The 144,179-nt window shown below is 49.2% G+C and overlaps 2 protein-coding genes across 2 annotated transcripts; both read left to right on the forward strand.

The window, feature by feature from the left end:
* The first annotated feature begins 7,888 nt into the window (after nucleotides 1-7,888).
* KCNN3 (potassium calcium-activated channel subfamily N member 3) lies at nucleotides 7,889-89,248 on the forward strand. The gene is made up of 7 exons (XM_040332202.1): nucleotides 7,889-8,012; nucleotides 40,931-41,349; nucleotides 51,328-51,469; nucleotides 79,781-79,891; nucleotides 84,385-84,512; nucleotides 85,550-85,619; nucleotides 88,263-89,248. Exons 1-7 carry the CDS (start codon nucleotides 7,923-7,925, stop codon nucleotides 88,557-88,559), a joined length of 1,257 nt encoding a protein of 418 aa, XP_040188136.1. The 5' UTR covers nucleotides 7,889-7,922; the 3' UTR covers nucleotides 88,560-89,248.
* Nucleotides 89,249-117,020: 27,772 nt separating this feature from the next.
* Nucleotides 117,021-135,101, forward strand: ADAR (adenosine deaminase RNA specific). Its single transcript, XM_040332879.1, has 14 exons — nucleotides 117,021-118,486; nucleotides 120,257-120,440; nucleotides 120,677-120,810; nucleotides 122,373-122,508; nucleotides 122,617-122,846; nucleotides 123,931-124,084; nucleotides 124,257-124,428; nucleotides 126,085-126,178; nucleotides 126,674-126,790; nucleotides 127,719-127,852; nucleotides 129,843-130,025; nucleotides 130,170-130,282; nucleotides 130,564-130,688; nucleotides 134,454-135,101. The coding sequence occupies exons 1-14, from the start codon at nucleotides 117,102-117,104 to the stop codon at nucleotides 134,692-134,694; spliced, it is 3,402 nt and encodes a 1,133-aa protein (XP_040188813.1). The 5' UTR covers nucleotides 117,021-117,101; the 3' UTR covers nucleotides 134,695-135,101.
* Nucleotides 135,102-144,179: the final 9,078 nt, after the last annotated feature.

Raw genomic sequence — 144,179 nt, forward strand, 5'->3', positions numbered from 1 at the left:
TCTCATACAAGCCGAGCATACAAGCGTTTCTGCGATGTGCGGCAATACATCTCACCAACTGAAGTGTGTCGCAGTGCCATCCATTGTGCATGTCACCCCCACACACTGTAAAGTAGAGGCCCTTCCTCCCACTGACACCAATGATGGGACACTATTCCCCCCACTGACACCAATGATGGGACACTATTCCTCCCATCATTGGTATCAGTGGGAGGAATAGTGTCCCATCATTGGTATCAGTGGGAGGAATAGTGTCCCATCATTGGTGTCAGTGGGAGGAATAGTGTCCCATCATTGGTGTCAGTGGGAGGAATAGTGTCCCATCATTGGTGTCAGTGGGAGGAATAGTGTCCCATCATTGGTGTCAGTGGGGGGAATAGTGTCCCATCATTGGTGTCAGTGGGAGGAATAGTGTCCCATCATTGTTGTCAGTGGGAGGAATAGTGTCTCATCATTGGTATCAGTGGGAGGAATAGTGTCCCATCATTGGTGTCAGTGGGAGGAATAGTGTCCCATTATTGGTATCAGTGGGAGGAATAGTGTCCCATCATTGGTGTCAGTGGGAGGAATCGTGTCCCATCATTGGTATCAGTGGGAGGAATAGTGTCCCATCATTGGTGTCAGTGGGAGGAATAGTGTGCCATCATTGGTATCAGTGGGAGGAATAGTGTCCCACCATTGGTGTCAGTGGGAGGAATAGTTTCCCATCATTGTTGTCAGTGGGAGGAATAGTGTCCCATCATTGGTACCAGTGGGAGGAATAGTGTCCCATCATTGGTGGCAGAATAGTGCCCCATCATCAGTATCAATGGGAGGAAGGGCCTCTACTTTACAGTGTGTGGGGGTGACATGCACGATGGATGGCACTGCGACACACTTCAGTTGGTGAGATGTATTGCCGCACATCGCAGCAGCGCACAAGCCTCGATGGGCCCTCAGGCTTCCTACGCACGGGCCTCGGCTTGTATGAGAAGATGAGGAGGTTCAAGCAGCCTATCGAAGCCTCTCAAGCACCCTTCAGTTCTTTAAGGCCATTAAACTCATAATAGTGCTGATTGTCACTGTACACTGCGACAGGATTCTTCGAGTGGCGCTGAAGCCGCTAGCAGCTCAAATAAAGTGACAGCCCCCCCCCCCTTCCTCACCCCCACTATAGAGATCCATGTGTAACCTCCTTATACAGGAGCTGGGGGGCTTTTACACCCAAATGTTCCCTGTTACCGTGCGTCTCCGCACACGTGCGTTTTACATGCGTTGTGGGAAGGAGGTTCACCATTCATTTTTAATGATCTGTCACAGGTTAGGCCAGGCTCCTCCCCCTTGCTTTGGTGGCGCGCTGGGGATGTGCGTTACGCCACAACTCAGTTCTTGCATTAATGTGTGTTGTGATACCGCAAATTCAAAAATGTAAATCTGGATGAAGGAACTGCTCAAAATTAGTTGTATGCAACTGCTTGTGATGGGCGGGGGGTCCATGTCTATGGGGAGGACAGGCCAGGAGATGAGAGGAGGTTACCTGAGGCTTTGTGAAGGGTCACTAAGGTGCACGGGGAGCACTGCAGTCACTGGATCACACGGGTCATACAGGATGGTTGGGGGGGTTACTGAGTGACATGAAATGTGCAGAAGTCAACAGGTTCACTGGGGACACATAAGCACACACCAGAGTCACCGGAGACACAGGAGTCACTAGAGGCACAGGAGCACACAGTGGTCACTGGAGACACAGGGGTTACTGGAGACACAGGGTTTACTGGAGGCACAGGAGTCACTGGAGACAACAGAGCACACAATAGTCACTGGAGACACAGGAGTACACAGGGGTTACTGGAGATACTGGAGACACAAGAGTCACTGGAGACACAGGAGTACACAGGGGTTACTGGAGACACAGGAGTACACAGGGGTTAATGGAGAACTGGAGAGGAGACACAAGAGTCACTAGAGACACAGTGGTCACTGGACACACAGGGGTTACTGGAGGCACAGGAGTCACTGGAGGCAACAGAGCACACAAGAGTCACTGGAGACACAGGAGTCACTAGAGGCAAATAAACCACTGGAGACACAGGAGTCACTAGCGGCAAAGAAATCACTGGAGACACAGGAGGGAACAGGCGTTACCTGGGTCACAGGAGTCACTGGAGACACACTAGTCACTGGAGACACAGGAGTGCACAGGGGTTACCGGGGTCACTGGAGACACAGCAGTCACTGAAGACACAGGAGTCACTGGAGGCACAGGAATGCAAAGGGGTTACTGGAGACACAGGAGTCACTGCAGGCACAGGAGTATACAGGAGTTATGGGGGCCACTGGAGACACAGGAGTGCACATTAGTCATTAGAGACACAGGAGTCATGGGGGTCACTGGAGGCACATGAGTGCACATTGGTGACTGGAGACACAGGAGGCACAGGAGCACACAGTGGTCACTGGAGACATTGGAGTCACTGGAGGCAACAGAGCACACAGGAGTCACTGGAGACACGTGAGTGCACAGGGGTTACCGGAGTCACTGGAAACACACCAGTCACTGAAGATACAGGAGTCACTGGAGGCACAGTAATGCAGAGGGGTTACTGGAGACACAAGAGTCACTGCAGGCACAGGAGTGCATATGACTCATAGGGGTCATTGGAGACACAGGAGTGACGGGAAGCACATGAGTCATGGGGATTACTGGAGGCACAAGAGTGCACGTTAGTCATTAGAGTCACAGGAGTCATGTTGGTCACTGGAGGCACAGGGGTCACTGGACACGCAGGAGTGCACAGGGGTCACTGGACACACAGGAGTGCACAGGGGTCACTGGACACACAGGAGTGCACAGGGGTCACTGGAGGCACAGGAGTACACAGGGGTCAATGGACACACAGGAGTGCACAGGGGTCACTGGAGGCACAGGAGTGCACATTAGTTATTAGAGTCACAGGAGTGCACAGGGGTAACTGGACACACAGGAGTGAACAGGGGTCAATGGACACACATGAGTGCACAGGGGTCACTGGAGGCACAGGGGTCACTGGACACACAGGGGTCACTGGACACACAGGAGTGCACAGGGGTCACTGGAGGCACAGGAGTGCACAGGGGTCACTGGAGGCACAGGAGTGCACATTAGTTATTAGAGTCACAAGAGTGCACAGGGGTCACTGGACACACAGGAGTGCACAGGGGTCACTGGACACACGAGTGCACAGGGGTCACTGGAGGCACAAGAGTGCACAGGGGTCACTGGAGACACAGGAGTGCACAGGGGTCACTGGAGACACAGGAGTGCACAGAGGTCACTGGAGACACAGGGGTCACTGGAGGCACAGGAGTACACAGGGGTCATTGGAGACACAGGGGTCACTGGAGGCACAGGAGTGCACAGGGGTCACTGGACACACAGAGGTCACTGGAGACACAGGAGTGCACAGGGGTCACTGGAGGCACTGGAGACAATCTTGTCATTTATTTCTGGCCATGTGTAGGGTTAATAAGCAAGATATTGTCAATCCAAAGGGTATGAGAAGCCCAGTGCTGCCATGAGGGACGTGTAGCAATTCCCGAATTCACAAATATATATCAATATCACCAAATAATTTTCTCTGTTTTGCATTTTTTCTTTCTATTACGTCCGAATCAGAAATTTGAATGATTTCCAACAAAAAAAACTATTTGAGGGATATTTTTGCTGTAAGACGAATAAACAATTATACGACAATTTACACAAAACTCGCTCATCTGATACAATATTTATTTTGTTCTCACGATTTGTTCTGAGGAATTTCGGATCATCTTCTATTTTGGATTATTTGAAAAGAGGGAAATGATGAGACGGATCCGAGGAGCTGCGGATGCGGATGTTGTAGGCGGAGCGCAGGAAATTATTTTTAATTCGTTATTTTCTTCAATAATTTTCAAGCATGTAAAAAAAAAAAATAGATCTACAAAACATTCTAATGAGTTCCAGTTTAATTGGCTTTCCACCCACATCGGTCCCTTGCGCGGGTGCGTGGGGACGTCAGATTGTAAACTCCTTCTGGAACGGGGAACCCTGTGAATGGGTCACATTGTTTTCTTTTCAATGCATTTTTTATAGAAAGTTTTGAAAATTATAAAATGATGAAGAAAGGTTCCAATGTAAGGGACATTCTTCCCACTGATCACCAATGTAAGGGACATTCTTCCCACTGATCACCAATGTAAGGGACATTCTTCTCACTGATCACCAATGTAAGGGACATTCTTCCCACTGATCACCAATGTAAGGGACATTCTTCTCACTGATCACCAATGTAAGGAACATTCTTCCCACTGATCACCAATGTAAGGGACATTCTTCCCACTGATCACCAATGTAAGGAACATTCTTCCCACTGATCACCAATGTAAGGGACATTCTTCTCACTGATCACCAATGTAAGGGACATTCTTCTCACTGATCACCAATGTAAGGAACATTCTTCTCACTGATCACCAATGTAAGGGACATTCTTCCCACTGATCACCAATGTAAGGGACATTCTTCCCACTAATCACCAATGTAAGGGACATTCTTCTCACTGATCACCAATGTAAGGGACATTCTTCTCACTGATCACCAATGTAAGGAACATTCTTCTCACTGATCACCAATGTAAGGGACATTCTTCCCACTGATCACCAATGTAAGGGACATTCTTCCCACTGATCACCAATGTAAGGGACATTCTTCTCACTGATCACCAATGTAAGGGACATTCTTCCCACTGATCACCAATGTAAGGAACATTCTTCTCACTGATCACCAATGTAAGGGACATTCTTCCCGCTGATCACCAATGTAAGGAACATTCTTCCCACTGATCACCAATGTAAGGGACATTCTTCTCACTGATCACCAATGTAAGGGACATTCTTCCCGCTGATCACCAATGTAAGGAACATTCTTCCCATGTGCCACCAATGTAAGGGACATTCTTCTCACTGATCACCAATGTAAGGGACATTCTTCCCACTGATCACCAATGTAAGGGACATTCTTCTCACTGATCACCAATGTAAGGGACATTCTTCTCACTGATCACCAATGTAAGGGACATTCTTCCCACTGATCACCAATGTAAGGGACATTCTTCTCACTGATCACCAATGTAAGGGACATTCTTCCCACTGATCACCAATGTAAGGGACATTCTTCTCACTGATCACCAATGTAAAGGACATTCTTCTCACTGATCACCAATGTAAAGATAATTCTTCTCACTGATCACCAATGTAAGGGACATTCTTCCCACTGATCACCAATGTAAGGGACATTCTTCTCACTGATCACCAATGTAAGGAACATTCTTCTCACTGATCACCAATGTAAGGAACATTCTTCTCACTGATCACCAATGTAAGGAACATTCTTCCCACTGATCACCAATGTAAGGGACATTCTTCTCACTGATCACCAATGTAAGGGACATTCTTCCCACTGATCACCAATGTAAGGGACATTCTTCCCACTGATCACCAATGTAAGGGACATTCTTCTCACTGATCACCAATGTAAGGGACATTCTTCTCACTGATCACCAATGTAAGGGACATTCTTCCTACTGATCACCAATGTAAGGGACATTCTTCCCACTGATCACCAATGTAAGGGACATTCTTCTCACTGATCACCAATGTAAGGAACATTCTTCCCACTGATCACCAATGTAAGGGACATTCTTCTCACTGATCACCAATGTAAGGGACATTCTTCTCACTGATCACCAATGTAAGGGACATTCTTCCCACTGATCACCAATGTAAGGAACATTCTTCCCACTGATCACCAATGTAAGGATCATTCTTCTCACTGATCACCAATGTAAGGGACATTCTTCTCACTGATCACCAATGTAAGGGACATTCTTCTCACTGATCACCAATGTAAGGGACATTCTTCCCACTGATCACCAATGTAAGGAACATTCTTCTCACTGATCACCAATGTAAGGGACATTCTTCCCACTGATCACCAATGTAAGGGACATTCTTCTCACTGATCACCAATGTAAGGGACATTCTTCCCACTGATCACCAATGTAAGGGACATTCTTCCCACTGATCACCAATGTAAGGAACATTCTTCTCACTGATCACCAATGTAAGGGACATTCTTCTCACTGATCACCAATGTAAGGAACATTCTTCCCACTGATCACCAATGTAAGGAACATTCTTCCCACTGATCACCAATGTAAGGGACATTCTTCCCACTGATCACCAATGTAAGGGACATTCTTCTCACTGATCACCAATGTAAGGGACATTCTTCTCACTGATCACCAATGTAAGGGACATTCTTCCCACTGATCACCAATGTAAGGAACATTCTTCCCACTGATCACCAATGTAAGGAACATTCTTCTCACTGATCACCAATGTAAGGAACATTCTTCCCACTGATCACCAATGTAAGGGACATTCTTCTCACTGATCACCAATGTAAGGAACATTCTTCCCACTGATCACCAATGTAAGGAACATTCTTCTCACTTATAACCAATGTAAGGGACATTCTTCCCACTGATCACCAATGTAAGGAACATTCTTCCCACTGATCACCAATGTAAGGGACATTCTTCTCACTGATCACCAATGTAAGGGGCATTCTTCCCACTGACCACCAATCTCACCCCCGGTGAGTCCCCAGTCAGTGTTCCGGGGATATTGACCTATGCCACCGCTAAATAGACTTTGGGACTTTTAAGCTATGACCAACTCATGGGCATTCTGGGGCACCAGGAAAGCAGATATGGGGCACTTGTTGTTTATTGTATTCATCTTGGTATGGTCTGAAGTTACTGGAGGACAATCTTCAATGGGGTCAATGCATGTATGGCGTATCCAGGGCCGCCATCAGGAATTATGGGGCCACCTTACACAGCTTCAGGCATGGGCCCCCTGGAGCAGAGAACCGGGGGGGGGGGGTGCTGCCGCCTCAAATAATTGAGAAGCTGGGGGGTTCCGTCGCTAGAAAATTGACCTCCGAGCCCCTTACGAAGAAATAAATAAAAAATATATATATAAAAAAAGGGGGGTTGCCATCCGGGGCCCTGGGGACCTCTGGGCCCTTTAATAAAGACACAAAAAAAAAAAAAAATATATATATATATATATATATATATATATATATATATATATATATATATATATATATATATATATATATATATATATATATATATATAAAAAAATAAAAAAAATGTTTTTATAAAAAAAAATACAAAAAAAAGGGAGGTTGCCATCCGGGGCCCTTGGGACCTCTGGGCCCTTTAATAAAAACGAAAAAAAGAGGGGTTGCCATCCGGGGCCCTGGGGACCTCCGGGCCCTTTAATAAAAACCAAAAAAAAAATATATAAAAAAATAAATAAAACATTTTTTTTATAAAAAAATAAATAAAAAAAAGAGGGGTTGCCACCCGGGCCCCTTACAGGTGTACTGCCTGTACCCCCCTGACGGCAGCCCTGGGCGTATCACAAAGAGCAGGGCTTGACAAAGGGGTCGAGACGAGATAGAGAAGATGCAGTACCAATGTCTAATGTGCGGTGGAGCTACATATCCTGGATTGAGGAGGCCACATAGTGTCGGGCGCATACGCAGCCAGCCAGGAAACGGTGACTTGGCATAGGTGATGGAGGTCCTGGTAGTGAAGGAACTCTTGTGCTTAGGCTCCAACCCTAGAGATTGGAACCTCGAACCCTGAGGTTCTGGTATGTAGGAACGTAAGGTTTTCACGGTCATTAATCCAGAACACTTTCAGACAGACTCGGGTCTAACCTGCCGCATGGGTGTAGGCCTAAAAAAAACACAATGAAAAATAAAAAGACGCAATAAAACAAATTGCCGATGAAAAGTGCAAATTCTCCTCCCTCCGGTCTAACGCTGAGCTTTTCTCTTGCAGGACTCCATGTTCTCGTTGGCCCTGAAATGCCTTATAAGTTTATCCTCCATTATTCTGCTGGGACTAATCATCGCGTATCATGCCAGGGAGGTGCAGGTAGGTGACCCCGAAACGCCGATCCCTTGTTACTGTGCCTGAGCCTAAGAGCTGACGGAATTGTGAAAGAAGCTGACCCATAATCCTCTGCTCCCCGCTATACCCATCCCATAATCCTCTGCTGCCCGCTATACCCATCCCATAATCCTCTGCTCCCCGCTATACCCATCCCATAATCCTCTGCTCCCTGCTATACCCATCCCATAATCCTCTGCTCCCCGCTATACCCATCCCATAATCCTCTGCTGCCCGCTATACCCATCCCATAATCCTCTGCTCCCTGCTATACCCATCCCATAATCCTCTGCTCCCCGCTATACCCATCCCATAATCCTCTGCTCCCCGCTATACCCATCCCATAATCCTCTGCTCCCCGCTATACCCATCCCATAATCCTCTGCTCCCCGCTATACCCATCCCATAATCATCTGCTCCCCACTATACCCATCCCATAATCCTCTGCTCCCCGCTATACCCATCCCATAATCCTCTGCTCCCCGCTATACCCATCCCATAATCATCTGCTCCCCACTATACCCATCCCATAATCCTGTGCTCCCCGCTATATCCATCCCATAATCCTCTGCTCCCCGCTATACCCATCCTATAATCCTCTGCTCCTCGCTATACCCATCCCATAATTCTGTGCTCCCTGCTATACCCATCCCATAATCCTCTGCTCCCCGCTATACCCATCCCATAATCCTGTGCTCCCCGCTATACCCATCTCATAATCCTCTGCTCCCCGCTATACCCATCCCATAATCCTCTACTCCCCGCTATACCTATCCCATAATCCTGTGCTCCCCGCTATACCCATCCCATAATCCTCTGCTCCCCGCTATACCCATCCCATAATCCTCTGCTCCCCGCTATACCCATCCCATAATCCTCTGCTCCCCGCTATACCCATCCCATAATCCTCTGCTCCCCGCTATACCCATCCCATAATCCTCTGCTCCCCACTATACCCATCCCATAATCCTCTGCTGCCCGCTATACCCATCCCATAATCCTCTGCTGCCCGCTATACCCATCCCATAATCCTCTGCTCCCCGCTATACCCATCCCATAATCCTCTGCTCCCCGCTATACCCATCCCATAATCCTCTGCTCCCCGCTATACCCATCCCATAATCCTCTGCTCCCCGCTATACCCATCCCATAATCCTCTGCTCCCCGCTATACCCATCCCATAATCCTCTGCTCCCCGCTATACCCATCCCATAATCCTCTGCTCCCCGCTATACCCATCCCATAATCCTCTGCTCCCCGCTATACCCATCCCATAATCATCTGCTCCCCACTATACCCATTCCATAATCCTGTGCTCCCCGCTATATCCATCCCATAATCCTCTGCTCCCCGCTATACCCATCCCATAATCCTCTGCTCCTCGCTATACCCATCCCATAATTCTGTGCTCCCCGCTATACCCATCTCATAATCCTCTGCTCCCTGCTATACCCATCCCATAATCCTCTGCTCCCCGCTATACCCATCCCATAATCCTCTGCTCCCCGCTATACCCATCCCATAATCCTCTGCTCCCCGCTATACCCATCCCATAATCCTCTGCTCCCCACTATACCCATCCCATAATCCTCTGCTGCCCGCTATACCCATCCCATAATCCTCTGCTGCCCGCTATACCCATCCCATAATCCTCTGCTCCCCGCTATACCCATCCCATAATCCTCTGCTCCCCGCTATACCCATCCCATAATCCTCTGCTGCCCGCTATACCCATCCCATAATCCTCTGCTCCCCGCTATACCCATCCCATAATCCTCTGCTCCCCGCTATACCCATCCCATAATCCTCTGCTCCCCGCTATACCCATCCCATAATCATCTGCTCCCCGCTATACCCATCCCATAATCCTCTGCTCCCCGCTATACCCATCCCATAATCCTCTGCTCCCCGCTATACCCATCCCATAATCCTCTGCTCCCCGCTATACCCATCCCATAATCATCTGCTCCCCACTATACCCATTCCATAATCCTGTGCTCCCCGCTATATCCATCCCATAATCCTCTGCTCCCCGCTATACCCATCCCATAATCCTCTGCTCCTCGCTATACCCATCCCATAATTCTGTGCTCCCCGCTATACCCATCTCATAATCCTCTGCTCCCTGCTATACCCATCCCATAATCCTCTGCTCCCCGCTATACCCATCCCATAATCCTGTGCTCCCCGCTATACCCATCTCATAATCCTCTGCTGCCCACTATACCCTTCCCATAATCCTCTGCTCCCTGCTATACCCATCCCATAATCCTCTGCTGCCCGCTATACCCAGCCCATAATCCTCTACTCCCCGCTATACCTATCCCATAATCCTGTGCTCCCCGCTATACCCATCCCATAATCCTCTGCTCCCCGCTATACCCATCCCATAATCCTCTGCTGCCCGCTATACCCAGCCCATAATCCTCTACTCCCCGCTATACCTATCCCATAATCCTCTGCTCCCCGCTATACCCATCCCATAATCCTCTGCTCCCCGCTATACCCATCCCATAATCCTCTGCTGCCCGCTATACCCATCCCATAATCCTGTGCTCCCCGCTATACCCATCCCATAATCCTCTGCTCCCCGCTATACCCATCCCATAATCCTCTGCTCCCCGCTATACCCATCCCATAATCCTCTGCTCCCCGCTACACCCATCCTATAATCCTCTGCTCCCCGCTATACCCATCCCATAATCCTCTGCTCCCCACTATACCCATCCCATAATCCTCTGCTGCCCGCTATACCCATTCCATAATCCTCTGCTCCCCGCTATACCCATTCCATAATCCTGTTCTCCCCGCTATACCCATCCCATAATCCTGTGCTCCCCGCTATACCCATCCCATAATCCTCTGCTCCCCGCTACACCCATCCTATAATCCTCTGCTCCCCGCTATACCCATCCCATAATCCTCTGCTCCCCACTATACCCATCCCATAATCCTCTGCTCCCCGCTAGACCCATCCCATAATCCTCTGCTCCCCGCTAGACCCATCCCATAATCCTCTGCTCTCCGCTATACCCATCCCATAATTCTGTGCTCCCCGCTATACCCATCTCATAATCCTCTGCTCCCTGCTATACCCATCCCATAATCCTGTGCTCCCCGCTATACCCATCCCATAATCCTGTGCTCCCCGCTATACCCATCTCATAATCCTCTGCTCTCCGCTATACCCATCCCATAATCCTCTGCTCCCCGCTATACCTATCCCATAATCCTCTGCTCTCCGCTATACCCATCCCATAATCCTCTGCTCTCCGCTATACCCATCCCATAATCCTCTGCTCCCCACTATACCCATCCCATAATCCTGTGCTCCCCGCTATACCCATCCCATAATCCTCTGCTCCCCGTTATACCCATCCCATAGACCCCTGCTCCCCGCTATACCCATCCCATAATCCTCTGCTCCCCGCTACATCCATCCTATAATCCTCTGCTCCCCGCTATACCCATCCCATAATCCTGTGCTCCCCGCTATACCCATCTCATAATCCTCTGCTCTCCGCTATACCCATCCCATAATCCTCTGCTCCCCGCTATACCCATCCCATAATCCTCTGCTCCCCGCTATACCCATCCCATAGACCTCTGCTCCCCACTATACCTATCCCATAATCCTCTGCTCTCCGCTATACCCATCCCATAATCCTCTGCTCTCCGCTATACCCATCCCATAATCCTCTGCTCCCCACTATACCCATCCCATAATCCTGTGCTCCCCGCTATACCCATCCCATAATCCTCTGCTCCCCGTTATACCCATCCCATAGACCCCTGCTCCCCGCTATACCCATCCCATAATCCTGTGCTCCCCGCTATACCCATCCCATAATCCTCTGCTCCCCGCTACATCCATCCTATAATCCTCTGCTCCCCGCTATACCCATCCCATAATCCTCTGCTCCCCACTATACCCATCCCATAATCCTCTGCTCCCCGCTATACCCATCCCATAATCCTCTGCTCCTTACTCTGGACACATTGCCTATAATCCGTGGCTCACTATTCGGTCCCTCTCATACATCGTCTCATCTTTCCCACCATCAGAATGTGTCCCAGCTGTCAGTGATCCTCACGGCCGCCATCGCTCCATCGACATGTGACGCCATTGTGTAGCGTGGCCCCCCCGGGGGGGGGGGGGTTCCATCCTCCTGTCCCCTTTGAAGTATTTTGGTTGGAATTCTTTACCCTGCCTCCTCCTCCTCCTCTGGTCAGAACCTTTGTGTCGTCGCGCTCTATTCTCTGCGTCGGGGCAGGTGTTGGTCACGTGACCGCGGAGCGTAACGGCTGCGCCGTGTGAATAATCGCGCACAGCTGTGTACCGTGTTATATATAGCCGTACATTGTTTGTCAATGTCTGACTGTCTGCCAAGCTGCCAATTCACTCCCACCCACCGCGTGTCTTCCTAAACTCACCCTTCCGCTCCCGTCATGGCGGCGCACCGAATAAAAGGGAGGACGCCGCGAGGGGGCAATGGAGACACCGTTGTCATCGCGTTGCCTTATTTCAGAAGTCAGCAAAACTAAGAACGATAACGGTCCTCCTCTATAAGGGGGGGGGGGGGGCCCTAAACCAGACGTCTGCAGAAAAGTGGACCTGTCACCAGATATATATTCCTCTTAAAGGGCGACTCCACTTTTGTTATAAAAAAAAAAGCAGTAAATCCTAAGGAAGGAGGAGAATTATGGGTGGGATCAGAGTGATTGTCTATGCCGGTGCTGACCAATGAGAATTACTCTGATCCTTCCCAGGAGCGCTGCAGAAAAAAAGGGAGAACAGTGGGGTTTTTGAATTCCCAAATTGCTACCCCGGCTGGACTGGGGGCGGGGGAGGGTTTGCCCCCCCCCCGTATCCAATCGCAGTAAAGAGCCTATGACGTAGGCTGATTACCATGTGATCCAATCGTAGCGCATCACAGTGTTAATAGGAAGTGCAGGTTACACCGACAGCGGGTGAGGAGAGGAGAGCCGATAAGCGGCTTTCCTGATGGGGCGGGTCTGCGCTGATAATCAGTGCATTGATTATCAGTGCAGTCCCATCAGTGATGCCTGCCAGTGCCCACCAGTGATGCCAATCACTGACAAACATTTATCTCCTCTATCTACTAGGGAGGATCAAGATATGGTGGATTCCCATGAAAATGTTTGTTCTTAACATGTTTCTACCGCTTCATCAGGAGAATATCTGTAATCAATCATTGGGATAGTAAGCACCAAATATCACAATATCGCAATATATGAAGAGATATTAAACATACAATAAAGTAAAAGTAGAGGAGGAGAAAGCGAGCGATGTCACTTACCCGTGACCCGTTAAGCCTAGCCGGAGTCAGAGCACCACCAAGTTTCTCCCACGGCGGCTAAGGGGGACGTGCAAAAAAATGGACGGATGTCTATATTGGATAATGACAGTGTATGAGTGGACAATATTCAATCATAGAGAGACAATTGGGAAGGGATAGTAAGAGAAGGGAGGGGAGGGTAGGGGAGGAAAGTTAAGGGAACAAGGGCAAGGTAGGACAAGGGGGGGAAAGGAGAAGGGGGGAGAAAAGAGGAGAGAAAACAGGGGTTGGGGAAGGGGGAAAGGGGTGGAAGGAAAAGGGGAAAAAAGGAAGTGGAAGGAGGGGGGGGGGGAGAGGGAAGGGGGCTGAAGAGAGGGATAGAAGGGAAGAAGGGAAGGGATGAAAAGGGGCAAAGACACAAACGACTGCAGGGAAATCCCACCATTGTGGGAGGGGCAGAGACACAAACTACTGCAGGAAATCTCCCCATTGTGGGAGGGGCAGAGACACAACTACTGCAGGAAATCTCCCCATTGTGGGAGGGGCAGAGACACAAACTAGTGCAGGGAAATCTCACCATTGTGGGAGGGGCAGAGACACAAACTACTGCAGGAAATCCCACCATTGTGGGAGGGGCAGAGACACAAGTTACTGGAGGAAATCCCACCATTGTGGGAGGGGCAGAGACACAAACTACTGGAGGAAATACCATCATTGTGGGAGGGTCAGAGACACAAACTGTTGGAGGAAATCTCCTCATTGTGGGAGGGGCAGAGACACAAACTACTGCAGGGAAATCTCACCATTGTGGGAGGGGCAGAGACACAAGCTACTGGAGGTAATCTCCTCATTGTGGGAGGGGCAGAGACACAAACTACTGGAGGAAATCCCATCATTGTGAGAGGGGCAGAGACACAAGCTACTGGAGGTAATCTCCTCATTGTGGGAGGGGCAGAGACACAAACTACCAGAGGAAATCCCATCATTGTGGGAGGGGCAGAGACACAAACTACTGCAGAAAAATCGCATCATTGTGGGAGGGGCAGAGACACAAACTACTGGAGGAAATCTCACCATTGTGGGAGGGGCACAGACACAAACTACTGAGGGCATATGTAACCATTGTGGGGGTGAGAAGACTGAGAAACCAAATAAGCCAGCATAAGCATACATTGGCCTGGCCTTGTGCTGCCTCGGTATCCTAGGAGTTTTCAGATCTGTTTTTTATTTTTTTATTTTTTCATTTTTTACAAAACAGAACAGGCATGTTCAGTGGCACGCCGCGCACGCCCACCCTCCCGCACAACACCGCTGTTCTGTATAAAAGGCTTTTCTATCAAACGCCTTCTGTCTAATTCTAGTATGAGATTGTTCTGAACGCTCTGCCAGGACAAAGACGGCCTGCAGAGATCGGCTTCCTCGTACTGTACGGCTAGGAATGGAGGTGGGGGGGGGGGGGGCAGGATTTCCCAATCTGCTGCTGCGTCCTGTATAATGCGGCGTAGGTGTAATCACGGAAAGGAAAATTACCTACTTTATCAATTGTTCCCGACATTCTCCTTTTCAATAGGACTCCGAGCCGCTTCAGTAGAGGACCTGTAAATTCTGGTGGCCTGCGACGATGCGCACAGCCGAGAAGGGGGTTGTGGGGCTGATTCACACGAGATCTGCGGTTTGCATTGCACACGGGTTATCGTTTAATGAACGGAAATAAATGTAATGTCCAGAAATGTTTCAGGGAAATGACTTTCTACTGTTTAAAAAATAAAGAAGATGGTCAGCAGGCCCTTCCTCTACCCCAATGGGTGGAAGATACTTGGCGGATGAAGCGTCGCCCCCCCCAGAAATGGTATTGCCGTCATTATCCCATATAGGGCAATGCTTCACAGATGCCACCTTAAAGATCCGAGTATTCATTTATAAATCATGACCAAATAGATCAATATTTCCCCCTTTTCTTTACTTTCGTTACTTTGAGGACAACTCTGGAGTTGAAAGTCATCTCAAAGAGCTCAGTCTTGAAACTCAACAAAGAAGGTCATTCTAGGGCAGTCTTTTCTTTCCTGCTAAGATTAGTACACTGGGGGGGGGGGGGTTTAGGAAAAGTTGCCCTTACATTGGTGACCAGTGGGAATAATGCCCCCTTACCCGTTGGTGTCATGCTACTGGCTTCGCCAAGTGGTGATGGACCTGGATACATGAAGACATCATTGGATGGAAAGTCAGTCAGCCACAGCTCAAGGAACCTCTAGCCACCTCTGGAGGAATCCTAAGGTCCCACAGAACCCTGGTTGGTAGCTCGATAGGGTTGGAAACCACGCTGGACTCACTGGATCAGTCACTGGTCGTGAGGGGGTGATAAAGTGGGCAAGTAGAAAGTATTATCTTCCAATGTTTTGCACTCAACTTAAAAAAAGGTGACGTGAGCCCTTTTGGGGAATGGGCTGCTGTCTCTGGGTACCTCTACCTACCTTTCACAGAACCCTGGTTGGTAATTTGTTAGGGTTGGAGACCACACTGGACTGGCTGAATCATTCACAGGTCGTGGATGGGTGATAAAGTGGGTGAGTTGTAAGACACCATCAGATTGCAGGTCAGTCAACCACAGCTCAAGGAACCCCTGGACACTTCTGAAGGAATCCTAGGGTTCCACAGAACTCTGTTGGTAGCTTGTTAGGTTTGGATATCACACTGGACTGGCTGAATCAGTCACTGGTTGTGGGTGGGTGATAAAGTGGGTGAGTTGGAAGATGCCATCAGATGACAGGTCAGTCAACCACAGCTCAAGGAACCCCTAGAATTGTCTGAAGGAATCCTAGGGTTCCACAGAACCCTTGCTGGTAGCTTTTTAGGGTTGGAGGCCATGCTGGACTGACTGGATCAGTCATTGGTCATGGGTGGGTGATAAAGTGGGCGAGTAGGAAGAATCCCCTTTCAATGAGTTATGCCCAACTTGAAATAAGGTGGCAGTGAGTCCTTTTGGGGCCTGGACTGCTGCCTCTGGGTACCTCTACGTACTTTCCACAGAACCCTGGTTGGTGGCTCTTTAGGGTTGGAGACCAAGCTGGACTGACTGGATCAGTCACTGGTCGCAGGTGGGTGATAAAGTGAGCGAGTAGGAAGAATTCCCTTACAATGATTTGTGCCAAACTTAAAAGAAGGAGATAGTGAGCCCTTTTGAAGCCTGGGCTGCTGCCTCTGGGTACCTCTACCTACCTTTCACAGAACCCTGGTTGGTGGCTCGTTAGGGTTGGAGACCAAGCTGGACTGACTGAATCAGTCACTGGTCGTGGGTGGGTGATAAAGTGGATGAGTAGGAAGAATTCCCTTCCAACGATTTCTACCCAACTTGAAAAAAGGTGTTAGTGAGCCCTTTTGAGGCCTGGGCTGCTGTCGCTGGGTACCTCTACCTACCATTCACAGAACCCTGGTTGAGAATGAGATTGGGGTTGGGATTTTTTTGATACGTTGGACAGGTAAAAGGGTCCTTTGGAACCCTTTAACAATCCATTTAAGTATAGAAAGTGTAAATTAATTCCACTGTCCCTCCTATAGGTCAGTCCATCACATAGGACTAGAGGTCAGTATGTGAATGAACTGCTAGGTGATTCTTTTATATAATGATGGTATGGCGCATGGGCCAATCACATGCTGACAGAGAGATCAGCTTAGGTAAGTGTGGGTGGACAAGAGAAGGATGGATCCTCCACATTGGAGCACGGAACACAGAACTTGGACTAGTAAGGGGTCCTTCAGCCAGTGCCCCACAGATAATAATTTGCCATGAAAATTGGATCACTTAGCAATTTGCTTATCGGTAATTTTTAATATGAAGTTTGTTTATTGTAATGATTAAGGAAGCTTTGAGTAGACTAGCTTTATAAGGAACGATTTGCCAAAGGGATTACTTTTTGGGTCCTTAATGGGGTCCGCCTGCGGTCCATTGGAGAAAACTATAAGACTTTTTATTTACAAGATCTAACTGATTCAATATATAAACTGAAACAGATCTTTTCACGTTGCCATGATCTAGTCATGTCAACTCTGACAGCTAGTAAAATGGGTACTATGGGATCTTTATGGTTTTGGTATAGGGGAGGAATAATAAAGTGCAGTGAAGAACTTTATTTATTTATTCAGATCTCTACATGAAATGGGGACAGCTGTGAAAAAAGGAAGACAGATGGGTTCAGGCAGAGCTGGGACAAGGTCCTTTAGCACTCAAGGCCAGAGTGAACCCCCTCTATGAGCCATGGACTACTTCAGGAGTCCTGCCCTTTTTGGGTGCCTTTTAGGTTCTGTTGAAGCATCTAAACCTCTTCTGCTTACCCCTAGACCTGGCTCTAGGTTCAGCTTGGTGCATTGTTTTGCATGAGAGGGGGAGCAGCGCTGTCAGTTTCGAAGAAAGAGGGAGACTTCTATACTCCTCGATATAATGCTGACAAGGCAGCAGTTGTTCTCTAGCCTAACACACAGTGATTATCATTTCCAGCTGGAGAGACCAGCTTTAGACATTTGTTCCTTCCAAGGAAATCTCTTTACATATTCTGGCAAGTTTAAAGGATAATATCAGACAGCCTCTGAACTTTGAATGCTGTTGAGGAAATGCTTTAACTGTCGATTAACCCGCTCAATGCGCCTCTAATATAAGTTTTATATAATCCTTTGAAGGCTCAGCAGGCTTTTGATGATGCTTTTGGGTTGGGTCTGTAGGTTCTCATCACATGCTTTTCCACCGATCAGCCTTCCCATCTGTGGATTACAAGGGCCTAGGCAGGATTTAGGAAGCGCTTGGCAAGCTATTACGGTGACTGTGACGGTATCGGTATGATATCCCCGTCAACGTTCCCTTCTTCCCATAACGAAAATCACCCCAATATTCCACGAGGAGGGATATCCCTGGAGTCGCCCAGAAAGCCACACATGAGACCAGCTTACTGCTTGAACAACACAGACTTTAATGTTATAACACACACAGCTTATATGTCATTTCCAAAACTGTTACAATGACAAATCTCCGCCCCCCCTCACACTGGGGCTTCCATACAGATGACTAGGTAGACACGACGGGGCCGATGCTGAAAACACATTTTCTTTAGACAATGACATCAATGACGCTGAGCACTAGCTGTACTGAATACATCAACCAGACCGCTCGACCCCGCATATAGAGAGATAATTACCACAATGAAGCAATCAGAATAATTAACACAAGCCACTTAAACCCAGCTCTCCTTCACACAACACAATAGATCAATTAACCTTTAGAAATAGTGAGGGGACATTAGCACGTCAATAACCTGTCAGAGGAATGAATCACATGAAATTCCTTTCTACCTCTACCCATGGCTAGCAGGGGGCAGTAAACTGAGACATATAGGCAAATGTATCACAATGGCCCCCCTTTTGCTCCCTCCTCCGGCAAACCCGGTTGGACCTTCCCTGGTCCAGTAGGGTTGACGGGTTCAGAGCTTTTAGTCCGAGGTTAACTCCGTTTGGCATGACTGACCTCCCTTGGCAACTGCTTCAGACTCAGGTATGTCACCGGGTCGTCAGATCACACGCCGGTCAGTCCCCAAGTCTTTGTGCGATCTGCAAAGTCACCAGAAGTCAGTGTGAAGACAGCGAATGGGTCTGTGCACCGCCGTCTAGGTGTCCCGCTATGGGAGGGGGCAGGTTATGGCTCTGAAGTGACAATCCCAGGAGATTCATAAAAAGAAAAAGTTATATTTGTTGAAATGCTGTAGCACTGGTGCTCAGAGTCGGGGGGGGAGGGGAATCAGAGCCCCATAAGGTCAGCCACCCCCTGCTCCCTCCGCAGCCGCCGGTTCTCCTCTTTGAGCTTTTCCAGCTCCATCTCCAGTTCATGGAGCCTGGGGGGGTCAGCCCGCTGTGACCTCAGGTGGTTGTTCTCCTCCTCCATGCGGCTTATGCACTCCTCCAGCTCTATGTACTCACGGATCAGATCCTGCTTGCTCATGTCCTGCAGGCTCTCCACGTGGTCCTTCATCATCAGGAACTGGGTGGTGGTGTAAGGGGCCACCGGTGGGCCCTTGGCGAACATCTCGGCCCGCATCTGGGGCGCCCGCTGCGATTCCATCTCCTCCAGTCGCTTCTTCTCCTCCCAGGTCCGCTGGTTATATGACTTCCAGGACCTCTTCTTCTTGGAGGGTAGCTGGCGGTGCCTCTTTCTGCCCAGCTCCCTCCAAGGCCCCTCCGGCTCATGGCTGTCGCCCATGACCAGCTGACAATGGTGTTCCCTGTTGTCCGTAATAACAGATTGTACCATGAGGGCTTCGTAAGGGGTGCCCAATGGTTCTTCCTGACCCAGCTCCTGGGGATCCCAAGCTGAGTCTACACAATGGGCTGCTGCTGGTGGGCGGTACCCAGGTTGAGACCAATTTGACCTGGTGTTGTCATTCATGGGGCAATTATGCTTGAAGTGACCCAACTGTTTGCACCGGAAGCAGCGTTGTTCGTTGTCCTCCTGGCGTGGGTAGCGAGGGCTATATGTCATCGGTCTGTTAGGCGGTTGGTATCTAGCGGCTGGTGGGTGTGAGGGCGCCGTTGGTTGTGGGGGTTGTACCCGTGGTGTGACCTGGTTTGTCTTGCGAGTATCCGCATATTCATCCGCCAACTTCGCGGCCTCTGGTAGAGTCATGGGCCTGCGATCTCTCACCCAATCCTTGACGTCCGTCTGGATGTGATTGTAAAATTGCTCCAGGAGCATTAGTTGCAAAATGTCCTCTGCGGTGGTGGCCTGGCTGCTGTTAACCCAGTTAGAGGCCGACAGGGACAGCTGGCATGCCCATTCTGCGTAAGAGTCTTCCGTGGTTTTGCGTGAGTCCCTGAACTTCTGTCGGTGGGACTCTGGGGTTACTGCATAACGAGCCAGGAGCGCTTCTTTAACCCTGGCGTAGCTATGGATATCCTGATCTGGCACGGTCCGGAAAGCATCAGAAGCTTTGCCTGATAGTTTGCCTGACAATATTGCGACCCAGTCTCCTCTAGCTATTCGGTGCAGGTTACATTGTCGCTCAAAGTCTGCCAGGTAGTTATCAATCTCACAGTCCTTTTCATCAAAAGCTTTAAAAGCGCTAAACGGAATCTTCCTTGCGTCTGCTGTGCTGTACTCACTGTTCGTAGAAGGTGCGGCTGCTTGTTGGACTGCTGCCAGTTTTAACTGTAGCTCTGCGTCCCTTATTTGTTTATCCTTCTGTAGTTCTGCGTCCCTTATTTCTTTAGCCTTCTGTAGTTCTGCGTCCCTTATTTCTTTAGCCTCCTGTGGCTCTGCGTCCCTTATTTGTTTATCCTTCTGTAGTTCTGCGTCCCTTATTTGTTTATCCTTCTGTAGCTCCGCGTCTCTTATTTCTTTAGCCTCCTGTAGCTCTGCGTCTCTTATTTCTTTAGCCTTCTGTAGCTCTGCGTTTACTAACATGTCCATCACTTTCAGCACCACATCCGGCGTTGGGTTCGGGCCGAACCATGCTAGCTTCTCTCTCATTAGCTTGTTGGTTGGTGACTCCTCCTGAATCACTGGTGTCTCCATCTCTTGTACTGCTGGCGTTGCTGCAATCACGTCCTCCTGGTCTATCTCCATTGATTCTGCTATGATGACCCGCTTGGTTTTGTTGCTAGCAATCCTTCCACGAACTTCCAGTAGTTCTTTCAGTGTATTTCTTTTAAGCAGGGTGTAGCAGCCTTCCATTCACTGTTCCCAGTGTCTGCTTGGAATCCGGGTGTAAAGGAGAGTAGAAGGGAAGATCCCGCTGCTGCCAACCAATTTGTGACGGTATCGGTATGATATCCCCGTCAACGTTCCCTTCTTCCCATAACGAAAATCACCCCAATATTCCACGAGGAGGGATATCCCTGGAGTCGCCCAGAAAGCCACACATGAGACCAGCTTACTGCTTGAACAACACAGACTTTAATGTTATAACACACACAGCTTATATGTCATTTCCAAAACTGTTACAATGACAAATCTCCGCCCCCCTCACACTGGGGCTTCCATACAGATGACTAGGTAGACACGACGGGGCCGATGCTGAAAACACATTTTCTTTAGACAATGACATCAATGACGCTGAGCACTAGCTGTACTGAATACATCAACCAGACCGCTCGACCCCGCATATAGAGAGATAATTACCACAATGAAGCAATCAGAATAATTAACACAAGCCACTTAAACCCAGCTCTCCTTCACACAACACAATAGATCAATTAACCTTTAGAAATAGTGAGGGGACATTAGCACGTCAATAACCTGTCAGAGGAATGAATCACATGAAATTCCTTTCTACCTCTACCCATGGCTAGCAGGGGGCAGTAAACTGAGACATATAGGCAAATGTATCACAGTGACCATAAAAAATGTGCCAAAGCTTTTATCCAAAGAACTGTACCGAAACCAAGAGACATCACCAGTGTACAGAACAAGGTAGTATTGTCGCAACTCAAATGTTATATTAAATAAAAAAATCTTACAACAAATAAAGTACAGCACCCAACCTGGGACCAAGGGCAATAGGGGCCCTTAGGTGCCTTCTGTCCAGACTTTGGGCCCCATCAACCAGTACCGGGTGTGGAACCATTGATATGTGAAAGGCTTGTAATGGCAATCGCTAACCAGACACATCTGTAGCACGTCCCCAGTCACCAGACACACCTGTGACATGTCCCCAGTCTCCAGACACATCTGTAGCATGTCCCCAATCTCCAGACACATCTGTAGCGTGTCCCCAGTCTCCAGACACACCTGTAGTATGTCCCCAGACACACCTGCAGCATGTCTCCTTTCTCAAGACACATCTGTTGCATGTCTCCAGTCTCAACTGTAGCATGTCCCCAGTCTCCAGACACATCTGTAGCATGTCCCCAGTCTTCTGACCCACCTGTAGCATGTCCCCAGACACATCTGTAGCGTGTCCCCAGTCTCCAGACACACCTGTAGCATGTCCCCAGACACACCTGCAGCATGTCTCCTTTCTCAAGACACATCTGTAGCATGTCTCCAGTCTCACCTGTATCATGTCCCCAGTATCCAGACACACCTATAGAATGTCACCAGTCTCCAGACATGCCTGTAGCATGTCTCCAGACTTCAGACCCACCTGTATCATGTCCCCAGTCTCCAGACACACCTGTAGCATGTCCCCAGTCTCCAGACACACCTGTAGCGTGTCCCCAGTCTCCAGACACACCTGTAGCATGTCCCCAGTCTCCAGACACACCTGTAGCATGTATTCAGTCTCCAGACACACCTGTAGCATGTCCCCAGTCTCCAGACATGCCTGCAACATGTATCCAGTCTCCAGACCCACCTGTAGCATGTCCCCAGTCTCCAGACATATCTGTAGCATGTCCCCAGTTTCCATACACACTTGTAGCATGTCCCCAGTCTCCAGACACACCTGTAGCATGTCCCCAATCTCCAGACAAACCGATAGCATGTCCTCAGTCTCTGTAGCATTACATATACAAAATATTATGCGTGGCCCCTTGGGGATGTCAAGGGCCACAGCTGAATCTTCCAAGTAAGTTGACATATAGGAATACAGTGATGCCTAGATTTCATGTGCCTCTCTGGGGTCCGGAAGGATTTATTTTTTTGTCGCCAATAATTTGCAAGAAAAGCCCCGACGGGTTTTGATTGGCCTCTGGGCCGCACTCGGCGGAGCCTTTGAGAACATAATATTTGCCGATTTTACTTTGTAACCTTTCTGATGTGTAATTTGTATCTTCTAAAGCAAATATCACTCAGAATAAAAAGTCATCCTCCAGCCAACATCCGTCCAGCTCGTCCATTCCTCTCACCTTCCCCCTCCTTCCAAAAATAGAAATTTGTACAGTTTTGAGCGCTCGGAGGCAGAGAGCGCTCGGGGGCAGAAAGGACGGCGTAGCCCTCCCGTCCGGGGGCTTTTATTCCTCCACGTTTCACTCCGGTCCCGTTTTTATTCGCTCCGATCTATTAGCGATAATAAATGAGATGGATCTTTTTATTTGCTTTTAGATAATTCTGATACGTTTTATTTGATGTGTTTTCGCCGATGTAAATGCTGACTTAGCGAGCAGAAAAGAGCCGTAAATCATTTTAGGGGGATGTGAGGCTGGAAGCGAGTCATTTCTTAAATGGATTGTTCGCTGCTCAGGAAAGCAATGTCGCCTGCGGTGCCTTCCAGCCGAACACAGAGACCAAATCTCATCTTTTTTGTTTGTTTTTTGAGCCAAACAATGTGCCAGGAGATGTGAGGACCCCTTCTACCCTTAAAGCTGAACTCCAGTCCAGCCCATGTACAGACCCAGGAACTTAGCACAGGGAAGGTGGGAACCCCTCATAATGGGCACAGCGGGTGTACAGACCCGGGAACTCAGCACAGGGATGGTGGGAACCCCTCATAATGGGCACAGAGGGTGTACAGACCCGGGAAATCAGCACAGGGATGGCGGGAACTCTTCATAATGGGCACAGCGGGTGTACAGACCCGGGAACTCAGCACAGGGATGGTGGGAACCCCTCATAATGGGCACAGCGGGTGTGCAGACCCAGGAAGTCAGCACAGGGATGGTGGGAACCCCTCATAATGGGGCACAACGGGTGTACAGACCCAGGAACTTAGCACAGGGAAGGTGGGAACCCCTCATAATGGGCACAGCGGGTGTACAGACCCGGGAACTCAGCACAGGGATGGTGGGAACCCCTCATAATGGGCACAGAGGGTGTACAGACCCGGGAAATCAGCACAGGGATGGCGGGAACTCTTCATAATGGGCACAGCGGGTGTACAGACCCGGGAACTCAGCACAGGGATGGTGGGAACCCCTCATAATGGGCACAGCGGGTGTGCAGACCCAGGAAGTCAGCACAGGGATGGTGGGAACCCCTCATAATGGGCACAGCGGGTGTACAGACCCGAGAACTCAGCACAGGAAGGGCGGGAACCCCTCATAATGGGCACAGCGGGTGTACAGACCCGAGAACACAGAACAGGGATGGTGGGAACCCCTCATAATGGGCACAGCGGGTGTACAGACCCGGGAACTCAGCACAGGGATGGTGGGAACCCCTCATAATGGGCACAGCGGGTGTGCAGACCCAGGAAGTCAGCACAGGGATGGTGGGAACCCCTCATAATGGGCACAGCGGATGTACAGACCCAGGAACTCAGCACAGGGATGGTGGGAACTCCTCATAATGGGCACGGTGGGTGTACAGACCCGGGAACTCAGCACAGGGATGGCGGGAAGCCCCTTAATGAACACAAGAGTGTTCTTACCAATAGAGTACCCTAGAGGAAGGAGACATTCTCAGGGGGTAACTCTTCAGCACTAAACCTTAAAATACTATTAGTTTTTGGGGAACAGACCCTTTAAAACGTTATCAGAATAACTGGCCACCCTAATTCGGGCTCCTGTGGTCTCACGGCTGGTCTATCATGGTGCACTCTGTTTGGTTCTCCCACAGAGTATTCGCACGCCGCCTACACTTAGTGCACAATGCAGCCTCCGGAATGTTAACTAACCAAACTTGGCACCTTCCCAAATCACCAGTTCTTCCCCGACCTCCTCAGATCAGCGTCCCACAGAATGGAGAGATTCCTATAATCAAGCAACCGAGATTATTATTATTATTATACAGGATTTATTTAGCACCGCACTCTCCAATATAAGAGTGACAGTACAGTTACAATGCAATTCAATACAAGAGGGCCAGGCAATGGTGCTTTTTGGATTTTTGCGCCCCCCCCCCCCTTATCTAAATTTGTCCCACCCCAGCTGGTGTATATCGTTCTTGTCTCAGGGTCTGATGAGGAAGCTGCAGCCGTTCACAGCGAGGGTTCCTCATCAGACCCTGAGGCCCCGTACACACGTCCGAGGAACTCGACGTGCCAAACACATCGAGTTCCTCGTCGAGTTCAGTGTGGAAGCCGCCGAGGATCTCGGCGGGCCGACTTTCCTCATTGAACAACGAGGAAATAGAGACATGTTCTCTTTTCGGCCCTACGAGTTCCTCGTCGGCTTCCTCGCTGAAAAGTGTACACACGACCGAGTTTCTGGCTGAATTCTGCCGAGAAACTCGGTCGTGTGTACGGGGCCTGGGACGCGATTCATCCAAGTGCCACTTACAGTATGGGGTCAGTGAGGCAGAGGATGGGGCCAGCAGGGCACAGGATGAGATGGCACTGGAGGGCAATGATGAGGAGGCACTGATGAAGCTACACTGATAGGCGGCACTGATGGGCGCTGATAGGCAGCACTGAAGGGCACTGATAAGCAGGCACTGATTGGCAGCGCTGATGGGCACTCAGAGGCGGCACTAATAGGTGACACTGATGGGCACTCATAGGCGGCACTGATGAGCAGGCACTGATTGTTCATCCTCCAGGTCGTTTATGAACAAATTAAGTAGGATTGGTCCCAGCACAGAACCCTGGGGGACCCCACTACCCAGAGGCGGCTATCTAATTAGGCAAATCAGGTGGTCGCCTAAGGCCTCGCACTCACATGGTCCTCGTGGCCGCCTAATTTGCCTGTGATCAATACTAATGTCGGATCGGATCTCTCTATCACCCCTGTCTCTTTCTCACCCCCCCCCCCCTCTTGCATTGGCTGAATGTGTCTTATGGGTGAGGAGGGTACCCTGGAAGTGGTGCTGATCACCTGTGTGCTAGATCCGTGCATTTTCTGCAGCCATTTTTTTCTGCCTGAATTTTTTTTCCCATAATGGGCGTGAGTGGGGGCCTCATGCCTAAGTTTTGCCTAAGGCCTCACAAAGCCTAGAGCCGCCTCTGCCACTACCAGCCCCGGACCATTCCGTGTACTCCCCATTTATCACCACCCTCTGAACTCGCCCCTTGTAGCCAGTTTTCAATCCATGTACTCACCCTATGGTCCATGCCAACGGACCCTACTTTGTACAGTAAACGTTTATTAGGGAACAAATGCTTTTGCAAAATCCAGATACACCACGTCTACGGGCCTTTCTTTATCTAGATACACCACGTCTACGGGCCTTTCTTTATCCAGATACACCACGTCTACAGGCCTTCCTTTATCTAGATACACCACGTCTACGGCCTTTCTTTATCTAGATACACCACGTCTACGGACCTTCCTTTATCTAGATACACCACGTCTACGGGCCTTTCTTTATCCAGATACACCACGTCTACAGGCCTTCCTTTATCTAGATACACCACGACTACAGCCTTTCTTTATCTAGATACACCACGTCTACGGACCTTCCTTTATCTAGATACACCACGTCTACGGGCCTTCCTTTATCTAGATACACCACGACTACGGGCCTTTCTTTATCTAGATACACCACGACTACAGGCCTTCCTTTATCTAGATACACCACGTCTACGGCCTTTCTTTATCTAGATACACCACGTCTACGGACCTTCCTTTATCTAGATACACCACGTCTACGGGCCTTCCTTTATCTAGATACACCACGACTACGGGCCTTTCTTTATCTAGATACACCACGTCTACGGACCTTCCTTTATCTAGATACACCACGTCTACGGGCCTTCATTTATCTAGATACACCACGTCTACGGGCCTTCCTTTATCTAGATACACCACGTCTACGGCCTTTCTTTATCTAGATACACCACGTCTACTGGCCTTTCTTTATTCAGATACACCACGTCTACGGGCCTTCCTTTATCTAGATACACCACGTTTACGGCCTTTCTTTATCCAGATACACCACGTCTACGGGCCTTCCTTTATCTAGATATACCACGTCTACAGGCCTTCCTTTATCCAAATACACCACATCTACAGGCCTTCCTTTATCTAGATACACCACATCTACGGGCCTTTCTTTATCTAGATACACCACGTCTATGGGCTTTTCTTTATCCAGATACACCACGTCTACAGGCCTTCCTTTATCCAGATATACCACGTCTACGGGTCTTTCTTTATCCAGATACACCACGTCTACGGGCCTTCCTTTATCTAGATATACCACGTCTACGGGCCTTCCTTTATCTAGATACACCACGTCTACGGACCTTCCTTTATCTAGATACACCACGTCTACGGGCCTTCCTTTATCCAGATACACCACGTCTATGGGCCTTCCTTTATCTAGATACACCACGTCTACGGGCCTTCCTTTATCTAGATACACTACGTCTACGGGCCTTCCTTTATTTAGATATACCACGTCTACGGGCCTTCCTTTATCTAGATACACCACGTTTACGGCCTTTCTTTATCCAGATACACCACGTCTACGGGCCTTCCTTTATCTAGATATACCACGTCTACAGGCCTTCCTTTATCCAAATACACCACGTCTACGGGCCTTCCTTTATCTAGATACACCACGTCTACGGACCTTCCTTTATCTAGATACACCACGTCTACGGGCCTTCCTTTATCCAGATACACCACGTCTATGGGCCTTCCTTTATCTAGATACACCACGTCTACGGGCCTTCCTTTATCTAGATACACTACGTCTACGGGCCTTCCTTTATTTAGATATACCACGTCTACGGGCCTTCCTTTATCTCGATGGCAACTCACCTCCTCATAGAAGGTTAATAGATTGGTTTGATAAGAACGATTCTTCATAAATCCATGCTGATTACTGCTAATGATACCATTCTCATTACTAAAATCTTGTATATAGTCTTTTATCATCCCCTCCAAGAGCTTACATACTATTGATGTTAGGCTGACTGGTCTGTAATTCCCAGGGATGTATTTTGGACCCTTTTTAAATATACCATTCCAGTTAGTAGACTGTCAGTAAAAATTAGGAACCATGAGCTGGCAATTACTTGGCTGAGTTCCCTAAGTACCCTTGGATGCAAGCCATCTGGTCCCGGTGATTTATGAATGTTAAGTTTTCCAAGTCTAATTTTAAATTCTGTCCTCTGTTAACCATGGAGGTGCTTCCTGTGATGTGTCATGAGGATAGACACTGCAGTTTTGGTTAATGAAGCCCCTCGATTCCCTTGTGAAGACTGAGGAGAAGAATAAATTCAATACCTTCGCCATCTCCCCATCCTTTGTAACCAGATGTCCTTCATCATTCTTTCTGGGGCCAATATGATCTATCCTCTCCTTTTTAACTGCAGTCAGAATGCAGGGATCAGGAGTGCGTTGGGTTCAGAATGTAGGGATCAGGAGTGTGTTGCACTCAGAATGCAGGGATCAGGAGTGCCTTGGGCTCAAAATGTAGGGATCAGGAATACGTTGCGCTCAGAATGTAGGGATCAGGAGTAATTTTCCTTAGAATGCAGGGATCAGGAGTGCATTGCACTCAGAATGCAGGGATCGGGAGGGCGTTTCACTCAGAATACAGGGATCAGGAGTGCGTTGCGTTCAGAATGCAGGGATCAGGAGTGTGTTGTGCTCAGAATGTTGGAATCAGGAGTGCATTGGCCTTAGAATGTAGGAATCCGGAGTGCATTGCGCTCAGAGTGCAGGGATCAGGAGTACGTTAAGCTTAGAATGTAGGGATCAGGAGTGTGTTGCGCTCAGAATGCAGGGATCAGGAGTGCGTTGCTCTCAGAATGCAGGGATCAGGAGTAGGTTGTGCTCAGAATGCAGGGATCAGGAGTGCATTGCATTTAGAATGCAGGGATCAGGGGTGTGTTGCACTCAGAATGCAGGGTTCAGGAGTGTGTTGCGCTCAGAATGCAGGCATCAGGAGTGCATGGTGCTCAGAATGTAGGGATCCGGAGTGCGTTGTGCTCAGAATGCAAGGATCAGGAGTGCGTTGCCCTCAGAATGCAGGGATCAGGAGTGCGTTGCGCTCAGAATGCAGGGATCAGGAGTGCGTTGCTCTCAGAATGCAGGGATCAGGAGTGTGTTGTGCTCAGATAGCAGGGATCAGGAGTGCGTTGCGCCCTGTAAAAAGTACATTCTGGAATTGGCAGAAGGAAGACTTCACTTCCTTTAACCTTTTCTCCTCAAGTGAGACTTCAGGTAGGAAGAGATGATGACATCATGTGATCAGCCGACCAGGAAGTGCGGTCTGTCTTATCAGTTCAGCATTGTTAATGCCAAGCTGAGTCTGACCACAGAATGTAGGGATCAGGAGTGCGTTGGCCTCAAAATGTAGGGATCAGGAGTGAGTTGCGCTCCGAATGCGGGGATCAGGAGTGCGTTGCCCTCAGAATGCAATTATCAGGAGTGCGTTGCGCTCAGAATGCAGGAATCAGGAGTGCGTTGCGCTCAGAATGCAGGAGTGCGTTGCGCTCAGAATGTAGGGATCAGGAGTGCATTGCGCTCAGAATGCAGGAATCAGGAGTGTGTTGCGCTCAGAATGCAGGGATCAGCAGTGCGTTGTGCTCAGAACGTAGGGATCAGGAGTGAGTTGCGTTTAGAATGTGGGGATCAGGAGTGCGTTGCCCTCAGAATGCAATTATCAGGAGTGCGTTGCGCTCAGAATGCAGGAATCAGGAGTGCGTTGCGCTCAGAATGTAGGGATCAGGAGCGCCTTGCCCTCAGAATGCAGGGATCAGGAGTGCGTTGTGCTCAGAATGCAGGGATCAGGAGTGCTTGCGCTCAGAATGCAGGGATCAGGAGTGCGTTGCCCTCAGAATGCAGGGATCAGGAGAGCGTTGCCCTCAGAATGCAGGGATCAGGAGAGCGTTGCCCTCAGAATGCAGGGATCAGGAGTGCGTTGCGCTCAGAATGCAAGGATCAGGAGTGTGTTGCCCTCAGAATGCAGGGATCAGGAGTGTGTTGCGTTCAGAATGCAGGAACCAGGAGTGTGTTGCGCTCAGAATGCAGGGATCAGCAGTGCGTTGCGCTCAGAATGCAGGGATCAGGAGTGCGATGCGCTCAGAATGTAGGGATCAGGAGTGCGTTGCGCTCAGAATGCAGGGATCAGGAGTGCGTTGCGCTCAGAATGCAGGGATCGGGAGTAAAAAGTACATTCCAGAATTGGAAGAAGGAAAACTTCACTTCCCTATTTTCACCATTTCCCCCTCAAGTGAAACTCCAGATAGGAAGAGATGATGACATCACGTGAAACTTCAGATAGGAAGAGATGGTGACATCACGTGAAACTTCAGATAGGAAGAGATGATGACATCACGTGATCAGCCGACCAGGAAGTGCGGCCCGTCCTAAAACGTTACTTTATAACAATACATGGAGAATAATGTTTATGGTTTTATTCTTTTCATACGATATCAGCTTTTGAAGGAGAATTGGTCGGTTGCTGTTTCCTCCGCCATCAGCTGCCCCGCGGTCCCTGCCGCCTGGCGGGGAAAAGGTTCACGAAGGAAGGCTGTGTCCTCATTCCTCTGGGGGATCTTAATTAGATGAGTGCTGGTCTTTGAGGCAGTTCCCATGGTAACTCCATCTGGTCAGAGGCGACTGTGTTAAATGAACTTTCTCTCTCCTTATTGGGAATGCCTTTCAAACTGATTTTTTCCTTTTTTTTTCGGAAGGGGGACCTGTCAGGACATCTGTTGCCTACCGCATTCCAAATCTCCCAGGCAGCGCTCACGCCTGCCGCCGCCCCAACTAATGGGAATGGTGGTATGTCATGCCACTGCGTCATGGCGCATGGTGGAGGGTCTGTCATGTTATTGACGCCACCTCTACATTGGCTGTTTCGGGGGCGGGGGGGGGGGGGCATATATCAAAGGGTACTGACCTGATTGAGACACCAGAGCATCCACTGCTTCTGCTTGAGCATTGTGGGCCGCATCAGCAGTATGGTTACCCTCAGAAGGCTGGTTGTATCTGGGGTGCGCTACGTACAGAGTGCAAGAGTTCAGGAATGTGCTATGTACAGAGTGCAGAGTTCAGGAGTGCGATACGTACAGAGTGCAGAGTTCAGGAGTGTGCTACATACAGAGTGCAGAGTTCAGGAGTGTGCTAGGTACAAAGTGCAGAGTTCAGGAGTGTGTTATGTACAAAGTGTGGAGTTCAGGGGTGTATTGTGTACAGAGTGCAGAGTTCAGGGGTGTGTTATGTACAGAGTACAGAGTTCAGGGGTGTGTTATGTACAGAGTGCAGAATTCAAGAGTGTGCCATGTACAGAGTGCAGTGTTCAGGGGTGTGTTATGTACCGAGTGCAGAGTTTAGGGGAGTGTTATGTACCAAGTGCAGAGTTCAGGGGTGTGTTATGTACAGAGTTCAGGGGTGTGTTATGTACAGAGTGCAGAGTTCAGGGGTGTGTTATGTACAGAATGAAGAGTTCAGGGGTGTGTTATGTACATAGTGCAGGGTCCAGGGGTACGCTTCATACAGAGTGCAGGGTTAGGGAGCAGGTAACTTACAGAGTTCAGAGGTGCGTTATGTAGAGTGCAGGTTTTAGGGGTGCGCTACGTACAGAGTGCAGGGTTAGGGAGTGTGTTACGCACAGGGTGCAGAGTTTAGGGGTGCACTACGTACAGAATGCAGGGTTCAGGAGTGTGTTATGTGTAGAGTTCAGGGATGTTCTATGTACAGAGTGCAGGGTAAAGGGGTGCACTACATACAGAAGAGTGTATTACGTACAGAGTGCAGGATTTAGGGGTGTGCTACGTACAGAGTGCAGAGTTCAAGAGTGTATTACGTACAGAGTGCAGAGTTCAGGGGCAGGCTGTGTACAGAGTGCAGAGTTCAGGGGCAGGCTGTGTACAGAGTGCAGAGTTCAGGGGCGGGCTGTGTACAGAGTGCAGGGTTTAAGGGTGCGCTATGCATTTCCGAAGGCTTCGAGAGATGAATGAAGCGACGATGAAGCATGATGCAGGTGAGTATTAGTGGGTGGCCATAAATCACGATGACCTGACTTACAAACTAGGGACCTGTTTGTATTGTCGCCGTATCAATTACAAAAGCACGGAGTATTTAAGAAAATCCCGTCTACAGAGTACAGTTGCCATGGCTGCAAGGAAGAGAAATCGGAATGTTTTTGTAGTTGAAGAAGAGTGTACCTTCATTTTATCCAAAGGGGACATGTCTTCAGATACGGCGTCCAAACTCTAAGGCCCCGTACACACGTCCGAAAAACTCGACGGGCAAAACACATAGTTTTGCTCGTCGAGTTCCTTGTGAAGCCGCCGAGGATCTCGGCGAGCCAAATTTTCCCATTGCCCAACGAGGAAATAGAGAACATGTTCTCTTTTTGGCCCGACGAGATCCTCGTCGGTTTCCTCGGCGAAAAGTGTACACATGACCGGTTTTCTCGGCAGAATACGTCTCCCATCGAGTTTCTTGCTGAATTCTGCCGAGAAAACCGGTCGTGTGTACGGGGCCTAATATTTCCATCTTTAATGTCGTTTTCACCCTTGCGTTTCGTACAAAACCTCCAGAAGAACATTTGTGTTTAGTTTTTCGATGACTGTTGGGGGTCAGATACGGGGAGGGAGAAGATGTCTGAGAGTTTCAGCACAAAGCTCAGGATGATCCAACATGAGATATGTGAAGAACGGAGAATTAGCCAAGTGCCGAGTTGGTGCCAGGACTGCGGTATAAGTGCTGCATTAGGCCGTGTGAGCTCCGTTCCAATCAGATAAAGGATTATGTCACATTTGAGCTATTACACCCCCTGGCTGGCTGCAGAGCTGACGCTTTGTGCAAGGCTTAATAGAGAAGTGCCAAGTAACGGCCATCAGCCAGGGCCTCTCATCGCTTCAGATCAGAAAAAGGACCGAACCTGTTAGAGTAAAATTTACACCAATTCACCACTCGGCAACCTCCTTCCTTCCAACTCTTCCGACTGGTCTCCACTGTTTCAGCTCCACTCCCCAGACTTTAACCCTTCAGCTTCCTGATTGGCCTTTACCTTTCTGGAGCCAACCAACAACCCCCATCCTTTCACCTCCCCTTACTAGTCTCCATTATTTCAGTATCTTTGGGTGGCCTTCATCATCCTTTCCACACCACTCATCATCTTTTATTCATCCAACTCCACTGACTGGCCTTTGTTCTTAAGTTCCACTCACCAGACTTTATCTCTTCAGCTTCCTGGCCTCTACCTTTCTAGAACCAACCAACAACCTCCATCCTTTCACCTCCCATTACTCGTCTCCATTCTTTTAGTATCTTTAGTTGGCCTTCATCCTTTGGCACCACTGATCATCTTCCATTCTTCCGACTCCACTGACTGGCCTTTGTTCTTCAGCTCCACTCACCAGACTTTATCTCTTCAGCTTCCTGATTGGCATCTACCTTTCTAGAACCAACCAACAACCTCCATCCTTTCACCCCCTTACTAGTCTCCATCCTTTCACCCCCCTTACTAGTCTCCATCCTTTCACCCCCCTTACTAGTCTCCATCCTTCCACCTCTCCTGGCTAGCCTCCATTTTTTTGGTATCTTTGGGTGGTCTTCATCCTTCGGGCACCACTGATCATCTTCCATTCTTCCAACTCCACTGACTGGCCTTTGTTCTTAAGCTCCACTCACCAGACTTTATCTCTTCAGCTTCCTGGCCTCTACCTTTCTAGAACCAACCAACAACCTCCATCCTTTAACCCCCCCCTTACTAGTCTCCATCCTTTCACTCCCCTTACTAGTCTCCATCCTTTCACCTCTCCTGGCTGGTCTCCATTTTTTTGGTATCTTTGGGTGGTCTTCATCCTTCGGGCACCACTGATCATCTTCCATTCTTCCAACTCCACTGACTGGCCTTTGTTCTTCAGCTCCACTCTCCAGACTTTATCTCTTCAGCTTCCTGATTGGCATCTACCCTTCTAGAACCAACCAACAACCTCCATCCTTTCACTCCCCCTTACTAGTCTCCATTCTTTCACTCCCCTTACTAGTCTCCATCCTTTCACCTCTCCTGGCTGGTCTCCATTGTTTTGGTATCTTTGGGTGGTCTCCATCCTTCGGGCACCACTGATCATCTTCCAACTCCACTGACTGGCCTTTCTTCTTCAGCTCCACTCACCAGACTTTATCTCTTCAGCTTCCTGATTGGCATCTACCTTTCTAGAACCAACCAACAACCTCCATCCTTTCACCCCCCTTACTGGTCTCCATCCTTTCACCCCCCCTTACTAGTCTCCATCCTTTCACCTCTCCTGGCTAGTCTCCATTTTTTCGTTTAGTATCTTTGGGTGGTCTTCAACCTTCGGGCACCACTGATCATCTTCCATTCTTCCAACTCCACTGACTGGCCTTTGTTCTTCAGCTCCACTCACCAGACTTTATCTCTTCGGCTTCCTGATTGGCCTCTACCTTTCTAGAACCAACCAACAACCTCCACCATTTCACCTCCCCTTAATAGTCTCCATTCTTTTAGTGTCTTTGGTTGGCCTTCGTCCTTTGGGCACCACTGATCATATTCCATTCTTCCAACTCCACTGACTGGCATTTGTTCTTCACCTCCACTTACCAGACGTTATCTCTTCAGCTTCATGATTGGCATCTACCTTTCTAGAACCAACCAACAACCTCCATCCTTTCACCTCCCCTGGCTAGTCTCCATTTTTTGGGTATCTTTGTGTGGTCTTTATCCTTCAGGCAACACTGATCATTTCTAATTCTTCCAACTCCACTGACTGCCCTTTATTATTTCAGCTTCACTCACCAGTCTTTGAATTTTTAGCTTCCTGGTCGGTCTCCATTTTTCTAAAACCAACCTTAATCCATCCATCCAACTCCCCTTACTAAGGTCCTTCCTTTCAGTACCTTTCGCTGGCCTCCATCACTCCAGTACCACTGAGCATCTTCCATCCTTCCATCAACTCCATTGATTGGCCTCCGACACTGACTCTACTGCCCACATTATATTTATCCAACTCCACAGATGGCTTCAATTTTTCTACATCCAGTCAACAACCTCCATCCTTCCAACTTCCCTGACTGGCCTCTATCCTTCATTCTTTTAGTTTTTCTGGCTTCATTCTTCCAGCACAACTGAACATCTTTATCATTCCAACTCCACTGACTGGCTTTCAGCTCTCCTCACCAGACTCTTAACTCTCTGATTGGCTTCCATTTTTCTACATTCACTCAGCAACGTCCATCCTTCCCTGACTGGTCTCCATCCTTCCAGTTCCTCTGGCTGGCCACCACCACTCCAGTACTATTAAGCATCTTCCATCCTTCCAACCCCACTTACTGGCCATCGACTCTGACATTGACTCTACCCTCCAGACTCGATTTCTTTCAGCTCCATGGTTGGCTGCTATTTTTCTACATCTACTAACTAAACTCCTTGCTTCCAATTCCTCTGAATGGCCTCTATCCTTCCAATTTACCCATACTAACCTCCATTCATTCAGCTTTTCTGGCTAGCCTCTATCCTTCCAGCACAACTGAAGATCTTCTGTCCTTCCAATTTCACTGACAGGGATTCACAGTTTTATCTCTACTCGGCCTATCAGCTCCCTGGTTGACTTCCATTTTTCTACATCCACTTACCAACATCCATTCTTCCACCTCCCTATCTATCCAGCATCTCTGAATGGCCTCCATATTTCGATCTCCTCCGATTGGGCTCCATCCTTCTGTTTCCTATAAATGCCTTCACTTTTCACACTTTTTGTCTCTAACTTAGCAGGCTCTATCAGCTCCCTGGTTGGCTTCTATTTTTCTATATCCACTCACCAACATCCATTCTTCCAACTCCCCTGGCTGGTCTCATCCTTCCAGTACCAGAGACTATGCTTCGTCATTCTGCCTCCTATGAATGACCCCTATTCTTCTAATTCTTCCGAGTGGTCTCCATCCTTCCAGGACAACTCACCAACCTCCATCCTTCCAGCTCCGCAAACTGGCCTTAATCCTTCCAGTACTCTTATTACTCCTTTATCTATCCAGCATCTCTAAATTGCCCTCCATATTTCGATCTCCTCCGATTGGGCTCCATCCTTCTGTTTCCTATAAATGCCCCCTATACTTCCAAATCTTCTAAATGGCCATCCTTCCAGTACAACTCACCAACCCCCATCCTTCCAGCTCCTCTGATTGGCCTTCACTTTTCACACTTTCATCTCTACTCAGCAGACTCTATCAGCTCCCTGGTTGGCTTCCATTTTTCTATATCCACTCACCAACCACCAACCTTCCAACTCCCCTGGCTGGTCTCATCCTTCCAGTACCCGAGACTGTCCTCCATCCTTCTGCTTCCTATAAATGCCCCCTATTCTTCGAATTCTTCCGAGTGGCCTCCATCCTTCCAGTACGACTCACCAACCCCCATTCCCATTCACGTCACCAAGCGCGTGCTCCTGTCAACCAACCAAAACCTTCTCCAAATTCCTAAATCCGCTACAAATCGAAGGGGGAAGGCAGATTTTCGGTCCAAGGACCTCGGCTCTGGAATGCTCTACTCTCTATCATCCGCTTGGAGGAAAACCATCGGGCCTTTAGGAAAAAACTAAAGACCCACCTCTTCTGAAGGACCGGTACGACTCTGGATGTCAAGCGCCTTGTGGCGATTAAGTTCGCATTTGTTGCGCTATACAAGTTACTCACTCACTCATTCTTCCAGATCCGCAAACTGGCCTTAATCCTTCCAGTACTCTTGTTCATCCTCAATCTATCCATAATCTCTGAATAGCTTCCATATTTCGATCTCCTCTGACTCACCTCTATCCTTTGAGCTGTCCCTACTGGCCTCCATCTTTGCATTACTGCCGACCATCCTCCTCCCTTCCAAGTAATACATGGCCGACTTTTTTCCCCCCAGCAATTAAGACCTTGTCCAAAGACTACCAGAGATATCTTTTGACCTAAAACACAGTATCTAACCCAAGTTCTAACAACAGTGACAGCACTGACTTTGCCATGTCGGCACAGGGTACAAAAGGGCTGCCACACCAGGACAAGGTCCTTTAGCACCCAAGGCACCCAAATTTGACCCCCCTCCTCCTTGAACTGTGAACTTCTTCAGCAGTGTAAGTTACAGGTCCTCCCCTTTTGAGCCCTCTGCTGCCGAAGCGCTCAAGGCAGCTGCCACCTCTGCCTACCCCTTGGCCCGGCCGTGCATCAAAAACCTTGACAAGAGTTTCTCAACCTCCCGCTGTCACTCCATCATCATCTTCATCGTCGCAGGTTCTGGTGACAAAGCGCTCACATTAATGCGCATAATTACCATCAGCTCCATAAACAGCCGCGTCTGATGAATCTGCCGCTTCATCTGCATTAAATAATGGGGGGGGGGGACGCTATTTACATAGAGAACAGGTGGGTTTAATGAAGCAGCTCTAAAAAGCTACAATTAAAAAGGAAAAGAAGTGCAAATTCGGAGATAAAAAAAAAATATTTTATATGGGAATCACTGAAGGGATGCAGACGCGTTCTCACAGATGGGAGGAAATAGTAAAAATAAAAAACTTGTTGTTTGTTTGCATTCTAATTATTAGGTTGTGGATCTCGCTGAACAGAAGCCGAGATGGCCTAAAAATAAATGCCAGGAAGTCGTGCTTTACCCTTCCGTCTGCAGCCCCATCGCCAGCCAGGCCTCTCGTGTAAAATGCTGTTACCTAGAAGGCTGCCCATTCTTCTTTGGAAAATATTACAAGCTCTGTCAGATTGGATGGAGAGCGTCTGTGATCAGCAATTTTCAAGTCTTGCCACAGATTCTCAATGGGATTTAGGTCTGGACTGTGACTGGACCATTCTAACACATGAATATACTTTGATCTAAACCATTCCATTGTAGCTCTGGCTGTACGTTAGGGTCGTTTTCCTGCTGGAAGGTGAACCTATCCGCCCCTGGTCTCAAGTCTTTTGCAGACTCTAACAGGTTTTCATCTAAGATTGTCCTGTATTTGTCTCCAACCATCTTCCCATCAACTCTGACCAGCTTCCCTGTCCCTCCTGAAGAAAAGCATCCCTACCACATGATGCTGCCACCACCATGTTTCACGGTGGGGATGGTGTGTTCAGGGTGATGTGCGGTGTTAGTTTTCCCCCCACACACAGCATTTTGCTTTTAGGCCAAAACGTTGAATTTTTGTGTCATGTGACCAGAGCACCGTCTTCCACATGTTTGCTGTGTCCCCTCCCCTACGTGTTTGCTGTGTCCCCTCCCCCACATGGCTTCTCACAAACTGCAAACAGGACTTCTTATGTCTTTCTTTCTCCAATGTCTTTCTTCTTGTCACTCTTCCATAAAGGGCAGATTTGTGGAGAGACCACTAATAGTTGTCCTGTGGACAGATTCTCCCCCCTGAGCTGTGCAGCTCCTCCAGAGTTACCATGGACCTCTTGGCTGCTTCTCTGATGAATGCTCTCCTCGCCCGGCCCGGTCAGTTTAGGTGGACGTCCATGTCTTGGTAGGTTTGCGGTTGTGCCATACTCTTTCCATTTTCCGATGATGGATTGAACAGAAGCTCCGTGAGATCTTCAAAGCTTGGGAGATTTTTTTTTTTATAACCCAACCCTGCTTTATACTTCCCCACAACTTTATCCCTGACCTGTCTGGTGTGTTCCTCGGCCTTCATGATGCTGTTTGTTCACTAAGGTTCTCTAACAAACCTCTGAGGGCTTCACAGAACAGCTGTATTTATAACTGAGATGACATTACACACAGGTAGACTTTATTTACTAATTAGGTGATTTCTGAAGGCAATTGGTTCCACTTTTCACATATTTATTTGTATAATTTTCCTTCCACTTCACAATTATGTGACACTATGGGGGGGTCTCTCACATAAAATCCCAATAAAATACATTTACGTTTTTGGGTGTAACATGACACAATGTGGGAAATTTCAAGGGGTGTGAATTATTTTTCAAGGCGCTGTACATTTTGCCTTCCCTGGTTCCTCCCTCCTTCCCTCATCAACATGCTAATTACATTTATGAATAAAATGTTTCTATTTTTATTGCATATCTTATTTTAGATAAGATATCTTATTTTATCTCTGTGCTTCTCTTTGCAATGCATGGCTGGTGGGAGGGGCCTCCTGAAACCATCACAGCACACTGCCTCGGTACTCCCTCTCATGAGCCCTCAGCACTGATGGGCGGGTATCAGTCTAGAGGAGTGGGCGTTGCTAGGCAGGCTGCATTTGCATAGGTAATGCCCACATTCGATGCTGAGCCTCCATGATTGGAAGAACGGAAATTCAATGAATAAATAAGAAGAGCAGTGGGAGGAGTTATGCAAATATCAAAATACCATGATGGGCGAGTATCAGTCTGGAGGAGTGGGCGTTCCTAAGCAGTCTGTATTTGCATAGGTAACGCCCACATTCGATACTGAGCCTCGGTGGCAGCTGGTGCTCTATTTTTTGAGGGGGGGCGGCAAACAAACCCGATATGGGCAGTGGGAGGAGTTATGCAAATCTCAAAATGCCTTGATGGGTGGGTATCAGTCTGGGGGAGTAGGCATTCCTAGGTAGGCTGTATTTGCATAGGTAACGCCCACATTTGATACTGAGCCTTCATGATTAGAACGGAAATCCAATGAATGAATAGAAAGTCCTGGTGCAAGCAGTGGGAGGAGTTATGCGAATATCAAAATACCTTGGTGGGCGGTTTTAGTCTGGGGGGAGTGGGCGTTCCTAGGCACACTGCATGTGCATACGTACCGCCCACATATGATGCTAAGCCTCCGCGATTGAAAGAACTGAAATCCAATGAATGAAAGAGGCGGGGTCAGGGTGATGATGATACAGGATGTCCCCGTGTCAGGAAATTGGGCGGGGCTCTGACTTGCTGCAGATTCTAATGCACATTGTGAGAAGCTCACAGTGGGGTGGATTCAGTAAGCAATTGCGTCTGCGTATCCATAGTTACGCAGCGCAATTGCTTAGTTGCGCCGGCGTAACGACTTTTCTGTATTCAGAAAGCTTGTTACGCCGACTGCAGCCTAAGATATGACTGGCATAAGGCTCTTATGCCGTCGTATCGCAGGCTGCATTCTTACGATGGCCGCTAGGTGGCGTTCCCGTAGTGGTCAGCGTAGAGTATGCAAATTGCATACTCACGCCGATTCACAACCCTACGCGCGCCCTGCGTACGCATTTTACGTCGTTTGCGTTCGTCGGGTTCCGCGTAAGGCTGCTCCTGCTATTAGCAGGGGCAGCCAATGCTAAGTATACCCGTCGTTCCCGCGTCGCGATGTTTGAAAATTATGTCGTTTGCGTAAGTGAATCGTGAATGGCGCTGGACGCCATTTACGTTCACGTTAAAGCAAATGACGTCCTTGCAACTTCATTTGCCGCAATGCACGTCGGGAAAGTTTCCCGACGGAGCATGCGCACTACGTTCGGCGCGGGAACGCGCCTAATTTAAATGATCCACGCCCCCTACGGGATCATTTAAATTACGCGTGCTTACGCCGGCCATTTTTACGGAGCGCCTTCCGCAAATTACGGAGATACTGCTTCCTGAATCAAGCGTAGCGCAAGTAATTTACGGAGGCGTAGCGTAAAAACGTAACGCTGCGCCACCGTAAGAAGTGCGCAGCAGTACCTGAATCCACCCCAGTGTGCAGTGAAATCAGAGTAAGCCATTTCAGTCCAGGGGGAGGAGCTATTACAACTGCGCAAGACTGAAGGGAAGCTGAGTTCTGCTTTAAGGGACTGTAAGAGGGTTCATGTGGGGGCTCGTCCGGAATCCTCTCCACCAAACACTGAAAAAGTTTTGAGTGCGTTGATCCTTTAAAAATTCACTTTCTTACATTCGTCTCTCTCTTTTTTCCTTCTTTTCCAGCTATTCGTCATCGACAATGGCGCAGACGACTGGCGGATCGCGATGACCTACGAGCGGATATTCTACATCAGCCTGGAGCTGCTCATCTGTGCCATCCACCCCATTCCCGGGGAGTACAAGTTCTTCTGGAACGCCCGCCTGGCCTTCTCCTACACCCCTTCACAGGCCGAGGCCGACGTGGACATTATCCTCTCCATCCCCATGTTTCTGAGGCTCTACCTGATCGCCCGCGTCATGCTCTTGCACAGTAAACTTTTTACGGACGCCTCTTCCCGCAGCATCGGGGCGCTCAACAAGATCAACTTCAACACCCGTTTCGTCATGAAGACCTTAATGACCATCTGCCCTGGAACCGTCCTGCTGGTCTTCAGCATATCGCTGTGGATTATCGCTGCCTGGACCGTACGTGTCTGTGAGAGGTGAGGAGGGTATGATAGATGCCAGGGCCAGTTTAGATAATAAGCCCCAACTGTCCACAGTAGTTTGTGTCTCTGCCCCTCCCACAAGGCAGAGATTTTCCTGCAGTAGTTTGTGTCTCTGCCCCTCCCAAAATGAGGAGATTTGCCCCAGAAGTTGTGTCTCTGTCCCTCCCACAATGGGGAGATTTCCCGCAGTAGTTTGTGTCTCTGCCCCTCCCACAATGAGGAGATTTGCCCCAGTAGTTGTGTCTCTGCCCCTCCCAAAATGGGGAGATTTCCTGCATTAGTTTGTGTCTCTGCCCCTCACACAATTAAGAGATTTCCCCCTGTAGTTTGTGTCTCTGCCCCTCCCACAATGGTGAAATTTTCCTGCAGTAGTTTGTGTCTCTGCCCCTCCCACAATGGTGAGATTTTCCTGCAGTAATTTGTGTCTCTGCCCCTCCCACAATGGTGAAATTTTCCTGCAGTAGTTTGTGTCTCTGCCCCTCCCACAATGGTGAGATTTTCCTGCAGTAATTTGTGTCTCTGCCCCTCCCACAATGAGGAGATTTGCCCCAGTAATTGTGTCTCTGCCCCTCCCACAATGAGGAGATTTGCCCCAGTAATTGTGTCTCTGCCCCTCCCACAATGGGGAGATTTCCTGCTGTAGTTTGTGTCTATGCCCCTCCCACAATAAGATTTCCCCCAGTAGTTTGTGTCTCTATCCCTCCCACAAGGCAGAGATTTTCCTGCAGTAGTTTGTGTCTCTGCCCCTCCCACAATGAGGAGATTTGCCCCAGTAGTTGTGTCTCTGCCCCTCCCACAATGGGGAGATTTCCTGCAGTAGTTTGTGTCTCTGCTCCTCCCACAATGGTGAGATTTCCTGTAGTAGTTTGTGTCTCTGCCCCTCCCACAATGGGGAGATTTCCTGTAGTAGTTTGTTACTCTGTCCCTCCCACAAGGCAGAGATTTTCCTGCAGTAGTTTGTGTCTCTGCCCCTCCCACAATGAGGAGATTCGCCCCAGTAGTTGTGTCTCTGCCCCTCCCACAATGAGATTTCCCACAGTGGTTGTGTCTCTGCCCCTCCCATAATGGGGAGATTTCCTGCAGTAGTTTGTGTCTCTGCTCCTCCCACAATGCTGAGATTTCTCCCAGTAGTTTGTCTCTGCCCCTCCCACAAGGCAGAGATTTCCTGCAGTAGTTTGTGTCTCTGCTCCTCCCACAATGGGGAGATTTCCTGCAGTAGTTTGTGTCTCTGCTCCTCCCACAATGGGGAGATTTCCTGCAGTAGTTTGTGTCTCTGCCCCTCCCACAATGGTGAGATTTCCCTCCAGTAGTTTGTGTCTCTGCCCCTCCCACAATGGTGAGATTTCCCTCCAGTAGTTTGTGTCTCTGCCCCTCCCACAATGGGGAGATTTACCCCCCAGTAGTTAGAGTAAGAGGTGGGAAGGGGCCAGCCAAACTCTTCTTTTAAGATTTGCTCAGAACTTCAGCTGCTCTGTCTCTTCATCTCATGTTCTGATGGAGTTTTCCCTGAAGGTGACCTCGGCTTCTTTATCAGCCCGGTAATAATTACACGGGTGTGCGATGGAGCTGACTGGTTGTCTGTGTATGCGGAGCGTGCGTCATCATTTCTCCATACGGAACAGACGGAAGGCTCTGATTGGCCCGCGGGAGCCATTATTTGCCGTCTCCATAAGTGTGCCCATCTGTGTTTGAGGTTTGGATGTACGGAGGGGGATTATGGGAGGTAAGAATGTAAATCCCACTTTAATTAGCGGAGATCACACTTCAGTCAATAGACTCATTACACACAAGAATCCCTCATTAAAGGAGGACTCCGCTGAGCGTTCTCTGCAGGTAAACAGACACGTGATACCACCCATTACTACTACAGACGGGAAAATAATCCGACAGCCGGATCCGGGGGAAGGCGAAAATCAGGAGAATCTAACTTTTATGGCGCTTTTACCACGCCCCATCCCCCAACTGCTACCCGCTTTGCGGCAGGACTTATTCCCCCCCCCCCTTCGTCGCTTTCAGCAGCTTTAGTGCCCACCAAACGTGGCCTATTCGAGTGATGCAAGTGCTTGGATTGCTTTTCATAGGTGTTTGACAGGTGGCGTCGTATTCCCGCTTTAACCCCCTTGGACCCCCGCACAACCCTGTTCATGGTGCTTGCAGAACAACTCCATTCGCTTGAATAGGCCATGATCGGGAGCAGTGGCCCCTGTTGATCGGTCTATCGATCAAACCCCCCCCACCCCCTCCCGTCGCTTGGCCGTCCGCCAAAAAAAAACAGCCCCGCGCCAACCCCATCCAGGTCACGGGCAGCTTCCACCATGTCTCCTCCTTGGCAGCTTCCCCCCTGTGTCTCCTCCTCGGCTGCTTCCCCCCGTGTCTCCTCCTCGGGAGCTTCCCCCCATGTTTCCTCCTCGGCGGCTTTCCCCCGTGTCTCCTCCTCAGCAGCTTCCTCCCTGTGTCTCCTCCTCAGCAGCTTCCCCCCATGTCTCCTCCTTGGCAGCTTCCCCCCTGTGTCTCCTCCTCGGCTGTTTCCCCCCCGTGTCTCCTCCTTGGCAGCTTCCCCCCTGTCTCTCCTCCTCGGCTGTTTCCCCCCCGTGTCTCCTCCTTGGCAGCTCCCCCCCTGTGTCTCCTCCTCGGCTGCTCCCCCCCCCGTGTCTCCTCCTCGGCGGCTTCCCCCCGCGTCTCCTCCTCGGCGGCTTCCCCCCACGTCTCCTCCTTGGCAGCTTCCCCCCGTGTCTCCTCCTCGAGTACTAGGTGAGGGGCTCTCACAAAGAGAGACCCAACCAGGGCAGGTGAGGAAGGGATATAAGGGCCACACATCCTCCCCCTAAACTTCAGGGTGGGTGCATAGATTTCAGGCACAGGACTCCTGGTGGGGACAAGACACCCCTAGGTCCACCTAGACCAAAGGCCCAGTGGACCCCTTTCTTTTTGATCAGGCAAAGCCAACCAGGGAGTACTAGGTGAGGGGCTCTCCCAAAGAGAGACCCAACCAAGGCAGGGGAGGAAGGGACATAAGGGCCACACATCCTCACCCTAAACTTCAGAGTAGGCCCCTAGACTTTAAGTGCAAGACTTCTGATGAGGGAAAGAGACATTTAGGTCCACCTAGCCCAAGGGTCTAGTGGACCCTGTTCTTCATGATCAGCCAAAGCCAACCAAGGAGTACTAGGTGAGGGACTCTCCTGAAGAGAGACCCAACCAAGGCAGGGGAGGAAGGGACATAAGGGGCACCCCCCCTAGACTTTAGGGTAGGCCCGAAGACCCACACTCTACATTCCAAGTGAAAAAAAATACATAAGCGCGGGCCTCCTCTTCAACGTGTCATAGCTGAGCAGGTCAAAGTCAGGGGGATGAAAACAAGCAGAGCAGTAATAAGGGCCTCCATACACCGAAGGTGCCTCATATTACTCGCTAGGAGATCTGAAATGATAATTGTGAGCGCCATCGGAAATAAAGACCATCGATTCCTATTATCATGCTGTCCATCTTGTCAATCTGTGTGATGGCACATCATAATCTTCGCAATCTTTTCCCTTGAAATTGCCGTTAAATTGCACAATTTTCTTAAAGACGGCCGTACGTACGCGAGGCAGTCTGATAGAGCAATCAAACTTCATGATTCAGTTATATTGTTGAAATTGAAAAGCAGGAACACTTTGAGGGGCAATCTCATAAGGTCTGTGGTTGAGTCGCCATATTTAAAAAACGCATTAGCCAGCTGGATTGGCCTGATTAATTCAGATGATCTTAGTCATTGCTAGACGGTATACCGGAGCCTTTCTCAACCCTGACCCCAGGGGAACCCTTGAAATAATTTTCAGTACTCGGGGAACTCCTGATAAGAATAGTCCACTGTGGTCATTGGTTAAATGTTCCTTACATTGGTGATCAGTGGGAAGAATGTTCCTTACGTTGGTGATCAGTGGGAAGAATGTTCCTTACATTGGTGATCAGTGGGAAGAATGTTCCTTACATTGGTGATCAGTGAGAAGAATGTTCCTTACATTGGTGATCAGTGAGAAGAATGTTCCTTACATTGGTGATCAGTGGGAAGAATGTCCCTTACATTGGTGATCAGTGAGAAGAATGTTCCTTACATTGGTGATCAGTGAGAAGAATGTCCCTTACATTGGTGATCAGTGAGAAGAATGTCCCTTACATTGGTGATCAGTGAGAAGAATGTCCCTTACATTGGTGATCAGTGAGAAGAATGTCCCTTACATTGGTGATCAGTGAGAAGAATGTCCCTTACATTGGTGATCAGTGAGAAGAATGTCCCTTACATTGGTGATCAGTGAGAAGAATGTCCCTTACATTGGTGATCAGTGGGAAGAATGTCCCTTACATTGGTGATCAGTGAGAAGAATGTCCCTTACATTGGTGATCAGTGAGAAGAATGTCCCTTACATTGGTGATCAGTGAGAAGAATGTCCCTTACATTGGTGATCAGTGAGAAGAATGTTCCTTACATTGGTGATCAGTGGGAAGAATGTCCCTTACATTGGTGATCAGTGAGAAGAATGTCCCTTACATTGGTGATCTGTGGGAAGAATGTCCCTTACATTGGTGATCAGTGGGAAGAATGTCCCTTACATTGGTGATCAGTGAGAAGAATGTTCCTTACATTGGTGGTCAGTGAGAAGAATGTCCCTTACATTGGTGATCAGTGAGAAGAATGTCCCTTACATTGGTGATCAGTGAGAAGAATGTCTCTTACATTGGTGATCAGTGGGAAGAATGTCCCTTAGATTGGTGATCAGTGGGAAGAATGTCCCTTACATTGGTGATCAGTGGGAAGAATGTCCCTTACATTGGTGATCAGTGGGAAGAATGTTCCTTACATTGGTGATCAGTGGGAAGAATGTTCCTTACATTGGTGATCAGTGAGAAGAATGTTCCTTACATTGGTGATCAGTGGGAAGAATGTTCCTTACATTGATGATCAGTGGGAAGAATGTTCCTTACATTGGTGATCAGTGAGAAGAATGTCCCTTACATTGGTGATCAGTGAGAAGAATGGTCCTTGCATTGGTGATCAGTGGGAAGAATGTCCCTTACATTGGTGATCAGTGGGAAGAATGTCCCTTACATTGGTGATCAGTGAGAAGAATGTTCCTTACATTGGTGATCAGTGGGAAGAATGTTCCTTACATTGGTGATCAGTGGGAAGAATGTTCCTTACATTGGTGATCAGTGGGAAGAATGTCCCTTACATTGGTGATCAGTGGGAAGAATGTCCCTTACATTGGTGATCAGTGGGAAGAATGTCCCTTACATTGGTGATCAGTGGGAAGAATGTTCCTTACATTGGTGATCAGTGAGAAGAATGTCCCTTACATTGGTGATCAGTGAGAAGAATGGTCCTTGCATTGGTGATCAGTGGGAAGAATGTCCCTTACATTGGTGATCAGTGGGAAGAATGTCCCTTACATTGGTGATCAGTGAGAAGAATGTTCCTTACATTGGTGATCAGTGGGAAGAATGTTCCTTACATTGGTGATCAGTGGGAAGAATGTTCCTTACATTGGTGATCAGTGGGAAGAATGTCCCTTACATTGGTGATCAGTGGGAAGAATGTCCCTTACATTGGTGATCAGTGGGAAGAATGTCCCTTACATTGGTGATCAATGTGAAGAATGCCACCCTTACAGCCAACTAAAATGATCATTGGTGTCATGTTACAGCTTTCAGCGTTCATCATTGAAGGTTTTGTTCCCTTTTTCGTGTTCCTGTAATCAGAATGGAGTTTCCTAAGAAGAAAAATGTTACTGCGCTGATCTAATTATCCAGAGGTATTTAATCTCTGGGAATATGGACATAAGTGAAATATCAGGGCCACAATGTACCCAATCTTAAGTGTGAATAACCTGAATACAAACAATAAAAAATATAAGAAATATATGAGACATACAAATGTGACACAGTGATTTCAAACTTAAATCATATATCTAGATCAGTGTGTCAGCATACAATCCATATGCCACAGTGCTTCTATGAGAAAAATGGCTGTTGCTGCTACTGACCAACCAAATAGTGAAAACAATACGAAAGATATTACAAAAAAATATATTATATATATATATATATGTGTGTGTAAAAACCCAATATGCGGTACGCCAACTGCACCGTGAGTTGTCCAATAACCAATATTGGAACAAAATAAAATAAATATCAATAAAAGTGAAATAATTATCAAACAACCATACAAATGTGCAATGTGCTGGCTGCACTTAAAAATAGTCCAAATGGCAGGCAATCTTGCTCTTATACAATAGGTTCCAGCAAACACAAGGTTCAATGTTGGTAATGCTGTATACAGGAAAGTGCCGCTATCTCTTCCACCCGACAAAGATGTGCCACCATCACCAATGGTTAAAATCAACACTCACCAGACCCCAGATATTATTAGGCTCCAAAGTGGTGTCTTTTCTTTGTCGGTCAGTGGGTGTTGCCTCCTTTTCCCTTTTACAAGGTGTCATCAATTCCTCAAAAACAAGGGGCTCATCATGGTGTAGTATATTAAAATATGTATTTATTTAAAAAAGGTAAAAAAATATAACACTTACAATATAAAGTGCCTCTGACCGGCACTGAGTGTCTTTGGCAGTGTCAACCGTTAAAAGCCGCTGACCAGCATTTAAGTGGCGTCCTAAGAGGTGTGCTTGCCCCGCTGTGCTCCGCATGTATTGCTACAAGGGGTCCGTGCGCGCTGGTGTGCTGCACCCTCAATGTGTGTGTCCAAACAGCCTCTTCGCGTTTCGCTAGTTGCGTCGTCAGGAGAGCTCTCCTGACGACGCAACTAGCGAAACGCGAAGAGGCTGTTTGGACACACACATTGAGGGTGCAACACACCAGCGCGCACGGACCCCTTGTAGCAATACATGCGGAGCACAGCGGGGCAAGCACACCTCTTAGGACGCCACTTAAATGCTGGTCAGCGGCTTTTAACGGTTGACACTGCCAAAGACACTCAGTGCCGGTCAGAGGCACTTTATATTGTAAGTGTTATATTTTTTTACCTTTTTTAAATAAATACATATTTTAATATACTACACCATGATGAGCCCCTTGTTTTTGAGGAATTGATGACACCTTGTAAAAGGGAAAAGGAGGCAACACCCACTGACCGACAAAGAAAAGACACCACTTTGGAGCCTAATAATATCTGGGGTCTGGTGAGTGTTGATTTTAACCATTGGTGATGGTGGCACATCTTTGTCGGGTGGAAGAGATAGCGGCACTTTCCTGTATACAGCATTACCAACATTGAACCTTGTGTTTGCTGGAACCTATTGTATAAGAGCAAGATTGCCTGCCATTTGGACTATTTTTAAGTGCAGCCAGCACATTGCACATTTGTATGGTTGTTTGATAATTATTTCACTTTTATTGATATTTATTTTATTTTGTTCCAATATTGGTTATTGGACAACTCACGGTGCAGTTGGCGTACCGCATATTGGGTTTTTACACACACATATATATATATATATAATATATTTTTTTGTAATATCTTTCGTATTGTTTTCACTATTTGGTTGGTCAGTAGCAGCAACAGCCATTTTTCTCATAGAAGCACTGTGGCATATGGATTGTATGCTGATACACTGATCTAGATATATGATTTAAGTTTGAAATCACTGTGTCACATTTGTATGTCTCATATATTTCTTATATTTTTTATTGTTTGTATTCAGGTTATTCACACTTAAGATTGGGTACATTGTGGCCCTGATATTTCACTTATGTCCATATTCCCAGAGATTAAATACCTCTGGATAATTAGATCAGCGCAGTAACATTTTTCTTCTTAGAGCACTATTGACCCCCACTAAGGGCACACAGTACTGCAGCAGATCACAGTTCACATTTATTTATTTATTTTCTTTTGCGCCGGTGACACTCACAACCAGAATGGAGTTTCCTGCTGATTCATTTATGTCTGAGGTCGGTTGGTTGCCTGAAGACCAACACTGGTTGGAAGATTCCTTTCGGCATTTCATCCTCTGTTATGATGGGTTGCGGCTCTTTGGTTATCTTTTTTATCCCTTCTAGTGCTGGATTGTAGGTGGTCACTAGAGGTACGCAGTCGCTTGTTTGTTTTTTCTCTCTATATTTTATGAGATTTTCTCTTCGGGTTTTTGAAGGTAGCATTCATGCTTGTACTGATGGTTGTCTTGCTAGACCATTGTGTACCAGTACTGCTTGTACCGAGAAGAATGGTACTGTTCCTGACACCTAGCCGCTCCTCGGTATCCCCCACCGAGAGCTTCTCTAATAGCCGCTGTACGCTCTGCAACATCCCTCCTCTCCACCGTTCTCACACACATACACGGGCCGCCCGTACCAGAGGGATCATGTGGGGACAGGCAGGACCACAACAGTCCCTGGGCGGGGGGGGGACACAGCACGCTTGGGGGGCACAGTTATAATTTTGCACCCCCCCTAAATGTTGCACCTGAGGGGGGAAAGTACCAGGTGCCCGATCCCCCCCCCCCCCCATGCCACTGCAATTCGGGGACAGTGTTCTCAATCCGGGATAAATCAGGGGACAGACTGGCTCCGGGGTAAGTGTTCTCAATCCGGGGACAAATCAGGGGACAGACTGGCTCCGGGGACAGTGTTCTCAATCCGGGACAAATCAGGGGACAGACTGGCTCCGGGGACAGTGTTCTCAATCCGGGGACAAATCAGCGGACAGACTGGCTCCGGGGACAGTGTTCTCAATCCGGGACAAATCAGGGGACAGACTGGCTCCGGGGACAGTGTTCTCAATCCGGGACAAATCAGGGGACAGACTGGCTCCGGGGACAGTGTTCTCAATCCGGGACAAATCAGCGGACAGACTGGCTCCGGGGACAGTGTTCTCAATCCGGGACAAATCAGGGGACAGACTGGCTCCGGGGACAGTGTTCTCAATCCGGGACAAATCAGGGGACAGACTGGCTCCGGGGACAGTGTTCTCAATCCGGGGACAAATCAGGAGACAGTGTTCTCAATCCGGGACAAATCAGCGGACAGACTGGCTCCGGGGACAGTGTTCTCAATCCGAGGACAAATCAGGGGACAGACTGGCTCCGGGGACAGTGTTCTCAATCCGGGGACAAATCAGGGGACAGACTGGCTTCCGGAGACAGTGTTCTCAATCCGGGGACAAATCAGCAGACAGACTGGCTCCAGGGAGTGTCTCTCAATCCGGGGACTGTCCCCGGAAACCGGGGATGTCTGGTCACCCTATGTTGGAAGAAAAAAGTATCATGGACGTTACTTAATTGTGTTGTTTTAAGTGCACTAATGTGGCACACAGGAACAGAGCCGAGGCAGTCAATCAGCTGAAGCTCCCTCCCCCCTGTCACCATTTTTCTCTTGGTGTCAGAATTTTCCTAATGCAGATGGCAGAGGAAGGAGGCAGCGGACAGAAAATGACACTTAGTGCTTTGGATTGAGGCAAGTACACACTATAGAGGGATATGCTTCATGTGTGAGGATTACAACCACTTTAAGAGTGACTGGAGGAGGAACCCTTTTTCATACCCCTAGGGATTAATGAGACCAAGTTTAGTGGAGTGATTAAGTGCAGACACGAAGGGAAAGGTAGGGACAGATTAGCCAATAAGAAGAATAAACCCGGGCGAAAGGATCAAAAATAAATGGGTAGAAAATCATGTACGGAAGGACACGGGTGCCAGAATGTCCTCTAGACGTGCTCCTGGCACACGTTGGGTAATGAAAAAGGACTATAACATTTTTATGTCGAATTTAATAACATTAAACTTCCGCGGTTTAACCTGGCGTTACATAAAAAAGTGAAACATTTTAGGGCAGGCGGTGGACACCCCTTTTAAGACGTTAGGCTATCATGCTATTAGCAAAGGAATTGGGCCATGGTTGTTAAAGATCGGTCAATGGCTGAGAGCGGCGGCTGGGTCTACGGTACGCAGACGTCTCATTGTTCTTCCTTCTCCCACACAGGTACCACGACCAGCAGGATGTCACCAGCAACTTTCTGGGTGCCATGTGGTTGATCTCCATCACGTTCCTCTCCATTGGTTATGGTGACATGGTGCCAAACACCTACTGCGGGAAAGGCGTCTGTCTCTTAACCGGCATTATGGTGAGTAAGTGAGTGGCTCTCGATGAGTAGTACCGGGCGTCTAGCCCAGGAGAAGATTTTTTTTTTTTTTAGATAACTCAAGTGCAATTGGTATCCTTTGGATTTTGGTGGGGTTTTTTTTTTTCCGTCAAAATAAAGTTGGCGCGGTAGTTTTGAAAGTCACGAGTTGGCTCGTTGCACTCCAATCCCAGTACCACAATAATACCATAACCTTACATCCTGTGATCCTAATTCTGACCTTGTGGTCCTAATTCTAACCCTACAGTCCTACTCCTTGCCCTTTAGGACTAACCTTATAGGCCTAATCCCAACACCACAAAAGTATTACAATATTGTGGTCCGAACTCTAACCATATAGTCCTAACTCTGATCCCAACACCACAAAAGTACCATAAACTTTACGGCCCGGATTCACATACAGCGGTGCATAGGTATACCGGCGTAGCGTATCGAATATACGCTACGCCGACGTAGCGCAGAGCGGCGAGCACAGTGGGCCAGATTCAGATAGGTTAGCGGATCCGCGTAACCTATCTGATTTACGTTACGCCGCCGCAAGTTTTTGAGGCAAGTGCTTTATTCAGAAAGCACTTGCCTCTAAAGTTGCGGCAGCGTATCGTAAATCCCCCGGCGGAATTCAAATTCCGCGGCTAGGGGGCGTGTAAAATTTAAATCAGGCGCGTCCCCGCGCCGATCGAACAGCGCATGCGCCGTCCGCAAATTTTCCCAGCGTGCATTGCTCCAAATGACGTCGCTAGGACGTCATTGGTTTTGACGTGAACGTAAATTACGTCCATCTGTATTCGCGAACGACTTGCACAAACGACGTAAAAAATTCAAAATTCGACCCGGGAACGACGGCCATACTTAACATAGGATACGCCGCATATAGCAGGGGTAACTATACGCCGGAAAAAGCCGAACGCAAACGACGTAAAAAAAAAGCGCCAGGCGGTCGTTCGTTTCTGAATCGGCGTAACTCCTCATTTGCATATTCCTTGCATATACAAACGGAAGCGCCACCTAGCGGCCAGCGTGAGATTGCAGCCTAAGATCCGACGGTGTAAGTCACTTACACCTGTCGGATCTTAGGGAGATCTATGCGTAACCTTATTCTCTGAATCAGGCGCATAGATACGACGGCCGGACTAAGAGATACGACGGCGTATCAGGAGATACGCCGTTGTATCTTCTTTCTGAATCCGGGCCAGTATTCACAAAGCACTTGCTCCCAACGTTGCGCCGGCGTAACGTAAATTCGTAGGCGTAAGCCAGCCTAATTCAAAGTAGGTGGAAGTGGGCGTGATCCATTTAAATGAAGCGTGACCCCATGCAAATGATGGGCCGAACGAACGGCGCATGCGCCGTCCCATGGACGCATCCCAGTGCGCATGCTCAGAATCACGTCGAAAATACTCCCTAAGATACGTTGAATCACTGCCTACGACGTGAACGTAACCTACGCCCATCCATATTCACGTACTACTACGTAAAATACGACGGCTGTTCCCTGGTCCATACCTTTGCATGAGTTGTGCCTCATAGATGGGGAATAACTATACGCCGGACGTAAGCCTTACGTAAACCGCGTATATTAATGCGCCGGGCGCAAGTACGTTCGTGAATCGGCGTATCTCACTCATTTGCATATTCGAATTGTAAATCAATGGGAGCGCCCCTTGCGGCCAGCGTAAATATGCGCCCACGATACGACGGCGTAGGAAACTTACGTCGGTCGTAGGAAGCCTATTTTCAGGCGTATCTAGTTCTGTGGGCACGGCGCACAGATACGACGGCGCACATTTACACTTACGCGGCGTATCTCGAGATACGCCGGCGTAAGTGCTACGTGAATCCGGGCCTACATCACTAACTCTAATGCCGCGTACACACGATTGGGCTTTTGCCCCGACTAAAAGCTCATCGGAATTCCGACGAATTCCATCGGAGTAAAATAGAACATGTTCTATATTTAAACTCCAATGGAATTCATCGGAATTTCCGATGGAATTTCTCTGATGGGGCATACACACGGTCGGAAATTTCCTATGGAAAAAGTCAGTCGGACTGTACGCAGCATTACAGCTTGGTCCTTATTCTAACCCTATAGTCCTAGTACTAGACCTTTAGCACTAGCCCTATCCCTAAAGCCCTAACTCTAGTCCCAACACTGCAAAAATATCACAACCTTATAGTCCTATCTCTAACTATATTGCCCTAACTCTGACCCTATAGCCCTAAGTCTATCCCTTTAGGACTAGCTCTATCTTTAGGGATAGACTTAGGCCTTAGTTAGGATAATATGGTTAGAGATAGTACTACAAGGTTGTGATTTTTTGCAGTGTTGGGATTATAGTTAGGGCTATTAGGGCATAAGCCTATAGCTCTAGCTCAACAACCTAATCCCAACCCTAGATCCCAAATCCTACCTGAATTCTAAAACAAATCACTGTCACTACAGTTTTAACCCTACCCAAACCATACATACATAACCCATTCATGTAGTCTTAACCTTACATCCCTAACCTAATTTTACAGATCTGACCTAACCCTACAGATTTAACTTATCCGTATAACATTTACACTAGCCCTACAGACATACCCTTACCTTACCGTCCTACCTTTAACCCTGCAGCCCTATTCTAACCCTATAGATCTGATCTTAGTTTGAGCCTATAGCCCTAACCCTAGATCTCCATCCTAACCATACAGTCCTATCCCAATCCTACTGTCCTAACTCTATAGCCTGCACCCTAGACCTATAGATATGTACTTACCTTACAGCCCTAACTTTAACCCCATAACCCAACTCTAACCCTACAACACATTTCTAACCCTCTCGTCCTAACCCTATAGTCTGCATCCTAGCCCCGCATGTATACCTTTAGCTTACAACTCTAACCTTAACCCCATGGCCCTAACTCTATCCCTACAGCCTTCTCCTTACCCTATTGTCCTAACCCTATAGCCCGCAGCCTAGCCCCATACGTATACCCTAACATTACAGCCTTAACCTTACCCCCATAGCCTAAAACTAACCATACAGCCTTCTCCCAACCCTATAGTCCTAACCTTATAACCCGCATCCTAGCTCCACAGGAATACCCATACCTTACAACTCTAACTTTAATGACATCGCCCTGCCTCCAAACCTTCAGCCCCCTCTTTACCCTATTGTCCTAACCCTATAGCCCGCAGCCTAGCCCTATAGGTATGCCCTTACCTTATAGCCCTAACCTTATCCCCATAGCCCAACTCAAACTCTACAGCACGTTTCTAACCCTATAGTCTTAACCCTACAGCCTACACCCTAGCCCCACAGGTATACCCTTAACTTACAACTCTATCATTAGCCCCATGGCCTTAACTTGAACCCTATTGTCCTATCCCTATAGCCCCCAGCCTAGCCCTATAAGTATACCTTTACCTTACAGCCCTTACCTTAACTATATAGCCTTTATATCTAATCCTACAGAACTATAGTAACCCTAAAGCCTTCACCCTAGCCTCACAGGTATACCCTTACCTTACAACCCTACCATTAAAACCCCATGGCCTTAACTCCAACCCTAGAGTCCTCTCCTTAGCCTATTGCCCTAACCCTATAGCCCACAACGTAGCCCTATAGGTATACCTTTACCTTACAGCCCTAACCATAACCCCATAGCCTAAATCTAGCCATACAGCCCTCTCCCAACCCTATAGTCCTAACCCTATAACCTGCCCCGTAGCTCCACAGGTATACCAGTACCTTACAACTCTAACCTTAATCCTATCGCCCTAACTCCAAACCTTCAGCCCCCTCTTTACCATATTGTCCTAACCCTATTGCCCGCAGCCTAGACATATAGGTATACCATTACCTTATAGCCCTAACTTTATCCCCATACCTCTTCAGATAAAAAAATCCTTATCCCCATAGCTTAACTCTTACCCTACAGCACTTTTCTAACCCAATAGTCCTAGACCTACAGCTCACACCCTAGCCCCACAGGTATACCCTTACCATACAACTCTAACCTTAACCCTAAGGCCTTAACTCCAACCCTTGAGCCCTCTCCTTACCCTATTGTCCTAACCCTATAGCCCCCAGCCTAGCCCTATAGGTATTCCCTTACCTTATAGCCCTAACCTTAACCTCATAGACCAAATATAACCCCACAGCCCTCTCCTAACACTTCAGTCCTAACCATATAGCCTACACCCTAGCTCCACAGGTATACCCTTGCCTTACAAATGTAACCTTAACCCCGTGGCTTTAACTCCAACCCTACAGCCCTCTCCTTACCTTGTTATCCTAACCCTATAGCCTGCAGCCTAGCCCTATAGGCGTACCCTTACCTTATAGCCCTAACCTTATCCTCATAGCACAAATCTAACCCTACAGCCCTCTCCTAACCTGCACTCTAGCTCCACAGGTATACCATTAACTTACAACTCTAACCCTAACCCCATGGCCTTAACTCCAATCCAAGAGCCCTCTCCTTAACCCATTGTCCTAACCCTATAGCCTGCAGCCTAGCCCTATAGGTATACCCTTACCTTACAGCCCTAACCTTAACAATATTGTCTTTATATTTTATCATACAGAACTCTACTAACCCTATAGCCTTCACCCTAGCCTCACAGGTATACCTTTACCTCACAACACTAACCTTAACCCCATTGCCTTAACTCTAACCATAGAGCCCTCTCTTTAACCTATAGCCCACAGCCTAGCTCTATAGGTATACCCTTACATTACAGCCCTAACCTTAACCCCATAGCCTAAATCTAACCCTACAGCCCTCTCCTAACCCTACACCCTAGCACCACAGGTATACCCTTACCTTACAACTCTAACCTTTCCATGGCACTTACTCCAACCCTACAGCCCTGTCTATACCTTACTGTCCTAGCCCTATAGCCCGCAGCCTAGCTTTATAGGCATACCCTTACCTTACAGCCCTATCCTTAACCCCATAGGCTAAATCTAACCCTACAGCCTACTCCCAACCCTTAAGACCTAACTCTTAAAGCGGTGTTTCACCCTGCAGAACAACTTTTTAGCATAAAATTGGGCATAGTAGCGCGAGCTACAGTATGCCTGTCTTAATTTTTTTCTCCCCGTACTCACAGTGTAATCGTACATAGAAGAATCCGACTGCCCGCGGGGAATGGGCGTTCCTTTCAAGAGGGAGGGTGATTGACGGCCGCCTCTGGCACGTCACGCTCCGCGAAGACAGCCGGAGTAGGTCTCGGCTCTTCACGGCGCCTGCGCACAGACTATGCGCAGGCGCCGTGAAGAGCCAAGCCTATTTCGGCTATTTCCGGAGAAGCGTGACGTGCCAGAGCTGGCCGTCAATCACCTTCCGTCTGGATTGGAACGCCCATTCCCCGTGGGCAGTCGGATTCTTCTATGTACGATTACACTGTGAGTACGGGGAGAAAAAAATTAAGACAGGCATACTGTAGCTCGCGCTACTATGCCGAATTTTAATTCAATCTTATTTTATTCAGAAAAAAAAGAGAGACAGGAAGACAGATAACATCTCAAGCAGTGTAAACAGTAGCAATGACTACATCAACAGTAAGCATCAAGTTTGATATAATAAGAGCATGTCTAGGTTACATGGAAAACAGGAATGAGAACATGTGTGTGTGAACCACCATCAGGCCAATCAGCTAGGCAATCCCCAGATATATAGAGTAAACAGTAATTGTATCAATTAACCTCACATTAGTGAGGGGTTCAGTGTTGCACCGCACGCGGCACTTCAGGAGGGATCATACATGGATCTGCAAGTAGAGTAGGACCTATGGGGTCACAGAACGAATTAATAACAATATGTGGGTCGAGGCCAGGATACGTTAGCTCAATGCATTCCTAAGGCAGTATGTAGAGAACAAGTTAAGGAGAAGAGGAAGCAGGGGCAGACAAGGGGGGGGGTAGAGAGATAGGGGACAAGGAGCAAGGGACAAGAGTCACTCCATCATGGCACCAGGGTCACATCATCCACGCCACGCTCGGCCCAAGAGATAAACTCAGAGGAGTATCGGAACATGGACCATGAAGTCCAGATGAGAGAAAACTGCTCGCTTTTACCACCCTCCTCCGCCAACAGACGCTCAAGGTCCCTAATGCGGTCCACTTCAACAGCCCAATCCCCCAGGGAAGGCGTGATTGCCGATCTCCAATGACGGGGGATCACCACTCTGGCCGCCGCCAGAAAGTGTCATAGTACATCATTTTTGATGGATTTGAACGTGCCAGGAAGTATAGATAAGAGAGCCATCTCAGGGGAAGGGTGAATAGAGGTCGCCATCAGTTTGCAGTATAGTTTGAAAATCCGCTGCCAGAATCCCTGTACAGGGGGGCATTCCCACCAAATGTGTAGCATGGTTCCTTGGGATTTAAGACACCGCCAGCAGACCTCCGGCACTGTCGGATTGAAATGATGGATAGTCGTTGGGCATCTATACCATCTCGTTAGTAACTTGAATACTATGCCGAATTTTATGCTAGAAGAAATTTTTTTTTTTTTTATAGGGTGAACCCCCGCTTTAAGCCTGCACCCTAGCACCACAGGTATACCCTTACAAACCTAACCATAACCCCATGGCTCTATTTCCAACCCTACAGACCAATCCTTACCATGTTGTCCTAACCCTAAAGCACTAATTCTAGCCTTATAATTATTACCCTGACCCTAAAGCCCTAACCCTAACCTTACCCCCATAGCCCTAGCCCAACCCTGACCCCACAGCCGTCCTTTATTGTTCCCTAGCTGCTTCCCTGCTCCATCAAAGTTGCCAAGTCCGGCTTCACCAACTTCGAAAGAGCGTCCCATTTTTGCTTCTCTTCCAGTTGCCGGGGAAAGTCCAACATTTTCGGTTCCCCGCTTTTCTCACGCGCTATACTAAAAACTGAAATCTCTTTCTTAATTAGCGGGTTATTGTTTTCTTTGTCGAGATGGGAACAAAAACAACAAAAGGATAAAAAAAAAAAATCATAATTTGCAGAAGCTGCCCAGCGCAGCCGATCGTTCCATCTCTCAATATGTTCCCACGTCTGCTGCGAACGGCGTCCTGAACCTTTTTTTTTTAGAGGCTCTCTTCTTTGGATTTAGCCGGCTCAGCAGCACCGGCGGTGTATAATCAGCCTCCCGTTGATTAAAAATATCTCGTTCTAATTCGGGGACTCCAATTATCTCCTCAGCGGAATCCAAGTGTAATTATTTCTACATTTCTCTTTTATTTATTTTTTTATTTCTTCCTCCTTCTTTTTTTCGGAATTCATATTCCCTCCCGTCGCTCGTTCTGCTCTCTCTCTCTGTGTTCGGCGGCGGTTCTGGGCCTTTGGAAATGCCCCGCGTTCCTTGTTTTATTGTATAATTAATGTCGTTTTCTCGCTGAGTCATTTCATCTTAGGGGTTTTCCCTTTTTTTCTTTTCAAGCTTCCTTCTCCTGGTGGCTCCCCAGCTCCCCCGCCGTACACTGTTATTGTTTGCTTAGCGGTAGGCCCTCTTCGCAAGCTGCGTTGCCATGGCGACTGAGTAGGCCGCGGCACGGACCTGGGGAACGCCGACCCGTACGAACTGGAACATTATGTTTTTTTTTGTGTTCTTTTGTCACATTGTAAAAAATGGACTTAATGGCCCGGATTCAGATACAAGTAACGACAGCGTATCTCCGGATACGCCGTCGTAACTCTGAGTGTGCGGGGTCGTATCTATGCGCCTGATTCTTAGAATCAGTTACGCATAGATTTCCCTAAGATCCGACCGGCGTAAGTCTCTTACGCCGTCGTATCTTAGTTGCATATTTACGCTGGACGATAGGTGCCGCTTCCGTAGATTTACGCGAGGAATATGCAAATTAGGTAGATACTGATTCAGAAACGTACGTCCGCCCGGCGCATTTTTTTACGTCGTTTACGTAAGGCTTTTTCCGGCGTAAAGTTACCCCTCATAAAGCAGGGGTAAGTCATGTTAAGTATGGACGTCGGAAGCACACGAACAGCGTCCTATTTTACGTCGTTTGCGTAAGTCCTTCGCGAATAGGGCTGTACGTAAGTTACGTTCACGTAAAACAGTTTGCGGCGTAATTTGGAGCATGCGCACTTGGAAACGTTCACGGACAGCACATGCGCCGTTCGTAAGAAACGTCAATTACGTGGGGTCACAAGTAATTTAAATAAAACACGCCACCATCATCCACATTTAAATTAGGCGGGCTTACGCCGACACATTTACACTATGCCGCCGTAACTTAGGGCGCAAGTTCTTTCTGAATACGGAACTTGCGCCCTAAGTTACGGCGGCGTAGTGTATCTGAGATACGCTACGCCCGCCGATAGATACGATAATGTATCTGAATCTGGGCCAATGGCTGTTTTTTTTTTTATATATATTCGATTTGCCCAAGCTGTGCAATTTTTCCTCATAAAGGGAAAATCCGTCCTCAAGGGCCGGAAATAATCTCGGGGGCTTCCTGTGGGCTCTTTAATTTTATTGAGATGAATACTTTGTAGCCTTTTATCTTTAAAATTCTTTATTTGACTTTGTATTATCTCATTATGGTGCTTTGTCCTGGGGGGGCTTGACTTATTTGCTTCTCTGATGATGGTGCTGTAGACTGCACTGCACTGTGCATGACTGGCGGTCACATCCAAGTTTCGGGTGGGCAGAGGTCTCTGTACAGGGTGGTCTCCATGTGGAAATGGATTGTAAAAGTGGGAGGGGCCACACGTTTGTAACAAAGTAACAATTTTTAAAGGGGGGATTCAATGTAAGAGAAAGGAGTTATAAGTTCTTATTTATTTTGGGGAGTTCATGCCATCTCTGTGCTGAGTTCCTGGGTCTGTACACCCGCTGTGCCCATTATGAGGGGTTCCCACCATCTATGTGCTGAGTTCCTGGGTCTGTACACCCGCTGTGCCCATTATGAGGGGGTTCCCATCATCCCTGTGCTGAGTTCCTGGGTCTGTACACCCGCTGTGCCCATTATGAGGGGGTTCCCATCATCCCTGTGCTGAGTTCCTGGGTCTGTACACCCGCTGTGCCCATTATGAGGGGTTCCCACCATCCCTGTGCTGAGTTCCTGGGTCTGTACACCCGCTGTGCCCATTATGAGGGGTTCCCACCATCCCTGTGCTGAGTTCCCGAGTCTGTACACCTGCTGTGCCCATTATGAGGGGATCCCACCATTCCTGTGCTGAGTTCCCGGGTCTGTACACCCGCTGTGCCCATTATGAGGGGTTCCCACCATCCCTGTGCTGAGTTCCCGGGTCTGTACAGCTGCTGTGCCCATTATGAGGGGTTCCCACCATCCCTGTGCTGAGTTACCGGGTCTGTACACCCGCTGAGCCCATTATGAGGAGTTCCCACCATCCCTGTGCTGAGTTCCCGGGTCTGTACACCCGCTGTGCCCATTATGAGGGGTTCCCACCATCCCTGTGCTGAGTTCCTGGGTCTGTACACCTGCTGTGCCCATTATGAGGGGTTCCCACCATCCCTGTGCTGAGTTCCTGGGTCTGTACACCTGCTGTACAGCTCCTTTAAATTTGTTCCCAATTTTTGGGCTCTGTCTGTGTCTCTTCCTCCCCGTCTGATGCCTCTCGGTAGATATAATTGCGCTTTGTTCGGCTGTGCAGTCAGTCGGTCCCTGTCCGTTCCTCTTTATTCGCGGACCCCTTTGTGCGTGCCTTTGCTCTGCCCCGTCTGCCAAGATTACACATCACACTATAAAGGGCCCAGTGAATGCAGCCATTGTGCCTGCTGACGGTGAGCGCCGATCGCTCTCAGATGTAGTCGCCCTCCCCTCCTCACATCTCTCTAATTGGAAGTGGTATAAATTTTGTATGAATTGTCACCCTTCCAATTGCTGACCTACTTATCGCCTCGTTGCCGCACACGCAGGCAGCGCCTACAATTCAGCAGAGATTTAAGACGGTCGGACGCGCTGCAAAACGGGCCTGAAACACCCACCGAAGCCCAATAAATGGGCCCTGTCACCGGTGGGACAGATATATGTGATATCAGCTTTAAATCCGACCTGCATCATCTGGGTGTACCAACTCCTCTCCGGGACGGAAACAGCTTTCTCTGATGTCACCACACACTGTGAGCTTCTCACAGTGTGCATTAGAAGCTGCAGCAAGCCAGATAGATTACACCTCATTTTCATGCAAGACAACGTCCAGCCCCTGGCCTCAAACCCTTTCATCTATTGGATTTCAGTTCAACCATGAAGGCATCACATGTGGGCATCACCTATGCAAATACAACCTTTAGTTCAGGTGGACTGACCCTGACAGTGTTTGGTGTGGAGAGGATGGAAGGGTCGGGATATAAGTGAAGACTCTAGTAGTGTTTGGTGTGGGGAGGATGGAAGGGTCGTCATGGAAGTGAAGACTCTAGAACTGTTTGGTGTGGGGTGGGTGGAGTAGTGTAGTGTTTATTGTGGGGAGCATGGAAGAGTTGGGATGTAAGTGAAGACTCTAGTAGTGTTTGGTGTGGGGAGGATGGAAGGGTCGGGATGGAAGTGTAGAGGATGGAAGGGTTGTGGTGTAAGTGAAGACTCTAGTAGTGTTTGGTGTGGAGAGAATGGAAGGGTCGGAATGTAAGTGAAGACTCTAGTAGTGTTTGATGTGGAGAGGATGGAAGGGTCGGGATGGAAGTGTAGAGGATGGAAGGGTCGGGATGTTAGTGAAGACTCTAGTAGTGTTTGGTGTGGAGAGGATGGAAGGGTTGGGATGGAAGTGTAGAGGATGGAAGGGTCAGGATGTAAGTGAAGACTCTAGTAGTGTTTAGTGTGGGGATGATGGGAGGGTTGTGATGTAAGTGAAGACTAGTAGTGTTTGGTGTGGAGAAGATGGAAGGGTTGGGATGGAAGTGTAGAGGATGGAAGAGTTGTGATGTAAGTGAAGACTGTAGAAGTGTTTGATGTGGAGAGAATGGAAGGGTCAGGATGTAAGTGAAGACTCTAGTAGTGTTTAAAGTAGAGAGGATGGAAGGGTCGGGATGTAAGTGTAGAGGATGGAAGGGTCAGGATGTAAGTGAAGACTCTAGTACTGTTTGATGTGGAGAGAATGGAAGGGTCGGGATGTAAGTGAAGACTCTAGTAGTGTTTAGTGTTGGGATGATGGGAGGGTTGTGATGTAAGTGAAGACTCTAGTAGTGTTTGGTGTGGAGAGGATGGAAGGGTCGGGATGGAAGTGTAGAGGATGGAAGGGTCAGGATGGAAGTGAAGACTCTAGTAGTGTTTGGTGTGGAGAGGATGGAAGGGTCGGGATGGAAGTGTAGAGGATGGAAGAGTTGTGATGTAAGTGAAGACTCTAGTAATGTAGTGTAGTGTTTGGTGTGTGGAGGATGGAACGGTTGGGATGCAAGTACAGACTCTCGTAGTGTGGGGAGGATGGAAAGGTCGGGGTGTAAGTACAGACTCTCGTAGTGTGGGGAGGATGGAAAGGTCGGGATGCAAAGTACAGACTCTCATAGTGTGGGGAGGATGGAAAAGATCGGGATGTAAGTACAGACTCTAAGAGTGTGGGAGGATGGATGGAAAAGGTCGGGATGTAAAGTACAGACTCTCATAGTGTGAGGAGGATAGAAAGGTCGGGATGTAAGTACAGACTCTCGTAGTGTGGGGAGGATGGAAAGGTCGGGATGTAAAGTACAGACTCTCGTAGTGTGAGGAGGATGGAAAAGGTCGGGATGTAAAGTACAGACTCTCGTAGTGTGAGGAGGATGGAAAGGTTGGGATGTAAAGTACAGACTCTCGTAGTGTGTTGAGGATGGAAAGGTTGGGATGTAAAGTACAGACTCTCGTAGTGTGGGGAGGATGGAAAGGTTGGGATGTAAGTACAGACTCTCGTAGTGTGGGGAGGATGGAAAGGTCGGGATGTAAAGTACAGACTCTCGTAGTGTGAGGAGGATGGCAAGGTCGGGATGCAAAGTACAGACTCTCGTAGTGTGAGGAGGATGGAAAGGTCGGGATGTAAAGTACAGACTCTCGTAGTGTGAGGAGGATGGAAAGGTCGGGGTGTAAGTACAGACTCTCGTAGTGTGTTGAGGATGGAAAGGTCGGGATGTAAAGTACAGACTCTCGTAGTGTGGGGAGGATGGAAAGGTCGGGATGTAAAGTACAGACTCTCGTAGTGTGAGGAGGATGGAAAGGTCGGGATGTAAAGTACAGACTCTCGTAGTGTGAGGAGGATGGAAAGGTCGGGAAGTAAAGTACAGACTCTCGTAGTGTGGGGAGGATGGAAAGGTCGGGATGTAAAGTACAGACTCTCGTAGTGTGGGGAGGATGGAAAGGTCGGGATGTAAAGTACAGACTCTCGTAGTGTGAGGAGGATGGAAAGGTCGGGATGTAAAGTACAGACTCTCGTAGTGTGAGGAGGATGGAAAGGTCGGTATGTAAAGTACAGACTCTCGTAGTGTGGGGAGGATGGAAAGGTCAGGGTGTAAGTACAGACTCTCGTAGTGTGAGAAGGATGGAAAGGTCGGGATGTAAGTACAGACTCTCGTAGTGTGAGGAGGATGGAAAGGTCGGGATGTAAAGTACAGACTCTCGTAGTGTGGGGAGGATGGAAAGGATCAGGGTGTAAGTACAGACTCTTGTAGTGTGGGGAGGATGGAAAGGTCGGGATGTAAGTACAGACTCTCGTAGTGTGAGGAGGATGGAAAGGTCGGGATGTAAGTACAGACTCTCGTAGTGTGAGGAGGATAGAAAGGTCGGGATGTAAAGTACAGACTCTCGTAGTGTGGGGAGGATGGAAAGGTCGGGATGTAAGTACAGACTCTCGTAGTGTGAGGAGGATGGAAAGGTCGGGATGCAAGTACAGACTCTCGTAGTGTGAGGAGGATGGAAAGGTCGGGATGTAAAGTACAGACTCTCGTAGTGTGAGGAGGATGGAAAGGTCGGGATGTAAAGTACAGACTCTCGTAGTGTGAGGAGGATGGAAAGGTCGGGATGTAAGTACAGACTCTCGTAGTGTGGGGAGGATGGAAAGGTCGGGATGTAAAGTACATACTCTCGTAGTGTGGGGAGGATGGAAAGGTCGGGATGTAAAGTACAGACTCTCGTAGTGTGGGGAGGATGGAAAGGTCAGGATGTAAGTACAGACACTCGTAGTGTGGGGAGGATGGAACGGTTGGGATGCAAGTACAGACTCTCGTAGTGTGGGGAGGATGGAAAGGTCAGGGTGTAAGTACAGACTCTCGTAGTGTGAGAAGGATGGAAAGGTCGGGATGTAAGTACAGACTCTCGTAGTGTGAGGAGGATGGAAAGGTCGGGATGTAAAGTACAGACTCTCGTAGTGTGGGGAGGATGGAAAGGTCGGGATGTAAAGTACAGACTCTCGTAGTGTGGGGAGGATGGAAAGGTCGGGATGTAAAGTACAGACTCTCGTAGTGTGGGGAGGATGGAAAGGTCGGGATGTAAAGTACAGACTCTCGTAGTGTGAGGAGGATGGAAAGGTCGGGATGTAAAGTACAGACTCTCGTAGTGTGAGGAGGATGGAAAGGTCGGTATGTAAAGTACAGACTCTCGTAGTGTGGGGAGGATGGAAAGGTCAGGGTGTAAGTACAGACTCTCGTAGTGTGAGAAGGATGGAAAGGTCGGGATGTAAGTACAGACTCTCGTAGTGTGAGGAGGATGGAAAGGTCGGGATGTAAAGTACAGACTCTCGTAGTGTGGGGAGGATGGAAAGGATCAGGGTGTAAGTACAGACTCTTGTAGTGTGGGGAGGATGGAAAGGTCGGGATGTAAAGTACAGACTCTCGTAGTGTGAGGAGGATGGAAAGGTCGGGATGTAAGTACAGACTCTCGTAGTGTGAGGAGGATAGAAAGGTCGGGATGTAAAGTACAGACTCTCGTAGTGTGGGGAGGATGGAAAGGTCGGGATGTAAGTACAGACTCTCGTAGTGTGAGGAGGATGGAAAGGTCGGGATGCAAGTACAGACTCTCGTAGTGTGAGGAGGATGGAAAGGTCGGGATGTAAAGTACAGACTCTCGTAGTGTGAGGAGGATGGAAAGGTCGGGATGTAAAGTACAGACTCTCGTAGTGTGAGGAGGATGGAAAGGTCGGGATGTAAGTACAGACTCTCGTAGTGTGGGGAGGATGGAAAGGTCGGGATGTAAAGTACATACTCTCGTAGTGTGGGGAGGATGGAAAGGTCGGGATGTAAAGTACAGACTCTCGTAGTGTGGGGAGGATGGAAAGGTCAGGATGTAAGTACAGACACTCGTAGTGTGGGGAGGATGGAACGGTTGGGATGCAAGTACAGACTCTCGTAGTGTGGGGAGGATGGAAAGGTCAGGGTGTAAGTACAGACTCTCGTAGTGTGAGAAGGATGGAAAGGTCGGGATGTAAGTACAGACTCTCGTAGTGTGAGGAGGATGGAAAGGTCGGGATGTAAAGTACAGACTCTCTTAGTGTGGGGAGGATGGAAAGGTCGGGATGTAAAGTACAGACTCTCGTAGTGTGAGGAGGATGGAAAGGTCGGGATGTAAAGTACAGACTCTCGTAGTGTGGGGAGGATGGAAAGGATCAGGGTGTAAGTACAGACTCTTGTAGTGTGGGGAGGATGGAAAGGTCGGGATGTAAGTACAGACTCTCGTAGTGTGGGGAGGATGGAAAGGTCGGGATGTAAGTACAGACTCTCGTAGTGTGAGGAGGATGGAAAGGTCGGGATGCAAGTACAGACTCTCGTAGTGTGAGGAGGATGGAAAGGTCGGGATGTAAAGTACAGACTCTCGTAGTGTGAGGAGGATGGAAAGGTCGGGATGTAAAGTACAGACTCTCGTAGTGTGGGGTGGATGGAAAGGTCGGGATGTAAAGTACAGACTCTCGTAGTGTGGGGGAGGATGAAAAGATCGGGATGTAAAGTACAGACTCTCGTAGTGTGGGGAGGATGGAAAGGTCGGGATGTAAAGTACAGACTCTCGTAGTGTGTTGAGGATGGAAAGGTCGGGATGTAAAGTACAGACTCTCGTAGTGTGGGGAGGATGGAAAGGTCGGGATGTAAAGTACAGACTCTCGTAGTGTGAGGAGGATGGAAAAGTCGGGATGTAAAGTACAGACTCTCGTAGTGTGAGGAGGATGGAAAGGTCGGGGTGTAAAGTACAGACTCTCGTAGTGTGAGGAGGATGGAAAGGTCGGGATGTAAAGTACAGACTCTCGTAGTGTGAGGAGGATGGAAAAGTCGGGATGTAAGTACAGACTCTCGTAGTGTGAGGAGGATGGAAAGGTCGGGATGTAAAGTACAGACTCTCGTAGTGTGAGGAGGATGGAAAGGTCGGGATGTAAAGTACAGACTCTCGTAGTGTGAGGAGGATGGAAAGGTCGGGATGTAAGTACAGACTCTCGTAGTGTGGGGGAGGATGAAAAGGTCGGGATGTAAAGTACAGACTCTCGTAGTGTGAGGAGGATGGAAAGGTCGGGATGTAAAGTACAGACTCTCGTAGTGTGAGGAGGATGGAAAGGTCGGGATGTAAAGTACATACTCTCGTAGTGTGGGGAGGATGGAAAGGTCGGGATGTAAAGTACATACTCTCGTAGTGTGGGGAGGATGGAAAGGTCGGGATGTAAAGTACAGACTCTCGTAGTGTGGGGAGGATGGAAAGGTCGGGATGTAAAGTACAGACTCTCGTAGTGTGGGGAGGATGGAAAGGTCGGGATGTAAGTACAGACTCTCGTAGTGTGGGGAGGATGAAAAGGTCGGGGTGTAAGTACAGACTCTCGTAGTGTGAGGAGGATGGAAAGGTCGGGATGGAAAGTACAGACTCTCGTAGTGTGAGGAGGATGGAAAGGTCGGGATGTAAAGTACAGACTCTCGTAGTGTGAGGAGGATGAAAAGATCGGGATGTAAAGTACAGACTCTCGTAGTGTGAGGAGGATGGAAAGGTCGGGATGTAAAGTACAGACTCTCGTAGTGTGAGGAGGATGAAAAGATCGGGATGTAAAGTACAGACTCTCTTAGTGTGGGGAGGATAGAAAGGTCGGGATGTAAAGTACAGACTCTCGTAGTGTGGGGAGGATGGAAAGGTCGGGATGGAAAGTACAGACTCTCGTAGTGTGAGGAGGATGGAAAGGTCGGGATGGAAAGTACAGACTCTCGTAGTGTGAGGAGGATGGAAAGGTCATAATGTAATCCCCTTTCCCATTTTAATACACAGCCGGTTACATAAATCCTCTGCGGATATTGGGAATGCTCCGTACATCGGGATTACACGTCGGCTCCAAGGGCGGACACAAGGGCGTATGATAATACACCGTCAGATCTCTGGACGTTTGGCTTGTCGAGGAGCGCGAGGAGAAGACAGAATTGAAGTCGAGCTGTCAGAGGCGCAGCGACGTTGCGGTTTTATAGAGCAGATTGAAACAATATAGACGCCGTCTTTGCCCTTTCAGATCTGTCATCCAGTGCAGAATCCAGGCGTGTGCTATGTACAGGGTGCAGAATCCAGGCGTGTGCTATGTACAGGGTGCAGAATCCAGGCGTGTGCTATGTACAGGGTGCAGAATCCAGGCGTGTGCTATGTACAGGGTGCAGAATCCAGGCGTGTGCTATGTACAGGGTGCAGATTCCAGGCGGGTGCTATGTACAGGGTGCAGAATCCAGGCGTGTGCTATGTACAGGGTGCAGATTCCAGGCGGGTGCTATGTACAGGGTGCAGAATCCAGGCATGTGCTATGTACAGGGTGCAGAATCCAGGCGAGTGCTATGTACAGGGTGCAGATTCCAGGCGTGTGCTATGTACAGGGTGCAGATTCCAGCGGTGTTCTATGTACAGGGTGCAGAATCCAGGCGAGTGCTATGTACAGGGTGCAGATTCCAGGCGTGTGCTATGTACAGGGTGCAGAATCTAGGCGTGTGCTATGTACAGGGTGCAGAATCCAGTCGTGTGCTATGTACAGGGTGCAGATTCCAGGTGTGTGCTATGTACAGGGTGCAGAATCCAGGTGTGTGCCATGTACAGGGTGCAGATTCCAGGCGTGTGCTATGTACAGGGTGCAGATTCCAGGCGTGTGCTATGTACAGGGTGCAGATTCCAGGCGTGTGCTATGTACAGGGTGCATAATCCAGGCGTGTGCTATGAACAGGGTGCAGAATCCAGGCGTGTGCTATGAACAGGGTGCAGAATCCAGGCGTGTGCTATGTACAGGGTGCAGAATCCAGGCGTGTGCTATGTACAGGGTGCAGAATCCAGGCGTGTGCTATGTACAGGGTGCAGAATCCAGGCGTGTGCTATGTACAGGGTGCAGATTCCAGGCGTGTGCTATGTACAGGGTGCAGATTCCAGGCGTGTGCTATGTACAGGGTGCAGATTTCAGGTGTGTACAACCCATGCACATGCCAATGGCGGCCAGCTTACTGATCCCTGATTCCGGGGGGGGCACTTGCCCCCTTGCCCCAACCTGCAGACACCCATGCTTAGGGGGGGTAGCATTGCAGATCACAGGGCCTGTTCCTTGTGGGGGAGAAAAACCAAGTTGGGCGCCAGTCACTTTAGTCTTTTTTTAGAACTCACAGTAGGAGAGAGCGGACCTTGAGGGTTTTCACATAAAATAGGAGGAAAGGAATTTTGTTGCAGCAGCGGGTCCTACGCTACGGGAGGAACCTCAGAATAGATGCTGATGGACAGAGAGGAGCCGAGTAAATCTGTGGCCCTTCGGGAGCCGTCACAGCGTTTTCCTCGCTCACTAATCTGACTTCTATCCCCTGCAGGCGGACAAAAATATCGGAGCCGCCGGGCGAACAACATGTCCAGGTGGAAGCTTCTACCCAAGAAGATCCTCTCTGCAGTCCAGGTCCCCATCTCAGCTCTAGCTTAGTGGCCAGGGCCCCCCCAGCACATGGCCAGGTCCAAAGAGAGGACTCCTTCACATGGGCCTCCTCACATACAGAAGCCTCAGGGGAGAGAGTTCTAGAAAGGTGTTCCCATACATCTATCCGGGTTTTTTTTTCCCCTCGGAGAATAGGTGCAGGACCTCCCCTCTTCTGAATCACTCGGTGTCTCCGCCCCCTACCCACCTCCGAGCACCGACCCTTGGTTCCACCTCTACCCACCTCCGAGCACCGACCCTTGGTTCCACCCCTACCCACCTCCGAGCACCGACCCTTGGTTCCACCTCTACCCACCCCCGAGCACCGACCCTTGGTTCAACCTCTACCCACCTCCGAAGCACCGACCCTTCGTTCCACCCCTACCCACCTCCGAGCACCGACCCTTGGTTCCACCTCTACCCACCCCAGAGCACCAACCCTTGGTTCCACCCCTACCCACCTCCGAGCACTGACCCTTGGTTCAACCTCTACCCTCCTCCGAGCACCGACCCTTGGTTCCACCTCTACCCTCCTCCGAGAACCAACCCTTGGTTCCACCTCTACCCACCTCCGAGCACCGCCCCTTGGTTCCACCTCTACCCACCCCCGAGCACCGACCCTTGGTTCCACCTCTAACCACCCCCAAGCCCCGACCCTTGGTTCCACCTCTACCCACCCCCGAGCACAGACCCTTGGTTCCACCTCCGAGCACCGACCCTTGGTTCAACCTCTACCCTCTTCCGAGCACCGACCCTTGGTTCCACCCCTACCCACCTCCGAGCACCGACCCTTGGTTCAACCTCTACCCTCCTCTGAGCACCGACCCTTGGTTCCACCCCTACCCACCTCCGAGCACCGACCCTTGGTTCCATCTCTACCCTCCTCTGAGCACCGACCCTTGGTTCCACCCCTACCCTCCTCCGAGCACCGACCCTTCGTTCCACCCTACTCACCTCCGAGCACCGACCCTTGGTTCCACCTCTACCCACCCCCGAGCACCGACCCTTCGTTCCACCCCTACCCTCCTCCGAGCACCGACCCTTGGTTCCACCCCTACCCTCCTCCGAGCACCGACCCCTCGTTCCACCCCTACTCACCTCCGAGTACCGACCCTTGGTTCCACCTCTACCCTCCTCCGAGCACCGATCCTTCGTTCCACCCCTACCCCCCAGTAACAAAAGATGCCCCAGCAGCCAGCATCAGCAGAACCTCCATCACACCCCAGCACCCCCTTGCCATTGCATACATCCAGTGCTGGAGGTGCCGGAGCGATTATCATCTCCCAAACCAAACCTCTGACCCAGATGGGTAACTACAACCTTCAGAGCCCCCGGTGCAAGAAACCATGAAGGGCCCTTCCCACTGATCCTGGGAGCCTTTACAGAGTTCCCCCTTAAATCAGAATTCCCCAGAGCCCCCTTTACTTTAGAGTTTCCCTTTACAGTATATTAGAATCTACAGAGTTTCCCCTTACATCAGAGACACCAGAGTTCCCAGAGCCCCCTTTACATCAGTTTCCCTTTAAAGTACATCAGCGTTCCCCCATACAGAGTCCACAGATTTTCCCATTACATCCGAGTCCATAGAATTCCCTCTAACATCAGAATCCCCCTTACATCAAAATCCACAGAGTTCCCCCTTACATCACACTGAGTTCCCCCCTTACAACAGTGTCCAACAAAGTTCCATCAGAGTTCCCAAAGACAAATGGATGGCACTGATAGGTGGCACTGGCATTGATTGGGTGGCACTGATGAGATGCACTAATAAGCTGTGTCCAACAAAGTTCCATCAGAGTTCCCAAAGACATCAGAGTCCACAGGGTTCCCTGACATAAAGGGGAATGCTGCAGACCCTGATGTAAGGGGGAACTCTGTGGACCCTGATGTAAGGGGGAACTCTGCGGACCTGGACCCACAGAGGGAGTCACCGGATTGTGTCATCTGTGAGCCGGCATCTCAGTAGTTGGTGACCCTGAATGATGCTTGAATGAAGATGGCGCCGCCCTTCTGGAGGGAAGAGAAGATGACGGCGTTGTCAGGCGGGGGGGGGAGTCCTGTGATTTCTGTACCTGGAAGGGTGACTCAGACACATTAGTGGGCATCATGTTAACGTCTCTCTGATGAGAGGTCCGCCGGTACTAATACCAAACACGTAGCCGCCACCCCCTCCTTCATGTGGAGGGGCGGGTCCTCTCTGTGATCGGTGTAGATGGCGGTCGGTGACGTCGGTGTGGATTTGGAGAGCGATCGTCCAGAGAGAGTTCATTGGATGTAAGAATTGTCAGCCCCCCCCCCTCCCCCCTTCTCCATGCAGGGGAATCAGACCGCGGCCGGCTCATCCAGATGCCAATTAACCTGACAGTGTGTGTGTGTGAGGGGACTGGGGCTTTCCCCGAGGAAACCGCAACACAGGGGGAGCAGACCAATCATACTAGAGATACTACAATACTACAATACTAATCATACTGTGATACTAGAGATACTACAATACCAACCATACCGTGATACTAGAGATACTACAATACCAATCATACTACAATACCAATCATACTAGAGATACTACAATACCAATCATACTAGAGATACTATGATACTAATTATACTGTGATACTAGAGATACTATGATACCAATAATGCTACAATACCAATCATACTGTGATACTAGAGATACTACAATACCAATCATACTACAATACCAATCATACTAGAGATACTACAATACCAATCATACTAGAGATACTATGATACTAATTATACTGTGATACTAGAGATACTATGATACCAATAATGCTACAATACCAATCATACTGTGATACTAGAGATACTACCATACCAATAATACTATGATAGGTCTGATACTACAATACCAATGATACTAGAGATACTACGATACTACATCACTAATCATACTGTGATACTAGAGATACTACGATACCAATAATACTAGAGATACTACAATACCAATGATACTAGAGATACTACAATACTACAATACCAATCATACTAGAGATACTACAATACTAAGTATACTGTGATACTAGAGATACTATGATACCAATGATACTATGATAGAAATAGTACTACAATACTAATAATACTATGATAGGTCTGATACTACAATACCAATGATACTAGAGATACTATGATAGATATGATACTACAATACCAATGATACTAGAGATACTACGATACTACATCACTAATCATACTGTGATACTAGAGATACTACAATACCAATGATACTATGATAGAAATAGTACTACAATACCAATCATACTGTGATACTAGAGATACTACGATACCAATCATACTACAATACCAGTGATACTAGAGATACTAAGATACTACAATACCAATCATACTAGAGATACTACGATACTGCAATAATACTGTGATACTAGAGATACTACAATACCAATGATACTAGAGATACCATGATACCAATGATATTATGATAGAAATAGTACTACAATACCAATAATACTATGTTAGGTCTGATACTACCATACCAATGATACTAGAGATACTATGATAGATATGATAGTAAAATTAAAATAATACCCATATACTAATGATATTTTGATACCTATGACACTATGACAGAAATAATACTATAATACCAATGATACTACGATAGAAATAATACTGAGATACTAATGATACTTCGATACCTATAACACTAAAGATACTATGATAGATATGATACTAAAATACAAGTAATACTGAGATACCAATGATATTTGGATACCAATGATGCTATGATAGATATGATGCTACAATACCAATGATACTAGGGTTGTCCAGATACCGATACCAGTATCGGTATCGGGACCGATACCGAGTATTTGCGCTAGTACTCGTACTCGCGCAAATACTCCCGATACCAAAATAGAATACTTTATTTATTTTTTGTGACATCGAACACAAATTGGATGGCACTGATAGGTGGCACTGGCATTGATTGAATGGCACTCATAAATGGATGGCACTGATAGGTGGCACTGGCATTGATTGGGTGGCACTGATGAGATGCACTAATAAGCTGCCTCCCTGCACTGATGCACTAATGGGCACTGATCTGCACTGATAGGTGGCACTGGCTAGCTGCACTTTTGGGCACTGGCACCGATGAGCTGCACTGACAGTGATCACTCCTTCAATGATATGTAGTTTTCCAGTACCGTATGCTAAAAAACAGCCCCACACCATGATGTACCAGTTCTTCATAATTCTAAAGAAAATATCTTTGGTCTGTATTGTGGTTTGAAAACGGTCACATGACAAAAAGTATCGGTATTCGGTATCGGCGACTACTTGAAAAAAAGTATCGGTACTTGTACTCGGTCCTAAAAAAGTGGTATCGGGACAACCCTAAATGATACTATAATAGAAATATTACTATGATACAAATAATACTGAGATACTAATGATACTATGATAGATATAATACTACAACAAAAATAATACTTAGATACTAATGATACCCATGATACTACGATATAAATAATACTACGATACTAATGATACTATGATACTAGAGATGCTATGATAGATATGATACTAAAATACAAGTAATACTGAGATACTATGATACCAATGATACTATGATAGAAACAGTACTACAATACCAATAATAGTATGATAGGTCTGATACTACGATACCAATGATACTAGAGATACTATGATAGATATGATACTAAAATAAAAATAATACTCATATACTAATTATATTTTGATACCTATGACACTACAACAGAAACAGTACTATGATACCATTGATACTACCATACAAATAATGCAGAGATACTAAGGATACTATGATACAAATGATACTACGATACCCAATAATACTAAAATAGTATCATTAGTATCTCGGTATTATTTCTATCATAGTATCATTGGTATTGTAGTACTTTTTCTAAGATAGATATGATACTACAATAAAAATAATACTAATGATACTTTGATACCTATGATACTATGATAGAAATTATACTATGATAGATATGATACTATGATAGAAATTATACTATGATAGATATGATACTATGATAGGAATTATACTATGATAGATATGATACTATGATAGGAATTATACTATGATAGATATGATACTATGATAGGAATTATACTATGATAGATATGATACTATGATAGGAATTATACTATGATAGATATGATACTATGATAGGAATTATACTATGATACAAATGATGATACTATGATAGGAATTATACTATGATAGATATGATACTATGATAGGAATTATACTATGATAGATATGATACTATGATAGGAATTATACTATGATACAAATGATGATACTATGATAGGAATTATACTATGATACAAATGATACGACAATACAAATAATACTGAGATACTAATGATACTTAAATACCAATGATACTATGATAGATATGATGCTACGATACCAATGATACTACGATAGAAATAATACTATGATACTATGGTAGAAATATTACTACGATACCAATGAAACCATGATAGAAATGATACAAATAATACTGAGATACCAATGATACTACGATAGATATGATACTACAACAAAAATAATACTTAGATACTAATGATACTTTGATACCTATGATACTACAATAGAAATAATACTACAATACTAGAGATACTATGATAGATATGATACTAAAATACAAGTAATACTGATATACCAATGATACTATGATAGAAAAAGTACTACAATACCAATAATACTATGATAGATATGATACTATGATAGAAATAATACTGAGATACTAATGATACTTCGATACCAATGATACTAGAGATACTATGATAGATATGATACTTAAATAAAAATAATACTCATATACTAATGATATTTTGATACCTATGACACTATGACAGAAATAATACTACGATACCAATGATACTACGATACAAATAATGCTATGATACCATGATAGACATATTACTATGATACAAATAATACTGAGATACTAATGATACTTCGATACCAATGATACTAGAGATACTATGATAGATATGATACTACAACAAAAATAATACATAGATTCTAATGATACTTTGAATTCTATGATACTACGATAGAAATAATACTACGATACCAATGATACTATGATAGAAATAGTACTACAATACCAATAATAGTATGATAGATCTGATACTACGATACCAATGATCCTAGAGATGCTATGATAGATATAATACTACAATAAAAATAATACTGGGATACTAATGATACTATGATAGATATGATACTACAATAAAAATAATACTCATATGATATTTTGATACCTTTGATACTACGACAGAAATAATAGTACGATACCAATGATACTACCATAGAAATAATACTGTGATACTAAGGATACTATGATATAAATGATACTACGATACCAATAATACTATGATAGTATCCCCCTAGGTTTGTGAGTGTGGTGGCTAACAGGAATGCATAGTAGTCCTTCTAAAGTGAGAAAATACTGCATTTGGCCTCTAGATGGTGCTAAGTATTATAAGAATTTCCTATGATACTTAGGTCCATCTAGTGTCCATATGCGGTATTTTCCATTAGAAATCAATGGAAAACATTCGACCAGGGCAGGAAATAGCCTAATGACATTTGTTTTTTTTCCTCCATTCGCACAGAACATGCACTTTCACTTTTTTTTTAAGTAGCCCTAGGTTTGTGAGTGTGTCGGGTAATAGGAATGCATATTAGTTCTTCTAAAGCACGAAAATACTGCATTTGGCCTCTAGATGGTGCTAAGTAATATAAGAATTAGTTACGATACTTAGTTCCATCTAGTGGCCAAATGCGGTATTTTCCATTAGAAATTGATGCAAAACATTCGACCAGGGCAGGAAATAACCTTTGGGTTTTTTTGCCCCCTTTCACACAGAACGAATGTATAAGAATTTTTATTGGACTATGCGATTTTTTATTATTTTTTTTTATAAATACACCCACCTAGGTTTTTGTGAATGTGTCGGGTAACAGGATTGCATATTAGTTCCTCTCCCATTGAAAGGTAAAGGTGTAAATTTGGTGATTTTTTATCGCTTCTCTTTTCTAAAAACTGATATCCGGGAACATTTATCTCGTCTGTTTGGCAGTTCTGTCCTCTCCGGATGGAATCTGCAGCCAGCTAATTTAGTGCGGGCAGCTGCAGGGAAGAAGCATTATAGAAAGGCTCCACTCCCCCCTGGGGGGACAGGCAGGCCGCAGCTTCTGGAGACCCGCTGGCTGACTTGTCAGGGAAATTTACAAGCTGAAAATTGGGAGGGCTGGTGAAATGTCAGACCGGGAGGGAACATGTGATGAACAATCTGCTCTGGAGGGATTCCCATTCTCCCATTCACCTCCTGACACCTGACGTTTGGGGTGTACGGAGCCCAGAATAGACCTCAGAGAGACGCTGGGAAAGCCGGTGTACAATAATGGCTGCACAATGGCTGCGTATGATGGGCACAAGTAGCTGCATATGGTGGGCACACTGGTTGCGTATGACGGGTACAAGTGGCTGCATATGGTCGGCACACTGGCTGGGTATGACGGGCACAAGTAGCTGCATATGGTGGGCACACTGGCTGCGTATAATGGGCACAAGTAGCTGCATATGGTGGGCACACTGGCTGGGTATGACGGGCACAAGTAGCTGCATATGGTGGGCACACTGGCTGCGTATGACCGGTACAAGTGGTTGCATATGGTGGGCACACTGGCTGCGTATGATGGGCACAAGTGACTGCATATGGTGGGCACAACTGCTGCGTATGACGGGCACAAGTGGCTGCATATGGTGGGCACACTGGCTGCGTATGATGGGCACAAGTGACTGCATATGGTGGGCACAACTGCTGCGTATGACGGGCAGAGCAGGCTAGGGGGCGGGGGTCTCTATATTTTTTCTCGACCTCGGGAACAAGCAGGCTACTGTGTGTTTACACAGGGCTGGAGGCGGTGCTGCCGATAATGTCAATAAAACTGTTGCTCCGCCTCCGCCCCGCCTACCCCAGTCTATGACATTCACGGACCAAAAATAGCATGGGACCAAGCAGGCTACTGTGTGTTTAGGGACGGGGCTGGAGGCGGTGCTGCCGATAATGTCATTAAAACTCTTGCTCCACCTCCGCCCGCCCACCTGAGTCTCTGATTTTAGCTTGATCCGCCTCTGCCCGCCTACCCCAGTCTAGGATATTCACGCACCAAAGAAAAGCATCTGCGCATGCACTGCGCTGCGCATGCGCCGTGGACCCGCGATCAGCTGCGCTCCTGACGTACGAGCACCGGAAGTGACGCGGTCCGATTTTTTCACAGGCCCGAGGAATTTTTACTACACCGGTATGATATTAAACACTTTCTATGGCTCCATAGCCCTGGTGAGGGCGCTCTAGTGATACAAGAACCCCCGGGTTACTCAGAATCCGAACCCAGAAAGAGAGCAAAGATTTGCTGATGGATACATTCCAGATTCTGTATCACTCCCAAAATCTTCATATAAATAATTTTACTAATTGTGCCATATCAGTCAACCCTGAGGAAGGAGCGGTCACACCCCAAAACGCGTTGGCAGTTTTTTTTTTCCAGTTATTTGATGAGTGACTTTGCCTGGGCCATCTGGTGACATCAACGTAAGACCCTGCCCCTTTGTGATGTCACGTGAGGTCACAAGGGGCGGGAATCTCACGGTTACGTCACCTGGATGGCCACGCCCCATGGATATATAAGAAACGGCAGAGAGCGGAGCTGGCACAAACGACGGGAGACAGCGTCGGAGGAGGACCGGGCCAGCGGCAGAGAGGACGGCACCAGAGGAAGGAAACTGGAGGGAGAAGACCCGAGGAAGATTTTTAACAAAGGACTTATCAAAACTATCTCCTGTTTTCATTCACACTAAACTGTTTTTTTTTTTGGGGTGAATGGGTAGGGGTATAGTGTACTCATACTCATTCACATAGGGGGGAGCTGGATCTGGGGGCCCCCTTGTTAGGGGGGCCTCTAGATTCCAACAAGCCCCCTGCCTGCAGACCCCCACAACCACTGCCCAGGGTTGTCGGGAAGAGGCCCTTGTCCCCATCAACATAGAAGAAGCCTTCCCCCCCACCAGAGCCCCCCCTGCTCCAAAGCACCCCCCCATGTTGAGGGCATGTGGCCTGGTATGGTCCAGGAGGGGGGGCGCTCGCTCGTCCCCTCCTTTTCCTGACCTGCTGGGCTGCATGCTTGGGTAAGGGTCTGGTATGTATTTTTTGGGGGGCACGCCTTTTTTTTTGCCATAGAGTTTTCCCTCAAAATCCATACTAGACCAATACTCTACCAATACCCCATACTCATTCACATGGGGGGCGGGATCTGGGGGCCCCCTTGTTAGGGGGGCCTCTAGATTCTTACAAGCCCCCTGCAGACCCCCACAACCACTGCCCAGGGTTGTCAGGAAGAGGCCCTTGTCCCAGTCAACATGGAAGGAGCCCCCCTGCTCCAAAGCACCCCCCCTATTTTGAGGGCGTGTGGCCTGGTATTGTCCAGAAGGGGGGGGCGCTCGCTCGTCCCCTGCCTTTCCTTACCTGCTGGGCTGCATGCTCGGGTAAGGTTCTGGTATTAATTTTTTTGGGGGGGCCCCATGCCTTTTTTTTTTTGCCGTGGAGTTTTCCCTCAAAATCCATACCAGACCAGGTAGGGGTACAGGGTACCCTATACTCATTCACAATGGGGGGGGTGGGATTCCGACAAGCCCCCCGCCTGCAGACCCCCACAACCACCGCCCAGGGTTGTCGACCCTTGTCCCCATCAACATGGAAGGCAAAGCACCCCCCATGTTGAGGGCGTGTGGCCTGGTATGAGGGCATGTGGCCTCCCTTTCATGACCTGCTGAGGTGCATGCTCGGGTATGGGTCTGGTATGGATTTTTTTGGGGGGGCGCCTTTTTTGGGGGGGTTTCCCTCAAAATCCATACCAGACCAAAAGGTCTGGTATCGTTTTGGGGTGGACCTGGTATGTATTTTCGGGGGGGGACCCCATGCCGTTTTTTTGTTTTTATTTTTGCGTGGGGTTCCCCTTCAAGATCCTCCAGAGCACAGGTCGCACCACAAGTCGGATCATAATGATCCGACTTGCATGCGACTTCTATTTAAATCAATGGGCTGCCTGAAAGTCAGATAAAAGACGGCTCTCACAGGAAACTGCGGCTAAACGTGCATTAACGCCAAGGCAACAAGCGACTAAAAGCGCGTTTTGTACAGCCGCTTTTTTATGGTCGCTGTTAGTGGCTTTGCAGCTCGTTTTTTCTCTACCTTTGTATTATGTGTTTAGTTCAGTGTTAGTCTATCACATGCACTTTTTTAGTCTATCACATGCACTTGCTCATATATTTATTTCTATGTTTTTTTTTGTTGTTGCATTCTTTGTCCTTCTCTTGTGCAATTCACAGTTGTCAATAACTGTTTCTACATCAATCAGTAATTCTTTTTAAACTGTTTGTCGCCCCCTTCAGGGTGCCGGCTGCACTGCCTTAGTGGTCGCCGTCGTCGCTCGAAAGTTGGAACTCACCAAAGCGGAAAAACACGTCCATAACTTCATGATGGACACGCAGCTAACGAAACGGGTGAGTAATTGGGGGGGGGGGGGCAAGGAGGGATGATAAATGTGAGCCCCTCAAAATATTGGATTTATTAATAAAATAAGAAAAACAGGCACACTGCAAGCCATATCAGGTATTGGTCTCCACATCTGAACTCTCTCAGGAGTCTCACCGCTCTAGCTGCATTCTCTGTCAAACCCCCCAAGGCAGGGGAGCGCGCAGCTGACAACTCATGATCAGAGATGTCACCCCTGGGCAGGGATGGACTGGCCATTGGGACTACAGGGAGTTTCCCGGTGGGCCGATGGCTCAGTGGGCTGGCTTCAGTGACAGCGGAATGCCGCCCCCTCTGCTCCTCGGTCTCTCCCTCCCTGCAGCACTCACCTCTTCTCCCTCCCCGCAGCGCTCACCTGGGGGGAACAAAGAAGCAGGGGGAGGACCGGAGGAGCAGGGGGGGCGACAGAGGAACATGGGGGATGACAGAGGAGCATGGGGGAGGGGACAGACAGCTGACTCAACAGCTATGGCCTGGGAGTTTCTCACTTCTGCCTAATCTTGTCCCATAAGGGGGGGCACCAAACTGATTCTTTGCCCCGGGTGAAATAATGTCTAGCTTCCCCACTGGTACTGCCTATAAGAGTACCAGTACCAGCCATTCTACTCTAATAAAGTAGAACGGTTAGTGGCTAGTGAAGGGGGAGAGGGGGCTTGGGTGGCCGGGGGGGTGCGGGAGTTGTTCGGCCACCATGGGAGAGACCTGTCAAAGTGGGCCGGTCTGGATGAAGTCAAGGGCCAAATTTCTGTCCCAGTCCAGCCCTGCCCCTGGGCAGTATATGTAGATAGAAGCAATGGCCGCTACCAGCTGTCCCCAGAGTAGCAAGTAAGCTGACGTGAATGCTCAGCACGCCCCTGTCGCCGCCGGAACACCGGGCATTTCAAAACAAAGCACACAGAGAGAAGGAGGGAGGGGAGCACTCTGCCGCCCCCCCACTGGGGCGCCTGGGTGCACTGCACACCGTGCACCCGCCCAGGATCGGCCCTGCTGGCATGGGATTTTAAATATTTTAGTCAGTTGCTGTTTAAACACCCCAAGACTAGAGAGACTCTATCACATGTCTTATTCAAGGCAGAAGTGAAAGGTCTCCTACTAGTACACCCGCCAGCCCATTTATAAAGCTCCATTCCTCAAGGAGTCAATCTCTGTGTCTGTGTAAGCTCCATATATGGTGGTGGAGGAGCTTACACAAGGTTGATGACTTCACAACTTTCCTCATAGGACAGTGTTCAGGGCTGGCGATTGGGAGGAGATCACGTGCACCCCCAAACCCCCAAAGAGTCAATCTCTGTGTAAGCTCCATGTAGGATGGTGAGGGGATGTACCGAGGTTGATGATCTCACCACCTTCCTCACATGACAGTGTTCGGGGGTCATGATTGGGCATTCCATACTGGGAGAAGCTCACATGCATCCCCATACTCCTAAGGAGTCCATCTCTGTGTAAGCTCCATATAGGATGGTGGGGGAGCTTACACAAGGTTGAAGATATCACCACCTTCCTCATAGGACAGTGTTCAGGGATAGCGATTGGGCATTGCTTGCACATGCACCCCCAAAGTCAATCTCCGTGTAAGCGCCATGTAGGATGGTGGATGTTCAGGGATGGCAATTTGGCATTGCATGCTGGGAGGAGCTCACATGCATACCAATACCCCAAAGGAGTCAATCTCTGTGTAAGCTCCATGTAGGATTGTGGGGGACCACCTTCCATTACAGTGTTCTGGCTGGAGATTGGGTATTGCATGCTTGGAGGAGCTTACGTGCACCCTCATACCCCCAAGGATCTCGGTGCAAGCTCCATGTAGGATGTTGGGGGAGCTCACACAAGGTTGATGACCTCACCACCTTCCTCACATGACAGTGTTCAGCGCTGGCGATTGGGCATTTCTTGCTGAAAGGAGCTCACGTGCACCCCCCAACCCCCAGAGTCAATCTCCGTGTAAGCTCCATGTAGGATGGTGGGGGAGCCTACACAAGGTTGATGACCTCACTACCTTCCTCACATGACAGTGTTCAGGGCTGGCGATTGGGCATTTCTTGCTGAAAGGAGCTCACGTGCACCCCCCAACCCCCAGAGTCAATCTCTGTGTAAGCTCCATGTAGGATGGTGGGGGAGCCTACACAAGGTTGATGACCTCACCACCTTCCTCACATGACAGTGTTCATGGATGGCGATTGGGCATTGCATGCTTGGAGGAGCTCACATGCACGCCCATACACCTAAGGAGTCCAACTCTGTGTAAGCTCCATATATGATGGTGGCCAGGGGAGCTTACACAAGGTTGATGACCTCACCACCTTCCTCACATGACAGTGTTCTGGCTGGAGATTGGGCATTGCATGCTGGGAGGAGCTCACGTGCACCCTCAAACCCCCAAAGAGTCAATCTCTGTGTAAGCTCCATGTAGGATGGTGGGGGAACTTACACAAGGTTGAAGATATCACCAGCTTCCTCACAGGACAGTGTTCAGGGCTGGCAATTGGACATTGAATGCTGAAAGGAGCTCATGAGCACCTCCCAAACCCCCAGAGTCAATCTCTGTGTAAGCTCCATGTGGAAAGGTGGGTGTTCAGGGATGGCGACTGGGCATTGCATGCTGGGAGGAGCTCACGTGCATCCCCAAACCCCAAAATAGCCTGTCTCTGTGTAAGCTCCATGTAGGATTGTGGGGGAGTTCAAAAAAGGTTGATGACCTCCCCACCTTCCTCACATGACAGTGTTCGGGGTTGGAGATCGGGCATGCATGCTTGGAGGAGCTCACATGCACCCCCATACCTGAAAGTACTGTGTATTTGCAATGGTTTTGATGGAGTAATGGAGGGGCTGGGTATTGCCGATCCTTTAGCACCCATGGCAAAAGGGTCAAACTGTGCCCCTCCCCCCTCAACGTGACTTGTGGGCCACTTCAGCAGCATAGGTTCCAGGTCCTGTCCTTTTTGTGCCCCATTTTCTCCTCTACCTCCTGCAGGGGTGCCCAAGGTGGCCACTTCTTCTATCCTTGTCTTTGACCCGGTTGGGGAGTGCAGCAAATAGGCAAAGCCACAGGTCCACTATTAGTCGGTTTGGGAGCAACTTGACCTTTTAATAATATAAAAAGAAAAGTAGTTTTAGGACAAAGTATTAATAATGGTCGGTAGACTTTTCGCACTGCATGGCACTAATTGCAGCTGGTATCACCTCTTCTCCATCATGGTCTCCTCCATCTTGGTCTTGGTTATAACCTAAACATATTAATAACAAATACCAAGACAAGTGCAGAATGAAACATTCATAAAAGGGGGAACCCCAACACCCGCGCCCGCAGGTGGATAAACTATTATAGATCAATTAAACGGTTAAAAAGTCAAACGTTGACCTCACAGCCTTCTCCTTTTTCAGCTGGTAGCCTGATGCCCTCTGCTGGTAAGAGTCGGTATCACAAAAACTGTTTTGTAGAGGGGAGGCCACGCACCTAGATGGCCAAAAATATGTTGAGCCTCTTTTAAAAACACTGGCCCAGATTCAAGAAGCACTTGCGCCCGCACAACCATAGGTTGCGCGGCGCAAGGGCTTACTTGCTCCGATGTAACGAGTGCTCCTGATTCAGGAACCTCGTTACACCGACTGCAGCCTAGGATGTGACAGACATAAGCCTCCTTATGCCTTCACATCCCAGGCTGCATTCTTGCGTTGGCCGCTAGGGGGCGCGGCCATTGTGATCGGCGTATAGTATGCAAATTGCATACTACCACCGATTCACAAAAGTTGCGCGGGCCCTGAGCACGCAAGGTACGGAGTTTCCGTACGGCAACTTTAGCGCAAGGTTGCTCCTGCTGTAGCAGGGGCAGCCAATGCTAAAGTATAGCTGCGCTTCCCGCTCGTGAAATTTAAATTTCACGTCGTTTACGTAAGTGATTCGTGAATGGCGCTGGACGACATTCACGTTCACATAGAAGCAAATGACGTCCTTGCGACGTCATTTGCCGCAATGCACGTCGGGAAAGTTTCCCGACGGAGCATGCGCTGTTCGCTCGGCGCGGGAGCGCGCCTAATTTAAATGATTCCCGCCCCCGGCGGGATCATTTACATTAGGCAGCCTTACGCCCGGCTGTTTAGCATAGCGCCCGCGCAATTTACGGAGCAACTGCTCCGTGAATCGCGGGCAAAACGCAATATTTGCGTGGGCGCAGAGAAAAATATTTGCTCTTTGCCCACGCAAATATTGCTCGGATCTACCTGAATCTGGGCCAGTAAGTTCAGGTGTCTCCAGTGAAGGGTTACGTTCAATGGCGGCTGGTGCTCAAAACTTTTGGGGGGGCGCAAACAAACTGATAAAAAAAAAAACATCAATTGCAGCCTCACTGTGCCCATCAAACGCAGCTACTGTACACGTGATGCTAAGGGTGCAATGTGATCAGGGCAGGTGAGGGCTTTGTACCTTGGGAATCCTAAATTCTAACATTTTATACCCACCTTGCAGATAAAGAACGCGGCAGCGAATGTCCTGCGAGAAACATGGCTCATTTACAAGCACACCAAACTAATAAAGAAGATTGACCATGCCAAAGTCCGCAAGCACCAGAGGAAGTTTCTGCAAGCCATTCATCAGTGAGTAGAATCCTTCACCACCAATGACCTTTTCCCTGTGACTCCTCTCAATGCAATGTCTGTTTTACCGATAAACTATACCAATGTAATACATGACTAAGGATTACCAAAGCACCATGGTGTAGCTAAAGAGCTGACTGCTTTGGGACTTGCATTGTCTGATTAACCACATGCAGGTCTATCCTACGATGTATTCAGCTTCGTGTGTAAATGTTAGCTTGAGGTATTGACCTCTGTAAACAACATGGTTTTACTACAGAGACATGTAAAAAGAAAAGGAAAAGGGCTTGTGACATCGTTTGACCATCTATGAGAGCTCAGGATTTGAGGTACGTATAAATTGGGTTTTCCAAAAAAAATAGGTGCATGGTTGGGGAGTGGGGATCTCACAAAACTGTAGACCTTTGTTCCATTTTGAAGAAAGAAGCCAGTTGTTCATACAGTTCAGTAGCTCAAGTAGTCCCGCGGTCACGGAGTTTCAGACTGGGTCGCGGGCGCACGCCCGCGACCCACGGCTGAGCACTTAAAGAGGACGTACCTGTACGTGCTTGTGCCCAGCCGTGCCATTCTGCCGACGTATATGTGCAGGAGGCGGTCCTTAAGCGGTTAAAGGGAAGTTCAATACCAGTCGTGTTAGTAGAAGTTTGCTGAGAGACGATTCGCGCTTTTCAGGCCTCGTGCTTTTCGTCCTTGTGCTTTTCAGTCCATTACGGTGTGACGAATGTGCCATCTCCATTGCATCGAATTTTGTGTGCGTCGGAATTTTCCACACACGATCGCAATTTACCAAAAACTGATTTTGTTGTCCGAAAATTTGAGAACCAGAGCTCAAATTTTTGTTGTCGGAAATTCCGACAGCAAATTGCCCGATGGAGCCTACACACGGTCGGAATTTCCGAACCAAAAGCTCCCATCGAACATTTGTTGTTGGAAATTCCGACCGTGTGTACGCGGCAAAAGTGTGGCCGACGCTTAGAAGGGTCTTCCAACAGGTAGTGAGTCAACAGTAAGTGAATTGAAACATTTTTTTTTTGCAGATTACGGAGTGTGAAGATGGAACAAAGAAAGTTGAGCGACCAAGCCAACACTTTGGTGGATCTCTCAAAGGTAAGTGTGCGCCAGTCTGTACGGTCAATTGGGGTCGGGTGTCAAGAAACACTTGGAGGTCTTCCGTTGCTTCAGCATTTCTGGTCTAGACAAATGCAGAACAAAACCTTCTCTACGGCCATCAGTTCTAGTGTCGCGATCGAATGTTTCTTGGAACGTTTTTAACCACTTCCATGCCGGGCCTATTCTGGCACTCCTCTCCTTCATGGAAAAATCATAAGTGTTTTGCTAGAAAATTACTCAAAACATTATGGCCCGGATTCACATACATCGGCGCATATTTATGCCGCCGTAGCGTATCTCTTTTACGCTACGCCGGCGCAGCGCACAGAGGCAAGCACTGAATTCACAAAGCACTTGCTCCCACTCGCTCTTAAAGATACGCTGGGTTTCCTCGGCGTAAGCCGGCGTAGTTGGAAGTGGGCGTGAGCCATGCTAATGAAGCGTGACCCCATGCAAATGATGGGCCAAGCGCCATAGAAGTACTTAAAATGAACGGCGCATGCGCCGTCCCGTGGCGGCATCCCAGAATCACGTTGAGACAACTGCCTAAGATCACTGCCTACGACGTGAACATAACCTACGCCTAGTCATATTCACGTACAACCTAAACGACAAAAGATACGACAGCTTGTGTTCCCTGGTCCATACCTTTGCATGAGTTGCGCCTCCTATATGGGGAATAACTTTACGCCGGACGCACGACTTATGCAAACCGCGTATATAATGCGCCGGGCGCAACTACGTTTGTGAATCGGCGTATCTCCCTCATTTGCATATGTGCATAGAAAATCTATGGGAGCGGCCAATGCGCCCGCCGTAAATATGCGCCCACTATATGACGGCGTAGGCAAGTTACGTCGGTCGTAGGAAGCCTATTTTCAGGCGTATCTAAGATTGTGGGCACGGCGCACAGATACGACGGCGCATAGTTACACTTACGCGGCGTATCTCGAGATACGTCGGCGTAAGTGCTTTGAGACACTAGAGCAGTGATGGCAAACCTTCGCTCCCCAGATGTTTTGGAACTACAATTCCCATGATGCTCATGCACTCTGCAGTAGGGGTAGGCGGTACACTTTGGTGGGGGTGGGTCAGCCACGCCCCGTGACCTTTGGGATCCTGCCTTCTGACCTTTGACCTCTGGGGGAGGTCCCTGTTCTAATTCCTGAGTCCTAGCCTTATTCTTCAATGGCAAACCCTAACCCCTAACTCTCAACCCTAATCTTAACTGACCTTTGACCTATGAACTTTAAACCCAACGGCATCTCCACTTAGTGATTTGGGGTCGGCAGATCCGTTCTCCGACTCTCCAATCGCAGCGGTGAGTGGGTAGAAGCACCGGAGGGCGGCAGGAGTGAGGGGAGTCCCCTCTCGCCTCTCATAAGAACGATCAAGTGGCGAAACAGCCGCTATGATTATTCTTATGGTGTAGGGCAGGGTTATGCAATTAGAGGACCTCCAGCTGTTGCAAAACTACAAGTCCCATCATGCCTCTGCCTCTGGGTGTCATGCTTGTGGCTGTCAGAGTCTTGCTATGCCTCATGGGACTTGTAGTTCTGCAACATCTGGAGGTCCACTAATGCATATCCCTGGTGTAGGGAATCGCCGGCTGCATCCTGAAGAAGCCGGCGAAACGCGTTGATGCACTTAAGCTCACATCATATTATCATTATGTAGTTTCATATATATGATTTTTACCATTTTTGTATGTCTTTTTGTATACCATGTATGTGTTTATGTCTTATTAAATAATATATTTTTCCATATCATCATTGTTTACTGTGCCATTAAAGTCTGACCTGGGGCTACCCCTAGGGTTCACCCCTCTTTTTGTATTTCCGTTATATATTAAACAGCCATACTATTAGGTAGATTCAGGTAGAGTGGATTAAACTTGCGGCGGCGTAGCTTAGCGTGTTTAGGCTACGCCGCGGTAAGTTAGCTAGGCATGTACTTGATTCTCAAAGTACTTGCCTGCTAAGTTATGGCGGCGTAGCCTAAAGCGGGCGGGTGTAAGGGCGCCTAATTCAAATGTGTCTAAGGGGGCGTGTTTTATGTTAATGGGGCTTGACCTTACGATTTTGAAGTTTTTTTAAACTGCGCATGCGCCGGGGCGCCTACATTTCCCAGTGTGCATTGCGGCTAAGTACGCCGCACGGGCCTATTGATTTCGACGTGGACGTAAATCCCTACTCACGGACGATTTTTACGCAAACGACGTAAAAATTTCGAATTTCGAAGCGGGAACGGCGTCCATACTTTAACATTACTATTCCATCTACAAGATGGAATAACTTTAGGCCTGATATTGCCTTACGGAAACGGCGTAAATGTACTGCGGCGGCTGGGCGTACGTTCGTGAATCGGCATATCTACTAATTTACATATTCTACGCCGACCGCAATGGAAGCGCCACCTAGCGGCCAGCCTCAATATTGCAACCTAAGATAGGACGGCGCAAGCATATCTCTGATTGAGAATACACTTAAACATAAGTCGGCGTAGATTCTGAGTTAGATCGGCTTATCTACTGATAAGCCGGCCTAACTCTTTGTGAATCTACCTATATATGTTTCTTCAAAACTTTAGGCTTTATGAACAATCGCTGACCAGTGTTGTTTTGTTCCCAAACCTCTGCAGATGCAAAGTGTGATGTACGACCTCATAACGGAGCTGAACGACCGCAGCGAGGACTTGGAGAAGCAGATTGGCAGCCTGGAGACCAAGCTGGACCAGATCACTTCCACCTTCAACACTCTTCCCGTCCTCATCGTGGATGCCCTCCAAAAACAGCAGCAGCACCTGCTCTCTGTGGTCCTGGAGTCCCGGGGACTGGGGGTAGCGGTGGGAACGCCACAAACCCCTCTCTCCGACAGCCCCATGGGGATAAGCTCGGCGTCTTTTCCGACGCCACACACCAGCTCCAGCAGCTGCTGAGTGGGGCAGAGGAAAAAGACCTGGCCTGGGGTGGTAGAACCCCCAAAACTTACGTGTGCCCTCGGTAGGAATATTTAGGAGAGGATTCCGGGGACTGCTGGCTTCCAAAAAAAAAAAAAAAAAAAAAAAACATCATGTATTCCTCAGCTAACATGGGATAGCCTTTAACCTAGAAAAGCAGCTTGCCCTTGTGACGGGGCTACCGGTCAAGGAGCAGAACACCTTCGAGAAGTTGGGAGAAGGTCCACTCATTCACTGCCAAGTGACCTGCGATGCTTAGCGGAGCCAACAAGGGTTATCAACCCTACTTCCTCCAAGTTGACACGTTCTCTTGATCTCTTCCTGATGTTGCCCCTTTTTTCCATTCTTCTATTGCCCTCCAACGTCCGGGCACTTCCATAGGGGGCTAACGCCGCTGATGGCAAGATCGAAGAAACCTTCAAATTCATGACCTGTTCTTCTTCCTTTCTCCAGACGTCTAAAAAAAAAAAAAATCAAGTGCCTGCACATTGAAGGTGGTTAATGTCACAACCAAGTGCACCCCCCGCAGAAGTTTCACAAAAAAAAAAAAAACCCAGAACGATCCAATAGTGGTTAACCACGTTGGATGAAGAAATCGAAAGAAATCATCAGCGGGGCTTGCCGGGAAAAAAAAAAAACAGAACTGGAATTCCTTTGTGCTTTCACACTCTGAAATTCTGTGCTTGGCATATGAATGCTACGTTTATACTCAACAAACTGCTGTATCAGACAAATTCCACGCAAAAAGGGGGCACCCGAGAGTGTGTCCCAAAGGCTTTTTTTTTGGGGGGGGGGGGTTGTGGCGGCAAATTAACCGGTCTCTCGATGCGCCATGTTCATCGAACCTGCGTTAGACTTGAGCACACGCCACTTCTTTATGTATTTTTGCACCAACAACAACCAAATAGTAGAATTAAATAGAGATATATATATATATATATAAAATATAGATATATAGAGAGTATCTACCAGCGCAGAGGTCTGGCAAACAATTATGGGGTCGGGGAAAGGGAGGGGAGGGGGGGGTGTTTTAGGAATCACTGTGTATTTGCAGCCAAGGCTTGTTGCTGCCGGATAAACGCTGTAGCTCTCTTTGTAGCTTCTGAGCTGCCGTTTTCGAAACCCCTACTGCCAAAAAAAAGTAAAAATTTTACATTTATGCTACAAACAATCAAATTCTGAGCACCTGCTCCTCTTTTTCAAACGGGAATTTTGGTTCATCCATTTTCAAAGGGGGGACGGTTATGTTGTGTTTTTGTTTTTCCCCCCTTAGCATGAGGGCAGCCATGTTGAGGACAGAACCAAAATATTTATAAGCTCGTTATATACTAAACCAGTGGTTCTCAACCTGGGGGGTCGGGACCACCTCGGGTGGGGGGGGGGGGTCGAATGACAATTTGCCAGGGGTCACCGAATCCTGGGCTGTTCATGAAGCCTGTGCTGCTCTCCCAGTATTTTTCACGGCCGCCCAGCTGGGCTGTTCCTGGAGCCCCCGGCCGCCCATTCAGCCTCTTTGCAGTCGGCCATTCAGTTCATTGGCATGGCTGGAGGGGCAGAGACTAGAGGTCAGCTGACTGGTGAGTAAATGTGAAGTGGGAGGGGCTGGAGGAGACCCTATCTCCTGATTTCGACATAGGTGTCACTGCTACGAGACACCACAAAGTCAGAGACACAGTGAAGCCGGAGTAACACTACCTGTGGTTATAGTTGCTATTAAAAGTCCCCACTACAGTTCTCAGATCAGCAGATGACCTTGATCAAGAGCACCTAAGTTGGCTGATCAGAATCCCCCCCCAGCACTGCCACTCATCCCATTCTCCCCACCAGCACTGCCACTCATCCCATTCCCCCCACCAGCACCGCCACTATTCCCATTGCCCCCACCAGCACCGCCACTCATCCCATTCCCCCCACCAGCACCGCCACTCATCCCATTCCCCCCACCAGCACCGCCACTCATCCCATTCCCCCCACCAGCACCGCCACTCATCCCATTCCCCCCACCAGCACCGCCACTCATCCCATTCCCCCCACAAGCACCGCCACTCATTCCATTCCTCCCACCAGCACCGGCACTCATCCCATTCACCCCACTAGCACCGCCACTCATTCCATTCCCCCGACTAGCACCGCCACTCATCCCATTCACCCCATTAGCACCGCCACTCATCCCATTCCCCCCCCACCAGCACTGCCACTCATCCCATTCCCCCCACCAGCAGAGAATACATGCAATGGAGAGCAACAGAGGTGGAGGAACAAAGAAAAAGGGAAAGAAATAATAAGAAACGTGGCTAGAAAGAGGGATGGGGGGGGGGGAGGAAATTAGCATAAAGAGACATAAAAGGGAAAGAAAGGAGAACAAAGAGAAAGAGTGGTACATCCTAAAATGTACCATAAGGGGTTTTAATACCATACGAGTGAAAGGGACTCAGGGAGCGCTAAATGTCTGTGGGTTAGGGGCGCAAATGAATTGTCTTGCCTTGGGTGCTGACAACCCACACTATGAAAATAATTTTACTGTTAGGGGTCCCCACAACTTAGGAAATTTTAGCAAGGGGTCACGACACTAGAAAGGTTGAGAACCACTGTGCTAAACAGAGGGCGTAACTGGCAAATGTGCCACGTCTTAGGGGGATACACAACTGGCAGTTATCTCATCTCCAGCGAAAGCAAACGGGAGAACTGCCTTTGTCTTTGTGATTGGCCGCCGTAACTTTTTTCATGACTGACTTTTGTCGAAACACGGAAGCTGAAAGTTGTCCGGTTCCTGCCGAAATAACAGTTTTCGGGACGATTTTTGGCCCATGTGTACCTGGCATAAGTTGAGCAGTGTTGCATCATGATGTACAAGTAGTGAAGGGATCACCTCTTTTCTATGGTAGAACGGCAACAAGCTTTCAACTCTAAATCTTGCAACACGTTGAGTAACTTCCAAAATAGTCAAGGAGTGCTTCCAAAAGTTGCACACGCTCCTGTTTTTAATCATAACTGCAGTTCTAGTAAAAAAAAGAAAAAAGTTACATTGTACCAAGGCTAGTATGAAAGGTTGGTATTGCCCTTGTTCTTCATCATGAAGGTTTTTATAGTATTTTGGAAGGGCGCCATCTTATTTTTCAAACTTATTCAAATATGTGTGGCATTACCGCCCATGGCACCCTACAGGATCAGATACTTTATAAAACAGCCAAGTCACGATCGGTTCTGTAGGCCGTGTTACCGCAGTAATGGACAAGAATGAAGGCATACAGTATAAGAATAGGCCTTCAACGTTACAAATTACAAAATATGTTAAAGCCTTGATGATTGTATGAACCAAGTACAGCGTCTGTCTCTCCAACTCTCCTCCTTCACAGCATTATCTTTATTGCTAAATTGCAGGTGCATTTTAAAACCTACAGGACTCATTTGACATAGACCAGCTTTTCTCAACCAGTGTTCCGTGGAACCGATGGTTTCTTCAAGGGTTCCTCCAAATGTTCCTTCATAGGCTCCTTCGAAGGTTCCTTCATGGGTTCCTAAAATGTTCCTTTAAGGGTTCCTTCATAGGTTCCTCCAAAGGTTCCTTCATAGGTTCCTCCAAAGTTTCCTTCATAAGTTCCTCCAAAGGTTCCTTCATAGGTTCTTTCAAAGGTTCCTTCATAGGTTCCTTCATAGGTTCCTCCAAAGGTTCTTTCAAAGGTTACTTAATAGGCCCCTTCAAAGGTTCCTTCATAGGTTCTTCCAAAGGTTCCTTCATAGGTTCCTCCAAAGGTTCCTTCATAGGTTCCTCCATAGGTTCCTTTAAAGGTTCCTTCATAGGTTCCTCCAAAGGTTCCTTCATAGGTTCCTCCAAAGGTTCCTTTAAGGGTTCCTCCAGAGGTTCTTTCAAAGCAGTGGTCTCCAAACGGTGGCCTGGATGTGGCCCTTTGCTTGCCTTTATCTGGCCCTTGGGGTACTATTCCTTCCACTGATACAAGGCACTATTTCTTCCACTGACACCAACAATGGGGTACTATCCCCCCCATTAACACAAACAATGGGGAAATATTCCTCCCACTGACAGCAATGATGGGGCTTTATTCCTTCCCCTGATACCAACAGTGGGGCATTATTCCTTTCACTAATAATGGCCTTGGGACATTTTCTACTCACACTGGCCACAGTCTGGCCCCTTCAAAGTCTGAAGGACAATAAACTGGCTCAATGTTTAGGAAGTTGGGTGACCCCTGCTCCAAAGGTTCCTTCAAAAGGTTCCTCCAATGGTCTTTTTTTTTGGGCAATTAGCAATTTCGGGCTCTCAGATATGTAACCACTGATGCCAGTTATCTTTTTACCTCTCTGTAAGGAGTGAGGGAGAAGGTGTCATCAAACTGATGGCCATGTAAGCAGCATTCTTCGCACTGCACCCCCCATTAATGTATCTTGAGCTGTTGATATACAGTATTAATTATTGGCAGGGGCTCCCTGGGACCTGGAAATTATTTTAAGGGTCCCTTCATGTTTACAAGGTTTGAGAAAGGCTGGCATAGACCTTATTTTCTCAACCAGTGTTCAGTGGAACTAAAGAGTTCCTCCAAAAGTTGCTGGGGGTTCTTTTGGCATGGTCCCTTCATGTTAACCAGGGTTGAGAAAAGCTGGCATAGACAATGCTTGGATGGGTCACATCAGTGGCAAATGGCACTGACTGATGGTGTCTTTAGTCACCCAAAAGCCCACATTCTTTTGAATGTGAGTTTGGCTCACCAAAACCTTGCTTCCTATGGGCTAATCAGCAGAAGATAGAAGAAATTCCTAGGTGGCCCAGCCTTCAAGTTTATAGATATAGGTCAAGTAACACATGTGGGATTTATCTAACCCACTAGTTCAGGGAGATATTTTTAGTTCATTTATTTTTTTTTACCTAAAAAAAGAAAAAAGACCATGACTGTGCGGTGAAGACAACCATTTAGAGACTGCCTTGATGATCCTCTAAAACACACTGCCCAACCTGCCAGGAACGGAGCATGCCTTCTGTCCAATAAGGAGGAGAGGCTATCTGTGCCTCCGTGCAGAACAACCCCCTCTGCTGGTGACATATTCCAGGAGAAAATTCCAATTTTTTTCATTGATGAATGTATCAATGTCCTCTGTTCTATCCATACTCAATATTTACTGATGCTACCTGCAGATTATTCCATTATTGGCCTCTCTGGAGATCTGCAGATCATCGCTCTGTCCCATCTACGCACTGGCAGATACATAATGATATATTCTGCAGATTTCTTTCCATCACTTACCTCTCCGGATCTGCAGAACGTTGCTCTGGCCCATCTACCTCCTGACAGATATATATTGATATATTGTGCAGAGCATCCGCTACTTTCCAGTTACAGGAACCCAAATACTGGTTTTGTTTTGCCCTTACGCTGACCACGGTGCATCACAGTGTTAAACTTTCCTTTTGGGCTTTTTTTATTTTATTTTATTTTGCTAAATTCACCAATTATGGGCATTTTATAATTCCTTTATAAAACTCGAATAAAGAAGATACATAAAGCTGCCTGTTTTGTGCTGTAGGGCTTATAGTTGTGCAGTGTAATATTTAGCCACGTATGCTGTACTTCTTTTAAGTGCACCTTTCAAATATGTTTATTGTTGAGAGCCATGCTGTATGCCGGCCAGTATTCAGGAGAGCGCAGATGTCTGGTCTCTAGTGATTGGATAGGCTGCATTGTCAGTGATGTCACCGGTCTCTAGCGATTGGATAGGCTGCATTGTCAGTGATGTCACCGGTCTTTAGTGATTGGATAGGCTGCATCCTCAGTGATGTCACCGGTCTCTAGTGAATGGATAGGCTGCCTTCTCAGTGATGGCACCGGTCTCTAGTGAAAGGATAGGCTGCTTTCTCAGTGATGTCACCGGTGGCTGCATCCTCAGTGATGTCACTGATCGCTAGTGAATGGATAGGCTACTTAGTGATGTCACTGATCGCTAGTGAATGGATAGGCTACTTAGTGATGTCACAGATCGCTAGTGAATGGATAGGCTACTTACTCAGTGATGTCACTGATCGCTAGTGAATGTATAGGCTACTTACTCAGTGATGTCACTGGCCTTTAGTGAATGGATAGGCTGCATCTGAAGTGAAGCCACTGGTATTTAGTGAATGGATAGGCTGCATCTGAAGTGATATCATTGTTCTCTAGAGAATGAATAGGCTGCATTCTCTGTGATGTCACCGGTCTCTGGTGAATGGATAGACTGCATTCTCTGTGATGTCACCGGTCTCTGGTGAATGGATAGGCTGCATTCTCAGTGATGTCACCGGAGTCTAGTGAATGGATAGGCTGCCTTCTCAGTGATGTCACCGGTGGCTGCATCCTCAGTGATGTCACTGATCGCTAGTGAAAGGATAGGCTGCATCCTCAGTGATGTCACTGGTCTCTAGTGAAAGGATAGGCTGCCTTCTCGGTGATGTCACCAGTGGCTGCATCCTCAGTGATGTCACTGATCGCTAGTGAATGGATAGGCTGCATCCTCAGTGATGTCACTGGTCTTTGGTGAATGCATAGGCTGCATCCTAAGTGATATCATTGTTCTCTAGAGAATGAATAGGCTGCATTCTCTGTGATGTCACCAGTCTCTGGTGAATGGATAGGCTGCATTCTCAGTGATGTCACCGGTCTCTAGTGAATGGATAGGCTGCATTCTCTGTGATGTCACCAGTCTCTAGGGAATGAATAGGCTGCATTCTCAGTGATGTCACCAGTCTCTAGTGAACGGATAGGCTGCCTTCTCAGTGATGTCACCGGTCTCTAGTAAACGTATAGGCTGAATCCTCGGTGATGTCAGCTGTCTCTAGTAAATGGATAGGCTGCATCCTCAGTGATGTCACTGGCCTTTGGTGAATGCATAGGCTGCATCCTAAGTGATATCATTGTTCTCTAGAAAATGAATAGGCTGCATTCTCTGTGACGTCACCAGTCTCTGGTGAATGGATAGGGTGCATTCTCAATGATGTCACTGGTCTCTAGTGAATGGATAGGCTGCCTTCTCAGTGATGTCACCAGTCTCTATTGAATGGATAGGCTGCCTTCTCAGTGATGTCACAAGTCTCTAGTGAATGGATAGACTGCATTCTTAGTGATGTCACCAGTCTAAAGGTGTATGGATAAGCTGCATTCTCATGAATACTGAAGCGTAACGGCTTCCTCCATGAAGGACAGGGGTATTTTATGACCTATTTCTCTAGAATCCAGAAGTTTAAGAATAAAGGCACCTTTATTACAATCATGTGGAAGATCTCGAGGAGCAGGTGTATTCATTTCCATCCAGTACTGTTCTCGACCTATCCAAAGACATTAGGCAACAAACGGCGCCAACTTCGATGTGGCGTTCGGCTTACGATCCCGTTCACTGCTCCTCTATCCACAAAGAACGAGAATGCATTACTATGAAATATAAATAATAATTTAAAAAAAAAATGTATCAGTGTTGAGTTGCCAAACATCCTGTGGTCATCCATCCTCCATGTAAAGTAGACTTTTAGCCTAATGTGCCGAATGGGCTTCAACGACTCGCCCAATGCTGTAGCTCCCTCTTGTCGTCCTTTGTTAGCTGGCCCCTTGGGGGGGCCCTAAAGACATAGATTTTAGTTACAGAAACCACCCCACGTGATTTAATGTCAGTCTGTTTTAGGATCTGTTTTTAAGTCAGGGAGATTAAATGTTGGTGTTTCTATTCTAAAAAATTTGCATCAACCTTATCCATGCGTGTGGCCAAAAAAACAAAGAATTTCACTCCCGTTGGCTCCTTGGTTGTGATCCAAGATGAGAGTGAAAATTTCACTTTTTGGCAAAGGGGGGGGGGGGGGTTGTTGTGAACGGGGGCAAAGGCACCTTTTTTGGGGGGTTTACAGGGAATACTGAGTATTTGAAAATTTCTTGGACAACCTTTAAATGGGACAACCATTTTCTGGATGGAAGAGAGACTATGCCTTGAAAAGCCATTTTTGGTGACACAGTGGATAAAAAAATAAGTAATATATATTTTTTTAAATAGTTTTTTTGTTTTTTTTCCCACTAAAAAATGATGGTTCGATTAGATCGCCAGTCTGGAGGATACTGGTGAGCCTTATTTTCAGATTCAAGAAAGAATACTCTAGCTAGCTCATCTCCAAGAGGAAGACAAAAGGTTTATATTGGGTCATGGAAAGCATGTCCAGGCTGTTGTTGAACTACCAAAAATTTTGGTTTGGGAGGGGGTGACGAAAGAGACGCTCCTTCCTCCTCCCTGCTGGGGCAAAAAGATGCTCCAGATCTCTGTTGGGTCCATCAAGTGTTTCAAAATAAAGGTTTTCCTATGTATAGTGCTTCAGAGGGCACTTACCATGAAGGAGGCCTGGTCGGAGTATCCCCTGTTGACCTTAACTTGTGACCTACTGCAAGGTATGCATGCTGGTACTTAAATTTTAGATTAAATGTCACCCCAAGATGTAACGGAGCAGCTATTCTCTTACTCCTCAAATAATTAAGTCCTATTCAGCTTGACCACAAGTGACGTCATGATCATAATTCGTTAAAATTACCAGCGCCAGCACTTGGGGGAAAGGTGCATTTGAGTTGGTTTCGTTTACAGAAGCCATTTGTTGCACGAAATTATTTTTTTGCAAAATTTCCAAATTTTGGGGGAATGGAAACGCTCAATTCTGTTCATCCCTTCTTTAGTTGGATGAAGTTTCCCTAAGGCCTCGTACACACGATAGGTTAACCAGAGGACAACGGTCTGAAGGACCGTTTTCATCGGTCAAAATTGATCGTGTGTGGGCCCCATAGGTTATTTAACCATAGGTTAAAAAAAAGCCAACTTGCTTTAAAATTAACCTATGGATTCCTAACCGATAGGTCAAAACCGATCGTTAGTAGGCAAGGCACGACCATCAGTTAAAAATCAACGCATGCTCAGAATCAAGTCGACGCATGCTTGGAAGCATTGAACTTCGTTTTTTTCAGCACGTCGTTGTGTTTTACGTCACCGCGTTCTGACACGATCGGTTATTTAACCTATGGTGTGTAGGCGTGACGGACCATCAGTCAGCTTCATCGGTTAACCTATGACAACGGTCCTTCAGACCGTTGTCCTCTGGTTAACCTATCGTGTGTACGAGGCTTTACCCTCAGGAGCTATTTAAATCTTATTGCACCCTTAACAAACTATTTACTACTTACTCCAATGTATCTTACCAAAGTTGCAAAATTTTACCAAAGTTTTGGAAGAATTAAAAACGCACAATTTTACTCATCCCTACCTTGATGTATCTACTTCATCAATTGGTAACAGTGCACTTCCCTTATCACCACAAGGGATCTGTAGACACCTTGAAGACTTTGGTTTAGTGGTTAGGCTTGCACCACTGGGGTCCTCGGTTTGGGTTGGAGTTGCAAAATTTTGCAAAATTGCCACATTTTGGGAGAAGGGAAACGCTCAAATCTGTTCATCCCTTCTTTAGTTGGATAAAGTTTCCCTAACCCTCGGGAGCTATTTAAATCTTATTGCACCCTTAACAAACTGTTTGCTATTTACTCCAATGTATCTCACCAAAGTTACACAGTTTTGACAATTTTGTGTCCTCTGTTTGAGTTTTTAGTTGCAACATTTTGCCAAAATTTGGGGAGTATGAATCCCTATCTTGATGTATCCCTTGTATCAATTAGTAAAAGTCCACTTAGGCCGGGTACACACGGGCAAACATGTACGATGAAACCGGTCCGTCGGACCGTTTTCACCGTACATGCCTGCCAGAGGGCTTCTGTACGATAGTTGTACTAACCATCGTACAGAAGTCCGCGCGTAAACATTACGCGGGGCGTGTCCGCGTCGTCGCCGCGATGATGACGCGGCGACGTGGGCGGGCCTGCCATTTAAAGGCTTCCACGCATGCGTCGAAGTCATTCGACGCATGCGAGGGACGGCGGGCGCTCGGACATGTACGGTAGGTCTGTACTGACGACCGTACATGTCCGAGCGGGCAGGATTCCAGCGGACGGTTTTAAAACACGTCCAGGAATATTTGTCTGCTGGGAAAAGGCCCGGCGGGCAAATGTTTGCTGGAATTCGGCCCGCTCGCACCTACACACGACCGAACATGTATGCTGAAACTGGCCCGCGGACCAGTTTCAGCATACATGTTTGGTCGTGTGTACGGGGCCTTAGTTTATCACTGCAAGCATCACTGTAGATACATTAAATAATTGGGTAGCAAAGTAACTTAGCAGCTAGCCTTGCACCACTGGGGTCCTTGGTTCGAGTTTGAGTTTAAAAATGTTGCCAAAATTTTGGGAGGATGAAAACTCTCAATTCTGTTCATCCCTTCCTTGATGTATCCATTGCATCAAATGGTAAAAGTTCACTTAGCTTATCACCACAAAGGGGTAGAAAAGTGGCTTAGTCGTTAGCCTTGCTCCACTGGGATCCTTGGTTTGAGTTTCCAAATTTTGGGGAAAATTAAACTCACAATTTTCTTTATTCCTATCTTAATGTATCCACTGCATCAATTGGTAACAGTCCACTTAGCTTATTACTAAAGGGGATCTGTAAACACCTTGAAGACTTTGGGTAACATAATGGCTTCGGTAGGCTTGCACCACTGGGGTCCTCGGTTTGAGTTTGTTGCCCAAATTTTCTGTGACTTAAAACATTTTCAACAATTTCGCTCATCCCTACCTTAATGTATCCACTGCATCAGTTGGTAACGGTCCACATAACTTATTACCACAAGGGATCTGTAAACACCTTGAAGAATTGGGTAGCAAAGTAACTTGGCGGTTAGCCTTACACCACTGGGGTCCTCGGTTAGAGCCCTGGTCAGTCCAAGTCTAGTCCTGCTCATCCCTACCTTGAGGTATCCACTGCATCAATTGGTAAAATTCCACTTAGCGTATCACTGCAAGGGACTTGTAGACACCTTGAAGAATTTGAGTAGCATAGTGGCTTAGTGGTTAGCCTTGCACCACTGGGGTCCTTGGTTTGAGCCCTGGTCAGTCCTAGTCTAGTCCTGCTCATGCCTACCTTGAGGTATCCACTGCATCAATTGGTAAAAGTCCACTTAGCTTATCGCTGCAAGGGATTTGTTGGCACCTTGAAGAATTTGAGTAGCATAGTGGCTTAGTGGTTAGCCTTGCACTACTGGGGTCCTCGGTTTGAGCCCTGGTCAGTCCTAGTCTAGTCCTGCTCATGCCTACCTTGAGGTATCCACTGCATCAATTGGTAAAAGTTCACTTAGCTTATCGCTGCAAGGGATTTGTAGACACCTTGAAGAATTTGAGTAGCATAATGGCTTATTGGTTAGCCTTGCACCACTGGGGTCCTTGGTTTGAGTCCTAATCAGTCCAAGTCTAGTTCTGCCCATCCCTACCTTGAGGTATCCACTGCATCAATTGGTAAAATTCCACTTAGCTTATCGCTACAAGTGATTTGTAAGCACCTTGAAGAAGTTAGCTAGAATAATGGCTTAGTGGTTAGCCTTGCTCCACTGGGGTCCTTGGTTTGAGTCCAGGTAAGGACATTATCTGCATGGGGTTGGCATTTTTTCCTTGTGCTAGAATGGGTTTCCTCTGGGAAGTCTGGAACCTTCCACACTCCAAAGACATGCCGGTAGGGTTCATCGGCTCCTGCCTAAAATCGGGACTAGTATGATAGTCTTCTGAGCACCCCTGAGATGGCTAACCCAACAGCAGATAAAGTTGAGTAAAAAACGCTGGAGGTTAAAGTTCAACAACAGCCGGGGCATCTGCCATTTCTTGCATCCTCTAAACCTCTGCTTCCTCGTCACAGGTCCAGAGCGGTTCCTCCAACCCACCCGGGTTGGTGGACCCATTTTCCGACTGTTGCGTAGAGAGCTTACTGTGTCAAAAAAAAAAAAAAAAAACAACAAGAACAAAACAAAAACGCCATATTTGTCTTGCGGAAGAATGTAGAATGTACTGTCTCCATCGTCCTCCCCACAAAATCGTGTCGAAGGCTTTTTATTTTACTAAATATTAATCTTCCTCCTACGTATTTTTTTATATTTTATAGAAAATGAAAAAAAAAGAAAAAAAGAAAAAGAAAGTTTACCCTTAACTAAGCAAGCTATTTTTTACTCTTTCTATATAGGCAGAATGCTGGTGATGCGGCCTGGCTCTGGCTGGCCCGGTCACTCTTATCCATGGTAAATAAACTATAATACATTTGCTATGAAATAAAAACCCGTCTCAGAGTCCTTTTATTCGTGTGAGTGATCGAGAGAGTGAGCAACGGTGGCGATCGGTCTTCCTATTAAAGAAAGAAGTCTCATAAGACCTTGTTCATGTGTGCGTAGGTTGTGTGTGCCCACACCTGTGCGATCGTCGGATTGGGAGCAGAGGCTGTATCCATGCCGCCACTGCCTCCTAATTGACGAGTATGGGACTGACTGTGCATAGATCCAAGGAATGCCTGTGCATCTCCATGTGGGTAAACACGCCCCTCATGTGGGTGTATGAGGCCTAAGTATTCAACAATTTAATATTAATTTTCAAATAAATACAGGTCCATACATTCAAGTTGAAAAATAATTCAGATTCTGTTATTTTTGTGGGTGCCCCTCCCCTGATGGAAGCCCAATTTGCGGGTGCTGCTCCCCTGATGATAGCCCATTTTGCGGGTGCTCCTCCCCTGAAGGAAGCCCAATTTGTGGGTGCTACTCCCCTGATGGAAGCCCAATTTTCAGGTGCGCCTCCCCTAATGGAAGCCCAATTTGCGGGTGGTCCTCCACTGATGATGGCCCATTTTGCCGGTGCTCCTCCCCTGAGGGAAGCCCAATTTGTGGTTGCTCGTCCCCTGAAGGAAGCCCAATTTGCGGGTGCTGCTCCCCTGATGATAGCCCATTTTGAGGGTGCTCCTCCCCTGATGGAAGCCCAATTTGTGGGTGCTACTCCCCTGATGGAAGCCCAATTTGAAGGTGCTCCTCCCCTAATGGAAGCCCAATTTGCGGGTGCTCCTCCCCTTATGACAGCCCATTTTGCGGGTGCTCCTCCCCTGAGGCCACTACAGACTTTGGTGGGTGTCTCAAATGTCTGGTCTCTCCTACCTCCCCTCCTTTCCAGTAATGAGGCCACTACAGACTCTGGCAAGGTGTCTCATATGTCTGGTCTCTCCTACCTCCCCTCCCTTCCAATGATCAGGCCACCATAGACTCTGGTGGGTGTCTCGAATGTCTGGTCTCTCCTAAATCCCCTCTGTTCCAAAGATGAGGCCACAACAGACTCTGGTGGGTGTCTCAAATGTCTGGTCTCTCCTACCTCCCCTCCCTTCCAATGATGAGGCCACTACAGACTCTAGTGGGTGTCTCGAATGTCTGATCTCTCCTACCTCCCTTCCATTGATGAGGCCACTACAGACTCTGGCAAGGTGTCTCGAATGTCTGGTCTCTCCTACCTCCCCTCCCTCCCAGTGATGAGGCCACTACAGACTCTGGTGGGTGTCTCAAATGTCTGGTCTCTCCTTCCTATCCTCCCTACCAATGATGAGGCCACTACAGACTCTGGCAAGGTGTCTCGGATTTCTGCCATGCACTCCATGTGCTGTGGTTCTGTCCTCTGACCCCTTCCTCACCACAGGACACAGCAGTGGTGCAGGGGTCGGAGGATGGAGCCACAGCATGTAATGGGGGACACAGATATCCAAGACACCTGCAAGTGTTGAATTCCAAAGAGAAGGACGGACCAGAGTCCATATCCACTGAGAGAGAAAGACAGTTCATGAGATACAGGGGGGGGGGGGGGGGGTACCTGAGGAGGTCGAGGTATCATGGAGGCATTCAGGGTGCACTGACGTCACTGGAGACACAGGATGCTCTGGGGTCCCTGGGGAGAGATAGGGATAAGAGGGAACATTAATAAATGTCACACGGGGGGCGATGAGGGGACACTAATGAATATGACACATAGGGGGAAGATGAGGGGACACTAATGAATGTGACACACAGGGGGGAGATGAGGGGACACTAATAAATGTGACACACAGGGGGGAGATGTGGGGACAATAATAAATGTGACACACAGGTGAGGAGATCCAGGGACAATAATAAATGTGACACACAGGGTGGAGATGAGGGGACACTAATAAATGTGACACACAGGAGGTAGGGTGCCCACGTTGTCCCGCAATTGACATGTCTGTCCCGGGTCCCGGGCACCTTCATTCTGGGACAATACAGTGTCCCGGAATGAAATAGAGGACACGGTCACCCCTACTAACTAATAACTACATTTCCGGAACGGGTTGCTAGGGCCGGCGCTGCCTAGCATCTTGCAACCAGTGACAATTTACTCTCAGACAGTGAGACCGGGAGCGAGGCCTGCGCCTAGTGCGGCACTGCTGTCCCCACCCACCTCGGCACCTCCTCCTTCTCCGGCACCCAGCGGCAAGCAGCAGGGACTGGTGGGATCTTCACTCTCCAGATAGTGACTCCACTTCTTTCCTTCTACGCACGTGGCTCATGCAGAGGGAGTGACAGCGGCACTGCATCTGGTGGCAGGCTATGGGTGGCAAGCGGCACTGCATCTGGTGTCATGTGGCACATTCACCTAACAAAGAACCCCCCGCCTAATTCCCCATCAACCCCGAGACTACATTTGCCCCGCCCCCCTCATCTTTTTTTGGGGAAAGTGTGTGTGTGTGGGGGGGGGGGGGGTCCCTGAATGGCAGTTTGGAAATGTGGTCACCCTAACAGGGGGAGATGGGGGGACACTAATTAAAGTGACACACATGGGGGACACTAATGAATGTGACACACAAGGGGGAGACTAATGAATGTGACACACAGGAGGGAGATGAGGGGACAATAATAAATGTAAAACACAGGGGGAGATGAGGGGACACTAATGAATGTGGCACACAGGTGAGGATATGAGGGGACAATAATAAATGTGACACACAGGTGAGGAGATGAGGGGACAATAATGAATGTGAAACACAGGAGGGAGATGAGGGGACACTAATGAATGTGACACACAGGTGAGGAGATGAGGGGACAATAATAAATGTGACACACATGGGGAGATGAGGGGACCATAATGAATGTGACACACAGGAGGAAGGTGAGGGGGACAATAATAAATGTGACACATAGGAAGGAGATGAGGGGACACTAATGAATGTGACACACATGGGGGGAGATGAGGGGACAATAATGAATGTGACACACATGGGGGAGATGAGGGGACAGTAATGAATGTGACACACAGGAGGAAGGTGAGGGGACAATAATAAATGTGACACACAGGGGGGGTGAGGGGACATTATTAAATGTGACACACAGGTGAGGAGATGAGGGGACAATAATGAATGTGACACACAGGGAGGGAACATTAATGAATGTGACACACAGGTGAGGAGATAAGGGGACAATAATAAATGTGACACACAGGGAGGGGGAGGGAACATTAATGAATGTGACACACATGTGAGGAGATAAGGGGACAATAATGAATGTGACACACAGGAGGGAGATGAGGGGACAATAATAAATGTGACACACAGGTGAGGAGATGAGGGGACAATAATAAATGTGACACACAGGGGGGAGATGAGGAGACACTAATGAATGTGACACGCAGTGGGGAGATGTGCGCACACCTTCAGGGTGTGCGCACATCATGGGCCCCGGCGATATGGCCTACCAGGCCGGTGGCGCACCTGCTACGCGGTGTCCTTGTTTCCGGGACCATGATGGCCCGAGGGCAACTGAAGCTGTGGCAGGGGGCCCCAGTCATCTACTGGGTCCCCAAATTTCTGAAGGAGATCCCAAGCGAGTTGTGCTGTTCGGTGGGGGAGTCGGTCTGAGGAGAGCCCGGAGGCAGGCGATCCAATAGGGCTTAGACAATCCATCAGGGATCGAGGTGACACTGACAGTTTGTTCGTATGGCAACCTGTCAGTCGGTGACCATTTGAGAAGCTACTTGAGGGAGATTCAGGCAAATTACATTACTGAGAGGGATCCTCTCCATTATCTACGTTCCCCCGAGAAAAGGGCCTGTGGCAGAGGTTCCACTTCTATCCTCATTTCAGCCAAGTCTGTGGCAGAGACTTGTTCCGTCTCAAGGTTCCGAGTGATACCCTGGCTGCCAGGTCGGTGTGACGGGCCTGTCCAGGTACACTATACCCCCTCGGCTGCCAGGTCGGTGTGAGAGGCCTGTCCGGGTACACTATACCCCCTCGGCTGCCAGGTCGGTGTGACGGGCCTGTCCGGGTACACTATACCCCCTCGGCTGCCAGGTCGGTGTGAGAGGCCTGTCCGGGTACACTATACCCCCTCGGCTGCCAGGTCGGTGTGAGAGGCCTGTCCGGGTACACTACACCCCCTCGGCTGCCAGGTCGGTGTGAGAGGCCTGTCCGGGTACACTATACCCCCTCGGCTGCCAGGTCGGTGTGAGAGACCTGTCCGGGTACACTATACCCCCTCGGCTGCCAGGTCGGTGTGAGAGACCTGTCCGGGTACACTATACCCCCTTGGCTGAGGGGCGACGAGAGTGAGAGGCCTGTCCGGGTACACTATACCCCCTCGGCTGCCAGGTCGGTGTGAGAGGCCTGTCCGGGTACACTATACCCCCTCGGCTGCCAGGTCGGTGTGAGAGACCTGTCCGGGTACACTATACCCCCTCGGCTGCCAGGTCGGTGTGACGGGCCTGTCCGGGTACACTATACCCCCTCGGCTGCCAGGTCGGTGTGACGGGCCTGTCCAGGTACACTATACCCCCTCGGCTGCCAGGTCGGTGTGAGAGGCCTGTCCAGGTACACTACACCCCCTCGGCTGCCAGGTCGGTGTGACGGGCCTGTCCAGGTACACTATACCCCCTCGGCTGCCAGGTCGGTGTGAGAGGCCTGTCCGGGTACACTATACCCCCTCGGCTGCCAGGTCGGTGTGACGGGCCTGTCCAGGTACACTATACCCCCTCGGCTGCCAGGTCGGTGTGAGAGGCCTGTCCGGGTACACTATACCCCCTCGGCTGCCAGGTCGGTGTGACGGGCCTGTCCAGGTACACTATACCCCCTCGGCTGCCAGGTCGGTGTGAGAGACCTGTCCAGGTACACTACACCCCCTCGGCTGCCAGGTCGGTGTGAGAGACCTGTGCAGGGGCACTATACCCCCTCGGCTGCCAGGTCGGTGTGACGGGCCTGTCCTGGTACACTATACCCCCTCGGCTGCCAGGTCGGTGTGAGAGACCTGTCCAGGGGCACTATACCCCCTCGGCTGAGGGGCGACGGGAGTGAGAGTGTTACTTGAAGCAGGACTGCTTCTGTTCTATCCAAGCCTGAATCTGCAACTTCTCCTCTTCACCCATCTTCCTCTATCTACCTCAAGTTCACTGTTTGCCATGTTGGGCGAGAATAAAAGCACAGAAAACGACACCCTGCTGTTTGGACATTCTATTATTGCTCTCATCATCATCATCATCACTACACCTAGACGCTCACAAAGGTAACACACCATCCCAAATCTATCCAGCGGCTCCTGCGGGGGTAGCGCTGCAATAATAAATGTGACACAAAGGGGGGGAGGTGAGGGGACAATAATAAATGTGACACAAAGGGGGGGACATGCAGGGACAATACCAAATGTGACACAAAGGGGGGGAGATGCGGGGACATTAACAGGAGGAGATGGGGGGACACTAATTAAAGTGACACACAGGGGGGTCACTAATTAGGGTTGCCAACTCATCCCTTTAAGGCTGGGTTCACACTACTACACTACTTTCATCCTACTTTGCTCTGCTACATTGGTCCTACATTTATCCTACATTGGTCCTACATCCATCCTACTTTCATGAACAGGATACTACTTTGGTCCGACTTCAATGATATTCAATGGGCCTGAAGTAGGATCAATGTAGGACCAAAAGTAGTACAGGGAGCATTTTCAAAGTCGGACCGACTTGTGTAGGACACTACAAGACGCTCTCATAGGGAAACATTGAACACAGAGCAAAGTAGGATCAAAGTAGTGTAGTAGTGTGAACCCAGCCTTAGGCTGGGTTCACACTTGTCCTACAAACGGTCCTACATTGGGAGCCTCGTGTAGCACGACGTGTGAAAATCAATGTTTCCCTATGAGAGCCGTCTTAACTGGTCCTACACAAGTCGGTCCGACTTTGAAAATGCTCCCTGTACTACTTTTGGTCCTACCTTGATCCTACTTCAACCCATTGAATATCATTGAAGTCGGACCAAAGTAGTATCCTGTTCATGAAAGTAGGATGGATGTAGGACCAATGTAGGATAAATGTAGGACCAATGTAGCAGAGCAAAGTAGGATGAAAGTAGTGTAGTAGTGTGAACCCAGCCTCAGGAGGTAATTAAACTCACTTGGTACCTTACCTGCGTTAAATTAGCCTCAGAACCTGTGTAATTAATATGTGTTCTGTTTTAAAGGGATGAGTTGGCAACCCTAACACTAATGAATGTGACACACAGGGGGGGCACTAATGAATGTGACACACAGGAGGGAGATGAGGGGACAATAATAAATGTGACACACAGGTGAGGAGATGAGGGGACAATAATAAATGTGACACAAAGGGGGGAGGTGAGGGGGACAATAATAAATGTGACACAAAGGGGGGGACATGCGGGGACACTAACAGGAGGAGATGGGGGGACACTAATTAAAGTGACACACAGGGGTGATACTAATGAATTTGACACACAGGAGGGAGATGAGGGGACAATAATAAATGTGACACACAGGTGAGGAGATGAGGGGACACTAATGAATGTTACACAAAGGGGGGGAGATGAGGGGACACTGATAAATGTGACACAAAGGGGGGGAGATGAGGGGACAATAATAAATGTGACACACAGGGGGGGAGATGAGGGGATACTAATGAATGTGACACACAGGAGGGAGATGAGGGGATACTAATGAGTGTGACACACAGGTGAGGACATGAGGGGACAATAATAAATGTGACACACAAGGGGGATACTAATGAATGTGACACACAGGTGAGGAGATGAGGGGACAATAATAAATGTGACACACAAGGGGGATACTAATGAATGTGACACACAGGTGAGGAGATGAGGGGACAATAATAAATATGACACACAGGGGGAGATGAGGGGACACTAATAAATGTGACACACAGGGGGGGGAGATGAGGGGATACTAATGAATGTGACACACAGGTGAGGACATGAGGGGAATATAATAATAAATGTGACACACAGGGGGGGGAGATGAGGGGATACTAATGAATGTGACACACAGGTGAGGAGATGAGGGGACAATAATAAATATGACACACAGGGGGAGATGAGGGGACACTAATAAATGTGACACACAGGGGGGGAGATGAGGGGATACTAATGAATGTGACACACAGGTGAGGACATGAGGGGAATATAATAATAAATATGACACACAGGTGAGGAGATGAGGGGACAATAATAAATGTGACACACAGGGGGGGAGATGAGGGGATACTAATGAATGTGACACACAGGTGAGGACATGAGGGGACAATAATAAATGTGACACACAGGGGGGAGATGAGGGGATACTAATGAATGTGACACACAGGTGAGGAGATGAGGGGACAATAATAAATGTGACACACAGGGGGGGAGATGAGGGGATACTAATGAATGTGACACACAGGTGAGGACATGAGGGGACAATAATAAATGTGACACACAGGGGAGGGAGATGAGGGGATACTAATGAATGTGACACACAGGTGAGGAGATGAGGGGACAATAATAAAGGTGACACACAGGGGGGGTGAGGGGGATAATAATAAAGGTGACACACAGCTGAGGCGATGAGGAGAAATGTGTCCTGTAGTTCCCGCCTCCTTCTCTAGTGGCCGCCCTTTCCCGCCTTTGTCCCATGCACCCATCTTTTATCTGCAGTACCCACCTCCCTCCTGCAGTGGCCACTCTCTCCCGCTGATTTGTCCAATAAGCTCCGTCTTCCACCTCTAGTCCCGCCCACCCCTTTACGTTCCTGACCCCCCCTCCAGTGGCGCGCTGTGTTCAGGCGGGAGTGCTCCGGAAGCGGAAACTCTTCGAGCGGAAGCTGTGCGGGGTGTGAGTCGGAGCTGTTGAGATCTGCCGGCCGCTGCCATCACGGGGTCGGTAAGTAGCTGTGTGTGTGTACGGAGAAGGGAGACTCTGCCCCCCGGGTCTTCCTCCTGCCGGGCTGTGTGTGTGGTAGAGGGGCCCCCTCATTACGCCGCCATTGTGTGGGACTCCCATTGTTTGGGCCCTGGAGCCCCTCGTGTACCGCGTGTGGCCCTATCCCGGGGTTTCTTCTGGGGAACGTGGGGCCCCTTGTTCTACAGGGCCCATGTGGCAGTGGGATCTCCTATTGTGTGTCCCCTCTGCCTTGTATGGGGCCCCGTTGTAATGGAGGAGGCTCATGGGATTGTGTGGGGCCCCTGAGTCTGTGTCCTTATTTGTATGAGATCTGTAGTCTGATTATTCTATGTATGATGCATTATCATTGTGTGGCCCTTTTACCTGTACAACATGTGGCCCCATGGAGCGATGGGGGGGTGTCCCCTCTTGTTTGGCTCTGTGGAGCGATTGGGGGGGGGGGCAACTTGTGTGGCCAAGTGGAGCGAAGGGGGAGGGGAGAAGTACTTTTTTGTGTGGAGTGATTGGGGGGTGTCCTCTTGTGTGAAGTGTGGCCCTGTGGAACGGGGGGGGGGTACTTCCTCGGGTGGAACGATATGGGGGGGAAGTACTTTCTTTTGTGGCCCTGTGGGGGGGGGGGGGTACTTTTTTGTGTGGCCCTGTGGGGGGGGGGGGTACTTTTTTGTGTGGCCCTGTGGAGTGATTGGGGGGGTACTTTTTGTGTGGAGCGATTGAAAGGAGGGTACTTTTTTGTGTGGCTCTGTGGAGCGATTGGGGGGGGGGTGAGGGAGAAGTCCTTGTGTGGTCCCGTAGAGCGATTGGGGGCAGGGGTTGTACGAGGGGACGTGGCGGGGTTGTGTGTGGAGGACGTGGCGGGGTTGTGTGTGGCGGGGTTGTAGGAGGAGACGTGGAGGACGTGGTGTGTTGGTCTATCGGTAGAGATTGGTTGACTTGTATGTGGAGGATGTGGTGTCTTGGTCTATCAGTGGAGGACGTGGCGGGGGGTGGTATGAGGAGACGTGGCGGGGGTTGTATGAGGGGACGTGGCGGGGGTTGTATGAGGGGACGTGGCGGGGGTTGTATGAGGGGACGTGGCGGGGGTTGTATGAGGGGGACGTGGCGGGGGTTGTATGAGGGGACGTGGCGGGGGTTGTATGAGGGGACGTGGCGGGGGTTGTATGAGGGGACGTGGCGGGGGTTGTATGAGGGGACGTGGCGGGGGTTGTATGAGGGGACGTGGCGGGGTTGTATGAGGGGATGTGGAGGACGTGGTGTGTTGGTCTATCAGTAGGGGACGTGGCGGGGGTTGTATGAGGGGACGTGGCGGGGTTGTATGAGGCGATGTGGAGGACGTGGCGGGGTTGTATGAGGAGACGTGGAGGACGTGGTGTGTTGGTCTATCGGTAGAGACTGGTGGACTTGTATGTGGAGGATGTGGTGTCTTGGTCTATCAGTGGAGGACGTGGTGGGGGTTGTATGAGGGGACATGGCGGGGGTTGTATGAGGAGATGTGGAGGACGTGGCGTGTTGGTCTATCAGTAGGGGACGTGGCGGGGTTGTATGAGGGGACGTGGCGGGGTTGTATGAGGCGATGTGGAGGACGTGGTGTGTTGGTCTATCAGTGGAGGACGTGGCGGGGTTGTTTGAGGAGACGTGGAGGACGTGGCAGGGTTGTTTGAGGAGACGTGGAGGACGTGGCGGGGTTGTTTGAGGAGACGTGGAGCACGTGGCGGGGTTGTATGAGGAGACGTGGAGGACGTGGTGTGTTGGTCTATCAGTAGGGGTTATATGAGGAGACGTGGCGGGGTTGTATGAGGAGACGTGGTGTGTTGGTCTATCAGTAGGGGACGTGGTGGGGGTTGTATGAGGCGATGTGGAGGACGTGGTGTGTTGGTCTATCAGTGGAGGACGTGGCGGGGTTGTTTGAGGAGACGTGGAGGACGTGGCGGGGTTGTATGAGGCGATGTGGAGGACGTGGCGGGGGTTGTATGAGGAGACGTGGAGGACGTGGTGTGTTGGTCTATCGGTAGAGACTGGTGGACTTGTATGTGGAGGATGTGGTGTCTTGGTCTATCAGTGGAGGACGTGGTGGGGGTTGTATGAGGGGACATGGCGGGGGTTGTATGAGGAGATGTGGAGGACGTGGCGTGTTGGTCTATCAGTAGGGGACGTGGCGGGGTTGTATGAGGAGACGTGGCGGGGGATGTGGAGGACGTGGTGTGTTGGTCTATCAGTGGTGGACGTTGGCGGGGGTTGTTTGAGGAGACGTGGAGGACGTGGCGGGGGATGTGGAGGACGTGGTGTGTTGGTCTCTCAGGTTTCATCTTTTAGATCTGATTGGGCATTTCCCTTTTAAAGTGGACTTTACATAAACAAGTAGTTTATGAATCCATAATCCACCGATCCTGGAATTCAGCGATGTCGGTACCCCAGCCGATGTTTCCGCGCTGCCTAGGCTAGTGATGGATAACCTCGGCACCCCAGATGTTTTGGAACTACATTTCCCATGATGCTCCTGCACTTTGCAGTGTAGTTGAGCATCATGGGAAATGTAGTTCCAAAACATCTGGGGTGCCGAGGTTCACCATCACTGGCCTAGGCATCAGTAAGAGGGGTGTTTACACTTTTTTGGTACTTGGTGTTTGAGTATTCTTTGGATACGATGAGCTGGTAGAGTTGGGGGGGGGGGGGGCTGGACTTGGGAGCGGAGGAAGGGTTGAGGGGCTGGGCTCGGGAGCAATGGGGGTTGAGTCGGGGCATGGCTCGGAGGAAGGGTTGAGTTGGGGTTTCGCTCGGAAGCGGAGGAAGGGTTGAGATGGGCCCGGGAGCAATGGTGGTTGAGTTGGGGCTGGGCTCGGGGGCGGAGGATGGTCTGAGTTGGGGCTGGGCTCGGGAGCAATGAGGGTTGAGTCAGGGGTGGGCTCGGAGGAAGGGTTGAGTTGGGGTTTTGCTCAGGAGCGGAGAAAGGGTTGAGATGGGCTTGGGAGCAATGGGGGTTGAGTTGGGGCTGGGCTCGGGAGTGGAGAAAAGGTTGAGTCAGGGCTGGGATTGGGAGCAATAAGGGTTGAGTCGGGGCTGGGCTCGGAGGAAGGTTTGAGTTGGGTTTTCGCATCGGGAGTGGAGGAAGCGTTGAGTCGGGGCTGGGAGCGGAGGAAGCGTTGAGTCGGGGCTGGGAGCGGAGGAAGCGTTGAGTCGGGGCTGGGAGCGGAGGAAGCGTTGAGTCGGGGGTGGGAGCGGAGGAAGCGTTGAGTCGGGGCTGGGCTCGGGAGCGGAGGAAGGGTTGAGTCGGGGCTGGGCTCGGAGGAAGGTTTGAGTTGGGTTTTCGCATCGGGAGCGGAGGAAGCGTTGAGTCGGGGCTGGGAGCGGAGGAAGCGTTGAGTCGGGGCTGGGAGCGGAGGAAGCGTTGAGTCGGGGCTGGGCTCGGGAGCGGAGGAAGGGTTGAGTCGGGGCTGGGCTCGGGAGCGGAGGAAGGGTTGAGTCGGGGCTGGGCTCGGGAGCGGAGGAAGGGTTGAGTCGGGGCTGGGCTCGGGAGCGGAGGAAGGGTTGAGTCGGGGCTTCGCTCGGGAGCGGAGGAATGGGGTTTGAGTTGGGTCTAGGGTTGAGTCGAAGCTGGGCTTGAAGGAAGGGTTGAGTTAGGGTTTCGCTCGGGAGCGGAGGAAGGGTTGAGTCGGGGTTTTGCGCTTGGGAGCGGAGGAAGGGTTGAGTTGGGGCTTTCTCGGGAGCGGAGGAAGGGTTGAGTCGGGGCTGGGCTCGGGAGCGGAGGAATGATGGGGTTTGAGTTGGGGCTGGGCTTGGGAGCAATGGGGGTTGAGTCGGGGCTGGGCTTGAAGGAAGGGTTGAGTTAGGGTTTCGCTCGGGAGCGGAGGAAGGGTTGAGTTGGGGCTTTCTCGGGAGCGGAGGAAGGGTTGAGTTGGGGCTGGGCTCGGGAGCGGAGGAATGGGGTTTGAGTTGGGGCTGGGCTTGGGAGCAATGGGGGTTGAGTCGGGGCTGGGCTTGAAGGAAGGGTTGAGTTAGGGTTTCGCTCTGGAGCGGAGGAAGGGTTGAGTTGGGGCTTTCTCGGGAGCGGAGGAAGGGTTGAGTCGGGGCTGGGCTCGGGAGCGGAGGAAGGGTTGAGTCGGGGCTGGGCTCGGGAGCGGAGGAAGGGTTGAGTCGGGGCTTCGCTCGGGAGCGGAGGAATGGGGTTTGAGTTGGGTCTAGGGTTGAGTCGAAGCTGGGCTTGAAGGAAGGGTTGAGTTAGGGTTTCGCTCGGGAGCGGAGGAAGGGTTGAGTCGGGGTTTTGCGCTTGGGAGCGGAGGAAGGGTTGAGTTGGGGCTTTCTCGGGAGCGGAGGAAGGGTTGAGTCGGGGCTGGGCTCGGGAGCGGAGGAATGATGGGGTTTGAGTTGGGGCTGGGCTTGGGAGCAATGGGGGTTGAGTCGGGGCTGGGCTTGAAGGAAGGGTTGAGTTAGGGTTTCGCTCGGGAGCGGAGGAAGGGTTGAGTTGGGGCTTTCTCGGGAGCGGAGGAAGGGTTGAGTTGGGGCTGGGCACGGGAGCGGAGGAATGGGGTTTGAGTTGGGGCTGGGCTTGGGAGCAATGGGGGTTGAGTCGGGGCTGGGCTTGAAGGAAGGGTTGAGTTAGGGTTTCGCTCGGGAGCGGAGGAAGGGTTGAGTTGGGGCTTTCTCGGGAGCGGAGGAAGGGTTGAGTTGGGGCTGGGCTCGGGAGCGGAGGAATGGGGGTTGAGTTGGGGCTGAGCTTGAAGGAAGGGTTGAGTCGGGGGTTTTGCGCTCGGGAGCGGAGGAAGGGTTGAGTCAGGGGTTTTGCGCTCGGGAGCGGAGGAAGGGTTGAGTCGGGGCTGGGCTCGGGAGCGGAGGAAGGGTTGAGTCGGGGCTGGGCTCGGGAGCGGAGGAAGGGTTGAGTCGGGGCTGGGCTTGGGAGCGGAGGAAGGGTTGAGTCGGGGCTTTGGGGCTGTGCTCGGGAGCGGAGGAAGGGTTGAGTTGGGGCTTTGGGGCTGTGCTCGGGAGCGGAGGAAGGGTTGAGTCGGGGGTTTTGCGCTCGGGAGCGGAGGAAGGGTTGAGTCGGGGGTTTTGCGCTCGGGAGCGGAGGAAGGGTTGAGTCGGGGGTTTTGCGCTCGGGAGCGGAGGAAGGGTTGAGTCGGGGTTTTGCGCTTGGGAGCGGAGGAAGGGTTGAGTTGGGGCTTTCTCGGGAGCGGAGGAAGGGTTGAGTCGGGGCTGGGCTCGGGAGCGGAGGAATGATGGGGTTTGAGTTGGGGCTGGGCTTGGGAGCAATGGGGGTTGAGTCGGGGCTGGGCTTGAAGGAAGGGTTGAGTTAGGGTTTCGCTCGGGAGCGGAGGAAGGGTTGAGTTGGGGCTTTCTCGGGAGCGGAGGAAGGGTTGAGTTGGGGCTGGGCTCGGGAGCGGAGGAATGGGGTTTGAGTTGGGGCTGGGCTTGGGAGCAATGGGGGTTGAGTCGGGGCTGGGCTTGAAGGAAGGGTTGAGTTAGGGTTTCGCTCGGGAGCGGAGGAAGGGTTGAGTTGGGGCTTTCTCGGGAGCGGAGGAAGGGTTGAGTTGGGGCTGGGCTCGGGAGCGGAGGAATGGGGGTTGAGTTGGGGCTGAGCTTGAAGGAAGGGTTGAGTCGGGGGTTTTGCGCTCGGGAGCGGAGGAAGGGTTGAGTCAGGGGTTTTGCGCTCGGGAGCGGAGGAAGGGTTGAGTCGGGGCTGGGCTCGGGAGCGGAGGAAGGGTTGAGTCGGGGCTGGGTTCGGGAGCGGAGGAAGGGTTGAGTCGGGGCTGGGCTTGGGAGCGGAGGAAGGGTTGAGTCGGGGCTTAGGGGCTGTGCTCGGGAGCGGAGGAAGGGTTGAGTCGGGGCTGGGCTTGGGAGCGGAGGAAGGGTTGAGTTGGGGCTTTGGGGCTGTGCTCGGGAGCGGAGGAAGGGTTGAGTCGGGGGTTTTGCGCTCGGGAGCGGAGGAAGGGTTGAGTCGGGGGTTTTGCGCTCGGGAGCGGAGGAAGGGTTGAGTCGGGGGTTTTGCGCTCGGGAGCGGAGGAAGGGTTGAGTCGGGGGTTTTGCGCTCGGGAGCGGAGGAAGGGTTGAGTCGGGGGTTTTGCGCTCGGGAGCGGAGAAAGGGTTGAGTCGGGGCTGCGGTCGGGAGGAATAGTGCCCCATCATTGGTGTCAGTGGGGGACTGGTGCCATAGGGGGGGGGGGGGGGGGGGGGGGGGCGCTGGTCCCCTAGGGGCCGAATAGACAAGTAAAGGGCCGCAGTTTGGAGACTGCTGATGTAAGTGATGGGTCATGCTGTGTTATATACACATTGCTGTATGGCTATTGAGGAACTAGAATCCCCAGCATGCCGTAGCTGTCAGGTTATGTCAGGACTCTCCTCTCTCGGTTGTCTCGGCACATTAGACGGTCTGGAGATGAGCGGCGGGTCTCGCACGGGATAAATCGCTGATCTCAGCAGTTTGAGACGCTCGGCTGGAAACAGAAAATCAGGGCTTTCTGCAGCTCACGTCAGTCTGTGTGTGTATTGCTTCATTGAATATCTCTGCCCAGTGACCCCACCCCCACTGCCAGGATTGGCCACAGGCCCTCAGAGCTCTGCCCCCTCCAGCTTTGTTTCACAAGCTTGGCTCATTCACGAGGGGAGGGGCTGACCGAGAAAGGAAACTGAAACTTGAGATTGTTCTCAGCCAGGAAATATCTCCTAAAAACTTCTTCTTCTCCGGGCCTGAGAGGCTTTCTCCGACACCGACCCCTCCGCTTCCCCCCCACCGACCCCCTCCGCTTCCCCCCCCACCCATGTCACTCAGGACCCCCGCCAGCCGGACCCCCACCAGCTTCCAGGTAAGGATCCTACCAGAACCCCCACTACTCACCTGTTCACTCTTCGGCCTGGAATTTTCTTCTTTTTTTGCATTGGGAGTTTTAGAGAATTATATTTTATATATTTTATTTTATATATATATTTGCTTTTTACACTTTTGATTTTGAATTAGTCGCTGAGAGACGGAAGTGTACAATCTTATATCGGAAGATGGCGGCCGCGCTGCTCGCCCTTCTAAAAACAAATAAGCAGTGGCAGCGCTTCGGTAGATTTCCCCCCCCCCCCCCTCTTCATGGCTAGCTCGTTTTTGCAATATGGCGCTGCGTCACTTTGCCAACTTTTTTTCTATGTTTTATAGCAGAAAGTAAAGTATAAAAAAAATTAAAATATTTTATTTTTTAATTGGATGTTTTATAGCAGAAAGTAAAAAACAATACATGTAAAAAAAAAAAAAATATATACAGGACATTTTTTAGCAGAAAGTAAAAAATATTTAAATATATATATATATATATATATAAAAAAATTTTTTTTACTTTCTGCTATTATATATATATATATATATATATATATATATATATATATATATATATATATATATATATATATATATAATTTTATTTTTTTTACTTTCTGCTAAAACCTATCCAATTATATATATATATATATATATATATATATATATATATATATTGTTTTTACTTTCTATAAAAAAAAATTCAATATTTTTTACTTTCTGCTATAAAATATCCAATAAGAAAGAAAACAAAATATTATATATATATATATATATATATATATATATATATATATATATATATATATATATATATATATATATATATATATATATATATATATATATATATATATATATATATATATATATATATAGTTCTCTTTTATTGGATATGTTATAGCAGAAAGTTAAAAATATATATTATTGGATATGTTATAGCAGGAAGTAAAAAAAATAACATAAAAAATAACTATATATATATATATATATTATACGTTTTTTTTTTTTTCTCTTTCTGCTATAAAATATATATTTATATATTGGATGTTTTATAGCAGATGGTAAAAAAACAATATATTTTCTTATTGGATATTTCATAGCAGAAAGTAAAAAATATTGATTTTTTTTTATTTAGATGTAATGTAGAAGAAAGTAAAAAATATTGAATTTTTTTTATAGCAGAAGTAAAAAATAGATCTATATATTATAAAAATATATATATATATATATATATATATATATATATATATATATATATATATATATATATATATATATATATATATATATATATATATATATATATATATATATATATATATATATATATATATATATATATATATATATATTATAAATATATACTTTTTTTTTTTTTTTTATGACATACAAGATTTGATTTACTGGTACACAGATCGACAGAAGCCACCATTTATTTTGATTACACTTTTTAGGGGGTTTTGTTTTTTATTTTTATGTATGAGAAGTAGAGTTTGCATGGTATTGTGCTGCCTCTTGTGGACTGTGCCGTGAATTGTCAGTCGCTTGTGTGTTTTGTCTCGACAGGGCCACTGCTCACCTGTTGTATGATTGGAGGGCTCCCCATCGCTCCCTTTTGCCATCTCTCTGCATGCCTGGCAATGAGTGCAGCGCCGTACCGAGGGCGACATGCTAGTCAAGTGCACAAAAGCCGTGGCTTCAACCACTCCGCTAACTATGTCTCTTTGCCTAACCCTTTCCCCCCACAGGAACAACAGCAAGCCTACCTAAGAGCACAGCGAGAGTTTCTGCTCAACGGTCAACCGGAAATCCCTTTTGGCCACCCTGCCTGGAACTCCTACCGGACTCCGCCAAGGCAGCACCCGGCCTTCAAACATCCCCAGCGACCTCCGCTATTTCCACACCACCCCCCTCCACCCCGTCCTGCTCGCCCATTTCCTGCGGGCCCTGCTCAGAGAACCCATCACTTGGCCCACCAGTTTGATCAGCTTTCCTTGTCGGGCGACCCTTTTGTAGACCGATTGGTCAGAACCTTCAAAGAGCTCGGTGAGGGAAACTACCACTCGGCGAAAGACTTGGCCAGACACCTAAGAGCCGAGAAAAAAGTCGTCAACCACCACCTGTACAGACTAGAAAGAAGTAACCTTGTGTGCAAAGAAGGCGAAAAGCCACCACTTTGGAGGCTTGTGTCTCGCCATCGGCGCCCAGAGCAACCGCCAGTCCAAGCGCACGCACCCCACCAGGCAGCGTGTTCGGTAGAAGAATTTGCCTCGTGTTCAGAGTCTGACCCCTCGCCTGAAACCATGGCTGAAAACCGCGAGAAGATCTGCGAGTTCCTGCTCCAGTCTCCGGCCTCCACGTCGGCCACCATCCGGAAGAACATAGGCGTCTCCAAGATCACCGAGGTCAACCAGCTGCTCAACACCCTGGAGAAGGAAGGAGAAGTCTCCCGCCAGGGCAATCCCATCAAATGGTCGATCACAGACAAGAAGCGGGAGAGGATGTTCCTTAAAAAGCGGGCAGCCGAAATCCACGAAGGAGAGGCAGTAAAAGACGAGGTTGAGCCCGCCGCGCCGGTTAATGTTGAAAACGGGCAACAGGGGGCGGCACCGGACGCCGCGAACGTAACGCCCAAAGAGGAAAACGTGGACACGGAGATGAAGGTGGAGCCAGAGACGAACGCGGATGAGCCGCCAGCAAAGCGGATGAAGGAGAGCGCCATAGACGATTACGAGAACGGGAGGTGGACCGGAGACGAGATGGGGGAAGACCAGAACTGCCTCGGCGCCGACGGCCTCGGCTTTCCAGTGCCACAGTACCGGGAGCCTATTAAGGAGCTCACACGGCTGGAGAAGCTGGAAGCATGCCAGGAGAAGAACCCGGTGAGCGGGCTGCTGGAGTTCTCCCACCACTTCTCAGAGCAATGCCAATTTGTGCTGCTAGAACAGAGCGGACCATCTCATGATCCCAGGTAAGGCTTCTGCGTCTGTCTGACTTTGCAAAGACCAATAAACAGCTCGTTATTTTATAGTGGGCAGGGAAGAGCCCCCCGCTCTGTGTGTCTTATGGGACACACAAAGTGGGGCTCTGCTCCTCCCCTGAAGGAAGCCCGATTTGTGCAGGCATTATTAAAGTTCAGCTCATGTAAAGCTTGCTTGGTGTTCCTGTCCAGTGAGTGGGCCTAAGGGAGGAGGAATGTTAGGTTAGACATGATCCCACCCAGTTACTTTACTTCCTTGTTTTGCAGCTTCTCTGCACCTCCCCTGGCGTAAGCCCAATTTACAGGCATTACTAAAGTTCAGATCATGTAAAGCTTGCTTGGTGTTACTTTTCAGCGAGTGGGCCTAGGGGAGGAGGAATGTTAGGCAGGATCCCACAGTTACCCTGGTCCACCCCACCCCCGTATTTTTTATTTTTTTTGCTAGGATGCAGGGGAGCCCCTGTTGCCCAGCATCATTGATTATTGTGGTGCAGACGGCATCTGTGTTGTAGTAAGAGTGGGGATTGGGAACAAGCACATGTGAGCACCTGTATTGGCCGCCCCATAGGAACAAAATTGAAGTTGGAGGGAAACCCTTCTTTCTTCTTTGCTTTGCAGCTTCTCTGCTCCTCCCCTGACGGAAGCCCAATTTGCAGGCATTACTAAAGTTCACCTCATGTAAAGCTTGCTTGGTGTTGCTGTTCAGTGAGTGGGCCTAGAGGAGAAGGAATATTAAAAGGGATCACACCCAGTAACCCTGGTCCAAACCTGCCTCACGACAGGTTTATGGCGCAGGCAGAGCACACATTGACTCTCGGGGCTGTGAGAGGGGAGAGGCACACAGAACCTCTATGCCAGGGGTCTTCAAACTATGGCCCTCCAGTTGTTTAGGAACTACAATTCCCATCATGCCTAGTCATGTCTGTGAATGTCAGAGTTTTTACAATGTCTCATGGGACGTGTAGTTCCACAACAGCTGGAGGGCCGCAGTTTGGAGATCCCTGCTCTATGCTGACCTCAACCCTCCCCCCCTGCATCCCATTCAGAGAAGCCTTTGTATTTTGTGGATGAGTTCCGATAATACAAAGGCTTCTGTGATTGGGCAGGAGGAGGGGGAAGAGGCAGGCATAGCTGCACACTCTAATGCTGAGGGTGCTTTGACCTGAGGCATCATCATCCCATTCAGAGAAGCCTTTGCATTTTGTGGATGGATTTCCGCTAATGCAAAGGCTTCTGTGATTGGGGAGAGGTGGGCATAGCAGCATAACAGGCTCTGTTTGAAGATGCTTAGATCCTGAAGCATTAGCGTCCCTATTCAGAGAAGCCTTTGTATTATGTGAATGATTTCTCGTAATACACAGGCTTCTGTGATTGTCAGGATGAGAGGGGGGGGGGGGGCTGACATAGCAGCATCTCACTGACTCTAATGTTGAAGATGCTTGGACCCTGAAGCATCAGTGTGTTGGTCTTCCAGGAGTTTAATAAAACTGTTCAACTGTAAATAACAGGGATAAGCCCGGGAGATGTCATGCACCTCCTTGGACTTGACTCATCATGTGCCTTCACTTTTGATAAATGAGCTGAATCTCTGGAAATTCAGCGTTAAAGGGACTCGCGACGCATTCTGGCGAGTTCTGAGACTCCGGTTCAGACGGGAGGGGGGAAGGGCGGTCAATTGGCTTGTCATGAAGTGTGTTGCTGAGCCCGCCAGCTCGTTTATTTTTTTTTTTCCTGATGTGCCTTAATCTGTTGTCCAATCAGGTTCAAGATGCAGGCAGTGATCGACGACCGTCGCTTTCCTACAGTCGAGGCCAACAACAAGAAAGCCGCCAAGAAAGAAGCCGCTTCCCTCGCCCTACGCATCCTCCTTCGGGAGGAGCAAGGCGGGACAGAAGAGGAGGTCCTCGCCGAGCGCAGCGCCGCCCCCGAGATGCAGGAGGAAGTGGTGAGTGTTCGGCAGACTGCCCCCCCCCCCCCCAACCTTCCACTCCATCCCCCACCGCAACCGTCCCACATATGTGGGCCGGCACCGTTGAAAGCCAGTTTGGTTCACATGTTATGCGACTCGGATGCAGTTCGAAACGCCTCCGCTTCGTATATGTGAACTGAGCCTTATACCCAAATACTAAGAATTGTAACTCTTCTCATGTTAATGTTTCCTTTTCTTCTTTTCTTTCCCAGCAAAAGAATGTTCAGCAGCCATCTGCGGTTGGAGGGAAGAACCCGATCAGCGTTCTTATGGAGCACAGCCAGAAGCTGGGCAACATGTGTGAATTCCAACTGCTGGGCCAAGAAGGACCTCCCCATGACCCCAAGTAAGTGCCGTACGCTGCGATTATTGCTTGGCGGTGGGAATTCGGACGGTGTCGCCGTCAACACTGCCACCAGAGCCACCCCACCGCTTGCCATATCCCCCCCAGTAAACCCAGGTATATTCCCCTACGCCTAACAAACATACCTCCTCCCCCCTGGAAACCCAAGCAGCTTCCCGCCCATGTCCTGCTTGGCACCAGAAATCCAGATGTCTTCACCCACAGCTTGCTGCTAGAAACCCAGGAAGCTTCGCTCCCCCCCCCCCCCCCCCCCCCCCCCCGCTGCCGGAAACCCAAGCAGCTTCCCCTACACTGCCCCCTGTCCTGCTTGGTACCAGAAACCCAGATGGCTTCACCCCCAACACTGCCACCAACGCCCCCCACCAATTGCTGCTGGAAACCCAGGCACCTTCGCTACCACCCCTGTCCCAAGCCCCCCGCTTGCTGCCAGAAGCCCAGGCAACTTCCCTTGGGGCCCCCTACTTGCCAGCGGAAACCCAGGTAGCTTCCCCTATAACCGCTCCCTGTCCTGCTTGGCGCAGGAAACCCAGATGGCTTCACCCACCCCACAGCTTGCTGCTAGAAACCCAGGAAGCTTCGCTGCCACCAGAAACTCGGGCAGCTTCCCTACCACCCCCGTTAGGAGACCCCTGCTTGCCGCCATAAATGCAGGCAGATTCCGCTTTGCCTAACACACCCCCCCAAGCAGCTTTCTGCCCCCTGTCCTGCTTGGTGCCAGAAACCCAGTTGGCTTCACCCCCAAACGCGCCCACCCCCACAGCTTGCTGCTAGAAACCCCAGGCAGCTTCGCTACCACCCTTGTCCCAAGCCCCCACCTCCTGATTGCTGCCAGAGGCCCAGGCAGCTTCCCATAGGCCCCCCCCTCCCACTTGCTGCCGGAAACCCAAGCAGCTTCCCCTACACCGCCCTCTGTCCTGCTTGGTACCGGAAACCCAGATGGCTTCACCCCCCAACACTGCCACCAACGCCCCCCCCACCAATTGCTGCTGGAAACCCAGGCACCTTCGCTACCACCCCTGTCCAAAGCCCCCCGCTTGCTGCCAGCAGCCCAGGCAACTTCCCTTGGGGCCCCCTACTTGCCGGCGGAAAACCAGGTAGCTTCCCCTACACCTGCTCCCTGCCCTGCTTGGAGCAGGAAACCCAGATGGCTTCACTGCCACCAGCACCCACCCACTCCCATCCGCTTGCTGCTGGAAACCCAGGCAGCTGTGCTACCAAGCCCCCCTGCTTGCCGCCAGAAACCCAGGCAGCCCCCTGTTCTGCTTGGTGCCGGAAATCCAGACGGCTTCACTCCAACATTGCCACCAGCACCTTCCACCCACCCCCTGCCACCTTCCACCCAGGCTGCATCTTACCCCCCCCCCCCCCCACCCCCGGTTGCCACTAGAAACCCAGGCAGCTTTCCATCCCCTGTCCTGCTTGGTGCTGGAAACTCAGGCGGCTTCACCCCAACGCTGCCGCCAGCACCCCGCTGGAAACCCAGGCAGCTTCTACACTGCCCCACCCCCTTATGTACATCACTTATATTTTTGTATATTTCTCAGGTTCACATACTGCGTTAAGATGGGTGAACAGTGCTTCCCAACGGTGATCGCCAACAGTAAGAAAATGGCCAAGCAGCTCGCCGCAGAGGTCGCGGTAAAGCAGCTCCTCGGTGAGAACGCCCTGTGCCCTGATAAGGTAAAGCCGAGATCTGTTGTCGCTTTTTATTACCATTCAATGCCATTGGTGGGTGTGGCTATTCTGTAGTCTGATATGACACTTTTATATTTTAATTTTTTGATCTAGGTGGAACCCCCTGCCCCTACCCCCGTCGCTGAAGCACCCGCTATAGAATTTCCACCAGTGCCAGAACTTTCCATGGAAGACATCAAGATGGCTCAGGCCTCCGGGGTCGGCGACTACATCAAGTATCTTAACGCCAACCCCGTCAGCGGCCTTCTGGAGTATTCCCGAGCCAAGGGCTTTGCTGCTGAATTTAAAATGGTCAGCCAGTCTGGTCCGCCACACGACCCCAAGTAAGTCCATCACTAATTCTGTGTGCTAAAATATTCTGTCCCGCCCTCATCCTTGACCCGCCCCTTTAATTCCTTGGATTTCTTTCAATCATGGAGGCATCGCATGTGGGCGTAAAACGATACATGTGGCGATTTGCATGCGATTACAGCCCATCTAGGTAGGCCTGCCCCTCCTGAGTGACATTCGCACGTGAAGGCGTTTTTGATATTTGCAGCACCCTGATGGGGGGGCCCTAACGGAGGCATTAGTGAGATTTCATGCTTGGAGTTCCATCTTGGTCTAAACGTTGTGTGGATAGTCACGTAACTGTCTTGGATCAGTTTATCCAGCCCTTTGGGCACCATTTCCTTCCACTGGCGCCAAGGGCTGGGGGTGGTGGTGGCCGCCATTTCCTTCCACTGGCGCCAAGGGATGATGGGGGTGGTGGCCGCTATTCCCTCCCACTGGCGCCAAGGGCTGGGGGGTGGTGGTGGCCGCTATTCCCTCCCACTGGCGCCAAGGGCTGGGGGGTGGTGGCCGCTATTCCCTCCCACTGGCGCCAAGGGTTGGGGGGTGGTGGCCGCTATTCCCTCCCACTGGTGTCAAGGGGTGGCGGTGGCCCGCTATTCCCTCCCACTGGCGCCAAGGGCTGGGGGGTGGTAGTGGCCGCCTTTTCCCTCCCACTGGCACCATGGGATGATGGTGGAGTTGGTCGCTATACCTTTCAACTGGCGCCAAAGGGGTGGAGGTGGTCGCTATACCTTTCAACTGGCGCCAAAGGGATGATGGTGGGGGTGGCCGCCATTTCCTTCCACTGGCGTCATTGGATGATGGTGGGGGTGGCCGCCATTTCCTTCCACTGGCGCCATTGGGTGATGGTGGGGGGTGGCCGCCATTTCCTTCCACTGGCGCCATTGGGTGATGGTGGGGGGTGGCCGCCATTCTCTCCCACTGGTGCCAAAGGATGTAGGGGGGAGCGGGGGGTGCCGTTCCCTCCCACTTGTCAAAGTCTGGGGCCCCCTGAAGTATGAAGGACAGTAAAGTGGCCCTTTTATGTTTGGAGCCCCCATTTTTATATAACTATCTTTTTGTTTCTATCAACAGGTTTGTGTTCCAAGCCAAAGTTGGTGGTCGGTGGTTCCCTCCGGTGACTGCATCCAATAAGAAACTGGCAAAAGCAGAGGCAGCCGACGCCGCTCTGAGGGTCCTTATTGGAGAGGCGGAAAAAGCCATCCGAGAGGGTGACAGCATAGCGGAGGTGAGAATCTGGAATGGTTCGGTTATAGCTCCTTGGGGGTGGGGTTGGAGGGACAAAGTCGCCAGAGCTTTACATGGCCACGTTGTCCATATCGTGGTGTTCTTTCCAAACGCGCGATTATTATTTTTTGCCTCTGAGAATAATGAGCAATATCATCTGTTCTTGTTTCCAGCTCCCAGTCACCGGCAGCACGATTCACGACCAGATTGCCATGCTGAGCCACCAAAAGTTTAACACCCTGACGGCCCGGATCCAGAACAGCCTCCTTGGAAGGAAAATCTTGGCGGCCATCATCATGAAGAGGAACAGCGATGACCTGGGCACGGTGGTGAGCATCGGAACCGGTGAGTAGACTGTGCATTTAGTGAAATCTGTAGACAAATGGCTTCTTTCTTCTCAGTCTTCTTCTCCCTCGCCTTCTCAGTCTTCTTCTCCCTCGCCTTCTCAGTCTTCTTCTCCCTCGCCTTCTCAGTCTTCTTCTCCCTCGCCTTCTCAGTCGTCTTCTCCCTCGCCTTCTCAGTCTTCTTCTCCCTCGCCTTCTCAGTCTTCTTCTCCCTCGCCTTCTCAGTCTTCTTCTCCCTCGCCTTCTCAGTCTTCTTCTCCCTCGCCTTCTCAGTCTTCTTCTCCCTCGCCTTCTCAGTCTTCTTCTCCCTCGTCTTCTCAGTCTTCTTCTCCCTCGTCTTCTCAGTCTTCTTCTCCCTCGTCTTCTCAGTCGTCTTCTTCTCCCTCGCCTTCTCAGTCTTCTTCTCCCTCGCCTTCTCAGTCTTCTTCTCCCTCGCCTTCTCAGTCTTCTTCTCCCTCGCCTTCTCAGTCTTCTTCTCCCTCGCCTTCTCAGTCTTCTTCTCCCTCGCCTTCTCAGTCTTCTTCTCCCTCGCCTTCTCAGTCTTCTTCTCCCTCGTCTTCTCAGTCTTCTTCTCCCTCGTCTTCTCAGTCGTCTTCTTCTTCCTCGTCTTCTCAGTCTTCTTCTCCCTCGCCTTCTCAGTCTTCTTCTCCCTCGCCTTCTCAGTCTTCTTCTCCCTCGTCTTCTCAGTCTTCTTCTCCCTCGTCTTCTCAGTCTTCTTCTCCCTCGTCTTCTCAGTCGTCTTCTTCTTCCTCGCCTTCTCAGTCTTCTTCTCCCTCGCCTTCTCAGTCTTCTTCTCCCTCGCCTTCTCAGTCTTCTTCTCCCTCGCCTTCTCAGTCTTCTTCTCCCGCCTTCTCAGTCTTCTTCTCCCTCGCCTTCTCAGTCTTCTTCTCCCTCGCCTTCTCAGTCTTCTTCTCCCTCGCCTTCTCAGTCTTCTTCTCCCTCGCCTTCTCAGTCTTCTTCTCCCTCTCCTTCTCAGTCTTCTTCTCCCTCGCCTTCTCAGTCTTCTTCTCCCTCGCCTTCTCAGTCTTCTTCTCCCTCGCCTTCTCAGTCTTCTTCTCCCTCGCCTTCTCAGTCTTCTTCTCCCTCGTCTTCTCAGTCTTCTTCTCCCTCGCCTTCTCAGTCTTCTTCTCCCTCGCCTTCTCAGTCTTCTTCTCCCTCGCCTTCTCAGTCTTCTTCTCCCTCGCCTTCTCAGTCTTCTTCTCCCTCGCCTTCTTAGTCTTCTTCTCCCTCGCCTTCTCAGTCTTCTTCTCCCTCGCCTTCTCAGTCTTCTTCTCCCTCGCCTTCTCAGTCTTCTTCTCCCTCGCCTTCTCAGTCTTCTTCTCCCTCGCCTTCTCAGTCTTCTTCTCCCTCGCCTTCTCCGTCTTCTTCTCCTCCCTCGTCGTCTTCTCCCTCGTCTTCTCAGTCTTCTTCTCCCTCGTCTTCTTCTCCCTCGTCTTCTTCTCCCTCGTCTTCTTCTCCCTCGTCTTCTTCTCCCTCGTCTTCTTCTCCCTCGTCTTCTTCTCCCTCGTCTTCTTCTCCCTCGTCTTCTTCTCCCTCGTCTTCTTCTCCCTCGTCTTCTTCTCCCTCGTCTTCTCAGTCTTCTTCTCCCTCGTCGCTCGCTCTCTCTCTCTCTCTCTCCCTCCCTTTTTTTTTTTCCTAATGGATTTTGTGCTCCCAGGTAACCGTTGTGTGAAGGGGGAGGAGCTGAGCCTGCACGGCGAAACGGTCAACGACTGCCATGCTGAGATCATTTCCCGGAGAGGTTTTATTCGGTGAGTAAACTGACCTGTAGGGCATGCTGAGACTTGCAGTTCTTCTTCATTTCTCAGAACTATGATAGATGTTGCGCACACACACTTTCAGAAAAGTACACCCTTCCGTCACATCAACAGCTGGCAACAAAAGTCAGTACACCCCAAAGTGTCATGTGACTCGTTGGTGTTACAAGGTCTCAGGTGTGATAAATTTGGTATCGCTCTCACTCTTACTGGTCACTGGAAGTACAACATGGTAATGGCAAAGAACTCTTTGAGGATCCGATATAAAGAATTGTGTCTCTACATAAAGATGGCCTAGGCTATAAGAAGATTGCCAAGACCCTGAAACTGATCTGCAGCACGGTGGCCAAGACCATCCAGCGGTATAACAGGACGGGTTCCCCTCAGAACAGGCCTCGCCATGGTTCACCAAAGGAAAGTTTTTAGAGACTTTCCTTCCCTTAGAAATGTTTCAGTACATCTCTGCTCACTGTGTTTTTGTCTCTGCAGATTTTTGTATGACCAGCTGATGAAGTACAATCCCGACACACCAGAAAACAGCATATTCGAGGAATCCGAAGAGCTACTCCGCATCCGCCCCGGCATTACCTTCCACCTCTACATCAGGTGTGTGATTTGGAATGCAAATACTGTGTAATATTAAAGGGGGGATTTTTTTTTTTGGAAACCCAACCATATTTATTGTCTAGGCTAGGGCATGGGTGCTCAACTTGTAGCTCCGCAACAGCTGGAGGGCCACAAGACTCATGAGGCATTGTAAGGTTGAAGCATGATTCCAAAAGGCATGATGGGGGCGAATTACTACTGTACCGGTTACCTTCTTATGCAGGGGGGGGGTGCGTTTAGACTTTGCCAGAGCCCTGGCAGTTAAGGGGGCCCCCACCTGTGTGGGTGGTTCTCCTCCCCGGGGCTGCTGCCGTGTGCGTGGGTGGTTCTCCTCCCCGGGGCTGCTGCCGTGTGCGTGGGTGGTTCTCCTCCCCGGGGCTGCTGCCGTGTGTGTGGGTGGTTCTCCTCCCCGGGGCTGCTGCCGTGTGTGTGGGTGCTTCCACTTTTGGGGCTGCTGCAGTGTGTGTGTGTGGTTCCTCTCTCGGGCTGCCTCCCGTGTGTGTGGGGGTGGTTCCTCTCTCGGGCTGCCTTTTGTGTGTGTGTGGGGGTGGTTCCTCTCTCGGGCTGCCTTTGTGTGTGTGTGTGTGTGTGTGTTTGGGGGTGGTTCCCCTCTCGGGCTGCCTCCCGTGTGTGTGGTTCCCCTCTCGGGCTGCCTCCCGTGTGTGTGGGGGTGGTTCCCCTCTCGGGCTGCTCCACTTTTAACCACAATGGAGTGGACAGAAGTACAAATGGTCTATGGCTCTGGGTGTTCATCCCCGGCTTGCTGCATTTTAAAATAGCCTATCCCACCCCTTCAACCCAAATGTATTCTATCGCGCTTCATGCCACCCCCCCCCCCCCCCCAAATATGGTGAAACCCAAAACCATAGTCGATGAGAGCTGAGGGTTCCTTTCCTTCTGATTTAATCTTCTCTAATCCTTCTTGCAGTACGGCTCCCTGCGGAGACGGGGCACTCTTTGACAAGTCCTGCAGTGACCAGCCATGTGCGGAGGGGGACAAGAAGCACTACCCGCTATTCGAGAACCCCAAGCAAGGAAAACTGCGCACTAAAGTGGAGAACGGTAACTATTCCCAATCAACAGTTCATGGTGGGAGCAAAACTTCCCGGGAGTTTAGTTTACAAATAGTGCAAGTCTGTCCCCTTCACATCATTCTGAAGTCCATATATCGGTTACTGGTGGGGTGCAAGGCGGAAAGATGGTGGGGAAACCCCTCATAATGGGCACAGCGGGTGTACAGACCCGGGAACTCGGCACAGGGATGGTGGGAACCCCTCATAATGGGCGCAGCGGGTGTACAGACCCGGGAACTCTGCACAGGGATAGGAACCCCTCATAATGGGTACAGCGGGTGTACAGACCCGGGAACTCCTCATAATGGGCACAGCGGGTATACAGACCCGGGAACTCTGCACAGGGATGGTGGGAACCCCTCATAATGGGCGCAGCGGGTGTACAGACCCGGGAACTCCTCATAATGGGGCACAGCGGGTGTACAGACCCGGGAACTCTGCACAGGGATAGGAACCCCTCATAATGGGTACAGCGGGTGTACAGACCCGGGAACTCGGCACAGGGACGGTGGGAACCCCTCATAATGGGCACAGCGGGTGTACAGACCTGGGAACTCAGCACAGGGATGGTGGGAACCCCTCATAATGGGGCACAGCGGGTGTACAGACCCGGGAACTCCGCACAGGGATAGGAACCTCTCATAATGGGTACAGCGGGTGTACAGACCCGGGAACTCGGCACAGGGACGGTGGGAACCCCTCATAATGGGCACAGCGGGTGTACAGACCCAAGAACTCGGCACATGGATGGTGGGAACCCCTCATAATGGGCACAGCGGGTGTACAGACCCGGGAGCTCAGCACAGGGATGGTGGGAACCCCTCATAATGGGCACAGCGGGTGTACAGACCCGGGAACTCAGCACAGGGATGGTGGGAACTCCTCATAATGGGCACAGCGGGTGTACAGACCCGGGAACTCTGCACAGGGATGGTGGGAACCCCTCATAATGGGGCACAGCGGGTGTACAGACCCGGGAACTCTGCACAGGGATAGGAACCCCTCATAATGGGTACAGCGGGTGTACAGACCCGGGAACTCGGCACAGGGACGGTGGGAACCCCTCATAATGGGCACAGCCGGTGTACAGACCCAAGAACTCGGCACATGGATGGTGGGAACCCCTCATAATGGGCACAGCGGGTGTACAGACCCGGGAACTCAGCACAGGGATGGTGAGAACCCCTCATAATGGGCACAGCGGGTGTACAGACCCGGGAACTCAGCACAGGGATGGTGGGAACCCCTCATAATGGGCACAGCAGGTGTACAGACCCAAGAACTCGGCACATGGATGGTGGGAACCCCTCATAATGGGCACAGCAGGTGTACAGACCCAAGAACTCGGCACATGGATGGTGGGAACCCCTCATAATGGGCACAGCGGGTGTACAGACCCGGGAACTCAGCACAGGGATGGTGAGAACCCCTCATAATGGGCACAGCGGGTGTACAGACCCGGGAACTCAGCACAGGGATGGTGGGAACCCCTCATAATGGGCACAGCAGGTGTACAGACCCAAGAACTCAGCACAGGGATGGTGGGAACCCCTCATAATGGGCACAGCAGGTGTACAGACCCAAGAACTCGGCACATGGATGGTGGGAACCCCTCATAATGGGCACAGCCGGTGTACAGACCCGGGAACTCAGCACAGGGATGGTGGGAACCCTTCATAATGGGCACAGCGGGTGTACAGACCCGGGAACTCAGCACAGGGATGGTGGGAACCCCTCATAATGGGCACAGCGGGTGTACAGACCCGGGAACTCAGCACAGGGATGGTGGGAACTCCTCATAATGGGCACAGCGGGTGTACAGACCCGGGAACTCTGCACAGGGATGGTGGGAACCCCTCATAATGGACACAGCGGGTATACAGACCCGGGAACTCGGCACAGGGACGGTGGGAAACTCTCATAATGGGCACAGCGGGTGTACAGACCCAGAAACTAACTAATGATTTGTGTTTTGGCAGGTGAGGGTACAATTCCGGTGGAGTCCAGCGATATTGTTCCCACCTGGGACGGTATTCAGCACGGTGAGAGGCTTCGCACTATGTCTTGCAGCGATAAGATTCTGCGCTGGAACGTTCTCGGCCTCCAGGGCGGCGGCCTGTCGCATTTCATCGAGCCCGTCTATCTCAGCTCCGTCACTCTCGGTATGATATCGGTCTAAACTCTTCTCCCCCTTTTTTTTTTTTTTTTTTTTTTTTTTTTTTTTTTCTTGGTCCTCTCTCCAATCACAAGTGTCTTCCCACCATTGTTTGTCACTTCTCTGATGTCTCTGATTTTGTGTTTTCCAGGTTACCTGTTCAATAAGGGACACCTGACCCGAGCGATCTGCTGCCGGATGTCTCGGGACGGAGAGAGTTTCCAGCAAGAGTTGCCAGACCTCTACCTTGTCAACCATCCAGAGGTCAGTCATGGGGGTTAAGTAGTTGTGAACGTGTGACATGTAACATTTTATAACTATGCTGCCACCAGAACGGCTGACCACGCTAACACAGATCCGCGTCTGTACTTTGTGTGGTCAGTTTAGACCAAGGAAGAAAGGTGACTGGCAGAATCAACCAGGGACTTCAGAAAAAATACAAATGTGAACACACATATAGGGCAAAAACATTTTAGGGTATCGTACGCTTTAAGGTCAGAGTTCACCTATTGATCCTCGCCTTTAACACCTTTCACCCCTTTCAGGTCGGTCGTGTCAGCGTATACGATTCCCACCGGCAGACTGGGAAGACGAAGGAGTCCAGCGTGAACTGGTGTCTGGCTGACGAAGAGGTTGAAGTTTTGGACGGAACAAAAGGAAAAGTAGAAGGGTAAGTGATGAAGTCGTGTGGGGGGGGGGGGAGGAGAGAGTGTCTTCTAATAAATGACAAATCTATTTGTGTGAGGTGCATTCTCGTTCTGAAATGGGCAGCTCATCTGATCCGCACAGGAGAGACCATCTCGAAATTCTTCTACGAAGGAGGAGGAAGAACGCTTCTAGCACCGGCCTTCAATGCAGAGGCTTTCATAGGATCACAAAGGAGTGATTGGTAACCCCCTTGGTGCTATCTGTACCCATATATGTGGTCTTCCGTGAGGCCGCTCTCACTGGGACTCCCAGTTCCTAATCTGTTATAGCCTCCGATTGGCTATCGCAGTCATCAGCCACTAGTGCATCCCACCCATGTGTTTATTTTCTTTCTCTTACTTAGGCAGAGCTCCGCCTCTCGGATGATCAGCAGGTACTGGTAGACCTCTATTGGCTGCCACCTGCTGATAGGCTTGTGGTGTGACTAATCGCAGCATAAGCGCCCCCCCATGTGCAGAATCGTGTGTGTGTATATATATGTATGTGTGTGTGTGTGTGTGTGTGTGTGTGTGTGTGTGTATATATATATATATATATATATATATATAGGGCTGTGCGTTAAACGCGATATTAACGGTGTTAACGCAAACCCATGTTAACGGCGTCAATATTTTTATCGCGCGATTAACGCAGGAGCCCTCGGGGTGGACATGCAGAGTGTGCAGCGGCGCGGCTTACCTTCTCGCTGGATTCACAGGCAAGTTACTCACCTTGTCCCTGGATCCAGCGATGCCACCCCGCTGTGTGATCGAGCGGGTCCTCCTTGCTTGGCGGGTCCTCCTTGCTTGGCGGGTCCTCCTTGCTTGGCGGGTCCTCCTTGCTTGGCGGGTCCTCCTTGCTTGGCGGGTCCTCCTTGCTTGGCGGGTCCTCCTCGCTCGATTCACAGTGCCTGTGTGCCGCCGAGCTCCGTTCCCTGCGACGTTACGACGCACGGGGACGGAGAACGGCGCCAAATTTAAAAAAGTAAACAAACACAATACACACAGTATACTGTAATCTTATAGATTACAGTACTGTATGTAAAAAATACACACCCCCCTTGTCCCTAGTGGTCTGCCCAGTGTCCTACATGTTCTTTTATAAAATAAAAACTATTCTTTCTGCCTGAAAAACTGTAGATTGTCCAAATGTGTCCCTTTATGTCAAAAATGGTTTTAGATCAGCTAGAAAACGGCGATAATAAATTATAATCACTTGCAGAATTGTGCGATATTTGTGGGGAAATCGTCAAAATTTTAATCGTTTGACAGCACTAATATATATATATATATATATATATATATATATATATATATATATATATATATATATATATATATATATATATATATATATATATATATATATATATATATATATATATATATATATATATATATATATATATATATATTTTTATATATATATATTTTTATATATATATATATATATATATATATATATATATATATATATATACGATTCTGCACGGCCACCCTGTATCAGTAAATCTGCTATAGGGCGGTTGTGAAGTGGTTAAACACTTTAGCTCCAGGCCTTTTCCTTACCCTATATCATAGAGGTGAAAAAAAGCAGTTTCAGTTGTTGGGCTCTATGATCAGTAGGCGGAATTGCTTGCTGGTCGATCGGGACTCCCGATTAAAGCCACGGTGGGAGGGCGGTCTCCTCCTGCTTGTAAAAGTAATCCAGCGACTAGTTAGCCGCTAGGATTTCTTTTACAAGAGCCGGCCGTTGGCTCCAAAAACACAGCACCAGGGTGATGCCTGCAGATGCATATAATCCCAGTATAACCACTCAGTCTAGCGATTTGTACTGGTCCTTTAATGGTTAACATTGCGCCAGATCTGTGCGATTTTTCTATATCTTTGAAGGTCGTCTCTCTACCACCCTCAGCGCTTCTCTCTCAAGGACTTCATTGATGCGATTATGTACAAGACCGTCTCGCCTGCCAGCCATTAATCTGCATAAAGGTTTTCCTGGCTCTCTATCCTCTGTAATAAAATGGAGACGGCACTTTCAAAAGCGATAATCCCCCCTCTTTTTAAGGACGCCCGCTGTTCTTCATGGAAGGGTTTGATGTCGATGGGAGGTGTTTGGCCACGCCCCCCTGTGTGTACTTTTTTAGCGGCACCTAGCGCCCTGCTCCTGCAGGTGGCCGACATCAAAACCCATCGGTCACGAGGAAGAGCTGTGTCCTTCAGTGAACGCGGAGGGACCTTGAGACCTGGTTCACACAGGGGCGACCTGACGGGAGACTTCGCCCCTGACAAGTCGCTCTCCATTCTGTACATAAGGGACCGTTCTAATAGGAGCAACTCAAGACGCTCAGACTTGGAAAAGGGTTCCTGTACTACTTTTGGGGTGACTTTTTGCAAGTCGCGCTGTACGAGGCGGCTTCAGAGACAGACGACTTTGAAGATGCTCCTGAGTGAACCGGCACCTAACCTCTTCCCGACCAGCCTATAGCAGAATACCGGGCAGGCGGGGGTTCAGTTATCCTGACTGGGCGTCATGACGTACCCGTGGGTGTACATCGCGGCGATCGGTGGTGCGGCTTGTCATTCTGATGCACCGCTACACCGTTCTCGGTAAAGAGCCTCCGACGGAGACCAAAAACATAATGAGCTAGTATTGCGGGCTTACAAGTGTTGGGAGGTCAGGCTGATGGCCCACCGTAAGCCCAGAACCTGTATGGTCAGGCTGATGGCCACTGTAAGCCCATGTGTTGGGCTTATGGTGGCCATCAGCCTGACCGTCCCAGTGTTGGGCTTGCAGTGGCTGTGAGCCTAACTGTTCCAAGTGTTGGGCTCGCGGTGGCCTTGAGCCTGACCGTTCCAAGTGTTGGTCTCGCGGTGGCCTTGAGCCTGACCGTTCCAAGTGTTGGGCTCGCGGCGGCCTTGAGCCTGACCGTTCCAAGTGTTGGGCTCGCGGTGGCCTTGAGCCTGACCGTCCCAAGTGTTGGGCTCGCGGTGGCCTTGAGCCTGACCGTTCCAAGTGTTGGGCTCGCGGTGGCCTTGAGCCTGACCGTTCCAAGTGTTGGGCTCGCGGTGGCCTTGAGCCTGACCGTTCCAAGTGTTGGGCTCGCGGTGGCCTTGAGCCTGACCGTTCCAAGTGTTGGGCTCGCGGTGGCCTTGAGCCTGACCGTTCCAAGTGTTGGGCTCGCGGTGGCCTTGAGCCTGACCGTTCCAAGTGTTGGGCTCGCGGTGGCCTTGAGCCTGACCGTTCCAAGTGTTGGGCTCGCGGTGGCCTTGAGCCTGACCGTTCCAAGTGTTGGGCTCGCGGTGGCCTTGAGCCTGACCGTTCCAAGTGTTGGGCTCGCGGCGGCCTTGAGCCTGACCGTTCCAAGTGTTGGGCTCGCGGCGGCCTTGAGCCTGACCGTTCCAAGTGTTGGGCTCGTGGCGGCCTTGAGCCTGACCGTTCCAAGTGTTGGGCTCGCGGTGGCCTTGAGCCTGACCGTTCCAAGTGTTGGGCTCGCGGTGGCCTTGAGCCTGACCGTTCCAAGTGTTGGGCTCGCGGTGGCCTTGAGCCTGACCGTTCCAAAACTTGGATGGTCAGGCTGATGGCCACTGTAAGCCCAACACATGAACAATCCTATAGCAACTCTGTACGGTCCACAGTTATGGAGTGGAAGTAGGAGTGTTTCTCAGTGTGCTAGAGTCCTTAATGGGGCCCCCACCACAGGTCTTCTGCCATTTTATTAACCCGTCTCTTTTTTTTTTTTTCACAGGGGTACACAGGACGTCTCCCGAGTCTCCAAACACCACATGTTCAACCTGTTCCAAAAACTTTGCTCGGCGCGCGACCGCCAAGACCTCCTAGCGTTCACCTCCTACAACGACATCAAGGCCGCCGCCACCTCCTACCAGTCAGTCAAGGGACTGTTCTTCAGAGCCCTGCGAGACATGGGCTACGGCAACTGGATCAGCAAACCACAAGAAGAGAAGAGTTTTAACTTAAGCACGATGTAACGACCCGGCAAAACCTGTTCTCGGTTTATTTTATTTTTTGTTTGTTTTTTGTAATGGAATGTCACAAGTCTGCACTGAAACAAGGGGGGGGAGGGGGGAGGAGGTGATTGGATTCTGCCAGGATTCCCCTAGAAAAAAAAAACAGCAACTTCGATATCCCCCGACTGACCGCCCCATCACTCCCCGAGTCTTAGTTTTTTTTTTGTTTTTAATAACGTCTGTTAAATGTTTCGTCACGCACAAAGCCATTTTCATTATCTTGTTGTAATGTAGTTTTGGATCGAATTGATTTGTTTGTGCGACAATTTTTTTTTTTTTCTTTTTTTTAACTGACTTCTGCATCATAGATTTGATCTTTGACCCCCTTGTCCATAAATAAAAGTGGTTCTTGGGCTGCGGAACACACAGAGGGTGCTTTGTGTTATTTTCTAATTTTTGCAGCTCTGTCGCCGAGCGCCGTCGCTTTATGAAGGACCATGCCTCCATTTTTCTAAATGGGGGGGAAGGGGGGTGCTGGGACCCCCCAGAGTAGACCTGAAATCGGTCCCTGTCAGCCTGGGTATCCCAAAGGGTCCCTGGAGTAGTGGTCTGTAGGGGGGGGGGGGCAAGCAATTGCAACATTATGGTGGTCCTCAAAGGGATGGTATTATCTGACCAAAGTCCCCCCCCCCCCACCCTGTACATCGGAAGTCAAGAGTCCCCCAAACCTCCCTTGCATCACAGTGCACCCCACTTACCTGCTGCCAGGAAAAAAACACAGGTTTATAGAAGTATTGCTGTAGTTCTGGGAGCCCCGCGTTGGACTTTCTGTTCTCGGCATCTTCCAAACGTAGAGTTGACACCGCTGCTATGCACCCCTGCCCAATCGGAGGCCTTTGTATTATATGAATTCCTTCACAAAATACAAAGGCTTCTCTGAATGGGCAGCAGTGGGTATAGCTGCCCTGTGCGGTTCGGGAGCACCATGCTGGACATTCCAGCCTATGGGCTGCTATGCATTCATGCCAAATCACAGAAGCCTTTGTATTATGTGAACTCATTCGCAAAATACAAAGGCTTCTCTGAATGGGCAGCAGATGGGAGTGGTGGGTATAGTTTCTCTGGTTTTCGGGAGCCCCATGCTGGTCTCTGCATGGTCTAGCACGGTGGTCATCAACCCTGTCCTCAGGGCCCACTAACAGGCCAGGTTTTATGCATTACCTTGGGGAGATGCAGACTATAATACTGCAATCACTGATCAGCAAATGATATCACCTGAGATGTATTTCAGTTATCTTGCAAACCTGACCTGTTAGTGGGCCCAGGGTTGATAACCACTGGTCTAGCAGTAGTCTATGCTACTGCTATGTTTTCCTGCCAGATCACAGAAGCCTTTGTATTATGCGATTATCATTCAGAAAATACAAAGGCTTCTGTAAATGGGCAGCAGAGGTAAGCAGTGGGTATAGTTGCTGTGTGGTTCTGGAAGTCCCGTGCTGGACTTTCTGGTCTTTGCATCATCCCAACAGAGTAGATTCCACTGCTATGCATTCTCGTCCAATCACAGAAGCCTTTGTATTTTGTGAACTCATTCACAAAATACAAAGGCTCCTGTGAATAGGCAGCAGAGAGGAGCAGTGGGCATAGCTGCTCTGTGCGTGTCATCTTGCAGCCCCTAGTAAGACCGCTGGCAGAGCCATAAACCTTTCAGATGTAAAGAGAGGTCAGAAAAGATGCGGGGACCCACACTACATATATCGGAGCCTATGCTGAAGTGAGGCGGGGTCAGGGTGACAACACCGTGGAGATTTAGTACTGCTGCATTCAGCGTTGTCACCCTTTTTACAGGAAGCATAGTCTCCCCCATTCAAATAGTGGGCGGGGCTACTTTAAAAGCTTCAATCTTGTCTATTGCTATTTGTTCCTGTACACATCCTAGGCAGGAGTAAAGGGCAGTCACAGCAACGTTCAAATGCTGTCAACTTTATTGTCCTGGACAATATAGTCAATCTATGATTAAGCCCAGCTCCCTGGGTTAATAAAATCGTTGGTGAAGGAGGCCCCAGGTGATCACTCTTGTCTGGAACAATAAAGTTGCCAGCTTTTTGTATGTTTCCAGACATACAGGTGGCTTTTTCTGGACTCTAAATTTGGAGGACCTGATTTAGGGTTTTGGAAGCCGCACCCTCTGCATTTTTTTTTAAAGTTTGTGTTACTCATAGCCACTTGCATGGGTGCTGTATACACCTCATAGTCTCAGTTTTCTTGTTGCAGAATGAAATTCAACCTGTGCTTTCTCCACGTTGTCTCATCTGACATTGAACCCAAAGACAACCTGTCTTGGGGCGGTGGTGGGCTGCCAGGCGGTCATGGGGGGTTGTGGATCGGTCATTGGCTGCCATGGGGGGGGTAGTGGGGATTTTCTCTGGTAGTCATTTGCTGTGGGTTGATCATTGGCTGCCAGGCGGTCGTGGGGCAGTCACTTGCTGTGAGGTGGTTGTGGCTGCCAGGGGGTTGTGGGTCGGTCATTGGCTGCCGGGGGGTAGTGGGGCTTTTCTCTGGTAGTCATTTTACTGTGGGTTGGCCATTGGCTGCCAGACGTTTGTAGGGTTGGCCATTGGCTGCCAGACGTTCGTAGGGTTGGCCGTTGGCTGCCAGACGTTCGTAGGGTTGGCCGTTGGCTGCCAGACGTTCGTAGGGTTGGCCGTTGGCTGCCAGACGTTCGAAGGGTTGGCCGTTGGCTGCCAGACGTTCGTAGGGTTGGCCGTTGGCTGCCAGACGTTCGTAGGGTTGGCCATTGGCTGCCAGACGTTCGTAGGGTGGGCCATTGGCTGCCAGACGTTCGTAGGGTGGGCCATTGGCTGCCAGATGTTCGTAGGGTGGGCCATTGTCATTGGCTGCCAGACGTTCGTAGGGTGGGTCATTGGCTGCCAGGGGGGTCGTTGGGCGGTCTGTCATTGGTTGCCTAGGGCGTCGTGTGTTGGTCAATGTCATTGGTTGCCTAGGGCGTCGTGTGTTGGTCATTTGGTTGCCTAGGGGGTTGTCGGGTGGTCATTGGCTGCCGGGGGGGGGTCGTTGGGTGGTCATTGGTTGCCTAGGGGGTCGTGGGGCGGTCATGGTCATTGGTTGCCTAGGGGGTTGTGGGGTGGTCGTTGGCTGCCTGGGTGGTCATGGTCATTGGTTGCCTAGGGGGTTGTGGGGTGGTCGTTGGCTGCCTGGGTGGTCATTGTCATTGGTTGCCTAGGGGGTCGTGGGGCGGTCATTGGCTGTCATTCAGCAGTTATAAATGTCTCACCTCCATGTCTCTGATCACCCTCATCTCCCTACTCTGTGTGGTCCCTATAAAATAAAATAGGGAAGACGAGGGACCCAGGAGTGTCTCTGAGGGGCCCCCCCCGCTATACTCCTTCCTAATCCCGCTACGCCAGTCTCGACTCCATGAGTCTTTTTTTTTTTAATGGTTTTACAATAATTGATAAAGGCGGCATTTAAGTAATCCCCTTCATTTTTTAAAGGGACAGTCGCAAAACAAAATGCCTGTGTGGCAAGGCTCTGACGGAAGCGGCAGTCCTTTAAAAAAAAAAAAATACAGCAGTATAAGTCCAGGGTACGACTGTTTCCGTCACAGCCTGTTCACACAGGTGTCTCGCTTTGTGAGCCTCTTTAAAGCAATAGAAAAACCACAGGCCTTATAACCGTAGCCAATCCCCCCGGCGGCAGAGTCCTCAAAAATGGCCGCTCCTTCTCCAACCTACCCCTCCCCCCTTTCTTCTGGTGCCGACTCATTGGTCTGTTTTTTTCTTCTGGAGGCTCTTGGCAGATTCTGTTTCGCTGCAAATCACGAGGCTTTTATGTTGGTGCAAGACTTTTTTTTTTTTTTATACCGAAGGGTTTTAATTTTTTGCATTTTTGATGTTTGTGGTTTAGAAATCCTTTTTTTTTTTTTTATTTGTTGCCAGTGCATGTCTGTCCCCCCCCCCCACCCCCCTCTGTAAATGCTGATTTCATTTCTGCTGTAGAAAACTTTATTTGAAGGCGGACGACAGCCAGACGTCGACAGGCAGTGTGATTAGCTATTATAATTTTTTCTTTTACATTCCGTAATTTTTTTTTCAAAAATTTTGTTTTTTTTCTTCCTTGTTTTTCTAAAGAAACAAAAAAATCACTTTAACGGTGTCCCGCGGTTCAGCTGTCACAGCCGCTTTGCGTATGGACTTTATTCTCGTGTCGTAGACTATGGAGTGCATGACCATTTTTATTTTTAACTTTTTTGACCCCCCCACTCGGTCACTGTTAACTTTTTTAATTTAATTTTTTTTCCCCTCTGGGGGGCGCCCTACCTGATTGGCTCTTTTTTAGTGACGACCAAACCTGCGCTGTGTCTGATCTCCTCTGTACAGTGTGTGATGATGAAGGTCTGTGCTGGTATATAAGTTAAAGTGACAGAATAAAGAAACTTTCATCTACTTCAAGGTCTTTTGTGGTTCTTTTTTTTTAAAGGTTGCGCCCTCCCCCTCATCAACAGGCAAATTAAATATTGGGGGGGGGGGGCAGCGGCCCTCCTGAAACTTACAGTACCCTTCCTTTTTCTCTTCCGTTCATAGACGGACACAGCATCCTTTGACAGTAGGGTTATGCACCTTCCTTCCAGGAGAGACTTGGGCATAAATTTACAGCACTTAATAAAGCGTTAAAACCTTTCCTAGGTGCTGCACCTCCCAGGGGGCGTGGCTCCCCAGGTATAACCCACACCCTGCTCTAGCAGCCCCAGTTCGTAACAAGCAGTACAAAGGAGGGGTGGGTGCTGTGTCCGTCTATGAACTCAGAGCAATGGATTTTACGGTGAGTACAAAAATCCTATTTTCTCTTCCGTTCATAGACGGACACAACATCCTTTGACAGTAGAGACGTCCCCAAGCAGTGTCAAAAATATTTCGAAGGGGTGGGAAAAAAATGGGGCTGCTAGAGCAGGGTGTGGGTTATACCTGGGGAGCCACGCCCCCTGGGAGGTGCAGCACTTAGGAAAGGTGCTTTAAGTGCTGTAAATTTATGCCTAAGTCTCTCCTGGAAGGAAGGTGCATAACCCCACTGTCAAAGGATGCTGTGTCCGTCTATGAACTCAGAGAAATGGATTTTACGGTGAGTACAAAAATCCTATTTTTTTTTTTTTTTTTTTTTTAATAGCTCAAGGTTGCCCCTTCCCCTCATCAACAGGCAAATTAAATATTGGGAGGGGGGGGGGGAAGCGGCCCTCCTGAAACTTACAGTACCCTTCCTTTTTTTTTTTTTTTAATAGCTCAAGGTTGCTCCCTCCCCCCTCATCACCAGGCAAATTCTATGGGGGCGGCCACCATGACTGAACGCTCGGAAGTCAACGCCCTTTTCACGGACCGGGTTGTTTTTATTTGTGTGGTGGTTGCATGTTTAGCACTTAGGGCCACAGGTCTCAAACTGGTGGCCCTCCAGATGTTGCGAAACTAAATGTCCCATGGGGCATTGCAAGGCTTAAGTTACAAGCATGGTTCCCACAAGCAGAAGCATGATGGGACTTGTACTTTTGCAACAGCTAGAGGGCTGCCAGTTTGAGACCCCCTAGGGGGGTGTGTGTGGTGGTTGCAGTGTGTCACTATGGGGGGGGGTGAAGCCTGTCACTTTGGCGGGGGGGGGGGGGCAGGTTGGGGGTTTGCAGCCTGGGTCTCGCCAGTGCTGTCAGAGTCTGTCCCCGGCCTGGCTTTCCTCCCTCCCCTTCTCTATCGTGCCCAGAGAAGGGTGGAGTAGTGGTGCTAGGTCACAGTGATGGTGAACCTTGGCACCCCAGATATTTTGGAACTACATTTCCCACTCTGCGGTGTAGTGGAGCATCCTAGGAAATGTAGTTCCAAAGCATGGGTTGCCAAGCTTCACCATGCAGCTAGGAGAAGCGTGTGTGCCCTCTGGTGGTTGGAGGGTGGCAACCTGAGTCTCCCCAGTGCTGTTAGATCCTGTCCCTGGCCCAGAATTCCTCCCTTCCCTTCTCCTTTTGACCAGAGGGGGAAGGGAGAAAGGGAGGGGGGTTGCCCTCTGGTGGTAGTGCAGGTTGGGGGTTTGCTGCCTGGGTCCCACCAGTGCCGTCGGATCCTGTCCCCGGCTCGACTTTCTGCCCATCCCTTCTTCGTGACCACGAGAGGGAAGGGAGTAGTGGTGCTTGGAGAAGGGGAGCGGGTGCCCTCTAGTGGTTGGAGGGTGGGAGTGCAGGTTGGAGGGCTTGCAGCCTGGGTCTCACCAGTGCTATCAGATCCTGTCCCCGGCCTGGCTTTACTCCCTCCCCTTCTTTTTCGTGAACACAGAGAGGGAAGAGAGTAGTGGTGCTAGGAGAGTGTGTGCCCTCTGGTGGTCTTTAGGTTGCAGTGCAGGTTGGGGGTTTGCAGCCTGGGTCTCACCAGGGCTATTAGATCCGGTCCGGCTTTCTTCCCTCCCTTTCTCCTCCTTTGTGACCACAGAGGGAAGGGAGTGGTGGTGCTGGGAGAAGGGAAATGTGTGTCCTCTAGTGGTCAAGAGGGTGGCAGTTTAGGTTGGAGGGTTTGCAGCCTGGGTCTCCCCAGTGCTATTAGAGCCTGTCCCTTGCCCGGCATTCCTCCCTTCCCTTTTCCTCCTTCGTGAACACGGAGGGAAGGGAGTGGTGGTGCTAGAAGGAAGGGGAGCGTGTGCCCTCTGGTGGTCGGTAGGTTGGGTGTTTGCAGCCTGGGTCTCACCAGTGCTATTGGATCTGGTCCAGCTTTCCTCCCTCCTTCCCTTTCTCCTCTGTGACCACAGGAGGAAGGGAGTGGTGGTGCTAGAAGAGCAGTAGGCTCCCTCTGGTGGTCGGAGGGTGGCAGTGCAGGTTGGGGGGGGTCTCTATTTGCAGGTAACACTTCCTCCTCCAGTTGCTACAAGCATCTTTTTATATGTGCTTCAATCAGAGACAAGTACGAGCAACATCACAACTGCTCAGTTATCCAGATGAAACTGACCCAGTGGAAGTTGTGTGCACCACAGGGGGCTCTGTGCAGCTGTGATTGTTGCACCCGGGGGAGGGAGAAGATATCTGATGCTCAGTTGGCCTACTGCAAGGATAAAGTAGGCCATAGATCATGTGATCTGCTTCCCTGCTTTATTCCTCCAACACAGTCAGTGTTGATATGGGGGTGTGTGTGTGTATATATATATATCTATATATATATATATATATATATATATATCCCCCCCCGGAGCTATTCTGTTCTCTAGACAGACGGTGGGGGGGATTAAAAGGCAGTGCAGTTTATTACCGAGCAGCAAAAGGGCTAGAGAGAAGTTGAGCTGGAGTTCTGCTTTAAAAGAACTGCCAGGGGAAAAGTATTGGGCTACCATTAGTGATCAGTGAGAAGAATGTCCCTTACATTGGTGATCAGTGGGAAGAATGTCCCTTACATTGGTGATCAGTGGGAAGCATGTCCCTTACATTGGTGATCAGTGGGAATAATGTTCCTTACATTGGTGATCAGTGAGAAGAATGTCCCTTACATTGGTGATCAGTGAGAAGAATGTCCCTTACATTGGTGATCAGTGGGAAGAATGTTCCTTACATTGGTGATCAGTGAGAAGAATGTCCCTTACATTGGTGATCAGTGAGAAGAATGTCCCTTACATTGGTGATCAGTGAGAAGAATGTCCCTTACATTGGTGATCAGTGAGAAGAATGTCCCTTACATTGGTGATCAGTGAGAAGAATGTCCCTTACATTGGTGATCAGTGAGAAGAATGTCCCTTACATTGGTGATCAGTGAGAAGAATGTCCCTTACATTGGTGATCAGTGAGAAGAATGTCCCTTACATTGGTGATCAGTGAGAAGAATGTTCCTTACATTGGTGATCAGTGAGAAGAATGTTCCTTACATTGGTGATCAGTGAGAAGAATGTCCCTTACATTGGTGATCAGTGGGAATAATGTTCCTTACATTGGTGATCAGTGAGAAGAATGTTCCTTACATTGGTGATCAGTGAGAAGAATGTCCCTTACATTGGTGATCAGTGAGAAGAATGTCCCTTACATTGGTGATCAGTGAGAAGAATGTCCCTTACATTGGTGATCAGTGAGAAGAATGTCCCTTACATTGGTGATCAGTGAGAAGAATGTCCCTTACATTGGTGATCAGTGAGAAGAATGTCCCTTACATTGGTGATCAGTGAGAAGAATGTCCCTTACATTGGTGATCAGTGGGAAGAATGTTCCTTACATTGGTGATCAGTGAGAAGAATGTGCCTTACATTGGTGATCAGTGGGAAGAATGTCCCTTACATTGGTGATCAGTGAGAAGAATGTCCCTTACATTGGTGATCAGTGAGAAGAACGTCCCTTACATTGGTGATCAGTGGGAAGAACGTTCCTTACATTGGTGATCAGTGGGAAGAACGTCCCTTACATTGGTGATCAGTGAGAAGAACGTCCCTTACATTGGTGATCAGTGGGAAGCATGTCCCTTACATTGATGATCAGTGGGAAGCATGTCCCTTACATTGATGATCAGTGGGAAGCATGTCCCTTACATTGGTGATCAGTGAGAAGAATGTCCCTTACATTGGTGATCAGTGAGAAGAATGTCCCTTACATTGGTGATCAGTGGGAAGAATGTCCCTTACATTGGTGATCAGTGGGAAGAATGTCCCTTACATTGGTGATCAGTGAGAAGAATGTCCCTTACATTGGTGATCAGTGGGAAGAATGTCCCTTACATTGGTGATCAGTGAGAAGAATGTTCCTTACATTGGTGATCAGTGAGAAGAATGTTCCTTACATTGGTGATCAGTGAGAAGAATGTCCCTTACATTGGTGATCAGTGAGAAGAATGTCCCTTACATTGGTGATCAGTGAGAAGAATGTTCCTTACATTGGTGATCAGTGAGAAGAATGTTCCTTACATTGGTGATCAGTGGGAAGAATGTTCCTTACATTGGTGATCAGTGGGAAGAATGTTCCTTACATTGGTGATCAGTGGGAAGAATGTCCCTTACATTGGTGATCAGTGAGAAGAATGTCCCTTACATTGGTGATCAGTGGGAAGAATGTCCCTTACATTGGTGATCAGTGAGAAGAATGTTCCTTACATTGGTGATCAGTGAGAAGAACGTCCCTTACATTGGTGATCAGTGAGAAGAATGTCCCTTACATTGGTGATCAGTGAGAAGAATGTCCCTTACATTGGTGATCAGTGGGAAGAATGTTCCTTACATTGGTGATCAGTGGGAAGAATGTCCCTTACATTGGTGATCAGTGAGAAGAATGTCCCTTACATTGGTGATCAGTGGGAAGAATGTTCCTTACATTGGTGATCAGTGAGAAGAATGTCCCTTACATTGGTGATCAGTGAGAAGAATGTCCCTTACATAGGTGATCAGTGGGAAGAATGTTCCTTACATTGGTGATCAGTGGGAAGAATGTCCCTTACATTGGTGATCAGTGAGAAGAATGTCCCTTACATTGGTGATCAGTAGGAAGAATGTTCCTTACA

Source organism: Rana temporaria, chromosome 13, assembly GCF_905171775.1.
Source record: "Rana temporaria chromosome 13, aRanTem1.1, whole genome shotgun sequence".
Taxonomy (NCBI): Eukaryota; Metazoa; Chordata; class Amphibia; order Anura; family Ranidae; genus Rana; species Rana temporaria.

What these genes read in the sequence shown, in the direction of transcription:
- KCNN3 (XM_040332202.1), top strand. Translation starts at nt 7,923, where the DNA reads ATGTTCTCGTTGGCCCTGAAATGCCTTATAAGTTTATCCTCCATTATT. An exon ending in ACCGTACGTGTCTGTGAGAG is followed by an intron (nt 41,350 to 51,327) that starts GTGAGGAGGGTA and finishes TCTCCCACACAG; the next exon opens with GTACCACGACCAGCAGGATG. An exon ending in CTTTGGTGGATCTCTCAAAG is followed by an intron (nt 85,620 to 88,262) that starts GTAAGTGTGCGC and finishes AAACCTCTGCAG; the next exon opens with ATGCAAAGTGTGATGTACGA.
- ADAR (XM_040332879.1), top strand. Translation starts at nt 117,102, where the DNA reads ATGATTGGAGGGCTCCCCATCGCTCCCTTTTGCCATCTCTCTGCATGC. An exon ending in GCGCACTAAAGTGGAGAACG is followed by an intron (nt 127,853 to 129,842) that starts GTAACTATTCCC and finishes GTGTTTTGGCAG; the next exon opens with GTGAGGGTACAATTCCGGTG. An exon ending in ACCTTGTCAACCATCCAGAG is followed by an intron (nt 130,283 to 130,563) that starts GTCAGTCATGGG and finishes CACCCCTTTCAG; the next exon opens with GTCGGTCGTGTCAGCGTATA.